Source organism: Primulina tabacum, chromosome 1, assembly GCF_025594145.1.
Source record: "Primulina tabacum isolate GXHZ01 chromosome 1, ASM2559414v2, whole genome shotgun sequence".
NCBI lineage: Eukaryota > Viridiplantae > Streptophyta > Magnoliopsida > Lamiales > Gesneriaceae > Primulina > Primulina tabacum.
The window spans coordinates 10287409-10393508 of NC_134550.1; the positions used below are offsets into that span (position 1 = coordinate 10287409).

General features: G+C 34.4%; 8 protein-coding genes and 1 non-coding gene across 18 annotated transcripts; 6 read left to right on the plus strand and 3 right to left on the minus strand.

Annotated features, from left to right (window-relative positions):
- Nucleotides 1–15762: 15762 nt before the first annotated feature.
- On the minus strand, nucleotides 15763–15868 carry LOC142521283 (small nucleolar RNA R71). Its single transcript, XR_012814120.1, has one exon. It is a non-coding gene; the product is annotated as a small nucleolar RNA R71 (small nucleolar RNA).
- Nucleotides 15869–16830: 962 nt separating this feature from the next.
- LOC142504581 (uncharacterized) lies at nucleotides 16831–17478 on the plus strand. Its single transcript, XM_075617449.1, has one exon. It carries the CDS (start codon nucleotides 16831–16833, stop codon nucleotides 17476–17478), a length of 648 nt encoding a protein of 215 aa, XP_075473564.1.
- A 15447-nt stretch (nucleotides 17479–32925) lies between these two features.
- Nucleotides 32926–70180, plus strand: LOC142540649 (membrane protein of ER body-like protein). Of its 6 annotated transcripts, none has more exons than XM_075646982.1 (9): nucleotides 32926–33423; nucleotides 33676–33697; nucleotides 67369–67718; nucleotides 67828–67962; nucleotides 68043–68207; nucleotides 68307–68747; nucleotides 69088–69339; nucleotides 69420–69481; nucleotides 69569–70180. In XM_075646982.1, the coding sequence occupies exons 1-9, from the start codon at nucleotides 33243–33245 to the stop codon at nucleotides 70010–70012; spliced, it is 2052 nt and encodes a 683-aa protein (XP_075503097.1). In that variant the 5' UTR covers nucleotides 32926–33242; the 3' UTR covers nucleotides 70013–70180. The 6 variants fall into 6 exon arrangements, with proteins under 6 accessions (XP_075503097.1, XP_075503079.1, XP_075503106.1 ...); XM_075646964.1 differs by lacking the exon at nucleotides 33676–33697 and adding an exon at nucleotides 66979–67107 and having other exon boundaries at nucleotides 67350–67718; XM_075647000.1 differs by lacking the exon at nucleotides 33676–33697 and adding an exon at nucleotides 67076–67107 and having other exon boundaries at nucleotides 32927–33180; nucleotides 67350–67718.
- LOC142520793 (membrane protein of ER body-like protein) lies at nucleotides 33702–34934 on the plus strand (the record flags this gene model as incomplete). Its single annotated transcript, XM_075623923.1, has 3 exons — nucleotides 33702–34092; nucleotides 34173–34234; nucleotides 34323–34934. Coding segments are annotated over 3 exons (897 nt in total), but the record flags the coding sequence as incomplete, so codon positions are not given.
- A 111-nt stretch (nucleotides 70181–70291) lies between the features above and the next one.
- On the minus strand, nucleotides 70292–73761 carry LOC142540677 (aluminum-activated malate transporter 4-like). The gene is made up of 6 exons (XM_075647015.1): nucleotides 73207–73761; nucleotides 72642–72779; nucleotides 72292–72555; nucleotides 72051–72187; nucleotides 71819–71965; nucleotides 70292–71510 (listed from the first exon to the last, which is right to left on the minus strand). Exons 1-6 carry the CDS (start codon nucleotides 73574–73576, stop codon nucleotides 70824–70826), a joined length of 1743 nt encoding a protein of 580 aa, XP_075503130.1. The 5' UTR covers nucleotides 73577–73761; the 3' UTR covers nucleotides 70292–70823.
- A 7443-nt stretch (nucleotides 73762–81204) lies between these two features.
- On the plus strand, nucleotides 81205–82528 carry LOC142540683 (uncharacterized). The gene is made up of 6 exons (XM_075647026.1): nucleotides 81205–81375; nucleotides 81460–81666; nucleotides 81737–81903; nucleotides 81975–82056; nucleotides 82140–82208; nucleotides 82288–82528. The coding sequence occupies exons 1-6, from the start codon at nucleotides 81301–81303 to the stop codon at nucleotides 82456–82458; spliced, it is 771 nt and encodes a 256-aa protein (XP_075503141.1). The 5' UTR covers nucleotides 81205–81300; the 3' UTR covers nucleotides 82459–82528.
- Nucleotides 82529–83595: 1067 nt separating this feature from the next.
- Nucleotides 83596–88876, minus strand: LOC142540692 (uncharacterized). Its single transcript, XM_075647037.1, has 7 exons — nucleotides 88625–88876; nucleotides 87867–87957; nucleotides 87128–87243; nucleotides 86301–86360; nucleotides 86159–86224; nucleotides 83943–84138; nucleotides 83596–83868 (listed from the first exon to the last, which is right to left on the minus strand). The coding sequence occupies exons 1-6, from the start codon at nucleotides 88679–88681 to the stop codon at nucleotides 83947–83949; spliced, it is 582 nt and encodes a 193-aa protein (XP_075503152.1). The 5' UTR covers nucleotides 88682–88876; the 3' UTR covers nucleotides 83596–83868; nucleotides 83943–83946.
- A 1001-nt stretch (nucleotides 88877–89877) lies between these two features.
- On the plus strand, nucleotides 89878–94725 carry LOC142540700 (D-xylose-proton symporter-like 2). The gene is made up of 14 exons (XM_075647046.1): nucleotides 89878–90075; nucleotides 90179–90270; nucleotides 90562–90640; nucleotides 91327–91386; nucleotides 91522–91588; nucleotides 91680–91804; nucleotides 92205–92306; nucleotides 92459–92827; nucleotides 92911–92958; nucleotides 93024–93086; nucleotides 93489–93569; nucleotides 93697–93795; nucleotides 94130–94267; nucleotides 94418–94725. The coding sequence occupies exons 1-14, from the start codon at nucleotides 90055–90057 to the stop codon at nucleotides 94547–94549; spliced, it is 1476 nt and encodes a 491-aa protein (XP_075503161.1). The 5' UTR covers nucleotides 89878–90054; the 3' UTR covers nucleotides 94550–94725.
- A 2283-nt stretch (nucleotides 94726–97008) lies between these two features.
- On the plus strand, nucleotides 97009–101380 carry LOC142540708 (pentatricopeptide repeat-containing protein At3g04130, mitochondrial). 5 transcript variants are annotated; one of them, XM_075647077.1, is made up of 4 exons: nucleotides 97009–97477; nucleotides 97560–97599; nucleotides 98596–98714; nucleotides 99488–101380. In XM_075647077.1, the coding sequence occupies exon 4, from the start codon at nucleotides 99537–99539 to the stop codon at nucleotides 101097–101099; it is 1563 nt and encodes a 520-aa protein (XP_075503192.1). In that variant the 5' UTR covers nucleotides 97009–97477; nucleotides 97560–97599; nucleotides 98596–98714; nucleotides 99488–99536; the 3' UTR covers nucleotides 101100–101380. The 5 variants fall into 5 exon arrangements, with proteins under 5 accessions (XP_075503192.1, XP_075503172.1, XP_075503177.1 ...); XM_075647057.1 differs by having other exon boundaries at nucleotides 97560–97581; XM_075647062.1 differs by having other exon boundaries at nucleotides 97560–97581; nucleotides 99494–101380.
- Nucleotides 101381–106100: the final 4720 nt, after the last annotated feature.

A 106100-nucleotide genomic window follows, 5' to 3' on the forward strand; every position in this document is an offset into this window, starting at 1 on the left:
TAGACAATCATAACAAAGATAATGGATTTGATGCAGGAACAAATGCTAAATTCTATATCTCAAGTCACTTCAGAGGTCCGTACCTTATCTAATAAAGTCGGCGGTGTTGACAAAAAAGGGGAAGAGCAGAAAGAAGAGCAGCAGTAGCAATCTAAGAAGAGGCCAAGTCAACCAATTGATCAAGAACCGACTGATAAAAGAGCCAAGAAATGAAGAACAATCTAGATCAGTTATAAGACAGTCTCTATTCAGTTATTCTTTGATTTGGCAGAATTCATTCATTCAGTTAGAAGACATTCTTTTATTCTTTCATTTTTTCTACAAATCTGTACAATGAAATATTTTTCAATAAAAGTTTATTTTATCTACAAAAGTTCAGTTTAATCAGTTCATAAATTTCAAGTTTTGTTAAACACCTAAAAGTGGGAAATTGTTGGAATCTTAATTTCGGAGTTTGACAAACTGAGCATAAAAAGATTGAAGAACTGATCAAGACAACTGAAGGTAACCGAACTGAAGATATGTAACTGACAGTTGCCCGAACTGAAGATTAATGCGCAAATAATCAAAAGCAACTGAACTGATCAAAGCTAACTGAAGCTGTGAAGTCAACTGGACGATCAGTTAAGATTGATCAGTTACACATCAATCAGTTAATCCTATCGACTATAAAGAATCAACTGATAAATCAGCTTGACACGTCATAAGTTAAAAAGCTTAGCCAACAACCGACAATTTGTACAAATAAGATTGTAAATTGCGGTGGGAGCGCCGCATTTCAGAAAAGCCACAGTGTACTATTGTCAGAAGAATGTTGACGTGCCGACTCAGCACAACGCAACAGATATAAATTATTCAAATACATTCAATGTTACTGTTGGAAGCAAAGCCTATAAATAGCCGAAAAGATCAGCTGAAGAAGAAAAATGAAGTTACCAAGTTATCAAGAACTTTGCGCATATTCATTCAAAGTTAACTTTCGAGTTAAAGCTTTGTAAACTGAAAACTCAGTTTTACAAAGCTCACGCTTATCATATACATTCATAGCTATCAGGCTATATTTTGAGCTTAAGCACAAACATTCATTGTTGTAATACTCGATCTTTTAGAGATCAGTTGTGCTTCGAAATTACATCAGTTGATTACAGATAATATTTTATTGATACTAAGAGTTACAGTTTGGCAGTGTTAAGTCCAAACTGAAGTGGGTTATTACAGCTTCTGTATTAATCAAAGTCTTTTAGTGAAAATTCTATCCTTGAGATAGAAAGGATAACGTAAGAGCATTTGAAGTCTCCGAACATCCACAAATCTGGTGTTCTTTATTCTCAGTTTTATTTTATTTGTCATTTATTTTATTTCCGCACTTTCATTAGTTAACTGATTGACATTGACAACAAGATTCGCGAATTTTGTTTATCACTAAACTGATTCACCCTATCGAGAAGTGGTGAAAATTGTCAAGTGTTTATTCAAACCCTCCTTCTAAACACTTTCACCCGTCCAATCGATCCTAACAAAAATCCACTCAATATTACCTTCAAACTATATATTTTGGGTTTAAAAATTAATTGAATTTTAGTAATTAAGGAGTAAAATCAAGTATTAGTATACTCGAATTAGATACTATTTATACCAATTTAGGAATCACATTTTAACTTCACAAATGACACATCAAAAATCACTCAATATTTCTTGAAACTATATTTCTTTTATATCCCAAAATAATCAAAATTGAGTCTTAAAAGGGCAAAATCAAGTATATGTGAGATCGAATTAGGTACTATTTGTACTAATTTAGGTTCCACATTTTTAATTCACAAATCTCATCATTAAATGTCACTCAATATTAACTTCAAATTATATATTTTGATATCCTCAAATAATCAAATTTGAGTATTTAAAAGGTAAAATCAAGTATTTGTGAACTCGAATTATATCTTTTTTGTATTAATTCAGGTATCACATTTTTACTTCACGAATGTCGTCATCAGTGCCACTCAATATTAACTTCAAACTATATTTTGGCATCCCCAAATAATTGGATATGAGTATTTTTGGGGTAAAATCATGTATTTATAGACTCTAATTAGATACTCTTTGTACCAACTTAGGCATCATATTTTAACTTCACAAATGACACTATCAAAAATCACTTAATATTACTTGAAACTCAAGTATTTTCTTACACATTTAAAGTATTAATAGCCAAATCAAATATTTGTAACCCCAAAATAGGTAATTTATCGGTCAAAATAAGTAATTTTTCTAAATCCATGATGAGTGAGAAACTGTGTTTTTTTTTTCAAAAATTAGATGACGTGAATAAGTCATCTTAACGTATTTTCAATTGAAAGACCAACAATTATTGAATTTATGGTGATCGCTCGAAGATTCAATATTTTCTTGCACACTTGGAGTATTCAAATATTCAAATCAAGCATCTGGAACTCCAAAATAAGTATTTTGTAGGTCAAAATAAATACTTAATCTTATTTCACGATGAGTGATGAACGATGTTTTTTTAAATAAAATGACATAATAAGTCATCCTAATGTATTTTTTATGAAAAGACCAACAATGACTGAATTTGTGGTGATTACTCGAAAATATAGTATTTTCTTATACATTTGGAATATTCAAAGGGCGAAATCAAGTATCTGAAACACCATAATAGGTACTGTGTATGTCAAAATAAGTATTTACTCTTATGCCATGATAATTGAGAAACAATATTTTTTTAAAATGATATTTTAGATGGAGAAGACACTTGTCAGTTTTGTAGATAAAATAATATATTTATTTAAATAATAAAAGGGCAAAAATGTAAATTTGGATTTGTAGGGAGTTAAAACTAAAATCATAGCTTTGTCAGGTACTGAATTTTAATTCAAACATTGACTGAGAGATTTTTCACAAATTTACCTTTATATTAACTATATTTTTTATTATATTAGATTATTTATCAAGGTATTATTATCCTATCTTTAACTTCAAACTGTACACAAACTTCAATATGTACACAAACGTCATTGCTTGAAAAACACCAAAACACACTTTCCCTAAACGTACACTCACTTATTTGTTGATGAATTATAGTTATATTATATTACCCTATAAAAAAGGGAGATTATTTCCTTAGCCGAATAAGGAATTACATAGGAAAATAGGGAGAGTATTTCCTTGGCCGAATAAGGAATTACATAGGAAAATTCTTATTACAATTCAAAGGTTTTATCTTCAACAAAAACTTTTACATTGATTTTCTATTCTAATATCCTATAGGTTTTGTAAGTTATACAAATATAATAAAAATAATTTGGATAATACAACTATCAGAAATATAAAAGTCTTATTTTGACGCGACATCAAAAAAATATTGATGTGACACCAAAAAAATGCTGACATGACATCTAAAATTACGGACTTGTCCAATGTCATGTCAACAACTAGACCAAATAGCAAAAAAATTAAAAATTAGTGAATCAAAACCAAAATTTAAAAAATTAGTAGACAAAACCCAACACTAAACAAATTGATGCACACAAAAAATTTTATTTTCCCTTTATTTATTGCTTCTCCACAAACAAATATTGCTACCAAATGAACAAAATGCAATATTTTTTAGGCTCCTAAACACAAGTATGGGCGCCAATTAAGGAAAAGGAATATTGCCACTTTCATAAACAAGTTTGGCCTGGCTAATATATATATTGTAAGATAAGGCAATCATAAGCGGCCAGTTAAGTTGAATATATGAATGAACAAAAAGGCAAAACACTCATTGTTAAGTTGTGGAAAATAATGAAATTTGTTGAAAATTAATATTTAAAATGTGTGTATTGAATATTTGAATGTTGAATATTTGAATGTTGAAAATAAGAGATGTAAATATTGAAAATTAGTGTGTGATGATGTAGGTAATGATGAATTTATTTTTGGATTATTTGTAAAGATTTTCTATAAATAGATCTCTCATTTGTGAAGAAAATTACAATTGAGTTGAGAGAAAAATATTATAAGGTGTGTAGTTTGATAATTTTGAGAGTTTGAGATTTTTACTTTTTACCATAAATTTTTACTTTTTCACTACACGTTATCAGCACGAAGCTCTAAAAGTCCTCCATACTTTTCCAAGCTCCAAACAGAAGAAAAGGGTAACAAAAGTAATAATATTTATTTTACTGTTATTTATTTATTGTGTATATATTTAATATATAATATAATGTTATTATAAAAAATTAGAAGTAATAAAAATAAATTTTTCAAAAACTTGTTATAAATCCTGGGAGGATGTTAAGACGACATCCCACACTCCCGGTAAGGGATACGACAAGTATAAAAGCCTATAAGGTTTTTAAACAAAATAAGTTGTGACACCGCATTATAATAATGTGATATGATATACATAATTATTTAAACATGACTAATATTATATACATCATATTATTACCATAAAATTATACAAATACATACATTTATTTTTTTGTACACCAACTGGTCATAAATGGTAACAAAACGGCTAGTTTTTGCCCTATAAATATGATCTCATAAAACATTCAATCACTCCAACTTTCTCTTCTTCTCTAAACAATTCTTCTTCATCAAATTTTCGAAGAAAAAGAAGATGACTTTCTCAAGGTTATTTTTAATTATTTTGGTTATCATACTCACGAGTCTTGTATTTATCGGAGAATATCCTCCTCGTGTGTTTTCTTTATTTTTACGAATGTTTGTACTTGTTGTTTATCTATTACTTTGTATTGCAATTTTCATCAACTAATAAAGTGCATCGTAATTTTTTTAGTACCACCATGTCAAACTTGACAAAGCTCGAATTCATTTTTCTTGATATTACGGGAAAAAATTATATGTCATGGACTCTCGATGTAAAAATGCATCTTGAGTCATTGGGTCTAAGTGAGACCATAAAAGAAAATGGCATATCGACATCACAAGAAAAGGCAAAAGCCATGATATTTTTGCATCGACATCTCGACGATGGATTGAAATGTGAATATCTAATTGAAAAAGATCACATGGCTTCGTGGAAGGGATTAAAAGAAATATTCGAACATATTAGGGAAGTTATACTTCCGACCGCCCGAGATGAATGGAATACGTTGAGATTCCAAGATTTTAAAAAAGTCAGTGATTACAACTCGACGATGTATAGAATAATCTCGCAATTGAAATTTTGTGGGCACGAGATTACTGAATTGGAAATGCTTGAAAAAATATTTTTCACTTTTCACGCATCGAATATAACTCTACAACAACAATATAGAGTGCTTGGATTTTCGAGATATTCTGAACTTATCGCCTGTCTCCTTGTGGCGGAAAAGAATAATGAGCTGTTAATGAGAAATCATCAGGCACGACCCACTGGTTCAACGGCATTTCCTGAAGTGAATGTCGTAAACAAAAATGAATTTAAATCTGGAAACCAAAATCAAAGTTATAGACAAGATTTTGGTCGAGGACGAAATCGAGGTTGTGGTCGTGGACGTGGACGTGGATGTGGAAGTGGTCGTGGTCGTGGACGCGGCCGTGGTTTTGAAAATAATCGAGATAGTTACTTCCATAACTCATCTCAAAAGAGTATCCCAAACCATCCACAGAAAAGGCATCATGAAAATATGAGTGTTAATGAGAATTACTCAAAAAGATTTGAAAGTTCTAGTTTCAGATGTGGTACTCCAGGACATTGGTCCCGTATTTGTCGAGCCCCTGAGCACCTTTGTAAACTTTATAAAGAATCAATAAAGGGGAAAGAAAAGGAGACCAACTTCACTGAACAGAGTGAACCTTTGAGTGATTCAACTCATTTTGATGCCGGAGATTTTCTGATTGATTTCTCAGACAATGATCAATTTGCTGGTGGAATAAATATGTAAAATATTTCCATGTACTTGTATGATAATGTTTTATCGTGTGTTATATTTTTACTTATGTATTGTATTTTATTTTATTTTATTTTTATAAATGTATTGTCAGTAATTTTATTTCATTGCATATTTTTTTTGAAGTTCAAACATGGAAAATGCTATGAATAAAGCTGAAGTTTGCATACCCGATAGTAGTACAACGCACACTATCCTTCGAGATAAAAGATATTTCTTGGAACTAAAACCAACAAAAACAATGGTGAATACAATATCAGGTCCTGTAGACTTGATTAAAGGATGTGGTAAAGCACAATTTTTGTTACCTAATGGTACAAATTTTTTATCAATGATGCTTTATATTCACCACAATCAAAAAGAAATTTGTTGAGTTTTAATGATATATATTTCCATGGGTATGATACTCAAACAATGAATGAAGGGAATGAGAAATATATGTGTCTTACCACATATAAATCAGGAAAGAAATATGTGATTGAAAAACTACCAATGCTCCCTACTGGATTGCATTATACACATATAAGTCTCATTGAATCAAACATGGTAGTTGATAATTCTTCAATATTAACAAATTGGCATGATCGATTGGGACTTCCTGGTTCATCAATGATGCGAAGAATTATAGAAAATACACATGGTCATCCGCTGAAAGACCAGAAGATCTTTCAGAATAATAAGTTTCAATGTAAATCATGTTCTCTTGGAAAACTTATTATAAGACCATCACTAGTCAAAATCCAAACTGAATCACCAATGTTTCTTGAATGTATTCAGGGTGATATTTGTGGACCAATTCATCCACCATGTGGACCATTCAGATACTTTATGGTATTGATTGATGCCTCCAGCAGATGGTCACATGTATGTTTATTGTCAACTCGAAATATTGCATTTGCAAGATTACTTGCTCAAATAATAAAATTGAGGAATCAATTTCCGGATTATACGATCAAGAAAATTAGACTTGATAATGCTGGTGAATTTACTTCCCAGACTTTCAATGATTATTGTATGTCTATGGGAATCATTGTTGAGCATCCTGTTGCTTATGTACATACACAGAATGGATTGGCTGAATCATTGATTAAACGTCTGTAAATGATTGCTAGACCAATGATTATGAAAACAAAGCTCCCTATTTCTATATGGGGATATGCAATTTTACATGCTGCTGCATTAATTCGCATCAGACCAAGTGCATATCATAAATACTCCCCATTGCAGCTTGCATTTGGTAAAGAACCAGACATTTCTCATCTGAGAATATTTGGATGTATGATGTATGTGCCTATTGCACCACCGCAACGAAAGAAAATGGGACCTCAAAGAAAGATTGGAATTTATATCGGTTATGATAGTCCATCAATCATTCGATATCTTGAACCTCAGAAAGGTGACGTGTTCACAGCACGTTTTGCTGATTGTCATTTTAACGAGGAAATCTTCCCAATGTTAGGTGAAGATAAGAAACATACCGAAAAGAAAATTACATGGTATGTATCATCATTGTTACATATGGATCCAAGAACAAAATAATGTGAAAAAGATGTACAGCAAATTGTGCACTTGCAAAGAATAGCAAATCAAATACCAGATGCATTTGCAGATACAAAAGGGGTAACTAAATCATATATACATGCTGCAAATGCCCCTGCTCGAATTGAAATTCCGAAGAAACAAATTGAAGATACTCATGATGTCATTAAACGCCTGAAGCTTGGAAGACCAGTCGGTTCCAAGGATAAAAATCTTCGAAAAAAGAAAATTCATAGAGAAACACGATGATCACAAAATAGATAATGATGTTCCTGAAGAAACACATGATGATCACAAAATAGAGAATGATGTTCCTGAAAAACACATGATGATGAAAATGTTCTGTCAGAACTACAAACTGACGAGAATCGTGAAATCTCTATCAATTATATTAATACTGGAAAAATATGGAACCGAAAAGATATAAAGAAATTGATGATATATTTTCTTATAATGTGGCAATTGACATCATAAATGATAATGAGATCATGAACCAAAATCTTTTGGTGAATGTAAAAATCGGCAGGATTGGACAAAATGGAAAGATGTCATCCAGGTTGAATTGGATTCGCTAAATAAACGTAATGTTTTTGGACCTATAGTCCTTACACCTGAAAGTGTAAAACCTGTTGGATACAAATGGGTTTTTATTCGAAAGCGAAATGAGAAAAATGAAATTGTTAGATATAAAGCTCGACTTGTTGCACAAGGTTTTTCTCAAATGCCTGGAATTGATTATGAAGAAACGTATTCTCCCGTGATGGATGCAATTACGTTTCGGTATTTGATTAGCTTGGCGGTATCTGAAAATTTAGAAATGCGTCTTATGGATGTTGTTACAGCTTACTTATATGGATCACTTGATAGTAATATATATATGAAAATCCCTGAAGGATTTAAGATGCCTGAAGCACAAAGTTCAAAACCCCGAGAATGTTATTCTGTGAAATTACAAAGATCATTATATGGGTTAAAGCAATCCGGCCGAATGTGGTATAATCGGCTAAGTGATTACTTGATGAAAAAGGGATATGTAAATAATTCAATATGCCCTTGGGTTTTCATTAAGAAAACAACATCCGGATGCGTAATTATTGCTGTATATGTTGATGATTTAAATATCATTGGAACGAATAAGAAAATTCAAGAAGTTGTGTTATATTTGAAAGAAGAATTTGAAATGAAGGATCTTGGAAAAACCAAGTATTGTCTGGGTTTACAAATTGAACAAAAAGAATGTGGAATATTCGTTCACCAGACAAATTATACAGAAAAGATCCTTAAACGTTTTAATATGGATAAATCAAATCCTTTAAGTACTCCAATGGTTGTTAGATAATTAAATATAGAAAAAGATCCATTCCGTCCATGTGAAGATGATGAAGATATTCTTGGTCCAGAAGTACCATATCTGTAACGTCCCGAAAATCGGAAAGTCCACGTGAACCACATGCATGCAAATTATTAAATTTCTTTGGTATGTTATTAAATTGTTTTAATGCATTAAATGCTTGTTTATTTTATTAAATTATGTTTAATTATTTTTATGTATTTTATGCATAATTCATGCATGGTAGAATTTATTTCATGTTATTTTATAAGTTCATGCATTAGGGTTTCTAGGTGCATTTCACGCTCGAATGAGGATCGGAGTCCGAAGAATTTTCAGGAAAATTATTTTTATTACACGATTTATTTTTATAAATTAATTTAAAGCGTTTTTAAGTGTATTTTTCGAAAATGAGATTTTATTGGGTATTTTTACCCACATGACTTTATTTTTAACGGTACGCAAATTTTATCGAATCAAAGGACTTTTTAATGGTTCGGCTATTATTTTCAAAATCGTTTCAACACGAAATATTTTTCGGGAGTGAGTTTGGGCTTAATGAGCCTACTTTTGAGTTTATAGGACTTATTTATCTTTTTAATCTTTAATTAAACAATTTAGGCCCATTAACTAATATTTTATCTATATAATTAACCCTTAAACACCATTTACCCTAAACCTAAAATTTGTACCAGCCGTACACCCCATTCAGAGCACCAGTCTCCCTCTCGTTTTCATCAATTATAGCTAAAGGCCCCATCGGTTTTCCACTTGTACTTGCATAGAATTTCCTCCGGCTTCCATCTCGGGTCCCTCGCGTGTGTGCATCATTTAAGGAATGCTTTGTATCCCCTTTGCTGTATCATTCACGTATATATATACTTCATGTGTGAAACTATTCGATCGGTCCTTGAACAGGAAGAATTCTTTTCGGTTTTTCATCTTTGCCATGCATTTCTTTTAATTGCTACTCACGATTTCTGTTATGTGGTGCAAGGGGCTGCTGTGTTGGGTTGTCAAGGGCATGTGCAGATCGAGAGTGAGAGTTGTAGGTGCAGGAGCGTGAAGTTGATAAGGTTTTGTTCGAAACCGTGAGGGCCATGTAGATTGGGGCTTTGTGCTAGTGGTTCGATCCTTGGTTTCTTGTACACCAGTCGTGCGAAAGTCTTCTCCAGCCCTGGACCAGACCCTGGTGGGTCTGAGTCAGGGTCTGGAATGGCTCGAGCCATGCTGGAGACAAGAGGATGGGCGATCGGGCGAGGTGGGGAGTGATTTGGGTCTCGGTAGGAGGTTTGTGGTGAAGTCTCGGTTCCTAGCGGTTAGATGCGTGCATGGGGCTGGGAGCTTGGTTCGGTTAGGTGGCTTGGGGTCTGGTCTAGGTCCTTGGTGATCGGGTTCATGGCTGGTGCGACGGGCTTAACTTGTGGCGTGAGTTTTGGGGAGAAAGGTATACATGAGGTGGCTAAAAAGGATAGGACCGAGAGGTTTGGGCATTTCTGGAAATATCAGCCGTGAGTTGGAAAGTCTAATGACATTGTTTTAGGACCTTTTAAGTGTTTTTAAGATATGGTAAAAAGTTGGGAATAATTTGATTGAGTTTCGGTTCAATTCGGGTTAAAACCGGGACCTCGGTCTAAATTTTAAAATGAATCGGTTAAGTTATGAAATGGGCTCGGGTTTACGTCTAAGAATGGTTTTAAATATGTTTTGGAACATTTTAAGGAGTTTGGTAAGATTCGGGTCAATTTTAGAGGTCCAGGGGTAAAACGGTAATTTTTGGGTTTCTAGGGGCAAAATGGTCATTTTGCATCCGGGGTGAGATTTTGGTCCTGGCAGCGCCCTGAGCACAAAATTATGATATTTTAAATGTTTATGCATCATGTTTACGATTTTGACGCAATTATGATAAATACGGTGCATGCTTGGTTTAAAGGAAAAATTACGTATATGCATTCTTTTATTAAGTGATGAATATGATGACACGTTTTGAAGGAAGTGATTTAGTTGTGACTAACACGTTGACATGATGATATAATTGGAGATATCGTGAGGGAAAAGATCCCAGAGGGAGCCCGTTTACGGGAGAAGGCCCCAGAGAGAGCCCGACGATCGTATTTCCATTGACATGATATGATGATATGATAGGCTCGGGTTCAGTTCAGTTGACGGGTGAGAGTGTCCCTGATGTCCCCCGCCGTCGGGTACCGCGGTTACACGTAGATGGATCCATCGACTGACATGATGACATGATGATACGAAAGTCACAGCTAATGAACGGAATTCAAATTAAGATTTTAACACGTATATGCTAATACGATGATACATGCTATTACCATGTTTTGACAGATCACGGTTACGCATACGATATGATAACATGATGAGACATGTTTTGACATGTTACGATTTTACACGACACGCTTATGTTCATGTTTGTAAGCTCATGAAATGTATGTTGATTATGCTATTTTTCACTGTTGTGTGCTGCGTATATGTACTTGTTATTACTGGTACAAGTGTGTTGAGTCTTTAGACTCACTAGGCATGTGTGATGCAGGTGAGCTTGTTGCTGAGGAGACTGGAGGTCCTGAACTCTGAGTAGGCAGCTCTGTTGCGGTGACACGACCTGAGGACCGCATGTTTTCCGCATTATGATTTATGAGATTTGAGAGGAGATGAACCTTTTTATACGTTGACGATTTTAAGCTTTTTATTCGTTTACGTTTACGTTTGATTTTGGAGTAGCTTGGAAATTTTAAAACTGCGTTATTTTATTGTCAAATATTTAAGATCATTTTTAAATGTTATTTCGAGATTGCGAAGCTTTTATTTTAAAAAAAATGTCTAGTAGAATTTTAAAAATGAGCGAGACGTTTCAATATCTAAGTGCTATCGGTGCCTTTATGTATCTTACAAATTGTACAAGGCCCGATATATCTTTTGCAGTAAATTTATTGACAAGATTTAGTACAATCCAACAAAGAGACACTAGAACGAAATTAAACATATATTCCGTTATCTACGAGGAACGACAGACTTGGGACTTTTGTTTTCAAAAGATGCTAATCCAAGTATAATTGGTTATGGCGATGCTGGATACTTATCTGATCCACACAAGGCACGTTCCCAAACTGGATATGTATTTACTCGTGGAGGCACTGCAATTTCTTGGCGTTCGCAGAAATAAACGCTCGTAACAACTTCATCAAATCATGCCGAGATTATTGCACTACATGAAGCAAGTCGTGATTGTGTGTGGTTAAAATCAATGACCCAACATATCCAAATCTCATGCGGATTATCATTTGATGAGAAGCCTGTGATACTATATGAAGATAATGCTACATGTGTTGCTCAAATGAAAGAATGATACATAAAAAGCGACAGAACTAAACATATTCCTCCTAAGTTCTTCGCATTCACCAAGGAGCTTGAGAAGAATAAATATATTGATGTTCGTCACATTCAATCAAGTGAAAACTCATCAGATCTCTTCACAAAGGCACTTCCTACGACAATATTCAGAAAGCACATATATAATATTGGGATGCGCAATCTACAAAATTTGTGAAGAATTGTTCGTGTCAGCATGAGGGGGAGTTTACGTGACTGCACTCTTTTTCTCTTACTATGATTTTTATCCCAATGGGTTTTTCCTAGTAAGGTTTTTAACGAGGCAGTATAAAAACACGTAATGAAGACAATCATTATGATCATCATCACAAGGGGGAGTGTTGAAAAATAATATTTAAAATGTGTGTATTGAATATTTGAATGTTGAAAATAAGAGTTGTAAATATTGAAAATTAGTGTGTGATGATGTAGGTAATGATAAATTTATTTTTGGATTATTTGTAAAGATTTTCTATAAATAGATCTCTCATTTGTGAAGAAAATTACAATTGAGTTGAGAAAAAAATATTATAAGGTGTGTAGTTGATAATTTTGAGAGTTTGAGATTTTTATTTTTTACCATAAATTTTTACTTTTCACTACAAAATTAATATTATATATATATATGAAATATATATATGAAATAAATCTCCTTAATCTCGTGGAATATGATTTTACAAACTGGGTTTTGCATAAAATCTGCTAATTAATTGTTATCTAGAAAACACATATTAATCTTGCTCAAATTGCTTTTTTGTTACACTTCGATCAAACTTGAAGATAGGGGCGGAGCCATGATTCAAAATTACCTGGGGTTGGCTCAGTCTCATACTGTATTTAATAAAATAAATAATTAACTAAAAAATTTAAAATAAAAAATATGTAAACATTGATTTCATGAAAACATAGAACAAGAGTATTAATATTTAATACCTTCAAAAACATGGAGTTATTTTTCTTAGAATAAAACTCATTAATTATTAAATCGTTATCAATTTTTTCAACCAAATCTCGTTCGATGTAGATTACCATAGAATCTCCGAAAAACTCGGCTTCCATATTGTTACGAAGAGCTTTTTAACAAGTTTCATTGCCGAAAATGCTCGTTCCGTTGTTGTTGTAGAAACGAGGAGAGTTAAAACAAGACGAATCAACATGTCAATTAAATAAATATATCAGATTCGATAAATAAGTAAACGGCGTAGATAAAAGTGTATAAATCACCTGTCAATAAAATCGTAGGTTCCTGACTTATTAGTCTAAATTAATCTTCGACATAATTCAAAAATAGTTGATAAATTTTGAAATCTTTCATGGCCAACAACATCAAGTTTATAGTGATCCAATTACATTATCAAGTGATGCAAATCTTATGAATCGAAATCAAGATAATATAATTTCTCAGCAAGTCGATAGATATGATCAACATTAAGAAGCTTAAAATTTTCTTTAGGTTCCTAAGCACAATTAAGTTTAAGAAGTTCAACTCCCTCATCCTTGAATCTATTATTAAGCTTTTCAACTTGAAAATTGATAGGTGTCATTTTTACGTATTTTATTACATTAGTTTTGTGTGTATTTGTATTGTACATGCGTACATTTCGTTTACATTTTGTTCGTTTTAGAGTAAGCATGTGTATTTGATCGCGTCTCACTTGTAAGTGACGAATTTGCAAGTAGATTGACCGAAAAACTGAAATCGGGACGAAAATAGTGCCAATTAAGAGGACAATGGGCAGAAAGGCTGGCGCCCAGGCGGTAGAATTCCACTACTCGGGTGCGAGATGTGAAATGTTAAGCTAAACTCCAGAGGATGTGGCGCTCGGGCGGAAGAATATTACCGCCCGAGCGTGAGTGCCGCACTTAACGAGAAACTTACAGAGAAGTTGGCACTCGGGCGGTAGAACTTTAGCGCTCGAGCGTCACTTAAATTTGGCAAGATTGTGTGGCCGATTTCTTCCCTTAATTTCTGAAGAGAGAGGGATATGAAAGGGATTTGGACGAGTCAGTAAGGAGATTTTTCATTATCTAGCAGCCACCACAAGCCTTGGAGAGGATTTTGCGCTTGGATTGAAGATTTTGAGATTTTTGGGCACCGTTCTTCGCAGATCTCGTCACGTCTAGTATTTCGAGTTTATTTTCTCCTATTTAAACATTGTTTGCTTAGTTTAATTATGACATCGAGTAGCTAAACTTTCATTTTTGTTGGGATTTAAGGGGATCCTACCTCGAAACCGATTTAGTTAATTCATATTTCGATTTTTTGGTTTATTCTTGATTATGCTATTGTGCTATCATGTTATTAGAGCATAGCTAACTTTAATAACAAATTTTATATCGCGAGTGAGTTCGAGGGAATAACTTGTGATAGGAACGAGTAGTATAGTACGTAGATTTACAATTTACATAGAAATATGAAGTCGGATACGCGTCGATAGTCATAGTCTTAAGGGGCGAAAGCTGGGGGAGTTCATAGATCAGCATGCGATTCACCTTTGATAAATAATTAAAGAAATTTAATTACTTCACTTAGTAGAATTAGTTTGGCATAGCTCGAGAGGGTGTGTTCAATTGAATAGGAAATCATGTCGGAAGCGTAGACCACTATCGAACGAATTAAATAAATAACGAGGGGTAGGTGAACCGAAATTCCTAACAAATTTATTTTTAATTTAATTCTAATTAATCTTTCTAGATTATATATCTCATCATTTAATTCTTAAATTTTATCTTTGAATTTATATTTAATTGTAGTAGTAGAAAAAAATTATCCAAATTTCGTTGCTAAAGATTTAATAACCGAAGATAATAATTGAAAAATACAGTATCTAATGGAACGATACTCGTACTCTAGTACATTATATTATAATTTGACATCGTGCACTTGCGATTATTTTGAGCTTAAATATTATTAATTTGGACCAAGAGTTTTACAGTGCAAGTTTTGCTCGATCAAGTTTTTGGCACCGCTGCTGGGGATTTTTAATTCGCAATTTTATTTTTTGTTATTTTCTTTAGCATTGTTCTATTTTTCTTGAGCTAACACTCCATATTCAATTCCAGATATCTATTCCAATGCATGCCAAAGTCACTTGACGTGGAGCTTGAGCAGTTTGACCTTGAAATTGAAAGAACTTTCCGCAGAAGAAGACAACAGCAGAGACTGAAGGAACTGATGGAGAGGCACGAGCACGAGCATGAGGAGGAGCACCATGAAAATAGACACTTTGAGGTGCCACGCCGCATACCGATGCTAGAGTATGCCCAACCTTCTTTGGATGGTGCACGCCCCAGCATTGTGAGGCCTATTGTGCGGGCAAACCACTTAGAAATCAAGCCAGCTATAATTCAGATGATTCAGAATACGGTCCAGAGCATTAGATGACCCAAACACGCATATAGCAGATTTTCTTGAAATTTGCGATACTTTTAAATTTAATGGGGTTTTTGATGATGCTGTTAGGTTGCATTTATTTCCTTTCTCCTTACGTGACAAAGCTAAAGCATTGTTAAATTATTTGCCTGTATGTTCATTCACCACATGGGAGGACATGGCGAAAGCATTTCTCATTAAATAATTTCCTCCATCTAAGACCATAAAGCTACGGGTAGATATCACCATATTTGCTCAATTCGAGCAAGAGTCTTTTTATGAGGCATGGGAGCGTTTCAAAGATCTATTGCGGAGATGCCCACATCACGAATTTCCACTTGGTTTAGTCGTTCAAACCTTTTATTATGGCTTGCTTACTCCTAATCGTACTATGATAGATTCTGCTGCTTGTGGATACCTATTGAGAAAAACTGCCGAAGAAGGATATGAGTTGCTGGAGGTAATGGCAGCTAGCAGCTATCATCCTCAATCTGAAAGAAACAACCAGTGGAGAAGTGCAGGAGTTCACCATGTAACTTACCTTTCTGCTATTACTGCGCAACTTGATGTCTTGAACGGGAAATTGGACGGCCTGAATATGGGTGGCACGGCTATGCGTCTTCAAGAGATATTTTGTGATAAGTGTGGAGGTGAATAATTTGCGAAGGACTGTCAAGATGACAATCCCTTCTATATGCAAAACGAGGCACCAGTGAATCAAGTGGGAGTCCAAAACCGTCCAAGGGATGGAGGCAACATCCCAACTTATCGTGGGGTGGTCAAAACAGCCAGAATATACCACAGGGTGGACAGCCGTATGGAAAACAACCGATGTACAGATCAGACCCTCCTAGAGAAGAAAAGTTCAATTTGGAGCAGATGATGTCTAAGTTCATCTCTTCTACCGAAACTAGACTCCAAAACCAAGATGCATCGATAAAGGGACTAGAGAATCTGATTGGACAGTTAGCTAAGATGATAGCAAGTAGAGAGCCGGGCACCTTGTCAAGTAACACAGAGACCAATCCAAAAGAGCAAGTGAAGGCCATCGAGTTAAAGAGTGGGAAAATTTTAGAGTCCCGAGAAAAAGAAAAAAGTCAATTGCCGGATGCACAGGCTGAGACATCAAAAGGTAAGTCTTCTAACTCTACACAGCACCCAATGCACCATCCAAAATTGTTATACATTCTCCTTTCCCTGCAGCATTGAAAAAAGCAAAACTTGATGCGCAATTCGGTAAGTTTCTTGAGGTATTTAAAAAATTACACATCAATATTCCTTTTGCCGATGCTTCGATGCAAATTCCTAGCTATGCAAAATTTCTGAAGGACATCTTAGAAAATAAGAGAAAATTGGAGGATCACATGATGGTAAATCTAACTGAAAATTTCTCTGCTTTGGTGCAAAACAAGATCCCACCAAAACTTAAGGATCCATGGAGTTTTTCTATTCTTTGCATGATTGGTGATGTTGTTTTTCATAAAGCCTTATGTGGTCTTGGTGCAAGTATTAACCTCATGCCTTTGTCTGTGTTTAGGAAACTTGGATTGGGAGAACCTAAGCCAATGAGAATGTCTTTACAGCTAGCAGACAGATCTGTCAAGTATCCACTAGGGGTTATTGAGGATGTGCTAGTGAAAGTGGACAAATTTATTTTTTCGGCAGATTTTGTGGTGCTTGACATGGAGGAGGACATAGAGATGCCGTTGATATTGGGGAGGCCATTCCTTGCAACTGGCAAGGATCTAATTGATGTACAGGAAGGGCAGTTGAGATTGAGAGTGGGGGAAAAGGAGATTACTTTTGATGTCTTTAATGCACTTAAGCACACACTACATTCTAATACTTGTTTTAGAATTGATGCTTTTGATTCGCTTGTGTGTGACTATGTGCAGGATGCTATTAAGGACCTTTTGGACGCCACTCTCACTACTAAATTGTGAGAAGACGAATTGGATGAGGAGAAATCTGAAATTGTGGCATACCTTAATGACAACCATCCTTGGAAGAGGCCAATAAAGATGCAATTAGAGGACTTGGGGGATCGGAGAGACTTAACCCCTCAGAAGTCAAGCATAGCGGAGCCACCAACTCTTGAGCTCAAGGCATTGCCTCCAAATCTGAAATACGTCTATCTAGGTGAGAATAGTAAACTTCCTGTGATTATTTCTTCTGATTTGATAGATGTGATGGAAGGCAAACTGCTGAAAGTTTTGAAAGCGCACAAGAGTGCATTTGCGTGGAAGGTGGCGGATATCAAAGAGATCAATCCATCGGTCTGCATGCACAAGATATTGATGGAAGACAAATATTCACCTCTGGTGCAACCTCAGAGAAGATTAAATCCAAATATGCAAGAGGTAGTAAAAGCAGAAACTATCAAACGCCTTGATGCATGTATTATCTATCCCATATCTGATAGTGCATGGGTAAGTCATGTTCAATGTGTACCGAAAAAAGGTGGGATTACTATTATCACAAATGAACAAAATGAATTAATACCCACTAGGACAGTTACGGGATGACGCGTGTGCATCGACTATAGGAAATTGAATGATGCCACCCGTAAAACCACTTTCCACTTCACTTCATTGATAAAATGCTTGATAGGTTAGCGGGTCATGAGTTTTATTGTTTTTTGAATGGGTATTCAGGGTATAACCAAATAATGATTGCGCCTGAGGACCAAGAGAAAACTACATTCACTTGTCCTTATGGCACCTTTGCCTATAGACGAATGTCTTTTGGTTTGTGTAATGCCCCAGCCACGTTTCAACGATGTATGACCGTGATATTTCATGACATGATAGAAACTTTCCTTGAAATATTTAAGGATGACTTCTCGATATTTGGCTCTTCTTTTGATGACTGTTTGCAGAATTTGAAGGTGGTATTGATGAGATGGGAGGAGACGAATTTGGTGCTGAATTGGCAAAAGTGCCATTTTATGGTACAAGAAGGCATAGTATTCGGGCACAAATATCAGTGCAATAGAGGTGGATAAGGCAAAAGTAGAAGTTATCAAGAACTTACCACCTCCGACATCCATAAAGGGAGTTAAAAGTTTTCTAGGCCACGCCGGTTTTTATCGGCGTTTTATTAAAGATTTTTCTAAAATTGCCAAACCTCTATCTTCTTTATTTATGACGGCCCCTGTTTTGGTGGCACCGGATTGGGATCTACCTTTTGAGGTCATGTGCGATGCCAGTGATACCGCGGTTGGGGCGGTGCTTGGCCAGTGGCAAAATAAGGTATTTCATACAATTTACTACGCAAATAAGACCGTAGATGAGGCTCAATTGAATTATGCAACAACTGAAAAGGAATTACTTGCAGTAGTATTCGCGCTTCACAAATTTCATTCATACCTTGTTTTGTCCAAAGTCATTGTTTACACAGACTACTCTGCACTGAAATATCTACTTGATAAGAAAGATGCAAAGCCACGCCTACTTAGGTGGATTTTATTGTTACAAATATTTGATTTAGAAATAAAGGATAAGAATGGTGTTGAGAATGTGGTAGCGGATCACTTGTCTAGATTGGAGCTTATGAGTAATGACTGTGTAGATCATACTATTAATGATTGGTTTCCTGATGAGCAGCTATTTGAGGTGAAACACTGTCCTTGGTATGCAAAATTTTCTAACTTTCTTGTCACAGGCACACCACCACCCAATCTATCATTTCACCAACGAAAAAATTTCTTTTCTGACGTGAAGCATTATTTTTGGGAGGAACCATTTTTGTTTAAGATTTGTGCAGATTCCATGATAAGAAGGTGTGTTGCAGAGGAAGAGTTTGGTCAAATTCTCGACCATTGTCATGACCGTGAGGTAGGTGGCTATTTTGGACTAACAAGGACAACATCTAAGGTACTTGTATGTGGCTTCTATTTGACCGACCCTATTTAAGGATGCTCGTTCTTATGTGTTTGCTTGTGATAAATTCCAGCGGACATGTAACATCTCTAACCATCATGAAATGCCATTAAACAATATCATTGATTGTGATGTTTTTGATGTGTGGGGGATAGACTTCATGGGACCGTTTCCCAGTTCGTTCACGAAAAAATACATTTTGGTTGCGGTTGATTATGTGTCTAAGAGGGTAGATGCAGAAGCATATACCATTAATGATGCTCAGGTGGTCCTGAAATTTTTAAAGAAAAATATTTTTAATAGATTCGGAACACCAAGAGCAATCATTAGTGATGGTGGCACCCATTTTTGCAACAAACTATTTGAAAAACTTTTGAGCAAATATGGTATCACACATAAGATCTCTACCACCTATCAGCCCCAGACGAGTGGTCAAATAGAAGTGTCTAACCAAGAGATCAAGCGGATTTTGGAAAAAGTGGTAGGTGTCAGTCGGAAAGACTGGTCTGTAAGGTTAGATGATACTCTTTGGGCATATAGGACTGCTTTTAAAACACCTATAGGCACTACACCATATAGGCTACTGTTTGGTAAAGCATGTCATTTACCTGTAGAGTTAGATCATCGAGCATACTAGGCAACAAAAGCACTTAACTTTAACTTTACTGATGCAGGTGAACGACATTTGCTTCAATTTGACTAGTTGGAAGAATTCCAGAATCTGGCATATGATCTCACATTATCATCCAAGGAGATGACAAAGAGGGCTCATGACAAACGAATCATCGAAAGGGAATTCAAAGAAGGAGAAAATGTCCTACTCTACAACTCCCGGTTGCGACTGTTTCCCGGAAAATTGAATTCGCGATGGTCTGGTCCATTCGTGATTTCTAAACTTCACCCATCGGGAGCTGTAGAACTACAAGATGGAAAAGATGGGACATTTACGGTGAAGCACTACAGGGGTGGCACAATTGAGCCACAACTTGGAATCGCCTGGTTCCAAGACAGTCCGAACTGACACTGACCGACAGTCAAGCTCTCGACTATAAATTGAGAACTACCTCTCTTTCCTTATCTTATACTTGATTCTACTTTATCATTTTAGTTCATTTCCTTCGTTACTTATTATTTGTTAGTTTATTCTAATTGTCCTTATTCTTATTTTTCATTAAAAAAAATTTAAAATTAAAAAAACGGGAAACGTTCACGACCGAGCGGTAATATTCGCGAATGGCTCTGCCCTAAAAAGAAATTTCCAGTGCAGTCGGCGCTCGGGCAGTAAAATTTTATCGCTCGGACACGACTACACATAAAATCGCCCCTCCCCTTTCCCTTTTCTCATTATGTGCGAATTTCACCCTAACCCCTCATTTCTACCGGTGCTCACTCTCGTTTTCTTTGCAGTAATTCTCTCCCAAATCCGGGTTCAACCAACGTGGTTCACAATCTTCGTTCAAAATCAAGAAGCCTTCTCTCTCTGGTCACCATCTCCATCATCTACCACCATGGCACTCAAGAAACTGAAAGGTATTCCTGGTTCCTCTTCATCTTTGTCTTTTAATAGAACTCGCTTTGTAAATGAGACGGCTCGGGCTCGGTATGAGCATGCCAAAATTCATCGAAACCCGATTGTCGAGAGGGGATTCCGTAAGAAATTGGAGGATAGATTCTTGGCACCTCTTGTGGGTTTGGAGAACCGGGGATGGAAAAAATTTGGCGAAAAACCTAAGGCGGCGGTGGTGTCAGTAGTTTGGGAATTCTATGCCAATGTGGGTGAGAGGACAGACGATAAGGCTTTTGTTAGAGGGAGCCTTGTGCCATTTGATTCTATTACGAATAACTCCCTCTTAGAAACGGCCGAGGTTGATTACACTGAGATACTCGGGACTTTATGTCATCCAAGGACGACCTGGAAATCAGTAGGGGGGCCACCGAGTTGTTTTGACGAGCGGTATTTGTAGACCGATATTTCCCTTTGGTATCTGTTCTTGGCTAGGAGGATGATGCTAGTATCCCACAAGAGTGAGGTACATAAGGAGCGGGCAGTGGTGCTCTATGCTTTATCGCAAGACTATGCCATCAACGTGGGCAAGCTCATCAACTCTCAAATCATGGTGAGCATTCGTAACAGCCACATCGGACTTTTCTTTCCCACTATCATATCAGAGCTGTGTGCCAGGGCGGGGGTTGTCTTCCGGAATGACGAGGAATGGCTGCAACCGATGAAGCCCATTTGTGTGGAGGACATGCAGCGTAAGAGCGCGAAACGATAGACAGACTTTCTCGCTCTTGAGGGGGATACCGGTGGATCGAGCACCACTGCCCCACGTCGCTCCCAGCCCCGAAGGCGGTCCCAAAACGAAAAAATGGATGAGACTCTCGCATTTATGACTCACCAGGATCGCGTCAACGCGAGCTTCAATGAACACTTTACTTATGTCGATTCCATGATGCGCACGATGCTCGTCCAAGGGGGCGTAGACCCAGGGACCATACCACCGCCGCCGCCATTCGTTCCCCCTTACGATTTTCAGTATGACTATTATCAGCAGGGGGATGCATCAAAAGTGCCACCACCAGAACAGGATGAGGATGAGCCTTGATCAGGGGAGTTTACTGTTCCCTTTCTTTTTGTTTCATTGTTTACTGCATTATTTTTGTGTTCTTATTGTTGTTTCATTCTGTCATTTATTTTTGCATGTGTTTTTGTGTTCTGCATCTGTGTTTGCATTTATGTGTTTCAGTCTTTTGTGCAATGTCCCCATGAGGGGGTCATTTCGTTTGTGTACTGCATGTGTGTCAATTGATTGTGAAACAAGTAGGTTGGTAGCCAATGAGGATTATGGGATTAATGACTTGCATGTTTCTTAGTCTTGTCACTCGTTATGAACACCCCGGTATCAGGAACTCTAAGTTTTTCTTTACGCAAACATGGTGAGTTTTGGTAGTAGTGTGAATGATAGTCGAGTTTAAAATAATCTCTGAGGGAGACTGGAAAAAAATGAGATGCGAGTAGAACTTGAATGAATATCTGTTGAAAGGAGTGACTGACCAGTAGCATGAACTCGAGTAGAAAATCAAAGTATCCCTCAAATAACCTTCATCTCAATCGTGCATAGAGCCTAAAAATTCTTCTCTAGGCCAGATAAATAAGCATACCTTATATTCCGAGCCTAGGGCATAGACACGAGAAAACTATGCACTAAAAAAAAAGGGATGTAAGGTTTGGGGGAGCCAAAAAGGGATGAAATCCTATCCCAAGGCTAAAAAGATGGAGATGTAAGGTGTTGAGGAATGTCAGATGAAATTTCTGACAAGTGCATATTGAAAATGATCTGCGTACTCCCAATCTTTTTGGAACCACCTGAGCGCTTATGAATATTGACTCCCAAAATCTCGTTGTACAACGATGAAATTATGCCACTTTGTGTTTATTGGTTGGTCACGAGTGGAAACAGAAATTAGGAGATAAACTTGCGTTGAATTGTTGATTCGACGACCCACTTGATTCTGCGAACAAAACTATCTGAAGCACAAGCTAGTAAAACCTACAGCACACACGACCACACTTTCTGGAAAAATAAAAATGTTTTGTGGTGTTTTCAAAAACCCGCTGAGGCAGGAGATGTCAGTTTGCTGTTTCGCCATCGGTTGAGTTGATTTAGTAATTTTACTTTATGTTTTGTTTCATGTCTTGGGTGTGGTCTGTGACCTATTTTGCTTGAGGACAAGCAAAAGGTCGGTATGAGGGGGGTTGATAGGTGTTATTTTTACGTATTTTGTTACATTAGTTTTGTGTGTGTTTGCATTGATGGTGCGCTGTCGTTGTGCCACCAAACTTAAATTCCTACTTTCTAAATAAAATTAGTGTAATGGTGAGTAAGGTCGAATCCACAGGGAACGGAGAATGATTTTTTTCGAGCAAAATGCAATTAAAATGGGGATTTTTGTATATGAATTTAATAAAATGCTAAACTAAATTTATCCAAGAATGGAAAATAATAAATTAAAATGATAGTTAATCAACTAGAATAAAATGAAAAATTTAATATGAGAAAGATCTGATTCAAGGGAGTTCTACTATTTAATTATATCACTGTTCATCGGCAAACAAATAATTTATTCAAGTTATTCCAAGCAATTAACTTTAGAATTATAGGGATAGCCGCTAAAATTCTTGTGTTTTCCTAAATTAATTGACCGAACCCAGCATCCAGTCAAAACTTATGAATAACCAACTGGGCACGATAGCGTTCCATATTAATTAAAGATAGCTTTTAGATTTGTGAAAACAGTTAATCCTAAAATCTAACAACCGAGATAGCTGCAATTGATAGATCGAGTTTCACCGATTTATTTAGATTACACATGTTATAATAGCACATCACATCTAACCTATTGCTACTCACGTACCAATCGTTCATGACAATTACGGATCACTGAATTCATGGTTAGCATTAGAAAATCATACATCAAATTAAATTGTCAGATTAATTGACGTATAACATTCATATAATTAAATCATAAATCAACGAATACTTGGGCAAATAAAAATAATAAATTAAAGTGCAAAACCTCACAGTGATAAAATTAAAATAGTAGACTATATCCCTTGAATCAAAAATAAAACTTAGCCTAAAAGTGTGGAGAGAAGTTGAGAGAAAATCCTTGCGCCTTTCTTATGCTCTTCACGTGAGTTGTTGGAGAAGGTTGGAGAAATCTTTTTTTTTTTGTGTAAAAATTCAGCCGCCTCCCTCTTTATATTTTGTGAATAGTTGTATGATTTGGGTTTTTTTTATTTAAGCTAAAAAGCCCACTAAACTAAAAATAAAAACCTAATACCTAAAAATTAAAAGATACTAGAAAATATCCTCCAATAATATAGAATTTTTTATGGAAAAACTCTATCTTGTATTTCTTCCTTGATATAAAAATTTCTTATCTCACTAGGCAGCCAAGGAATCGTCAAAAGGCGTGGTCACGCCTTATGCAAAAACATCTTCTGCTCCACATCTTCCACTAAGATCATATCAGCAACTTTAATTGTGATATAAAATCATCTTTTTTGGCCCAGACTTATCGCAAGAGCAGAAAACTTCCTTCTACAATAAAATCACACAAAAATGTGTCAATTAAGCATGTTGGTAGTTGTAACAATGAGAGATATGACAATAAAAATACAAACTATATGAGCCTATCAAATCTCCCACACTTAAATCATGCTTGTCCTCAAACATAAAAGAATTTGATTCATTATTTCAACTCATTATCCTCTTTCTGCTTCATTCACTTGTCTGCAAAATATTTTGTCATGCACCAAAGTAATTTAATTTTTAAGCACCTAACATACCAACATAATGAACAATTGCTTCCATCCGAATGTGTAGAAATAAAAATGCATAGGGTCCAAACACTCCTCACAGGATTCGCTCATTTCACTCGTAAGTGTCTAGGTATGTATCAAGGAGCTCCCATGCCAAAACACTGAAAATTTTTACCATAAGCTTGCAAATATATCATATCCTCTACCAAATGAATGAATTAAAATGCACAAACAAGGGCTATAAATGGGTTGTATCGTGGCTAGAGGTTAGGTAGGAAAGAAATACAACGGTTTATGGAACTGAAGAACACATACACACTTTCCACAAAGACAATAGCATCCAGCTAACAATAACATCTCCAATTTCATTATAACATCCAAGAGCATTTTTTTTTCTTCGTTTCTCTTATTTTCCTTCTCACTCCCCTTTTTTTTCATTTTTTTCTTTTCGTTATAAATATATCTTTTTTTCTCTTTTCTTTTTTTTTTCATTTTTTTTATTAGGAGATTTTTTGAAACGATGATTTCGAGCATTACTCACTCGTATCAACAATTTGCACTTTCTTGGCTCCAGCTAAATGCGAAAAGTTTGTATGATTCTCCAATTCAAGGTTCAAATAGAGGAATAACCAACAAAAATATTTATCATGGCTTGTAACGTGGTTATTTTCCAACGAATAGGCTTAGGCTCGAACTTGGCTCACTAGGGATAATGAATCAAGGTGGGCTCAAAAGAACGGCACAGATAATGCGAAAGAAAACTGTTTGAACCAAATGCCCTTTACTTTTGTTTGTGCACCTCATCCATCAAAAGGTGTCAACAAAGACATGTATAACAATGCAAATTCTAGAAAAATTAATAATGCATGACCAACACACAATCAAATAAAATGGAGCATGATATAATGTTTGCTCATAGGCTCAAAGCTCACCAAAGAAAAATGGTATGTGTGTTAGACCTCAAACACTTGTCATTTCAATACATCATCAAGAGCAACTACCCATAAATGTAGCAGTAAGAATACAAAATCAGTTGCACACAAAGAAAACATCAGGTTTTTTTTTTTCATAGACTCGCATCAGAGGCATTCAAGATTCAAATGAGAGAGATAACGAATAAATATTAAATGATTTATGGATCAAACAACTTCACTCTGTCGTAATCTCCTTTCCTCTTTTTTTTTTTATTTTCATAAATATTTTTTTTCCGAATAAATATGCAAATAAATAGAAAAAATAGAAAATAAAACTAGAAATAAAGATATGTACCCCCTCCACACCTATATGTGGCAATGTCCTCAATGACACAAAAATTAAATGCACAACGTAGACACTAAAAACGCAAAAGAAGTTAGAAAACTCCCCTGAAAATTTTTGGGCATCGTGGAGCAAAGCTTTCTATTGCTGTGGCGGTGTTGACGAAGCCTGTGACAAAGATGTGAAAGGGGGTGAGAACAAATAGGGTTAGATAAAACAAACAAAAATTCTGTTTTTTTTTTTCAAAATCAGAAGATGTTTTCTCACAAGGCGTGATCACGCCTTGCTAGAAAACATCTAGTGCGTGTAAGACAATTTTTTTTTCAGAAGATGTTTTCGGACAAGGCGTGATCACGCCTTGTCAAAAGACATCCACTGTGTTGGGAATTTTTTTTTTTGGTGCAGAAGTGATATTCTTGTAAGGCGTGGTCACGCCTTGTTAGAAGACATCTTCTGGACAAAGGTAATAACAATTGTACTATGTGAAAAAAATAAAAATAAAAAAATTAAAAATAATAAGAAAAAAAATTGGATTGCCTCCCAAAAGCGCTTGATTTTTAGTTGTCGGCTTGACCCTCAAAAGCACTCATTCAAAGAGCGGCTGACGCCCAAAGTACGTGTCATATGACACCATATATGGGTCTTGGTTCCATGTGCCCTCAAGTTTGGTTTGATGTATGCAATGTAAGCTCGTCTCCTCAACAAAACGTGACTTTGAATAATAGGCATGAGATGAGTGTATCATCGTTGGCTCTTGAAGAACAAAATATGTTGAAATCGGTAATGGAGAAAGGCAAGGATCTCCTAGATGTATATATGATGATATTATCGACGAGCTCAAATCGATAGTCTCAGGAGCTTGTTCATCTCTCAACTTCATTGGTGCCTCATCTTCGTGTGATATTTCTTCCAAAACTTCTTCAGATTGAGGCTCAACATTTTCCTCATTCAATGCCACGCGCTTGTTTACCATGTCATTCAATCGACTTATGATTATTTCAAGACTATATCCCTCATCTTCTTGATGCTCGAAAGGTTGATATGTAAAATCAGATTGGCTAATTTGTGGAGTGTATTGGTGGCTCCAACTCTGCAGTGAAGGATGCCAATACTGATGGTAGTCAAAGTCGGCCATATCATTTAGCAAATATATCACACTATCTTCATCTCGACTAAGTAGTGGGCTACCAGTTGTTAGTGCTCCATTAAATACCCATCTTTGTGTAACTGCATTCAAACCTTTAAGGAAAAGTCGAAGAAGGACATAGTTAGAAAAATCATGATTCCTGAATGTTGTTACTAAATTATTGAATCTCTCCCATGCTGCGTAGAATGGCTCTCCGTTTTGTTGGGCAAAAGTTGTGAATACTTGTCGATGAAACATCTCGAAGTATTTCACAACAAAAAGTTCTCAAATTCTTCTTTTTTTGATGAATCACCTGTACAAGAAGAATGAGACATAAAAAAAATAATAATAGCAAAACTCGAAAAAAACCTAACCTTGCACCGTTCCCCGGCAACGGCGCCAAAATTTGGTGCGCTGTCGTTGTGCCACCAAACTTAAATTCCTACTTTCTAAATAAAATTAGTGTAATGGTGAGTAAGGTCGAATCCACAGGGAACGGAGGATGATTTTTTTCGAGCAATAATGCAATTAAAAGGGGGATTTTTGTATATGAATTTAATAAAATGCTAAACTAAATTTATCCAAGAATGGAAAATAATAAATTAAAATGATAGTTAATCAACTAGAATAAAATGAAGAATTTAATATGAGCAAGATCTGATTCAAGGGAGTTCTACTATTTAATTATATCACTGTTCATCGGCAAACAAATAATTTATTCAAGTTATTCCAAGCAATTAACCTTAGAATTATAGGGATAGCCGCTAAAATTCTTGTGTTTTCCTAAATTAATTGACCGAACCCAGCATCCAGTCAAAACTTATCAATAACAAACTGGGCACGATAGCGTTTCATATTAATTAAAGATAGTTTTTAGATTTGTGAAAATTGTTAATCCTAAAATCTAACAACCGAGATAGCTGCAATTGATAGATCGAGTTTTACCGATTTATTTAGATTACACATGTTATGATAGCACATCACATCTAACCTATTGCTACTCACGTACCAATCGTTCATGACAATTACGGATCACTGAATTCATGGTTAGCATTAGAAAATCATACATCAAATTAAATTGTCAGATTAATTGACGTATAATATTCATATAATTAAATCATAAATCAACGAATACTTGGGCAAACAAAAATAATAAATTAAAGTGCAAAAACCTCACAGTGATAAAATTAAAATAGTATACTATATCCCTTGAATCAAAAATAAAACTTAGCCTAAAAGTGTGGAGAGAAGTTGAGAGAAAATCCTTGCGCCTTTCTTTTGCTCTTCACGTGAGTTGTTGGAGAAGGTTGGAGAAATCTTTTTTTTTTGTGTAAAAATTCAGCCGCCTCCCTCTTTATATTTTGTGAATAGTGGTATGATTTGGGTTTTTTTTTATTTAAGCTAAAAAGCCCACTAAACTAAAAATAAAAACCTAATACCTAAAAATTAAAAGATACTAGAAAATATCCTCCAATAATATAGAATTTATTATGGAAAAACTCTATCTTGTATTTCTTCCTTGATATAAAAATTCCTTATCTCACTAGGCAGCCAAGGAATCGTCACAAGGCGTGGTCACGCCTTTATGCAAAAACATCTTCTGCTCCACATCTTCCACTAAGATCATATCAGCAACTTTAATTGTGATATAAAATCATTTTCTTTGGCCCAGATTTATCGCAAGAGCAGAAAACTTCCTTCTACAATAAAATCACACAAAAATGTGTCAATTAAGCATGTTGGTAGTTGTAACAATGAGAGATATGACAATAAAAATACAAACTATATGAGCCTATCAATTGTGCATGCGTACATTTCGTTTACATTTTGTTCATTTTAGAGTAAGCATGTGCATTTGATCGTGTCTCACTTGTAAGTGACGAATTTGCAGGTAAATTGGCCGTAAACTGAAATCGGGAAGAAAATGTGCCAACCAAGAGGACAATGGGCAGAAAGGCTGGCGCCCGAGCGGTAGAATTCCACCGCTCGGGTGCGAGATGTGAAATGTTAAGCTAAACTCCAGAGGATGTGGTGTTCGGGCGGAAGAATCTTACCGATCGAGCGCGAGTGCCGCACTTAACGAGCAACTTACAGAGAAGTTGGCGCTCGGGCGGTAGAACTTTACCGCTCGAGCGTCACTTAAATTTGGTAAGATTGTGTGGCCGATTTCTTCCCCTAATTTCTGAAGAGATGGGGATATGAAAGGGATTTGGACGATTCATTAAGGAGATTTTTCATTATCTAGCAGCCACCACAAGCCTTGAAGAGGATTTTGCGCTTGGATTGAAGATTTCGAGATTTCCGGGCACCATTCTTCGCAGATATCATCACGTCTAGTATTTCGAGTTTATTTTCTCCTATTTAAACATTGTTTGCTTAGTTTAATTATGACGTCGAGTAGCTAAACTTTCATTTTTATTGGGATTTAAGGGGATCCTACCCCGAAACCGATTTAGTTAATTCATATTTCGATTTTTTGGTTTATTCTTGATTATGCTATTGTGTTATCGTGTTGTTAGAGCGTAGCTAACTTTAATAACAAATTTTATATCGCGAGTGAGTTCGAGAGAATAGCTTGTGATAGGAATGAGTAGTATAGTCCGTGGATTTACAATTTACATAGAAATATGAAGTCGGATACGCGCCGATAGTCATAGTCTTAAGGGGCGAAGCTAGGGGATTTCACTAGATAGACATGCGATTTACTTTTGATAAATAATTAAAGAAAATTAATTACTTCACTGAGTAGAATTAATTTGGCATAGCTCGAGAGGGTATGTTCAATTGAATAGGAAATCCTGTCGGAAGCGTAGACCATTATCGTACGAATTAAATAAATAACGAGGGGTAGGTAAACCGAAATTCCCAACAAATTCATTTTTAATTGAATTCTAATTAATCATTCTAGATTATATATCTCATCATTTAATTCTTAAATTTTTCTTTGAATTTATATTTAATTGCAGTAGTAGAAAACAATTATCCAAATTTCGTTGCTAAAGATTTAATAACTGAAGATAATAATTGAAAAATACAGTCTCTAGTTGAACGATACTCGTACTCTAGTACATTATATTATAACTTGATATCGTGCACTTGCTATTATTTCGAGCTTAAATATTATTAATTTGGACCAAGAGTTTTACAGTGTAATTTTTGCTCGATCAAAAATCTATTGTAGTTGTAAATACATCAAATCGATAGTGACGCTCAACTGTGATTGAATCATTTTGTTGACAAAAAAGGCATGTACCAGATTTAGAAAACTAAAACCAAAATTCCAATTAAACAAATCAATTTTTCAAATTATTTCAGCTCGATCAGTTATTTGAGTTGAAATCGATATTTTGTTCATCTCTAGACTGAATTTATGTATGGGCTTATCTTAATTCCAAAACGGATTTTTCAAATTTTTTACTCTTAAGAATCATTGCGGTCAAAAGACAAAGTCAGTTCACATCATTTTTTAAAGACAACATTAAAAAATAATGCATAGATTTGGACATTGACAAACATCAAAGAATAATAGGGACATTAATAGAAAACAAAATGCTTGAAACATCATTTAAGTCATTATGCACAAAATTCAAGTAATTGATAAATCATATAATATCTTATACTATTATTCACATTGAAAATTTGAGCAATTTCTCAAAATCATTAATTTATTTTTCTCAAAATCAATTCTTATAAACATACACTAGTTCATACTAAAAAAATTAAAATTCTATAAAAATTTTAGTATTAATATAAATTAAATAAATATATAATAAATATATAGTAACTGCATAATTATTTTATCATATTAGCTCAATTTAATATATTTGTGTGTTATTATAAATATAGTCTAAAATTATATTTAGAACTTAGAGCTAATTTTAAAAATCAACTTACATTAAGTTCTTCAACCTTTTGAGCAAAATACGAGCAAAAATCAAATTTGATTATAGGTATTTGTATAAAGCCATTTTAAAAAATTCCTAATAATTAAACAAATTCTTCAAATTTGCATGGATAAAGTAAAACTCAAAAAACTCAAAAATAATACAAAACTAAAAAAATACTGAAAAACTAAAAAAAAATTGTAACCCTAACCCAAGGTGGCTCCACCCCCTGCTTGAAGAGCTGTGTGCATGAACAGTTAAAAATCAATCATTATGTTAAAAAAAATTAAGATTTTTAGACCTAACTCAATAACGAAAGATAGTTCAAAAAAGAAGAATTGTCCAAACTCCAGAATAAACACCTGAAATGTGATGTTTACATGATATTATCTGATGACCTATAAGACAATATGAAATTTGATATAATGTTAAAATTGATACTATAACTCAACCTCAAAATTCAGATCGTCCAAAATTCATATACACAGTATTCAAGTAATTAATTCGACTGGTGAGAGATCTAACATATTATATAGTAACTAATTGGGTCGGTGAGAGATCTATCATATTATATAGTAATTAATTGGTTTGGTGAGAGATCTAACGACTAACATATTATATACGAAAAAATATTAAATATCATGTCTTGTCGTTGTTCACACCTCCCACTTGGGCTCCAGTCCAAACATTTGAGTCCAAAAATCAAATTAATTAACATTCTAAAAACACGTGCGGCTACCAACTTCACGTTGTCCATCTATTTTAGGGGTGTCAATCGGGTCGGGTGGGTCGGGTTTCGGGTTAACCCGCGAATTTTTTTTATTTTTTTTCAACTCGAACCCAACCCGAACCCGAAACAACCCGCAAACCCTCAACCCGAACACGAACCCGTCTAACCCGACTCAACCCGTCTAATCCGCCTAACCCAAATTTTATTTATTTTTTTAAAAAAAATTCGAAAAAATAAAAAATAATAATAATATTTTAATTTAAACACATAATAACAAAATTTTCGATTTAAATTTGAAAGTTTAATGGTAGAAAATTAAAGTATATTTACTAAATCAAATAAACAATTGTTAAAAAAATAAAAAATATACAAAATAATTATTAAATGATGAAAATTTATCATATAAATATACAATAAATTTTGTTCAAACATACAATATATTAAAATATAGGTAATATTTTCAAAATAAAAATGTTTTCGGGTCAACCCACGACCCAACCCGGAACCCGGTTTAACCTGACACTAACCCGAACCCGAACCCGAAAAAGACTAACCCGAACCCAACCCGAACCCTAAAAAGACCAACCCGAACCCTAAAAAGACCAACCCGAACCTGATTTTTTTCGTGTTGGATCGTGTCGGATTGACGAATCGTGTTGCATTTTGACACTCTTAATCCATTCTAAATAAAATCAAAGTGCATTTAATTAATAATATTCTCTTAGAAAAATTTGATTCAAAAAAAAAGTATGCTCTCTTAATAATATAATATAATATAATACGACTCGAGACTGGCAAGGAAGTCACCATACACAGACGAAGCTTTCTTTATAGCTATTGCTGTGTGTGAACTCTCAAATGTGCATACACATTATTTTTCATTTCTTCGGAGTAGTAAATTTTTATGAAGCGTATATCCCAGTAATTGAATATTATATTAAGCTAATTATGAGAAGCTATAGCTTGTAATTTGTACATTTTTATTACACTCGAAATCAAAATATTGTGTAATTTTCAATTGCTCTTTACGCCCGCTAAATATCCATTAAAGTTGTGTTTGGATTGACGCATTTCAAATATATTTATGTAAAAGTAAGATAATAAACTTCAAATTGATCATTTATTTCATATTTATATAATATTTCATGTTAATTATGATATACTCCTGTTTTTAATGTCATATTTCCAAATTTATTTATTTCCATAGAGTCAACTGGATCTGTATTTTACATAACATGCCTATCCCACGTGAATTCTCATGTTGCATTTAATGAACGGCACAATAAAAAAAGCAGTATAAACTAATATTTCTCTTGTTTTCTGCTACATTTACACTCACAAGACTTGCTTGCCAACGTTTCTTTTTCCATCAAGTATCGTTGCAGGCGGTCTCTGCATATTAATTGTGTGTGAAGATGGGAAACAAAGCGCAGAGACTGGAGCAGGTCGAAGAAGAAGAGGAAAATACTCTTCTTCTAGTAAGAAAATCAAAAACTGAGAGAAATGGCAACAAAGTCGCCGAAACTTCTACTAATTACTCATGGAATGAATTATAAACTAATTTCTGAGAGTGATGGACAAGCAATTGAGTCAACTCTCACCGCGAATGGAGCTCACAAAGAAGAACCTGATGGGGTTTTTGAAAACGAAGCGGAGAACCTTGTTTTCTTTGACAAAGTTCAAGGTATTAGTTAGTGCTTCTGCTTCTCTCTTGGATTCAAAAAATGGTTTGGATATGATACTAATTTTTTTAGAAGTAGGTTATATGTGATACTTGGACTATGTAGAACTAGTAGTTCTGTGTGTTCTTGAAGGGAGAATCTTAGAAATTTGGAAGAATAGTATATGAATCCAAGGTTAAGTTTACACTTTTAGAGGTAACTGCCAACTTTAGTTTAAGCTTAAAAAGATCTTACACGAAAACATATGATTTCAGGTGTTGGGCATGGAAAGATGGAGGTATCGTCTCAGAGTTACAAGGCCTCGGAAGAGATTATAAGTGCAGAATACGACGTTAAAACAGTGTTACGAAAGCAAAACACGCATGATCTATACTGTCCTCATTGCAATTCTTGCATCACAGGCAGGGTTATTCTTCACAAAAGAAAACGCAACAAAATTCAAATTCCAGTTAAGCGTACCAAAACAGAAAAACCACCATCTAGTCAGGTATCTGATTATAAAGATCATCTTGACCATATTATTTGTGTAGAAGGAGCGCAAGAACGAACGGAGGATGTTAGAAGAAATTCTAAAATAGAAGTTATTAAAAGCATAGTTTATGGTGGATTGGCGGAGTTGATTACCAGCCTAAGTGTTGTGTCATCTGCAGCTGGAGGTGATGCCGCCACATGTAAGCATCGTATAAACGTTCTCATTGCAATAAAGTGCAAGATCTATGGTTTTGTATAATCTTCTTCTCTTGAATCACAGTGAATATTCTAGCTCTCGGAATGGCCAATCTGATAGGAGGATTCTTCGTCATTTGTCACAATGTAAGGACACTCACCCATTTCAAACAAGAATTATCATCTACGTGTAAACATAAACAGGAAGATAAGTTGATAATTACTAAAATTGCAGCTTTGGGAACTAAGATGTGAGCAGACAGACCAAGTAAACAGTCAAAGTGATCGATACCAAGAGCTCCTAGGCCAAAGGGAGAACTTCAAACTTCACGCAATAGTTTGCGTTCTATCATATCTCATATTTGGTTTAACGCCTATCGTAGTGTATGGTTTTTCATTCCGGCAAAGTGAAGAAAGTGAACTAAAACTTGTGGTGGTAGGAGCAGTCTCTCTCGTCTGCATTATTGCTCTATCTATTGGAAAGGCCTATGTGTGTAGACCGCCTAAGGCTTACGTAAAAACAGTCGTCAATTTTGTTATATTGGGGTTCATGGCCTCAGGAATTTCATATGCTGCTGGTGTGCTGGTGAAGAGATTTTTGGAGAGGCTTGGTCTGTTCCAATCAACTTCAGTTTCTGATATGATTTTCAATCGAGACTCAACATGGGCTTCTTATTGAGTGTCGAGTCTGTATTTCTCTATTTCCTTGTAAGATTTCACCACTTTGTCCAAAACTCAAGCCTGGATCCCATAGCTTTTGTTGGTTAGATTTCTGCACTGAGTGTTTGATTCATGTTTTATGACTTCTGCATTTTCAAATTCCGAAACTGTTGGATTACGTGTTCAACTGGTTTCCTTGCTAAATTTTTTTTTTGAAAGCCAATGACAAACTTGAACAATTTATCAGCTGTCCGATATACAAGTTACATCTATGTGGAGTAATATCAACGAGATAGCAAGTTACATAATGAAAATGTGACTGCTAAATCCGATTCTAGATAATTTGTTGGAGCTTTGTTTGCCTCTTACGCAGCATTTCTGCTCAGCTTATTGGTTCCCTCTTTACATCCTCGACCTTCGAAGGCCCAAAGAACTTGAGCATACATGCATGTATATGATTTCATCATTACAAATACAATAAAAGTGGTTGAAAACAATTCAGATCCGAATTCCCAAATATAACCATCCATCTTCACATTCTTTCTTCACGCCATCCCTTGGTATTTAACTCACAACTAAGGTAAAGCCAATCATATCCCACCACATCGTAGTTCAAGAAAGAGGAAACAACATTAATCCTTGCTGCCTATCCGTTTGAGCAGCCAAGCCCAGAAGCCAACACTTTTTGTTCCACTTGACACAACAGGCTTCCTGAATTTAGCCTTCTCGCTGAGTTCCTCAAATGATTTCACGATATTCTGAAGTCTCGCAACAAACTCAATCAACGAAGAAGTAAATGATGCAAGTGACAATGCACTAGCACTTTCATACGTCCTCACCTCTCTCTCATTGGAAATGGAATCGTTAATAAGTGAGAGACGTGATGGCCACATTGTTTGCTGTCTAATTAAGCGCATTTTCTCCAGAACCCCATTGTGAAACAGATACAACACTAGCGTTTGGATTATGTGGATCAAAATTTCGTATTGACAGATGATTTAAGATAGGCTGATACACTGAGGGAATTCATTACAAATGGCCTTTTTTCATTAGGTTAACAGTTCACCATTAGATGGAACCACATATAAGTATAAAGCCAGATTGGTAATCAAGGGTTATCATCAACGTCAATGACTTTATTACTTTGATATTTATTCTCCTGTAACAAGAGTAACCTCTATTCCGATACTTCAATTGTCTCTTTGCAAAATCTTGAAGTATACCAAATGGATGTAAAGACAGCTTTTCTACATGGAGATTTAGAAGAACAAATTTACATGAAACAACCTCAAAATCTGTAATTGGGCAAGAAAATAAGGTTTGCAAACTGGTGAAATCTCTATATGACTTAAAACAAGCATCAAAGCAATGACACGAAAAATTTGATAAAATCATGATAGAAAGTGAATTTAAATTCAGTGAATACGAAAAATGTGTATACGTGATGAACACTGAAAATAATTGTCATTTTATGTCTTTACGTAGATGACATACTTATCACTGGTAGCAATGATAAGATAATTAAATCCGCCAAGAAGCTGTTAAACTAAATATTCGACATGAAAGGTGAAAGGAATATTTTAATCCTTTATTATTTCTTTTGAATTGATATTATCAATTTGAAATTTTTCCTTTCTAAACTAAAAGATCTAGCTTGATTTATTTTAGATGATAAGACCTTGGTTGACTTATCTCTACATATTATAAGATTTGATTTTAATATGGTATGTATCTCCAAGATATTTCATCATTATTTGAAAGAGTTTTATGCATAATAAATTCTTGTTTCCATGTTTGTATAATTGATTTTATGGGAAGATAATGTAGGCAAGATATCGGTGCATATATATAAGGAATATTGAGAGAAAAACAACATGAATTTTGGGAGAGGACTTGTACGCAGCTGCTAGAGTTTTTCTGAACGTGCACAAGTTCAGTATTGAAGATTTTCGTGGGAAAAGTTTGTGTGATTGATTCACATACTTGTCGTGTTGCTGATTGGTGTTGACGACACTCAAGAACGACACTGCATGAAGTGTTGGCTGAAGAGTGGTTTCATTTGGTTTTAAGCAACACACCTTTTTTGTTTTATGCATTTAATTTTTAGTTTTGGTTATTTTGATGCACCTTAATTTCTTGGAGTGTCAAAGAATTAAGTTTTGTTAATCTCACTAGTATTGTTTTGGTGTAAAAAATTTACTTATTTTTCTAGTGAATTTTTGTCATGAGGCATTGCATAAGTATTGACACTTGTGCATAATTTATACCTGATCTTTATTTAATCAAATTAAACTTGTGTGTTATTAATTAAATTTCGCTGCATGTTGTACGCTCGTGTTGACAACATAAGTGCACAATACTAACTTTTGATACACACAAATATAGTAATTCATGTACGTTTATGATCAACGGCCCTTTCAAAAGGTTTGGTTTTAATCTATGTGATGCTTGGAATTAAAATACATAGAACATCAGAAGGGCTAGTTCTAAGTCAGTCACATTATATGGACAAAATCCTTGAGAAATTCAATAAAGATGACTCTGCATTGGCTAGAACTCCGATAGGTACAAGTCAACATCTATCAAAGAATTGATGGGGGAGTATTTCTCAATTAGAATATTCTAGAGTCATTGGAAGTATGATGTATTTAATGAGTTGTACAATACTAGATATAGCTTACATAGTAAGCAAATTGAGTATATTCACGAGTAATCTAGGTGTTGAACACTGAAAAGAAATTCATATTGCTAAGATACTTAAGGTACACTCGTGATGTTGAACTGCACTATACCAGATATCTTGATGTTATTGAAAGACAGAGTGATGCAAACTGGATATCTGATATGAAAGACTTAAAATCTTCAAGTTGATTTGTATTCACTTTAGGAGATGCAACAATTATGTGGAAATCTTATAAACAAACTATAGTAGTCAGATCCACGATGAAATCTAAGTTTATAACTCTCGAAAAAGGTGCTGAAGAGGCTGAATGACTGCGTCAATTCTTAAGATATGTTCCAAGATGAGAAAAACTTTTGTCGGCTATATGTATACATTGTGATAGTTAATATGCGACTGGAATGACACAAAATAATATGTATAATGATAAGTCTAGGCATATATGCTTTAGACACACTACCATTAGACAATTAATGTCAACTGGAGTTATCTCTGTTGACTATGTAAAGTCAAAGGATAATATAGCGGATCCACAAACCAAATGAATAAACAGAGAGTTAGTTGTGAAATCGTCTAGGGGAATGTGGATTAAGCCTATAGAATAAATTGATGCGAAGAAAAATCCAACATATACTGACTGGAGATCCCAAGAACTAGGTTTAATGGAACAATCTAATCACACTGATTTGGTAGATCACTGTAGGGGTTATCCCTAGCTCATTCCTATGATGCAACATTGAATGGTGAGGATAAGCATACGACTTTTAATGATTATGATAAAATCTATAGTGTCTCGAAAAATTAAAGATCAACATGAACCACATGCATGCATGTTATCAAATTTCTTATATATTTTAATTAAATTGTTTTTAATTGCATAAATTGATTATGGTAGGCATGATTACATGTTTAAAATAGGGTTTTATATTAGAACACATAAAATTGCGTTTTAAAAATTATTCGAGACGTGATCGAGGAACGGAGACCGGGGACCTTAGGAGAGAAAATATTTTATTAAATAATTATTTTTAATTGCTTAATGTGTTGTGTATTTTAAATGAAATTTTTGAATATGAGGTGTTTTGAGGTGATTTTATATGCCGAGTCGTACTTTTAAACAGTATTCGATTTTCGACGAAAATATGAACTTTTCGATAACTCGTCTATTTTTTTCACAAACTTTCCTAAACAAAATACTTTAAATAATTACTAAATGACATAATGGGCATAATATACCTTGATTAACGGGTCTAGGCTTGCACTTGAGTTTTAATTAAAATAAAAAGACATAAAATCCTAAAACTAAACATTAAAACTCACACACACAATACCTAGGAAAGCTAGGACTGTCTCATCAGCACACACAACACTCATCACACCTAAATTTGGGAGGAAATTCAAGCAATATTGAAGGAAATTCAGCATAGGGCCTCCTCCACGTCGAATTCATCGCATCGCAAGCTGTTTTTCGTGCATAATATACGCAAAGGCACGCCATAATCTTCTTTCAAACATTTTGCGGGTTTTTTTATAATTAATGTAAAAATAAAAAAATATTTCAAAAATAATTTTAAAAAAAAATTGCAAAACTACTTACAAAGCGCGGACGCTCGCTTACACGGAGTCCACGTGGATGAGTACTTATATTATTATTTCTTATTATTTATTATTATTATTATTTATTATTATTTTGTGATAGTACATAAGTTTATTATTATTATTTATTATTATTTTAAATAATTAATTTAATTTGAATAATATATTATTATTAATATTATTATTATTATTATTTATTATAATTTTTAATTATTAATTTAATTCGAATGAAAAATATTAAATATAAATATTTATAATATATGTTAATTATTAAATATTTTGTATTATTTGGTTGGGTGATTGAAAAATTAGAGATATGAGATGATTGAAAGAAAACGTACATAAAATCAATATTTTAAAAATATGAGAGGATTGAAAAAATATTTATTGTTCCATTTTAAATTATTATTCTATTTTAAAAATATGAGAGATATGAGAGAATTGAAAAATATTTTTATTTTTAAATTATTATTCCAAGAAAACGTACATAAAATCAATTGGTCAAAAGGATATTTTAGGAAGATCCCATTTCGAATTCTCTCAAAATTCTATAAACACATGTTTCATAAAAAAAATTAATTGTAAAACATATAATTATATATAATCGGTTTATTATTATTAATAGATTTATTAAATAAATCAATCTATAAAAATGAGAAGGCCAAAAGTGAAGGAAGCAAGCAAGCATTAATAATTACTTGTATAATATATTAATATTGTATTTTTATGTTGTGATTAATATTTTATTTTAATATTGTGATTGAAATTCAATTAATAATAATAGCTTAAATAGAAAATAAACAATGTACATTTTCGAATATAATGAAAATATTGTAATTCAATGTAATTTTTATCGATAATATATGCTAAAGTTAAACATCTTATTGGTGTACTGATGAAAGACTACTATTTTTATTCTCCCTAATTTTCTCCCTTCAATCGTCTCATATCTCTAATTTTTTCAATCACCAAACCAAATAATACAAAATATTTAATAATTAACATATATTATAAATATTTATATATATTTTTTTTCATTCGAATTAAATAAATTATTAAAAATTATAAAAATAAAAAAAATAATATATTTATAAATATACTTTCATATCTTTGAGTTTTTATGTTGCGATTGAAATTAAATTAACAATAACAGCTTAAATAGAAAATAAACAATGTAAATTAAATAATAGAATGAAAATATTATAATACAGCATAAGTTTCATCGATATTATATGCTAAAGTTAAAAGTCTCATCGATACTATATGATAAAGTTAAACCTCTTATTGGTGTATTGGTGAAAGACTACTATTTTTATTCTCCTTAATTTTCTCTCTTCAATTCTCTTATATCTCTTTAATTTTCTCCTTTCAATCCTCTCATATCTCTAATTTTTCAATCACCCAGCCAAATAATACAAAATATTTAATAATTAACATATATTAAAAATATTTATATTTATAGTTTTCATTCGAATTAAATTAATAATTAAAAATTATAATAATAAATAATAATATATTCGAATTAAATTAATTATTTAAAATAATAAATAATAATAATAATAATAAACTTACGTACCATCACAAATAATAATAAATAATATTAAGTAATAATAATAATAAATAATAATATAATAATAATAATAATAAATAATAATATATTTACGTGGACAAAGCGCGGACGCTCGTCCACGTAAGCGAGCGTTGGCGCTTACAAAGCGCGGACGCTCGTCCACGTAGAGCGTCCGCACTTTGTAAGCGCGGATTAAAGTAGTTTTGCAAATATTTTTTTAAAAATTATTTTTGAATTTTTTTTTACATTAATTTTAAAAAAAAACCCTCTTTCACACCATAATACATGATTGAAGCATGATTGCATGAAAAATATGTTAAGACTTCTAATTATTTTCGTTTTTATGTCATAGCATGTCTATAATTCAAGTTTTTGTGATCCAAACCATGTTGTATCGTTGCTTGAAGGGCTGCCACCTTAGGGACACTCAAAAGGGATGAGTTTAGGAGGGTTTTAGGGCCTAGATAACTTGACACAGGGGTTGGACGTGAGGGGTTAAGGGTTGCACGAAAATAAGGGTCCTTGGATGGCTATGGTTTGGGCTAGGACTCCTTTAAGGCCATGGCTTCCAGCAGCTATTAGGGCACGACCAAGAGACCTAAATGGGTTGTAGGAGGGTTCAAGAGAGGCGCACGATGCTAGGTTAGAAGGGCTAGGTGATCGCGTGTTCTTGGGGGCCGCGTTTGGTTGAGAAGTTGCGGTTTTGAGGGGCTGGGCTTCTAGGTTCTTTAGGCTCGGTCCAAAAGGGTCCCTAGTGTTTAGTCTTGGTCCTAAGAGGGTAGCTAGGGTCTGGTTGGGTCGCTTGAAGGCTAGGAACGAAGCACACTTGGCTAGGGAGGGCTGCGCATGGTTATAGGTCACTGGTTGCAAGGCTTAGCTCGTTTGGGACGTGGGGCCTGGTCCAACTGCTTGATGTGGATTCGGTCTAAGTCCTATGATGGTCGACCAGAGCCTGGACCAAGTGGATAGGGACTGGAACCGAAATAGGAGGAGTTAGAAACCTATTAGAACTAGGACACCTATGCAGAAAACCAGCAGCTGTAGGGACGTGTTCAGGGACTTTGTAGGCTTGAATTGTGTCCAATAAGTCTTAGTTATGTGTTAGGAAGCTTTTGTTAAAGTTTGGTAAAGTTTTGTTAAGTTTCGAGTCCATACGAGTCAAAATCGGGATGTACGTCTAAGTTGTCGAAACAAATTTGTAAATTAGTTGAGGGACATAAGTTTACGTCTAAGAAATATTTATGGGTGTATTTTAAGGTGATATATTAAGTTTGGAATGATTTGGATCGTCAGTTTTGAGGTCTAAAGATAAATACGCAAAATTATGCTTCTAGGGGTAAAACGGTCATTTTACACCTGAAAATTATTAGGCGTCCTGACAGTGCCCTGAAGGCTGTAATATATGTTAAAATGTTTGCTTCAAATGTTTATGGAATTTTATGATTAAGCGTTAAAACTAAAAGATATGTTGCATACTTAGTTTAAAAGAAAAAAAATGATTTATATATATATATGCATGAATTTTTATAAGTGATGAAAATATGAAACGTTAGATGAGGTGAAGTGATTGTGACTAATACGATGATATGATTGGAGATATCGTGAGGAAAAAAGCGCCAGAGGAGACTGTTTACGGGATAAGGTCCCAGAGAGAGCCCGACGATCGTATTTCCATTGACATGATATGATTATATGATAGGCCAAGGCTCAGTTGACGGGTGAGAGTGTCGTTGATGTCCCCTCCGCCCAGTACTGTGGTTATACATAAATGGATCCATCGACCTTCAGTTGAAACGAAAGTCACAAATAACTATTTTTAATTCAATAAAAGGAAAACGTATACGTATATGATGAAAATAAAAATGTTTATGATGAAATGATGAAAGGAAAAAGTTTAAGTTTATGCATGTTCATGAAAAGTTATTTTAACTAAAAGTATTTTCACTGTTGCATGTGGATGTATATGTATTAATTTTTATCAAGATTATGGTTTGCTAAGTCATTAGACTCACTAGGTGTGAACGATGCAGGTGAGCATGATGTTGATGTTGTTGAGGGCCTTGATGGTTGATCTTGCTGGACTGAAGGTGCGCAAAACCCAAGGACCAGCGCTAGCTTTTCCGCATTTATGTTTATGACTTATGATAATTGTTTAAGTTACTTTTAAAGATTTTTACGACTTTTATATTCTTTTGAGTGGTTTTGGAGAAGATGTTAGAGTTAGGTTGATTTTGGAAAATGTTAAGTTATGGTTGGTAAAAGATTTACAAATTTATGTTTCAAATCACTTCCTTTTGAATTTTAAATTTAGTTGGTATGTTTTATTTTAAGTTGGTGTCAAAATATTTCACATATGTATCTATATGTTTCGACCGAATTAAATGAAAGAAAAAAAACTATAGTGTATTTTAAAGAAAATCGAGTAGTGGACGTTTCAGTTGGTATCAGAGCAATGTTCCTGCAAAGGTTTGTGCCACCGCCAGTTCCGGAAAGCTCAATCGTCAAGCCTCAAGTCTATAAATGTTTTTAATATTATCATCTGCATGTTTACACGGTTCATACGTTCAAGTTATATGTTTAAACACTTTTTGAAGTTAAATGACATTTATTTTTAAGTTTGCGTGATAAATGATTTTTATGAATAAACATGCATGGTCGCATGATTTTTCTCATGCTAAAAGATTAGATGATTTAGAATTTTTATGCATGTTACGATATGAAATAAGAATTTATGTGATTTTCATGCATCTTGGCTTCGTAATGGAATTGAACATGTTTAAAAATTTGCTCAATGAGAGTTAGAAAAGGTTGAAAATGATTTGACTATATTGATTTTTGGGTTTTAGTACTGATGTTCTATTTTTTGGGCCATAAGTTAATCATGAAGATTCTGAATGTCTTTGGGACATGTAGGCTTTCTAAGAAAATATTGATGATTCGTGGTTACTAATTAAGTTAAATTTTGAGAATTACACATAAGGAATAATGATTCGAAAACCGCGACAGTCTTTAGAAGTATAAAAAAATGTATAATTTGCGATTTTATGTTTTGATGGAAAGATAAGATTTGTTATAAAAATTGATTTTGGGTAATAAGCTAAAATTATTGAAATTTATGTTATGAGAAATATATAGAAGGAAATTAAGAATGCAAAGAACTTATGGGTTAATTGTAAAATTTTCGAAATTAAGGATCAAGTGGATAATTTTCGAGGAAATTAATAATTTATTTGGCAATTGTTAAGAAATTTGATTAATATTTTAACAATAAGTGAGAATTGAATGGTTTAAATGATATGAATTTTTGATGATTTAGGCTTGAAGAGATATTTAGAACCTTGAAATATCTTTGTTATAAGGTTATTAGGAATGGTAATGAAAGGACATTATAGGATGAATTCATATTGGGATTGGAAATCTAAGCGCTAGTGGAATAATGTGTGGCAAATTAAGAATTTAGAGTGATGAAAATTTAAGGAAAATTTAGTTAGAATGGGAGAGACATAAGGACATTCTAAAACTTATCAGAGCGGCACAGCGGAAGCGTGGATTATTAGGATACTAGACTTAAGTCTAAACTTTTTGATTATCAAGGATAAGTGAATTTAGGGGACGAAATCCAATTTAAGGGGGGTAGATTGTAACGTCCCGAAAAATTAAAGGTTCACGTAAACCACAAGCATACAAGTTATCAAATTTCTTATGTATTTTAATTAAATTATTTAATTGCATAAATTGATTATAGTAGGCATGATTACATGTTTAAAATATGGTTTTCTATTAAAATGCATAAAATTGTGTTTTAAAAGTTATTCGAGACGCGATCGAGGAACGGACACCGAGGACCTTAGGAGAGAAAATATTTTATTAAATAATTATTTTTAACTTTTTAATGTGTGGTATATTTTAAATGGAATTTTTGAATATGAGGTGTTTTGAGGTACTTTTATGCGCCGAGTCGTATTTTTAAACAGTATTCGATTTTCGACGAAAATATGAACTTTTCGATAACTCGTATATTATTTTCACAAACTTTCCTAAACAAAATACTTTAAATAATTACTAAAGGGCATAATGGGCCTAATATACCTTGATTAACGGGCCTAGTCTTGCACTTGAGTTTTAATTAAAATAAAAGACAGAAAATCCTAAAACTAAACATTAAAACTCACACACACAATACCTAGGAAAGCTAGGACTCTCTCATCAGCACACACAACACTCATCACACGTAAATTTGGGAAGAAATTCAGCATAGGGTCTCCTCCACGTCAAAGTCCTCGCATCGCAAGCCATTTTTCGTGCGTAATATACGCAAAGGCACGTCATAATCTTCTTTCAAACATCTTTCACACCATAATACATGATTGAAGCATGACTGCATGAAAAATATGTTAAACTTCTAATTATTTTCATTTTTATGTCATAGTATGTCTATAATTCAAGTTTTGTTGATCCAAACCATGTTGTATCGTTGCTTGAAGGGCTGCCACCTTAGGGTTACTGAAAAGGGATGAGTACTTTAGGAGAGTTTGAGGGCCTAGATAAGTTGACACAGGGGCTGGACGTGAGGGGTTAAGGGTGGCACAAAAATAAGTCTTTGCATGGCTAAGGACTCCTTTAAGGCCACGGCTTCCAGCAGCTATTAGGGCACGACCAGGAGATCTAAATGGGCTGTAGGAGGGCTCAAAGGAGGCTGCACGATGCTAGGTTAGATGGGCTAGGTGATTGCGTGTGCTTGGGGGACGCGTTTGATTGAGAAGTTGCGGTTTTGAGGGGTTGGGCTTCTATGTTCTTTAGGCTCAGTCCAGAAGGGTCCCTAGTGTTTAGTCTTGGTCCTAGGATGGGTAGCTAGGGTCTGGTCGGGTCGCTTGAAGGCTAGGAACGAAGGCTATGGAGGGCTGCGCGTGGTTATAGGTCACGGGTTGCAAGGCTGGGCTTGTTTGGGACGTGGGGCCTGTTCCAAATGATTGTTGTGGAGTCAGTCTAAGTCCTATGAGGGTCGACCAGGGCCTGGACCAAGCGGATAGGGGCTGGAACTGAAATAGGAGGAGTTAGAATCCTATTAGAACTAGGACACCTATGCAAAAAACCAGCAGCTTTAGGGACGTGTTCGAGGGACTTTGTGGGCTTGAATTGAGTTCAATAAGGCTTAATTATGTGTTAGGAAGCTTTGGTTAAAGTTTGGTTAAGTTTCGAGTCTATACGAGTCAAAACCGAGATGTACGTCTAAGTTACCGAAAGGAATTGGGAAATTAGTCGAGGGACATAAGTTTACGTCTAAGAAATATTTATGGGTGTATTTTAAGGTGATATATTAAGTTTGGAATGATTTGGATCGTCGTTTTGAGGTCTAAAGATAAATACGCAAAATTATGCTTCTAGGGGTAAAACGGTCATTTTACACCTGAAAATTATTAGGCGTCCTGACAGTGCCCTGAAGGCTGTGATATATGTTAAAATGTTTATTTCAAATATTTATGGAATTTTATGATGAAGCGTTAAAGCTAAAAGATATGTTGCATGCTTGGTTTAAAAGAAAAAAATGATTTATATATATATGCATGAATTTTTATAAGTGATGAAAATATGAAACGTTAGATGAGGTGAAGTGATTGTGACGAATACGATGATACGATAATACGATTATATGATTGGAGATATCGTGAGGGATAAGGCCCCAGAGGGAGCCCGTTTACGGGAGAAGGTCCTAGAGGGAGTCCGACGATCCTATTTTCATTGATATGATATGATGATATGATAGGCCAAGGCTCAATTGACGGGTGAGAGTGTCGCTGATGTCCTCGTCGCCCATTAATGTGGTTACACATAGATGTTTCCATCGACCTTTAGCTTAAACGAAAGTCACAATTAACGATCAGAATTCAATAAAAGGAAAACGTATAGGTATATGATTAAAAAGAAAATGTTTATGATGAAATGAAATATGATATGAATGATGAAAGGAAAAATATTTAAATTTATGCATGTTGATGAAAAGTTTTTTTAATTAAAAGTATTTTAACTATTGCATGTGGATGTATATATGTATTAATTGTTATCAAGATTATGGTTTGCTGAGTCATTAGACTCACTAGGTGTGAACGATGCAGGTGAGCATGATGTTGATGTTGTTGAGGGCCTTGATGGTTGATCTTGCTGGACTGAAGGTGCACAAAACTCGAGGACCAGCACTAGCTTTTCCGCATTTACGTTTATGATTTATGTTTATGTCTTATGATAATGGTTTAAGTTACTTTTAAATATTTTTACGACTTTTATATTCTTTTGAGTGGTTTTGGATAAGATGTTAGAGTTAGGTTGATTTTGGAAAATGTTAAGTTATGGTTGGTAAAAGATTTACAAATTTATGTTTCAAATCACTTCCTTTTGAATTTTAAATTTAGTTGGTATGTTTTATTTTAAGTTGGTGTCAAATTTTTTTACATATATGTATATATAAATTAAATGAAAGAAAAAAAACTATAGTATATTTTTAAAAAAATCGAGTAGTGGACGTTTCAAAATGAATAAAGAATCTCCTATGTGAGAGAATGTAAAACCCTGGATTTTGTACAACCGTGATCATATCAGATTAATAATTTGATCATACTAGGATGGTATAATCTTGGATATTAATGTTATTATTATCATTTCAGAATATAAGATTTGATGCAAAGTTATCTAAGTCGTGTAGATAATCTTATCGTGTGCAGAATTTTGAAACCCGAAATTTAAGACGATATTATCTATCGTGCAACTTGAAATTTTGGGAGGAATAAATCTATCTCCATCCAGGAAATTAATTAAGGAATTTCGAATTTAAGCAGTTAAAAATCTAAGATTTGAGTTGAGATTGAGATACCGGGATAAAAGATCAAGCATGAGATAATAAAATCCTTAGAATTCGAATTAAACAGTGCACATATACTATGTCAATTTCGAAATCTTAGGGGATGAAAGATTTGGAATTCGGTTATCACCCAAATCACGGATAGATCACGATTCGAGATAAAAGATTTGATTCAGATTTCAAACGCGATATCACTCGATCACGATAACAGCCAACCTTTATAAATAGGAGGGCCCTATAGCTCGAAAATTACACCATATTTCTCACCAAAATTTCGAGACTCTCCCCTCTAGTGTCCTTAGGATTTTCGAGTACAACGAAGCGCTGCCGCCGTCCAGCCGCCGGAACAGGAATTTCAAAAATTCCAGTGCAGTAAACCCTACCCGTTCACATTTATTTTCATCAAGGATTTAAAGTAAGTGGGCTTGTTTTAAATTATTGAATTTCGGTGCATGTATTTTCGGTTTTTGTCAAAAATTCGGTTGAGTACAATTCTTTTTCTACATCCTTCTGGTTACGATTTTTGGCATGAATAATGTTTTGACACTGTGAGAATTCAACTTGATATGGGTGGGAATCCCAACCATACGTACCCTTACGCGGTGGGAGAGATAACCGCTATACGGCCTCGTCCCTTTAGAGGAGTAAAAATTAGGGACTGATATCAGTAAACCATTGAAAGTAGATGAATCTCAGTGTCGGGTTAATGATGCGCACGTGGTATGAATTATGTTTGCATGGTATATATATTTCGAAATTTGCATGTTTTATTTATTGTACTCGAACGGCCCCTACTTGCTGAGTGAAGACCATATCACTCACCCCTTACAACCTTTCCCCAGATAAATCCAAAGAACATGTGGAGGAAGAGGAATCTGAACAATTTGGGGCTGGTGATTTTATTAATTTCGAGATTGGCTAGTATAGAGATTTTCGAATTTTTAGTAATTTAAATTTCATGTAAGACGTTTCCGCAGTTTTATTTTATTTTAGTTGTAAAGACTTGGTGTTGAGAAGTTATGATTAATAAACTGGTTTTCGGTTTATACTATGCTACGAGGCTGGTTGTTTTCAATTGTGTGATCGTTAAACAACGCCGGTGTCAAATCCCGAGTTTCGGGACGTGACATTTAAGTGGTATCAGAGCCGCCAGGTTCATAATCCGAGTGGAAAAAAAAAATCGATTTTCGAAAAAAAAAATTCGGTGGAATTTTTACTCGAGGCCGACACTATCCCCTCCGAAACTGCCCAACGAACGATACTCACCAAACTGTGAGGTAGGGAACAAAATCGCGAAAATCCTTCGTTTCGGCCTCCGAAACCTCGTTTTCGCCATTTTAGGAAAGTTTCGTAACCCCTATAACTTTTCGTCTGAAACTCCGAATTCGCTTCCGTCAACTGTTCTGGAATCCTCTCGACATATGCTTCGAATCCATATGTCTATCTCAAAACTTTCCATTTTTGGAAATTTTCGAAAAATTTTAATTTTCAGTACCCTACTCTATCCTGATATTTTGTTCTGTCATATTTATGATATTCTGAACATTTCCTTTTTCTTTATTTCAGGAAATGGCACCATCAAGTCCCCCGAGATTCCGTACTCGTGCCCAAGCTGCCATCCGTATGAAGCAGCTTGCCCTTGACAATCAGTCGCGCCTGATTAAGCGACTTCGAGCCCGATTAGGCGAGAAGAGACAAGAAATTCAGACTCTAGCCACGGAAAAGGAGAACATAAGGGTCCAACTCAATAAGGCGATCTACCAGGGAGAGCTGGTAAGAGGGGATAACATGTATTTGAGGGATGGCATAGAGCATGGCTAGTCTCGAGAGAAAAAGCTGCAAGAAGATATCGACCGATACCAAAAAGAATTGGAGGAAGAAAAACAACAAAATGCCAGGAGCAAAAAGAGACTGTAAAATTTAAGTGAGGCTATAAGCTGCATTGCAAAGGTGAACCATCAACTGACTCAACAGGGTGAAGCGCTGAAGAACGAGATCAAGCAGAATAAGAGGGCGTACGAACAGCGCCACCAGTGTACCATAGATCTGTTGGATGAGGCAGAGGCAGATGTTCAGGGGTGGAAGACGCAAGTGGCCCAGCTTAATACGGAGAATGCCCAGCTCACTCATATGGTAGAGCTACTTCAGGAGGAAGAGCCGGATGAGGAGCCGGAAGGGGAAGAGCCTATAGAAATTGAGGAGCCTATCGCAGTCGTTGGAGATGGAGAGATAGAGGATTAGACTAGGATGTTTTAGTGATTTTGTTCTAGGAGTTTATTTTTCCATTATTGCTATTTTATTCAGTACGACTTTTATTTCATTTAGATTGGTCATGTTCTTTCTTTAAGAAATCAATAAAAATTTGTTCTATTTGATTCATTGATTTCGATTTATTTCAGCACAATCTATCGTATGAACTCTACTCGTACATCAAATTCTTAGAACTTGAAATTGTAGGAAATGGCCGGCAGAACCCCAAGACAGAACCACAACCCGCGTTATGCTAATACCGACCGTGAAGGCGGACAGGAGAATGGGCAGGAAAATGGACCCCCGCCTGCAGTCAACTTAAGCCGAGCTGATCTTATGGCCATAGCCACCATTGTGGCGACAACACTGCAATGGTTGGGAAACCCGAACGCCAATCAGCCACCACCACCTCCACCACCGAACGGAGTCAAATTTCATTACGAGTCTCTCCGTAAGAACAGGTGTCTGACATTCAGAGGGGACGCCGATCTTGAAATTGGCCAGAGTTGGCTAAAGAGTGTCGAGACTCAGTTGAGGCTATTGGAAGTTCCCGAAGCACTCAAAGTGGATGTGATCGTGCCTTTTCTGGAAGACAGAGCAGCTAAATGGTGGGAAGCAGTCTCGCCAGCCATGACTGCAGCTAGACCAATCACATGGCGAATCTTTCGGGAAACATTTCTGAAACAGTACTACCCGACAGAAGTCAGATTGCAGAAGTTAAGCGAGTTTGAGAATCTCACTCAAGCTCCAGATATGTCAGTAGTGGGGTACACGTCTCAGTTCAATGCCCTTTGGTCGTATGCTCCGGCAATCATGGCGGATGAAGTTTTGAAGCTGCACCGTTTCAAGAAAGGATTGAACAGCCGAATCCAGTCGGCCTTAGCAGTTCATCAGCCCGCCAACTTTGCAGATCTTATGGGCGCAGCTATCCGAGCTGAAACTTATATCCGTCGAAGAGAGGGAGAGAATAAGAACAAGCGTCCTCATATCGGTCAATCTTCTCAGGGAGGTCATAATTTCAGGAAACCCAACCAATCAGGCGGACCTTCTTCAGGGCAACCCTCAGCGGCCAACTATCAAGGACCCAAGCCGTGCCCGACATGCCATTTCAGACACACAGGGGAGTGCCGAAGAAATAGTGGTGTATGCTTCGGATGTGGGAAAGCGGGACACCGAATTGCTGAATGTCCTACTGCTGCCAACCAAGCAGCCGGGCCCAACAAGGGAATTGGGCAGAATACTGGAGCTAACCCCAACAAGCCAAAGGAAGGCAAGCCTAACGCCAGGGTCTTTGCTATGACTCAAGAAGAGGCCGACGACGCCAATGAAGTCGTGTCAGGTACCATCCTAATTCAAAAAGTGCCTGCTTATGCGTTATTTGATTGTGGTGCTACGCATTCCTTTATGTCTAAGAGACTTGCTAAGAAACTAGGACTTAAGCCTGAACTATTAGCTGAAACTTTTCGAATAGCCACACCTACAAGTAAGGCCATCGAAACTCACGAGATTCACAGGGACTGTTTAATCGGTATCGGTAATCAAACATTCAGTGCAGACTTGATACAATTAGTTATGGCCGACTTCGACATCATTCTAGGAATGGATTGGTTAGCCAGAAACAATGCATTAGTGGACTGTAAAGTGAAAAGAGTTAAGCTCCGAGCCCCGAATCAAGAAGAGATCGTGTATCATGGTAAATCCAAGGAACGGAAATCACTCCTTTCCGCTTCCCAAGCATGGAAACCCATGAAGTCCGGGGAAGATATCTACCTAGCAATGGTTAGCGAAGTGCAAGAAGAAGTCGAACTGAAGATAGAAGACATCCCAATAGTATGTGAGTTCCTGGATGTTTTTCCAGAAGAACTCCCAGGGACAATCCCGGACCGCGAAGTTGAATTCGAAATTAATCTAATTCATGGTGTAGCACCAATTTCGAAAGCACCTTACAGGATGGCGACAGCTGAACTCAAGAGTTAAAGGAACAACTCCAAGAACTGCAAGACAAAAAGCAAGTTCGACCGAGTGTGTCCCCATGGGGAGCATCAGTACTCTTCGTGAAGAAGAAAGACGGGAGTATGAGATTGTGCATTGATTATAGAGAACTGAACAAGATCACTATCAAGAACAGGTACCCTCTACCGAGGATAGACGAACTATTTGATCAACTTAAGGGAGCCGCAGTCTTTTCTAAACTGGATCTAAGGACTGGTTACCACCAACTGAAGGTCAGGGCTGAAGATATCCCCAAAACAGCTTTTCGGACAAGATATGGGCACTATGAGTTCACGGTGATGCCTTTTGGGCTAACCAATGCACCTGCAGCCTTCATGGACCTAATGAACAGAGTATTCAAACCATTTCTGGACCGATTCATAGTGGTGTTTATTGACTACATCCTCGTCTATTCTTCCAACGAGAAAGAGCATGAAGAACACCTCCGCCTTGCACTACAGACTCTGAGAGATAAGGAGCTCTATGCTAAGTTTAAGAAATGTGAGTTCTGGCTAAAGAGTGTATCTTTTTTAGGACATGTGATCTCTGAAACAGGAGTATCAGTGGACCCCAAGAAAGTTGAGGCAATTACAGAATGGCCAAAGCCTAAAAACGTCACAGATATCAGGAGCTTTCTTGGATTGGCCGGTTATTACAGGAAGTTCGTCGAAGGTTTTTTTCAATTGCCATACCACTGACTAAACTCACTCAGAAGAATTCCAAGTTCGTCTGGGACGAAGGTTGCGAGAAAAGTTTTCAGACATTAAAATAAAAGCTCGCATCCACGCCAGTACTAATCTTACACACTGAAGATAAGGAATTCACCATCTACAGTTACGCTTCTAAGGAAGGTCTGGGATGCGTACTCATGCAAGAGGGAAGAGTTCGCCTACGCATCAAGGCAGTTGAAACCGCACGAGCAGAACTACCCTACGCATGATCGGGAGTTAGCAGCAGTTGTCTTTGCTTTGAAAATTTGGAGGCACTATCTCTATGGCACCAAGTGTGAAATTTTCACGGATCACCAGAGCCTCAAGTACTTGTTCACCCAAAAAGAACTAAACATGAGGCAAAGGCGGTGGATCGAACTACTGAAGGACTACGACTTGACTATAAGTTACCATCCAGGTAAAGCAAACAAAGTGGCCGATGCTCTGAGTAGGAAAAATGGAGGCAAGATCACTCTAACTTCACTCTCCGCTCGGCCATGTCTGCAGGAGACCGTCAAGTTAAATCAGGACCGAGACCCCGAGCTAAAGAAACTTAAGGGACAAGTCGAAAGCGGAAAGTCTCAAGATCTACAAATTGATGACAAGGGAGTCCTATGGATGAAAGGACGACTGTGTGTACCAGACAGCGATAACCTTCGCCAAGAAATACTATCGAAAGCACACAAGTCCAAATTTTCAGTTCATCCAGGGAGTACAAAAATGTACCGAGACCGCAAGAAGAATTTCTGGTGGAACGGAATGAAAAGAAACGTGGCAGAATTTGTCTCTAGATGCCAAGCTTGTCAACAGGTCAAAGCAGAGAACCAACGACCCGGAGGATTATTGCAACCTTTGGAGATACCAGAGTGGAAGTGGGAACATATCTCCATGGACTTTGTGGTCGGGTTACCAAAGTCGAGGCAAGGCCAGGACGGAATATGGGTAATCGTAGATAGACTTACAAAATCTGCACATTTCTTACCCGTCCGTATGAACTACAATCTGGACAAGTTAGCTACACTGTATATGGACAATATTGTACGACTTCATGGATTACCAGTGAGCATCCTGTCTGACAGAGACCCAAGGTTCGTCTCACGTTTTTGGAAGAGCTTCCAAGAAGCCATGGGAACGAAAGTTACACTTATCACGGCCTATGACCCTCAAACCGATGCCCAAACCGAGAGAACAATTCAAACCCTGGAAGACATGTTGCGAGCATGCGCCCTAGAATTCAGTAGCAATTGGAGCAATCATCTACCATTGATCGAGTTTGCTTATAATAACAGCTATCACAGCAGTATTGGGATGGCTCCATACGAAGCTCTCTATGGAAGGAAATGTCGATCACCCTTATATTGGGATGAAGTGGGAGAAAAAGCAATAGTAGGACCCGAGCTCGTACAGATAACAATAGACAAGGTTACAGTAGTCCGAGAGAAACTCAAGGCAGCTCAAGATCGACAAAAGAGTTGGACAGATCTGAAAAGAAGGCCAGTGGAATTCAACGTCGGCGAGAAGGCCTACGTAAAAGTATCGCCTATGAAAGGAGTTGTCCGATTCAGTAAAGCTGGGAAGCTAAACCCTTGTTATGTGGGACCCTTTGAGATTTTGGAGAAAGTGGGCACGCTAGCATACAGATTGGCACTGCCACCAAGCATGTCTAGAATTCACAACGTTTTCCACGTGTCCCAACTACGAAAATACATCTCGGACCCAAGCCACGTGTTGGAAGCAGAACCGCTCATGATCGAAAGCAACTTGGGAGAAGAGCTGAAGTACGAAAAAGTTCCCATCAGAATCGTGAACACCAAGGACCAGGTACTAAGACGGCGAATCATTCCCTATGTCAAGGTGCAATGGTCTAACCACACGGAAAGAGAAGCCACATGGGAGCTAGAAGAAAGGATGAGAGACCAATACCCGTACCTCTTTTTAGATCAAGCCAACCCAAGTTTCGATGACGAAACTTCCCATAAGGAGGGAGGGATGTAAAACTCGGGATTTTGTACAACCGTGATCATATCAGATTAATGATTTGATTATACTATGATGGTGTAATCTTGGATATTAATGTTATTATTATCATTTCAGAATATAAGATTTGATGCAAAGTTATCTAAGTCGTGTAGATAATCTTATCGTGTGCAGAATTTTGAAACCCGAAATTTAAGATGGTATTATCTATCGTGCAACTTGAAATTTTGGGAGGAATAAATCTATCTCCATCCAGGAAATTAATTAAGGAATTTCGAATTTAACCAGTTAAAAATCTAAGATTTGAGTTGAGATTAAGATACCGGGATAAAATATCAAGCATGAGATAATAAAATCCCTAGAATTCGAATTAAACAGTGCACATATACTATGTAAATTTCGAAATCTTAGGGGATGGAAGATTTGGAATTCGGTTATCACCCAAATCACGGATAGATCACGATTCGAGATAAAAGATTTGATTCAGATTTCAAACGCGATATCACCCGATCACGATAGCAGCCAACCCCTATAAATAGGAGGGCCCTATAGCTTACACCATATTTCTCACCAAAATTTCGAGACTCTCCCCTCTAGTGTCCTTAGGATTTTCGAGTACAGCGAAGTGCTGCCGCCGTCCAGCCGCCGGAACAGGAATTTCGAAAATTCCTGTGCAGTAAACCCTACCCGTTCACGTTTATTTTCATCAAGGATTTAAAGTAAGTGGGCTTGTTTTAAATTATTGAATTTCGGTGCATGTATTTTCGGTTTTTGTCAAACATTCGGTCGAGTACAATTCTTCTTCTACACCCTTCTGGTTACGATTTTTGGCATTAATAATGTTTTGACATTGTGAGAATTCAACTTGATATGGGTGGGAATCCCAACCATACGTACCCTTACGTGGTGGGGGAGATAACCGCTATACGGCCTCGTCCCTTTAGAGGAGTAAAAATTAGGGACTGATATCAGTAAACCATTGAAAGTAGATGAATCTCAGTGTCGGGATAATGATGCGTACGTGGTATGAATTATGTTTGCATGGTATATATATTTCGAAATTTGCATGTTGTATTTATTGTACTCGAACGGCCCCTACTTGCTGAGTGACGACCATATCACTCACCCCTTACAACCTTTCCCCAAATAAATCCGAAGAACAGGTGGAGGAAGAGGAATCTGAACAATTTTGGGGCTTGTGATTTTATTAATTTCGAGATTGGCTAGTATAGAGATTTTCGAATTTTTAGTAATTTAAATTTCATGTAAGACGTTTCCGCAGTTTTATTTTATTTTAGTTGTAAAGACTTGGTGTTGAGAAGTTATGATTAATAAACTGGTTTTCGGTTTATACTATGCTACGAGGCTGGTTGTTTTCAATTGTGTGATTGTTAAACGACGCCGGTGTCAAATCACGAGTTTCGGGACGTGACAGAGAAAAGTGGGGCCGCTTCGAAGGAATTGTTAGGCTCAATTCTAGACTCTCTTGCAGAACCAGACGTGTGTTCATGGCCAAAACGAACACGATAATAAGAACTGAATAATATCAGGAAAAGTCCTATGTGAAGTATATCTTAATTTACATAAACAGCATAACAGTTCAAGGACATCACGTCTAATGGTCAGCTAGTAAAATAAATATATTTCATAAGGGAATGTTCAAAAAGTAACATCAACATATCCTATGCAAGATTCAAATGTAGAATTTTATCATCAAGATCTATAGCAATTTTCATTAATGTGAGGGATTGTAGGAAATTTGAATCAAATTTAGAGTCTGAATGAAATTTATGACTCATGAATGTGGGAGTGTCTTTTGGCTCTCCACATTCTTGAGTTAGTTGTGGCTCATGATTATAGAAATGTCTTTTGACTTTCTACATTCCTGAGTTAATTGAAAACTTTTGGCTCTTCATATTCTTGAAAATGATTTTTACAAATACTCAAGATCTCTCTCAAGCATTCTCTTACATTTCATATTGCTAGCTTTCTATTTGGCCTCCGTTAAATTTCGATGATAAAGTAAATGTACGTTTTCAGTTCGTCGGTGTAGTTACTTTGTGTTAAGTTGTTGCAAAGTTTTGCCGGTATATCCTAGGAAACAGTTGTCCGTCCAGATCCTCGAAACACCGTCAGAGGGGACAAATTAGTTTTAAGAAAATTGTACTTCGTACAGACCTCAGTTTGATTTATTGTTCTCTTGTTGTTCTTTTATACACGATATTTATATTTTCAATAATATATTTATTTTTGTTTGTTGCTTTATCTTTATGAGATTGTTTTCATTCTCTGCTTCTATATTTTGTTATTAGCAACTTGGCTAATAAATTACTTAATGGAGAACCTCTTGTCACCATAAACCACCTGCATAGGGCGGTCGCGGCCACCGCTGCACGGCAATTAGGGAACTGAGCACAATGGCCATTATGTTGTTTCGAAGAGTTTGCACCGATAGAATACCATTCTTGGATGGATCCTTTAATTTCACATAAAAAAGGATTCAAAACTTAATTCCAGTTATCGGCCTTTCAATTCTAGAATAACAGTCAAAGAACAGCTGTCAAGGAAACCTGAAAGTGATTTCGACTTATTCCGACAGATGATTAATCTTTATTAGAATGCTTGAAAACATATAGTAGATAGCTCAAAGTAGTTGTCGTCAGTCTTCAACTTTGAAATCCATCGAATCCGTCTATATATATATATATATATATATATATATATCGTTCGACTTAAATTTGATTCGTCTAATATAAAATATTTTTCAATTATAAATGGACAAAACTAAAGTTTGTGGGCGTGAATCATGGATATTTTTTTAATTCAAATTTTTTTTATTGCTTATATTCACAAGAAGATTGTTACGAGGTCTGCTGTAAGTCTTTTGTCATCTTCCCTTTTAATTTCTCATCATGTACTAAATTATTATACAAACTTCTCGTTTTATATCTATTTAATTCATTCAAAAAAATAGTTTTAAGTTTTTCAAGACTTAGTTAACACAAGTATATTAGTAAAACCAAGAAATATACAAGTAAATATAGAAAGTGTACTATATATTTGCGACAACCTAAAAAAAGATGGAAGTTCGTATAACTGTGACAGACGTAATATTTCTAATTCTATTTTGACGACATATATAATTATTTATTTGAGGCGTAATATCTCTTCCAGCATGGATTTTCAAGAATAATGTTTTTCTTGCTTTTAAATATATTTACAATGTTCATACATATAACGTTTCATAAATGTAATTATATCTCTGATCGGGTAATTATTTATTTTAAGGTTTGGTCACAAATAATTTATTTGGCCGGTTACTTCCTGGAAAGTTGTATTTTTAACCTGATCGAATAATATGTTTATATATTATTCATAAATGTAATTATATCTCTGATCGAATAATATGTTTATATATTATTTTTCTCAATAAATATATCATTTCCCCTTATGTTACCTTAAAAAACTACGTATTAGGAATTTTTGTTCCCACTTTAGAAGTTCTTGTTGAATCTCATTATTTTGGTCATTCAAGTTTATCCCACTTAGTGGTTCAAAAAAAAAAGTTTATCCCACTTAGTAATGCGACGATGCTAGTTTTTAAAACTTTCTTCAAAATTCCTTGTCTAAACCAGGGACGTAGCCAGAAAATATTTTGATCCTGAGCTGAGATGTATACCATAATCATATCATTGTTGCCCTAAAAAATGAAAAGCAAGCCATTCATCAACGAAATGTATTGCCAAGGATGAATCTCAAGCATTTTTCACTGCGCAGTATGAATCTTAATATTTTACAATACTAAAATTTCAATGCACCGTGGCTTGTACATTTGACTCTTAAATATCAGAAAAATTTAAAACAGATGGATCCATGTGAAACCAGGAAAGAAAAAAAAAGAAAAAAAATATCTCAACTAATGCTAAAAAAGCAGACCTCTTTCACGCATAATTAGTAAATATTACTACTTGAAACACTTAGCACCAAATTAACGCATAAGATTCTCATAAAAGCCATTCTAAATGAACTAGTTCATACTACAACCAAACAATTTTCAGAAAATCCATTCAAATTACGACCAAACAATTTTCTTTTGCTCGCACTGCTAAGTAAACCAATTCATACTAAATGAATAATAATGCCTAGGAAATATTTACACAAATAAAAGTTCAATTACCTCAGTTTTTGCGGAAGACGAACCTCCAAGATCTTCCATGTGAATCTCACTCCCCTCCGTATCCATTTGTTGGAGATGAAGATTTTTTGTGCAGAGAGAAGCCCTTGTGATACGGCTATGAAATAGGCTGAAAGAAATGGGCTAAAGTGGGCTCAAAAAAATTACCAAGAAGGCTAAAATTTAATACAAAAAAACCCAATACGTATTACTACTTTGGGCCAAAATTTTAGCCTGGTTGGAGCCCACCCCAGCCTTTGGAGTGGCTCCGTCCCTGGTCTAAACCATCAAGCTACTTAATCTATATTTTCAGTTTCATAGTTAATTTCTAATTTTTTGTTACGTTATACCTTCAAAAAAAAAAGTATTATAAAATTAGTATGTCTCTTGTAAGACGATCTCACGGACTTTATCTGTGATACGGGTTAACTCTACTCATATTTACAATAATAATCGATAATTTTGATATAAAAAATAATATTTTTTCATGGATAACCAAAATAAGATATTCGTCTCACAAAATCGACTCACAAAATTTTTTGTGTTATAAAATAATCCATATCTGTATTTTTAGTATTTTTATATGGAACATCAATGAGTGCTTCTCAAGATAAATATCAGTAAACTTATTAATTATTATTATATACTTTTACTCTTGATTTATGATAAATATATATTTTGGTAGCGATATGTTTTTCCAACCTATGGATATGACATGTATAATAACAACTCTCTTAGCTTATATTAACTTCAAATAATAGTTTCAATCATTTTGTTTTGAATTTTTATGTCACGCCCCGGGACGGGGGTTGGTTGATACCGGCGTTAGCTCTAAAATTTATATTCGAAAAAAACAAGTCTCAGAAGCACAAAATTCAGAAACCAGTCTTTTATTCATAATATTTATTGTCTGTTACAACTCAAAGAGCAAATGTTTTACAGCGAAAATGTAAAACCATACATAACAGTATCTTAACAGATGCAGCGGAAATAACATAAACTAGAATCAGAACTGAGAACAACGATCTTCATCACCAGCCCCAAAATTGATTCTGCTGCTCTTCTTCTAACATTTCTTCAGTATTCTTATCTGAGATGGGTTTAGTGGGTGAGTGATATGGTTGTCACTCAGTAAGAGGGGGCGGGAATAACTCCCAGTTTTCGAAATCATTTTTATACAGAAACAGTAATATGAATAATATACAAAAGTTCTTATTTTCGTAACAGAAATCAATATTCAGTATTCCGAAATCAGTAATCAGTATTCAGTAATCAGTAATCAGAAATTTAAACAAGTAAGCACTGAGCACATTCGTGAATTTCATGGCTAAACTGATATCAGTCCCCTATATGTTCTCTCCTCTAAGGGGTGAGGCCAGTAATCAGTAATCAGTAATGTTCAGAATATCTATTCCTACCATTAGTTCACTAAGTTTCAGTGCTTCAAAAATCAGATATCAGAAATCGAACATACAGAAACTTTGCTTTAAAACATAAATCATCAAACTGGATTCAAGATATTTATACATAAGCCCACTTACTGTAATTTGCTTAAAGAATTTCGGTTGAAGTCTGGAAATCTGCTTGCCTCGCTACTGGATTTTACAGCTTCGAAAAATGCACTCTCTTAGCTCTAATTTCAAATGATAACTCAAGATTTTGGTAACCACAATTTCAGATATTGAGGGTGCTATTTATAGGACAAAATCTGACTGTTAGCCTTCCAATGAATGACCATAATCTGCCATTAACAGCCTTTATTTCGTGCTAAATGCTTTAGTTACAAGTCATATGCTGAATTAGTAACTGTCTGCTAGAATTCTGTATGCTGCTTGAATTCTATCTGCTGGAAAAATATAAGCTTCTGAAATATTAGCTGGTGCTGGAATTGTTAGCTTCTATTGGAATTTTTCTTTGCTCCTGAATATTGCTAGCTGCTGAAAAATGCTCGCTGCTGAAAATTCAGTTTCTCACATTTTATATAACATAAGATTTAGACATTTCATCGTTAACTTCGAAGTATAGGATACAGTATCATCTATTATATTTATTTGATTTCTATGTACATCACACGTAGTTTATGTTAATGATGCACAGTTTCCAGTCTCATTTACGTAATTATTCACTCAAATCATTGAATTTAAATTACATTATTACAATTAAAAAATAATATCATTAATATTTTATTAATTATTAAAAAGACGAAATAGTAATTTATTATCTTATCTCAGATTTAATCAATCAAATCAAATAAATTATTATTTATCAATCAAATCAAATAATATATTATATTAACTATATTTTTTATTATATTAAATTATTTATCTATATATTATTATCTTATCTTTAACTTCAAACGATGCCCAAACTTATGTGCTTGAAAAACATCAAAACACACTTTCGAAGCCGAACTTTAATATGTAATTTGACATGAAGTGATCGACATCTCTATCTATAATGAACTGCCTTGTGTGCTAGCTAAAGAAAATCTCGCCTTTACTTGAAGAATTCAGTGTGTGGGGAATTCTTCGCTGAGTTTTCACTCTTTTGAGGTCGAATTATTGCCTTACTTTACAGAAGTGTTGATAAATAACACAAAAACTCATGTAAGACGGTCTCACGAGTCAATTTTGTGAAACAGATATTCTATATGGGTTATCTACGAAAAAATATTATTTTTTATGTCAAATATGTTAATTTTTATTATAAATATGGACATGATTGATTAGTCTCACGAATAAAGATCCGTGAGACCGTCTTATGAAAGACCTAGTCGATAAATAAAAGGCATATGTCCCCTGAACGTACACTCACTTATCTGTTAGATGAATTATAAGTATATTATATTTAGCCTATAAAAAAGGAGATTATTTCCTTAGCCGAACAAGGAATTACATAGGAAAATTCTTATAATTCAAAGGTTTTATCTTCCACAAAAACTTTTACAAAGATTTTCTATTCTAATAACCTATAGGTTTTATAAGTTATACAAAGATAATAAAAAATAAATTGGATGGCGCAACTATCAGAAATATAAAAGTCCTGTTTTGCAGAGTATTGACGTGACATCAAAAAAATACTGACGTGACACCAGAAAATTACGGACTTGTCCAATGTCACATCAGCAAATACACCAAAATAGCAAAACCAAACTTTAAAAAATTAGTGAATCAAAACCAAACTTTAAAAAATTAGTAGACAAAACGCAACATTAAACAAATCGATGCACAAAAAAAAGTTATTTTTCTTTTATTTATTGTTTCTCCACAAACAAATATTGCTACCAAATGAACAAAATGAAATATTTTTTAGGCTCCTAAACACAAGTATGGGCGCCAATTAAGGAAAAGAATATTGTCACTTTCATAAACAAGTTGGCCTGGCTAATACATATCTTTGTAAGACAAGAGAATCATAAGCGGCCAGTTAACTGAAGATAACCGCACTATCAGACCTATTCAAACAGTTGAATTTATGTATCAACAAAAAGACAAAACACTTGTAGTTAAGATGTGGAAAATAATGAAATTAATATTTATATATATTTGGAATATATATTGAAATAAATCTCCTTAATCTCGTGGAATATGAATTTACAAACTGGGTTGTTCATAAAATATATTAAGGGGGTGTATTCAATATAGGAGATTTATTGACTTTTAATTACTTTTGTAGATTTTAAAAGTCTAAATGTATTCAATTAAGACTTTTACATACTCTATAGAAGTCTAGTGGTATTCAAAATAGACTTTCATAGAGTTTTAAAAAGTCAAGCGGTATTCAACATTGACTTTTAAAAACTCTATAAAAGTCTATAGGTATTCAAATTTTCCATAGACTTTTAATAACTTCATGGAATTCATTGACATACAAACATTAAAGCCTAAGATACAACTATAAATTATAAAAAATTGTATTTGGTTCAACCCAAAGATTTGGATTGATTTTTAAAACTTTTAACTCATACACAAGCTATTTATTTTTCTCTTTGTAGCTTCACATCACCTCTCTTCTTATCTTCTCTCCTCTCATCTATTTCTATCACTCTCTCGAATTTTCGAAGTGTATCTCTATATATATTTTCATCTTTCCTTTTCAAATTTTTCATCTTTTGGCTGATTGTTCAATTAATAATTTTTTATTTTAATATCACATGAAATTTTGAATTTTAGAATTGATTTTGTGATTTTTAATTTATGATTTATACAAATTAATGTAATATTCAATAATAATAAAAGATGATCCAAAAAATAATGTTTAATTCATAATAATTGAATAGTCTCGTAACAACTATGATTTTTTAAATTCATTTTAGCATTTTCAATTAATATGTAAGTTATGATATTTTTATACAAAATTATATTCACACAATACTAAATAATATTCTTTTCACATGTATATTATCAATTTAAAAACAAGGTTACAGGTTAATCAATGGATGTATTTTAAAAAATTTACAAACATGCATACAAACCCACATATATAAACATGTAAATATTAAATTATTTAACTTTTAAATAAGTAAATTTATTTATTAATATAAATATTGAAAATAATTTCAAACTGAATATGTTATAAATGTCAATTAATTATTTGTTCAAGAAATTAATAAAAAAATAATATGTTATAATTAAGTACAAAATTTATAAAATTTTATAAAAAAAGTCCACAAAAGTCTATAAAAATCTTGCAAACATAAATCCACATAAATCTGTTTATAAATTTGTGAGATTCTGTAAAAGTCAATAAAAATCTATCAAATCCATAAAAGTCTATCATTTGAAAAAATCATTAAAAGTCATCAAAACTCTGAATTGAATACACCCCACTAATTAATTGTTATCTCGAAAACACATATTAATCCTGCTCAAATTGCTTTTTTGTTACACACTCGATCAATCTTGAAGAGCTGCATGCATGAACAGTTAAAAATCAATCATTATGATAAAAAGATTAAGATTTTAGACCAAACTCAATAACAAAAAATAGCTTTAAAATAAAAAAGAATTGTCCAAAATCAAGAATAAAAAACTGAAACGTGAAGTTTACATGATATTATCTGGTGGCCTATAAATCAATTTGATACTATAATTCAACTTCAAAATCTAGATTGTCCAAAATTCATATATACAGTCTTCAAGCAGTTAAATCGGCTAGTGAGATAATAAATATAGTAATTAAGTTGGCTGGTGAGATATATCTAACATATTATATACGAAACAATATTAAATATAATGTCTTGTCATTGTCGCTTTGGCAAATTGAATGAACAAGTTAAAAATCGTAAAGTTTGAAGGAATAGTGCACACCTCCCACTTGGGCTCCGGTCCAAACATTTCAGTCTCATGCATGCAAAAATCAAATTAACATTCTAAAAACGCGTGCGTCTATCTACTGCATGTTCTCCATGTCGAAGATTTATTTAAAAAAATAAATTTATAAATTACATGATTAAATCCATATATCACACTACGTCAAGAATTCATATCGAATTATCAGAAAATATAAATAACAGGTAAACACGTATCAGAATCTAATGATTGATCTAGCGTCGGAATTATGGATCTTCCAAGTAAAAAAAAAAATCGATCATCTTATTCTTGCCTTACATGGGAGAAAATTTGAAAACTCATAATTAATTAGATCACTTTATTGGGTCTTTTATTATATAGTGTTCATGTACAATTAATTAAATTATGTGAGCCCACAAAATAATCCAACCGTCCATCCATTCGAAACAAAAATCAAAGTGCGCATTTAGTGCTCTCTTAGAAAAATTAGAGTGAGATTAGGAAAAAAGTATGCCCTCTCTTATTTAATAACATAATACGAATCGAGACTGCAGAAACAAGGAAGTCACCATACACAGACGAATCTAACTTTCTTTCTAGCCCTTGCTGTGTGTCAACTCTCAACTGTGCATCTCACGTTTTGTGATCAATGAAGCTTGTTTTTTGTTCACTCGAAATCAAAAAAATTGTGTCATTTTCAATTGCTCTTTGCGCCTGCTAATGTTAGCCAAATTGCTAATAACAAAAATATAGAAGTAGGGAACGAAAGCAATCTCGTAGAGATACAGACAGAGCGGCATCTTCAGGGGCCATCTTTATCAAATTATACTCAATATAGCTATGTATAACTGAAAGGTTTTCGAACAACTGACGATGAGTAAGTCTATTCTTGTTCTGCAGAGAGAGTTCATCCTTTGGGCAGGCCTTGTTGAGGTCTCGGTAGTCGACTATCAAAAACAATATACGAGAATGAGCATACTATTGAAAGTATGAATATCATGTATAAAATAACAACAATAAAACAGTAAATCAACCAAGTCCTGTACGAAGCACAATTTCCTTAAAACAGATTTGTCCCCTCTGACGGTGCTTCGAGGATCTGGACGGACAACTGTTTCCTAGGATATACCGGCAAAACTTTGCAACAACTTAGCACAAAGTAACTACACCGACGAACTGAAAACGTACATTTACTTTATCATCGAAATTTAACGGAGGCCAAATAGAAAGCTAGCAATATGAAATACAAGAGAATGCTTGAAAGAGATCTTGAGTGTTTGTAAAAACCAATTTTATGTACATGGAATGAGGAAATGAACACACTATTTATAATCACCAAAATGCATACCAAGATTCATGCAAGATTAATTAACTCAATTAATCTTCCAAGAATATGAAGAGTCAAAAGTCTTCAATTAACTCAAGAATGTGGAGAGCCAAAAGGACACTTCCACAATAATGAGCCACAATTAACTCAAGAATATGGAGAGCCAAAAGACGCTCCCACATTCATGAGACATAATTTTCATTCAATCTTTAATTTTACTTGAAATTTCCAACGGCTAAATCTATTAAAGTTGTGTTTGGATTGATGCATTTAAAATATTTTTTTGTAGAAGTAAGACCATAAACTTCAAATTTATCTGTTTCATGTTTATATATTGTTTCATGTTAATTATGATGGATTTCAAGTTCACTCAATAATGAAGACATTTGAAATTCATTCTACTTTGTATAACTAACATGTAAATAATTACGGTATGAATTTAAGATTTCATCTATTATTTCATTTTTAACAATAAAATAAAGATCAAAATCGATGGATTTCAAATCTATCCATATAAATACAAAATAAAATTATTTTTAAAATGAAGACATGGAATTAAGTCTATCATGCCAACTGTGAATACCCCACTTTCCTTCCATTATCATGACTCATAAAATTATTTTTAAAGTGTAGACATGGAATTAAGTTTATCGTGCCAACTGTGAATACCCCACTTTCCGTTCATTATCATGACATGAGCTTGGAGTCTGGTCAGCAGCTATAAATATGTAATATATGTGATGCAAGTTCCAGTTTTAAATGTCAAATTTCCGAATATATTTATTTCCATAATGAAAGAGTCAACTGGATCTGTAGTTTACAAAACATGCCTACTCCACATGAATTCTCATGTTGCATTTAATGAATGGCACAATAAAAAAAACACAGTATAAGCTAATATTTCTCTTGTTTTCTGTTACATTTGCACTCACAAGACTTGCTTGCCAACTTTTCTTTTTCCATTAAGTATCATTGCAGGTGGTCTCTGCATATTAATTGTGTGTGGAGATGGGAAACGAAGCGTGGAGACTGGAGCAGGTCGAAGAAGAAGAGGAAACTACTCTTCTTCTAGTAAGAAAATCAAAAACTGAGAAAAATGGTAGCCAAGTCTCCGAAACTTCTACTGTTATTCATGGAATGAATTATAAACTAATTTCTGAGAGTGATGGACAAGCAATTCAGTCAACTTTCACAGCGAATGGATCTCACAAAGAAGAACCTGATGGGGTTTTTGAAAACGGAGTGGAGAACCTTGTTTTCTTTGACAAAGTTGAAGGTATGCGTGGTAGTATTGTATAGTTAGTGCTTTTGCTTCTCTCCTGGATTCTTCACCTTTTTTTATTGGTTTCTGAGTCTTTCTTTGTTTAAGATTAGTATACTATTCTTTACTTAACCCAATCTCCATGCTCTTATAACACTATCTGTCTATAAAATAAAAGGCCCCGGCCCTCTTCATGATGTACCTGTTCAATTCCCCCATCTATATATCTTGTCTGTGTTATCATATACAAAGAGATAATAGAATGTATTGTAGTTCCATTCTTGTATGCAAGACGCCTTAATTTACTGATTTGAATTCACACGAATTATAAAAATTTCTGGGCAAAAAATGAATAAAAAGAGTCGATATCACGCAAACATGTGGTTAGTTTAGGGGATAATGCGGAGAAGAGTGTACTTAGTTCCAGTTTACATACTTTAAGTTGTAAGATCAATCAGGACCGAGCAAATATCATTTCTACTTGGCTGATAAATTCTTGAAACACTGGTATCTAATACGAACGTTTCTAATCCTAAAAATGTTGCTGAAGGATTATGGAAGTGTCGAATCTGCAGTTGGACATATCAGAATAGAAGTGTCTGTCTTGACCACATTCAGAATCATAATGGGCAATTTCATAAGCCGATGCATGACAAAATTTTAAATTTTGAGACTGAAGGTCAGTAGATTTTAGATATTAATTCAAAAAATGGGTTGTATATGATACTACTTTTTTTAGAAGTAGGTTATATATGATACTTGGACTATGTAGAACTAGTAATTCTTTGTGTTCTTGAAGGGAGAATCTAAGAAATTTGGAAGAATAGTATATGAATCCAAGGTTAAGTTTACACTTTTAGAGGTAACTGCCTACTTTAGTTTAAGCTTAAAAAGATCTTACACGAAAACATATGATTTCAGGTGTTGGGCATGGAAAGATGGAGGTATCGTCTGAGAGTTATAAGGCCTCGGAAGAGATTGAAAGTGCAGATATTGATCTGATAGACGAGGAAACAGAATACGACGTCGAAACAGTGTTACAAAAACAAAACACGCATGATCTATACTGTCCTAATTGCAATTCTTGCATCACAGGAAGGGTTATTCTTCGCAAAAGAAAACGCAACAAAATTCAAATTTCAGTTAAGCGTACCAAAACAGAAAAACCAACAGCTCAGGAATCTGATGATCAAGTTCATCCTCACCATATGATTGGTGCAGAAGAAGATCGTGACTCAGGGCCCGATTTATTCAGATGTTTATCATGCTTCAGCTTTTTTATGCCAACTGGTACCTATTCGTGCATTGCTAATGAATGTTATAGGATAAACAGGAAAAATCTGCATGTTAGTTATTATATAGTTAGCATATTCAATTCAAAACAACTGTACCTATTCAGGAAACGGGTTCAAGTTCTGGAAATTTGGGGACAAAAGTAGGAAAGAAAATGTCCGGGATGAACAAGTACCACGTAAAAAGAGCTGGTTTCCCTCCATATTTGCACCACACAACCAGGACACAGCAATTGAGCAAGGTAATTAATTCACTTGGCTCCTTCCATTGTTCTTTATGTATTTCATTTAACTGATTAAGGCACGGTAAGGTACGGTACAGATATTCCTCCTGCTTCTGAACCACTTTTAGGGACTGTGGAAAACGATGACACTTTGGAATGTGAAGATAAGATCTTATTGTCTCCAAGGCATGAACATTCCACAAATGGACTAGCAGTAATATATGGTTCGGGAAATGAACTACAGAAAATAACGGAGAAGATAGGTATGATAATCAGCTTTAACTTCTCCCATTAAAATTCTAATAGGACGAGCCCTGTTGAATTCATGGTTTGTGATGAATGCCATCAAATTTTATTTTCAGATGCTAAAATGGAACAGCCTGAAATAGTCGCTGGCTATCATTTGAAAGAACCGATGATAAGTAATGACCAGTTTGAAGTAGTATCTGGCTATTATTTGAAAGAACCAATAATAAGAAAGGAGCCGCTTGCAGTATTCTCTGGTTATCATTTGAAAGAACCAATAAGAGGCGATGAAGAGGTTGGAGTAGTAGCTGGCTATCACTTGAAAGAACCAGTTATAAGCAAAGATTTCCAAGTTACTCATGGCAGTGATCTATCGGTAACAACACTTACAGTAGACGAAACAGAAATTGTTAATGAAGAACCTGCACAAGATGCTATCTTCGTTTCAAGAAAAGGTGGATCAAATCTGGTGATCTTCTCAAACGATGGATCTACGACTATTGAGAAATCCGAGGAAGGCCAAATACTCATTCAGACAGCTCAAAAGGGAAGCACTGGTACGTAGAAGGTTTTCACCTTGAATCTTTCATAGATTTTAGTCCTCACAAGGATAATCATTCTGTCCTTTAAACCGAGAGGCCAAGTATATCCAACTGAAATTTCTCAAGTTACTACAAAGACAAATTAGAAGTCCAAACTGGGGAGCCAATAAAAGTTGATAGTATTTTATCCATTAAAGGCACCTCCACCGTAAATGATGGTAGTATTTTATCCAATCTTAAAGCAATCATCTAGCATCCTTTAACATTTTCTAATTTTTATCATGTAAAAAAAGCAACCATAAGTCTTCCTTTAACATTTCTTTTCTATTTTTTACCGTGTGATCTTTTGATGCAGGGGAGGATACTGTAATAACTATAGACTCATATCCAGCCACTGAAATAATTCCAGGCATAGTCATTCCAGCAGAAACAACCATTCCGACACAACCTACCACTCAGAATGGTATACCAGCGGAAGAACGAATGGAGGATGTTAGAAGAAATTCTAAAATAGAAGTTATTAAAAGCATAGTTTATGGTGGATTGGCGGAGTTGATTACCAGCCTAAGTGTTGTGTCATCTGCAGCTGGAGGTGATGTCACCACATGTAAGCATCATATAAACATTCTCATTGCAATAAAGTGCTAGATCTATGGTTTTGTATAATCTTCTTCTCTTGAATCACAGTGAATATTCTAGCTCTCGGAATGGCCAATCTGATAGGAGGATTCTTCGTTATTTGTCACAATGTAAGGACACTCACCCCTTTGAAACAAGAATTATCATCTGCGTGTAAACATAAACAGGAAGATAAGTTGATAATACTAAAATTGCAGCTTTGGGAACTAAGATGTGAGCAGACAGACCAAGTAAACAGTCAAAGTGATCGATACCAAGAGCTCCTAGGCCAAAGGCAGAACTTCAAACTTCACGCAATAGTTTGTGTTCTATCATATCTCATATTTGGTTTAACGCCTATCGTAGTGTATGGTTTTTCATTCCGGCAAAGTGAAGAAAGTGAACTAAAACTTGTGGTGGTAGGAGCAGTCTCTCTCGTCTGCATTATTGCTCTATCTATTGGAAAGGCCTATGTGTGTAGACCGCCTAAGGCTTACGTAAAAACAGTCGTAAATTTTGTTATATTGGGGTTCATGGCCTCAGGAATTTCATATGCTGCTGGTGTGCTGGTGAAGAGATTTTTGGAGAGGCTTGGTCTGTTCCAATCAACTTCAGTTTCTGATATGATTTTTAATCGAGACTCAACATGGGCTTCTTATTGAGTGTCGAGTCTGTATTTCTCCATTTCCTTGTAAGATTTCACCTCTTTGTCCAAAACTCACGCCTGGATCCCATAGCTTTTGTTGGTTTGATTTCTGCACTGAGTGTTTGATTTATGTATTATGAGTTCTGCATTTTCAAATTCGAAACTGTTGGATTACGCGTTCAAATGGTTTCCTTGCTATTTTTTTTTTTTTGAAACCCAACGACAAACTTGAACAATTTATCAGCTGTCCGATATACAAGTTACATCTATGGAGTAATATCAACGAGATAGCAAGTTACATAATGAAAATGTGACTGCTAAATGTATTAGCTGTCTGATAAGCAAGTACATCTATGGAGTCATGAAGGTTGATAAAAGTATTGTTAAAGTGATGTAAACATATGCTAACCACCTAACAATCTTGAAAATTTTAAAATATAAATATGAAATTCATACTCAAAATAAACAACAAAAAACATAAATCCAATTCTAGATAATTTGTTGGCGCACTTCATTTGCCTCTTACGCAGCATTGGTCGTTTTCGTGTCTAAAAAACCATCTTGCCCCATTTCTGCTCAGCTTATTGGTTCCCTCTTTACATCCTTGACCTTCGAAGGCCCAAAGAACTTGAGCATACATGCATGTATATCATTTCATCAATACAAATACACTAAAAAGTTGTTGAAAACAATTCAGATCCGAATTCCCAAATATAACCATCCATCTTTACATTCTTTCTTCACGCCATCCCTTGGTATTTAACTCACAACCAAGGTAAAGCCAATCATATCCCACCACATCGTAGTTCAAGAAAGAGGAAACAATATTAATCCTTTCTGCCTATCCGTTTGAGCAGCCAAGCCCAGAAGCCAACACTTTTTGTTCCACTTGACTCAACAGGCTCCCTGAATTTAGCCTTCTCGCTGAGTTCCTCAAATGATTTCACGATATTCTGAAGTCTCGCAACAAACTCAATCAACGAAGAAGTAAATGATGCAAGTGACAATGCACTAGCACTTTCATACGTCCTCACCTCTCTCTCATTGGAAATGGAATCGTTAATAAGTGAGAGACGTGATGGCCACATTGTTTGCTGTCTAAGCACATTTTCTCCAGAACCCCATTGGGAAACAGATACAACACTAGCGTTTGGATTATGTGGATCGAAATTTCGTATTGACAGAGATGATTTAAGATAGGCTGATTCACTGAGGGAATTCATTACAAATGGCCTTTTTTCGTTATCCTTAATTTCTTGGAGTTGTTCAGGATCTGAGAATTTTCCTGGCCGTTTTCCACTTTCCCAACTCTCTGCATTTACCAAAAGGTACGACTTTTGGTCAATCATCATCTGCAAATCCTCTGCAGCATCATGAACCTCCAAGAGTATGTCTTGTGGGCTAAGTTTTTCCATTCTCTCTACTTTTTCACCCAGAAGTCGCAACACATTAGCTCCTTCAGTCCCAACTTTCTGAATCCCATCCTTAAAAACTTGTCTTAGTTCTGTCGATGACTGTTAACGGAAGAGTTTAAATGTGAGAAAAGGAATCCATAAGCCAGGATAATCCTTTTTTGAAATTTTTTTGGCTCCACACAAAAATAAGAAAAAAGTCATGAACCGCTGCAGAATTCAGAGGAATGTCAAGCAGAACATTTTCAAGGCTCACATAATATCATTAAAGATGAATTTTGGATAATAACAAAGTTTTTGCAGCCTTAATCTCAGGTTCACTTAACAGTGCACAGACCTAAAGATAATAGGATTAGGAGACAAATCTAACCTCAAGCGACACCGTGAAAGAATGCACACAGCTAAATTACCTGTATTTCTGAAAGTATACACCCATGCATCGCCATCACCATGAATGCACAATGCCTCAAAGCGCCGCTGACTTTAACATATTCGTTCCAAGGATAATTGAACATTCTGTAATGGCCATGAGGCGGTTCCCATACAGCAAAATTTAACTGAAAAATTAAACGAAGAAGCTAAAAAAACAGATCATATTTTCTCTACAGAGCATAAAGTGTGCGTACTAATCAAGAAGCATACCAAAGACTCCTCTTGGCTAATTGACTCCACCGCAGCTCTATATCCACTATACAAAGGATCATCTGACGCCTGGTAAAGTAGAATTTTTGAAGGTATTCTACTGTATTCAATAGACTGCAAGTACATGTTGATACAGCCTAGACACACAACATGAAATGTAAAGTTCAAGAATAGAAATTTCACAAACAAACATCGATTATTAATACACATGAATTTGGTACTCGTTTAACTAAACCTTAACCTTCCAGTGAAGTAGCAACACCCCTGAAATTCTTTACGACAAGCTTGTGCAAATCCTCCCCAGACCAAATTGGGTAAATACATACATTTACAAGCAAACATATACCAGCCCCAATAGCAATAAGCAGCAATCTCGAAACAGCTGTTTCAACAAATTTTGAAGATCCTGATACCAATACCATACAATATGTCAACAAGAACACCCGAAACCCATACTCATACTGCTTCATTGCTGGATGCAACTTCAAGTAGCTAGTGAGAAAAGCTAGAACACGGAAAAGCATGAACACCAGTTAATGCCACTGTCCATGTTTCAGGAGAACAAAATCACATCGATCAATTAAAACAGACCTGCAACAAAAATCCCGATTACAATAATCACTTCTTGAATCCGTCCAGCCATCTCAGACAAATGTCCAATCCCAAGAGCCAGTACTCCAGCAGACAAGGTCCCTAGTGCCCGGTTGAAACCTTTACTTAGAGTAGCTCCTATATAAAAGCAGCCCATCAACTACGTAAATTTCTGCAAACTATTGATCGATACATAAAAAATCTACAAACTAGAAAATAAATGACAAACGATTCATGAGGTAAAAATAACCAAACTACAATAGATGAACTATTTCAATAACAACGAAACAACATGTTACCTAATGCTGAATTAACACACAATAATAACGCTAAGGATAAAGGATGAAGGCACAAACAAAAAAAAACAAGTCAAAAGCAAAACTCAGTGAACCAAACGAAATGAAGGAGAACAACTTACAAACAAAAAATTAAAAAGAAGTTTCACATAAACATCCAGCTCAGACGAAACATATTCAGAATCAAGGGAATAAAGATACCAAATCCACCACACCACAGCAACATTAAACATAAGTTGTAGCCAAGCAAAGGAAAAATCATAGCTTACCTACGCTAAATTCAAACACAACAACAACAGTAAGAATAGCCCAGATGTAGTGTTGGCTAATATAATTACTGGGCTTTTTAAAAAACACAAGCAACGACACCAGAGACAAAGCTATGCTCATTTTAGCCGCAAACACCACTTTTCTCGGATCGGATCTTCCCATTTCAAACGAACCAACTGCAATTTGCTTAACATCGCTCCACAACTTGGAAAACTTTTGACCCATGACACGAAAAATCCGGTGCAAACATCCCTCATCTGTGACGTAAGAATCATCAAATCCAACGTTAGAGTAGATTCCCCGAGAAAGCAATCTCTCTTTGCTTCTCTCTGCAAAACTTTGCCTCAGTGATCCATAATTTGCAGCCATCAGCTGATAGTTTTACAAAAAAAAACATGAACAAATAGAAACACCCGTGCAAGAATTTGAGTTCTGGGCTAATTTTTTGATAGAAGCGATCAAATCAACGGGTGAAGTTTCAGAATTCCAACTGGCAGAATGAAGCTGCCTCGAATCTTGATAGTCAAACTGTGGTAGATTAAAAAGAAAAAATATTTCGAGTTAATAGATGTGTGGAAAGGTAAGTTGATGAAAAGAACAATCTTTGTTCTCTTTTGATACAAGTAGACAATCATAATAATAAAAAAAAATTATTTATTAAAAATGGATTATTAAATAGAGATATATTATTAAAAAAAATTGTTAATTAAATATTATATATATAGTTGAAAATAAGAGTTGAAATTTTTTTAAGATTTTGTAACAGTCAAAAAACAGCTAGTATTTATCTTATAAATATGATTTTACACACATTCAATCACTCCAAACTTACTCTTTCTCCCTAAAAATTTTCGAAGAAGAAGCAGATGGTTCTTTCAAGATTATTTTGTATAAATATTTTGGTTATTATGCTCACTAGTCTTGTATTTAGCAGAGAATATATGTCTAGCGTTTTTTCTTTATGCTTGTACTTATAATTTATCTGTTACTTTGTATTGTCATATTAACAGATCTAGAACTTAACTAATAAAATACATTGTTATTTTTATAGTACCATCATGTCAAATTTGGCAAAGCTCGAATTTGTTGTGTTCGACATTACGGGAAAAAATTATATGACATGGACTCTCGATATAGAAATGCATCTTGAGTCATTATGTCTAAATGACACCATTAAAGAAAATTGTATTTCATCATCACAAGAAAAATCAAAAGATGTTATATTTTTGCGTCAACGTCTTGATGAAGGATTAAAATGTGAATATCTAATTGAAAAAGATCTCATGACTTTATAGAAATGATTAAAGGAAATATTTGAAAATATAATGGAACTTATACTTCCGACCGCCCATGATGAATAAAATATGTTAAGATTCCAAGATTTTAAGAAAATTAGTGATTACAACTCGGCAATGTATTGAATAATCTCGCAAATAAAATTTTGTGGACATGAGGTTACGGAATCGAAAATACTTAAAAAAAATATTTTTCACTTTTCACGCATCAAATATAACTCTACAACAACAATATAGAGTACGTGGATTTACGAGATATTCTGAACTTATCGCATTTCTTCTTGTGGTGGAAAAGAACAACGAGCTGCTAATGAGAAATCATCAGTCCTGACCCACTGAATCAACAGCATTTCCAGGAGTAAATATTATAAGTAAAAATGAATTTAAACATGGAAACCAAAATCAAAGTCAAGACAAGGTTTTGGTCAAGGTCGAAATCGAGCTCGTGGACATGGAAGTGGTCGTGGTCGTGGTCGCTGCCGTGGTTTTGAAAACAATCGAAATAGTTACTTCTATAACTCATCTCAAAATGGCGTCACGAACCACCCACTAAAAAAGAATCATGACAACATGAGTGTTAATGAAAATCACTCAAAAAGATTTGAAAGTTCTTGTTTTAGATGTGGCACTCCAGGACATTGGTCTCGTATTTGTCGAGCCCCCGAGCACCTTTGTAAGCTCTATAAAGAATCAATAAAGGGAAAAGAAAAATAAACCAATTTCACTGAACACAATGATCGTTTGAGTGGTTCAATTAATTTTGGCGGTGCATATTTTCAGAATGATTTATCTGAAAATAATCAATATATTGTTTGAATAAAAATATAATATATTTTATTTTTCATGTGCTCATATGCTCTTTTTTTTTTTTGTAAAATTATGAAATGCGTTATATTTTTCAATAAATTATATATGTATTGTCAGTAATTTTTTTTCAGTTGCATATTTTTTTTTGAAGTTCAAATATGGAAAATGTTATAAACAAAGCTAAACAAAAAACTAATCTCATGGAAGTTTGCATACCTAATAGTGGTACAACGCACATTATTCTCCGAGATAAAAGATATTACTTTGAACTAAAACCAACAAAAACAATGATGAATGCAATATCAGATCTTGTAGACTTGATTAAAGGTGTGGTAAAGCACATTTTTTGTTATCTAATGGTACAAAATTTCTTATAAATGATGCTTTGTATTCACCACAATCGAAAACAAATTTGTTGAGTTTTAATGACATATATTCCCATAGGTATGATACTCAGATAGTAAATGAAGGAAATGAGAAATATATGTGTCTTACCACATATAAATCAGGAAAGAAATATGTAGTTGAAAAACTATCAATGCTCCCTGCTAGATTGCATTATACACATACAAGTCTAATTGAATCAAACATGCTAGTTGATAATTCTTCAATATTAATCAATTGGCATCGATATCATGCTCACCTGCATCGATCACACCTAGTGAATCTATTGACTCAGCAAACCTTAATCATGATAACAGGTAATACATATACAATCCACATGCAACAGTGAAAATACTTTTACTTAAAATAACTGATGAATCGGTTCGGGCACTTTTGAAGGTGCTTCAAACACAATATTCTCAATGAGCTACAATAGCTCTTGTTCTAATAATGTAAACACTGATGGATTAAATCGAGTTTAGTTTTAAACCAAGCGGAAAATACTCGAAGTAATCATTCGTTAAGAAAGCTAATCAGTTTAAAACTTTTCACTTGTGTAAACTGAATAACAGAAATAAAGGGAATCAGTTCTTGCATATATCAGTTCAGTTTTGGTGAGAACTGAACTGATAACAGCTCGAACTGATCACATCAGTTTGAAAACAATAGTTAGACAATTAAGTCACAAGATATGTTTATGGATGTTCGGAGACTTCAACTGCTCTTATGTCACCTCTTCTACCTCCTCGGGTAGGTTCCACTAGAAGACTTTGATTTGGACAACACCTTGTACAAACCTACTCAGCTTAAGACTTACATCACTGTCTAACTGAAGGCAGCACCTTCCAGCCAACACTTGTTTAATGTCTATGTGTTAAAGACTACATACACAAGTTTTACGTCTTTGTGCAAGACTCACTCAGTTATTCAATACGCTCAATTCTCTGTATATGTGAGTGATGTTTGTGCGTGTGTGAGAACTGATCTATGAATACAACACGAAAGTGTTCTCACACACTGAGAATTTTGCTTCTAGACTAAGCAGTTGGCATGACCTATTTTTCTCTTCTTTTCTGATCTTCACACACTTGTATATTGATGATATTGGTATGGTAATTGTATAGACAATGTGACCGTACACCAAGAGTCATCAAATATGAACGTTGCAGTTTGAATTTGTTCCTCGAAATTTGTCTGTACTTTCCGACAGCCATTATGGAACGTTTTGGCTTTAAGCACTACTGCAACGTCTATTATTGTCCTTTGACTGGACAAAAGCTTTTCCTCAGTGCGCATAGCTAGATTTCATTGAATAAGTTTGTCGTACTTCTGCAAACTAATTGATTCTTAACCGATGTTCTGAACTGGTCAGTTGAACTGGTGTGGTGAAATCAGTTGGCTCGTCAGCTGAACTGATTTCACTGATTCAGTTGAACTGATCAGCTGGGCTAGCTGACCGGGCTTCTGAAGGTCTTCTGCTCAACCACATATCATTTGGACAATCGGTTGAACTGGTCTTTTATATATCAGTTGAACTGATTCAGTTTGGGCGATCAGTTGGCACTTTCAGTTTGCGTCTTGATAGCTTCAGTTTTGGCTCGATAACAGATCAGTTCCAGTTTCTGCGCACTTAGGTAAATTCATTAGAAACAAAATAACAAGTTTTGTTAACATCAAAATCAAGATTGCGAACATGAAATGTTCCAACAATAGTTTTTCATGAACATGCATAAACTTAAACATTTTTCCTTTCATAATATCATACCATATTTCCTCTCATCATACCATATCCTATTTTCTTTCATCATATACGTATACTTTTTCCTTTATTAAATTTAGATCGTTAATTGTGACTTTCATATCAGCTGAAATTCGATGGATCCATCTACATATAACCACAGTACTGGGCGGCGGGGACATCAGCGACACTCTCACCCGTCAACTGAGTATTAGGCCTTACATATCATCATATCATCAACGTTTCATAATTCCATAACTTATAAAAATTCTTGCATATATAAATCGTTTTTCTTTTAAACCAAGCATGCAACATGTTTTTTAGCATTAATGTTTCATCATATAATTTCATAAACATAGTAACATTATTTACAGCATTATATCACTGTCAAGGCGTCTAACATTTTTCAGGTGTTAAATGACTGTTTTGCCCCTAGACGTAAAATTACTTGATCTTGACTTTTTCTCACTTTTATTGACTCGAGACTATCCCAAATAATTATTTAAGCTTAAATTTAATTTTTCACATTTTTATTTAGCTTAATTCGAGACTTTCGATTTAATTTCCTATTTACTAATTCGTGAAGCGTTTAGTTCCCGAATTAATTCAAACTAAGTATTTTATTTCCAAACTTTAAACATAGACTTTTTATACCTAAACATCCCTCATACCATAAATCGACCCCTGTGACCATGGTTCGAACCCTTTTCCAATTAGTTCACTATTTCGAACTCTAACTTGTTCTACCGAGCCATCTCTCGTTTTTCTCGAACCACACCCGAGCCACCTCGATCCATCCCCTGACCAGACCACTTAGTAACCCTACTGACCCCTGACCCACTTAACCATCTCCTAGCCCACGCCATAGCCCCATACACGTGAGCCGCGTCCTAACCAAGGAATTTAGGACTCCGACTCAACGAGGACTCTTCACCCGAGCCACCAATCGAGCCCAAACCCTCCTGACCCTCACTGGACCACCCTCAGACCTAGCCTAGACCATACTAGACAGCGCTGAACCCCTTCAGGCTCGCGCAACTACCTGCACGCACTCGTATGGGAGTCTTCACCCTAGTGGATTCCTCCTCGGCTGCTGTAAATAAGTCCTAGCCATGCTAAGACTCTTCCTAACACCTAACCACGTCCAGCCCGAGCCATGGTCAAGCTCTTGTCGAGCCGCACGTCTTGCTTCCACCTAGCCGAAACCCTAGTGCACAAAACATGCCATTTTCGTTCAACCCTTCCCTAGCCCTTGTCCATCCCTTAACTATGACTCATGTTCATTCTTCCAAGTTACCCTACCATGGCAGCCCTTTTGTGCAATAATATCATAGGTTTTGGACCACAAAAACTTGAGTTATTGACATGTCATGACATAAAAATGAAAATAAATACAAGGGTTTATGGGGTAGAGTTTAGGGCTTTTATTTTAATTAAAAACACAAGTGCAAGATTAAACCCATTTATCATGAAATACTAGCACCATTAAGCTCATTATTTAATATCTAAAATATTTTGTTTAGGAAAGTTGGTGAAAATATTAGCCAAGTTCTCAAAAGTTCCTATTTTTCTCGAAAATTGATTACCGGTTTTAAATACGTCTCGGCGTATAAAAACACCTTAAAACACCCCAAATTTGAAATTTTCATTTAAATACACCACACATTAAACAATTAAAAATAATCATTTAATAAAATATTTTCTTTCATATGGTCAACGGTCTTCGTTCCTCGATCGCGTCTCGAAAACCCTTGAAAAATAAAGTTTTATAAATTCTAAAATAAAACTACATTTTAAACATGTAATCATGCATATCACAATTAATTCATGCAACTAAAATCATTCAATAGTCATTTTTCATTTTTCTTAGATTTGCATGCCGTTGGATTACGTTAATGTATTTTGGACCTTACATAATATATATATATATATATATATATATATATATATATATATGAAAATCCCTGAATGATTTAGGATGTCTGAAGCAAAAAGTTCAAAATTCAGATAATATTATTCTGTGAAATTGCAAAGATCATTATATGGGTTAAAGCAATCCGGCTGAATGTGGTATGATCAGCTAAGTGAACACTTAATGAAAAAAGGATATGTAAACAATTCAATATGCCCTTGCGTTTTCATTAAGAAAACAACATTCGGATGCATAATTATTGTTGTATATGTTGATGATTTAGACATCATTAGAATGAATAAGGAAATTTAAGAAGTTGTGTTGTACTTGAAGGAAAGATTTGAAATGAAGGACCTTGGAAAAACAAAGTATTGTCTGAATTTGCAAATTGAACAAAAAGAATGTGAAATATTTGTTCACGGGTCAAATTATACAAAAAAAGATCCTTAAACATTTTAATATGGATAAATCAAATCATTTAAGTACTTCAATAGTCGTTAGATCATTAAACATAAAAAATGATACGTTACGTTCATGTGAAGATGATGCAGTTATTCTTGATCCAGAAATATCATATCTAAGTGTTATTGGTGTCTTTATGTATCTTGCAAATTGTACAAAACCTAATATATATTTTGCTGTAAATTTATTGGCAAGATTTAGCTCATATCCAACAAAGAGACACTGGAACGGAATTAAACATATATTCCGCTATCTACGAAGAATGACAGACTTGGGACTTTTGTGTTCAAAAGATATCAATCAAAACATAATTGGTTATGCTGATGCTGGGTATTTATCTGATCCACAAAAAGCACGTTCCAAAATCGGATACATATTTACTCGTAGAGGCACTGCAATTTGTTGACGTTCACAGAAACAAACACTCGTAACAGATTCATCAAATCACGTTGAGATTATTGCGCCACATGAAGCAAGCCGTGAATGTGTGTGGCTAAAATCAATGACCGAACATATCTAAATCTCATGCAGATTATCATTCGACAAGAAGCATGTGACACTATATGAAGATAATGTTGCATGAGTTGATCAAATGAAAGAATGATACATAAAAAGCGACATAACTAAACATATTCCCCCTTAATTTTTCGCATTCACCCAATAGCTTGAGAAGAATAAATATATTGATATTCGTTACATTCAATCAAATGAAAACTCATAAGATTTCTTCAAAAGACACTTCCTACGACTATATTCAGAAATCATATATATAATATTGAGATGCGCAAAATTGGGAAGAATCATTCGTGTTAACATGAGGGAGAGTTTAAGTGACTTCACTCTTTTTCCTTTACTATGGTTTTTATCCCAATGGGTTTTTCATAATAAGATTTTTAACGAGGCAATATAAAAAAACGTAATGAAGACAATACTTGTATCATGATCATCATCACAAGAAGGAGTGTTGAAAATAAGAGTTGAAATTATTGAATGTTGAAAATAAGGGTTATAAATATTGAAAATTAGTGTGTGATGATGTATGTAATGATATATTTATTTTTGGATTATTTCCAAATAAATTCTATAAATATGTCTCTCAATTTGTGTGATTTGAGCAGAGAAATTTTTATAAAGTGTTTAGTTTAATATATTTTATGAGTTTGAGCGTAATTTTTTACTTTTAACATATATCAATATATTTGACACAAACAAAAAAATTATATGATCGTGACATAACAAGAGATCTTGTGCTATATTATCAATGTTTCCAAGTGGTCGGGGTGCTTGTGAAAGTCCATAGTGAGATTACACAATAGTGTTAAATTACAAATTAGCGCACAGATTGTTTGGGCACAGAACGAAAATAAATGGCAACCACACATAGATGATGAGGACAAAGAATTACTATGCGGGGTGTGTATAAAACTTTGATTCATTGAGCGGTGGCGTGTGGCTCTCCCAAGTTTTATCCAAAGATCCAATCCAACTCACAGCAATGGCTGCCGGTGCATCTTCTTCTTTCACTGCCAACCTCTCTGCGAAATCCTATTCCACTCCTAAATTCTTGCAGGTCATAATATTATTTCATTGATTCCGGGAATCAAAAGCTTCGATCTTATTTCTGTGATGTGTGTGTTTTTTTTACATTAAGCAGAAGAGCAGTTTTCAAAGGTTGTCACTTCAAGATGCGAAAAGGGTCGGTGAGAGGATCCACAGTGCTGGTGTTGTGAGGATTGCGAGAAGGGGGATTGAGATCACGGCCAGGGCAGCATCTGGTGCCGCTAAGAATATCGAGGTTGAAGTTGACAAGCCATTAGGCTTGACTCTGGGCCAAAAGCCAGGTGGCGGAGTGGTGATAACTGTAAGCTAAGTACTGTCATCATCCATTATTGTTACTTCTTCTTAATGGCTACTAAAGAATGTTTCTGCAGGGTGTGGAAAGTGGTGGCAACGCTGCAAAAGCAGGACTGAAGGTTGGGGACCAGGTCACCTACACCAGCAGCTTCTTCGGAGATGAACTTTGGCCTGCTGATAAGCTGGGATTCACCAAAACCGCCATCCAAGCTAAGCCGGATTCAGTCTATTTCGTTGTTAGCAGGTACACACATTTCACTTTTGAAACAAAATTGACTAAACCACCTACATACATCCATTAATATGTGATTGCAGAGGTGTGGAAGTTGATGTGAAAAGGCTACCCAAGCGTCCAGCTCCCCCTACCTTTGGAAGAAAGCTAACCGAGGCTCAAAAGGCAATCATCTTAATTATACTATACCTGTTTGATTTTCTTTCTATGCATTAATCACGATTGCCGGCCGGCCGGTCGGTCTGCAGGCGCGAGCTACTCACATATGCCTCGATTGTGGGTACATTTACACCCTGCAAAAATCTTTTGATGACCAAGTAAGTCATTGTCACTCTACGTAAGAAAACAAGAAGAAGATATATATATATTAAATTGCGATGTTCTTGATGAGTGCAGCCTGATGACTACGCCTGCCCCCAGTGTAGAGCCCCAAAGAAGAGGTTTTCAAGATACGATGTCAATACAGGAAAGGCTGTCGGAGGGAATTCACCTCCCATTGCTGTTATCCTCGGACTTATTATCGGGATTGGTGGTGTTGGAGCTTTGCTAGTTTATGGTCTTCAATGATTCTTGTATTTTATCTTCCAGAAAACATTTTTTTTACAAATATGGAATCTGATATTAGCTTATTGTCTTACATTTATGATTATGAACAAAGGATTTGGCCTTGTGATGGAGTGTGATTGAGTAAACAAGTGATCAAATATGAGGTCATGCGTTCCACTGAAATCCCAACACGGTGAAGCTGCTGCATGGATTAGTATTCGTCGTGACCTTTTTTTTTTTTTACCACAAAGCGTTTATCCTATTTAATTTACCTAGCACGCAAAAAAGAATATTCGCAAGTAGAATTTCAAATATCACACTTTCGTTGATGTAACGTAGGAGAAGTATTCGAGAGACGAAAAATCAGAGGAGAGCATCCAAGAGGCAAAGCAATGAGTACGAAGATAAGTGAATCTATTAATAAAAATGGTAATCCAGAGTAGAAGTTTGAGTCGAAAAAACGACGATGCAGAAAGAACGACGACGGACATAAAAAGGTTAGAATTCATCCCTTTCATGAATGTTTATGATGTCAAATAATGATGGTAATTTATAGGCACAGCGAAATTTAACACGGAAAGACAACGTATATCTACCAGCCAAGAACACCATGACCCCTGGGGGTGAGCAGCAACCGGAACAGAAATCCAGCCGCTCAATCATGATTTGAATTGATTTTAAAATTAATCAAACTAAAAAAATTGATTTGGTTCGAGATTTTGATTAAAAAATTGAAACCAAACCGATGCTATGAATATATAATTTTTTAATAATATATTTAGTTTATGAAAAATTGATGATAGGTTTGGTTTTAACTTCTTAGTTTTTAACCTAGACAAAATTTACAGGGAGGAAGAAAATGAGAATGGTTTAATATATGTATTATACAATACAATGTTAAATGGTGTAACATGTACGTGTGTTGATATTTATCTTTAGAATTGCTCATCCGAACCAAGCCGGACAGAACCAAACCGAAACCTAGGTTTTATTTGGTTTACAACTTTATAAAATCGACAAGTTTCTTCATAAACCTAACCAACTCGGTTCTGCTCAACCCCTGACCCTATGGACCCCTATGCTGTAAGAAATTAAGTTATACCTAAATTTGGGACTTTGATGCTTGGAAAAAGACCTTTTGCTTGATCAAAACCAGAAGATTCCAAACGATGAATATGTAATAAAAACAAGAATGAGCTGAGTTGGAAAATAAGCCCCTGTCTGTACTTGAAGTTCTACTGAGGTGAAATTACTATCAACTCCAGGTATAAAGACACTCTACTCTTTTGGCTTCTTGTTACATCATAAAATTTACCTTGATGAGCGAGCTAATTAAGGACATCAGAGTTTCATAAACACAAACAAAGAGGGGGAAATAACTTTCGGAATCAACGCCTTTCAATTCACAGATTGATCGATTCTCGCGTCAGCCTGCATCGTGAAATTGACAAATAATCGTTAAAGAGCGAATTATTATTTTAAAGTGACTTCTAAGACAATTCAACCTTTTCAAAATGATGAAGGACCAACTGAAGAAAACCCAGCAGCCCTGTGTTCTTTCAACGTGCTTGCCAACCAGTCCAACCCCTCATACAAGCCATCTCCTTTAAGTGCACACGTCCCTTGTATATGCCATTTCCTATTTTTAAGATCATACAGACCCAGGCCATCGCAAACTTCCATTGGTGTCATTGCTCCTTTCTGAACAAAAGAATGGTGCATAACTGAATAGAACATAATTCCGTGAATATATTCATGTACTGCATAAGCATGATAATAAGTTGATAACCAGAATAAATGCACAAACAAATCTTGAAGCAGTTAGTGGGTATGCATATCACTGTGACCATATCAAGAAATCTGTCTCCAGGTAATCTATTAGTGGAGCTGGATAGATAGAAGATTCGCTCTTTTATTAGAGCAGAAAACTTAAAATTTCTTGTTTTCGTTATCGGAAGGAACACCAACTTTCTGTCTTGGATTAAATTTTTCCACATGTTCCTACAGCATCCAAACAACTAGCATCTGGAGTTCTTTTGGTTTTTGCTCATAAGTTTCCTTTTCCCATATTTTCTAGGAATACAAACAAAGCCTAAATGTACTTGCAGGGAACGAACTCTATCCGTAGATAATTTCTTGCTTGCAAACTAGACAAATGACAAAATACCCACCTACCAAATATGACAACGTTGGATCTTGATTGCTGTATTATCTGTTATCAAGATTGTTTTCCCATAACAGTCAAAATATATCAAACCCTAAATTATCCTCTAAATTGCTAAATTCACATTGTTGTACTATACAACGAGCAAAACAACAAATACCTTATTTGATGTAGTAAGGGATGACCAATATCTGCTCCCTATTTATTTGTCTTCTCATTACAGGCCGAAAATATATGTAACCCTAAATCATCATCTAAATGGTCAAACTCACATTATTGTACAATTCCACAACCAAAGAGCAACAAAATATCTTATATACAGTATCCAATGCAACCTCTCTTTGGACAAATACCAAAATTTGCAGGCATAGTTATATATAAATGTTCATTTTCCATCCACGAGATAGACAGACACTGAAAAACTTGACTTAAAAGTTTCTCCTTTCAGTGACGAGCAAATGATGTAAGAACTCAGTTAGCCTAAGAAACTTTCAAGGAGAACCGTAGTCTCAGCCCATTATACCCAAAAAGCATTCAGATTTTTCTTAACCTAGTCTAGATAATTACTGAATATTAGGGGTCACTATTAGATTGAGTAAATCAAAAGTTGATTAAAACATAGATAGACAAACTGTTGATGCAAAGCTTCCTTAAATTGAACCATGAAAAGTCAGTATGTAGCTTGAATTTCCAGTGGCTGTTTCTTACATGTTCTGCATCTTAGTTAAACAAATTCCATTAATAGCCCTCCTAAAGATCGCTTGAATTCCGATTTCCAAGAGAAAAACAAAATATTTCAGTAAATTTGCAATACATGAAACAATGCTCCCGCCTCAAGCTGACTACAGTCTAGAAAAGGCTCAGGAAATTTGAGAGAGGAGCAAATCTTATAGAAACCAAAACGAACAGAATTGACCAAACACAGGTCGCAACTCTTATTGAAAGACAAATTGAATTGAGAAAAGGTTCGGTCAAATATGCAATCAAAAGTTTTGAATGACTATCCATCTAAAAAATTATGTTTGTTAAGAATGAGAACTTGTTTTTCGTTAAGTCTACCTTAGCATATAGAATTATTTGTTCATAAATGGGTAGCAATGATATTCGAACTTAGCATATCTTTTTTGGCCTGGATTGATACCATGGTGACTACCTTAGCATAGAGAATTCTTTGTTCATGAACGGTAGCAATGATATTCGAACATAGCATCTATTTTTTTGGCCTCGCTTCATACCATGGTGCCTAACTTGAGAAAAGTGAAGTTCTTTTCTTTTTTCATAAATTGGTAGCAGAAAGAATTGAACATAGTATCTCTTTATTACAGTAACTAACTCATCTAAAAGTTTAAATTGTGTGAAGTTCTACCAAGCATTAAACCCTATGCATTTAAAACCTTAAGCTGGTTCAAATTTGATTTATATCTAAAAATAGCAATTGCTTAGCTGTTAATATTCATCAGATTTTCCAACTCCAACTCTAATTGCTTTTCTGAACTATATTACCAATACCTACCACAAACTTTACTTCAACTTAAGGAGATCAACAAATTGACATACCATGTCTTGTTTGTTTGCAAAAACCAATAGAACAGCATTGAGCATGAAGGGGTCCCTGATGATGGCCTGACCAAAGAATAAAGCAAGTGAAAACTACTAGGTGGAGATGTTGACGCATATATCAATCATTAATAAATGAAACCTGAAACTCTGCCTTTGCTCTCCCAATTCTCTCTCTATCAAGTGAGTCCACAACGTAGATCTACATGTATAGAAAGTCCAATAAAATATGGCGGTGACACAATCATGAGAACTACTTCAATAAAGTAGCCACTGAAAATTAGAATGTGAATCATTTATTATATTCACTCAGGTGTCATGCCACCCAATGCGAGAATCCACATTCATTATGTTCTCGCTGTTACTTCAAAACCCATAGTTCATTTCAATTTTTATCATTCAAAAGAAGTTTTACAAAAGTTAATTTTTCTCCATCAAAGAAAAATACTTACTGTAACTAAAATTTCCTGCAAACAGTCATCTTTCTCATCTCCCAATTACTGGTTCAATAATTACATCAGGATAAGAAGTCTTCATTAACATCTTTGACCATCAGACTAGATGTTTTTGACCGCCTTAAAAATAAGAGCTAGTCACTCCAGACAACACAGAAGACGAAAAAATGGCAGCGGTGGAAAGGTGCTTGTTTAAGGGCTATATAGTGGATATTTTACAGAGGTTTGATGCTGCAAGGGTAAAAATAACAAACAGTTGCCAATACTGGGGGATTACAAGGAGCTAAACTTGCAAGGTTTTGTCTTGCTCCACACAATTGATGGATGTGTATCAGGAACTTATTGTTGAATTTGCAGTAGTTTTCCAAGGGCATGGATGGCATAAAATGGTTGATTTGAAGAAAAATAGTATGTGAGTTCTTTAGGAGGCTTATGGACGTAATTATACAAATTTTAAAGCCAAAGCTTACACCGTACAGATCATGACAGGGATTATAGAGCTATAAAATTTTACCAGGCCATCAGTGTTATTAAAGTAGTGCCTCCATAATGGTCGTAATTTTTCTTGTCCTCCCACATCCCACACCGTAAATATAACATTTTTATATTGAACCTTCTCCACATTAAAACCTGCATGCCAGCCATAAAATTCCATCATATTAGACTCTGACATTAGATGTAAACAACAACGTGCCATTCAAAGGCTCATGCATAAGCACAGTTGTAGACCAAAGAATAACAATAGGGACTCTAAAGATCAGACCATCCATGCAATTTGTATTAATTAAGGATTTGCATTTGTTCCTAAAGCTCTGATAAAGGATTTTATCATTATATGATTTGCACATTCATAACACAAAATGATCCTGAAACCAATAAAATAATTCAATTAAATATTCAGCAATAATATAGAAGACATCACTTTGCCCATAAAATATAATATCACTGATGAGGTTGCTCCAAGTGTGGATAAGACGGCCAATATCCAACATTTTGTTTCTTGCATCTAAATTCAAGCTACAGAAGAATTTAAAGTTCAAGATAGACATGAATATAGTAGAAGACAAAAGAAGAAGGTAGTACTTGCAAAACAGCAACAGCGTGATGTAATTATTCATCATTCAAACTAAAAAAAAAACAAGCTGAACATCTTACCTAATGTTACAGCGATTGCAGTAAATGAACTCTTCAAAAACAGAAAGGATAGCCACTTTTAAGCTTTAAAAGATATTATTGTGACTAAAATGGTATACCTATTGTAGGAACTGTCGACAAAACTTCCCCGATGTGAAGCTTGTACAGTATAGTTGTCTTGCCAGCAGCGTCCAGCCCAAGCATCACAACCTATAACATTTAAAGAAAAAAAGCAAACATGAACCAAGGCCAGTAAACTAGAATCCACATTTCAAATAAACATGAGGTCATCATTTTCTCACGAAAAAGTCATTTGATTATCTGAAACACAAACCTAAAACGACAAAAAGTTTTATGAACTAGCTCGATTATACAAAGAAAACATGCAAAATATAGTAATATGATTGCAGCAGTTTTTCCTCTATTACCATTTAGCAAGAGCCTAAAAGACGATTGAAGGGAACATAAAACACATAACTAAGCCAAAATTTTCCATTTCACAACTGAACCAATGGTGATATTTTTAAAATTTCTCACCCGAGTCACAAATTTTCAGAACCAAGGGAACACGTCTCCTGTCAATCGGGAGGAATAATAACACATGGGTGATAGGGAAGAAGAAGGAGCGTACCCTAATGCAGAAAAGGTCGATACCTTGAATCTTAAAGCTAAACGACTACATCAACTTTAAAATTTCCTAAACCACTGGTAAATCAAACCTAACTATGTGTAAATGCGTGTGTGCAGCTAGGTTCACCTGAAACAATAAAACTAATCAAATTTCTTTTCAAAAATTATCGGAATTAACCAAAAATAGTGTTGTTTCTGGTCTACATATAAATTCACAAAACAAAGAGGAATAAAAAAAAAATCATACCCGCATCTCAGAATTGCCGAAGAAGGTATCGAAGAGCTTGCGAAAGGCTTGTCCCATCCCAGATTAATTTTGGGCAGAGAATAGAAAAAACAAATTCAGATCGAATAGAATTTATTTATATTTATTTAACGCGAAAAAAAACGAAGATTCTTTGATTTTTCATCATCTGTTATACTGTCAAGGGAAGATGGGTATTTCTTGATTTCTTCTCTCTTGCATCAACAATTAGTTGACAAAAAAATTCATTTATTTGAGATATAATTAACCAAACCACAAAAAACTACTGTAAAATTATATAATTGGTCATCAATTGAATTTTCATCGATTAATAAAAAATATTATTTTTTAAATAAAAAATAGTTTTAAAATCATAAATATAGTTCGGATCGACTCATAATATATAATTCTGAATAAGTATAGTAAGAAAAATAAAAATTCATGTCAGACGATTTCACAAATCTATTTTGTGATACAGATTTTCGATCTGACGTGAGTTATGAAAAAATATTATTTTCGAGTTGGCATAAGCATCATATGTACACATTGTTGGTTCCGAATAAAAAGATTGCATCTAAGAAATCAAAATATGCTTCGACCATGACTAATTCGATAAGCAGAACTAATGAAAATAGTAAATTAACATGATAATTAATAATTTCGTGAGTAAAAGAACACGAAAAATCACCAACGATTATAAGTACCCCAAGTTTAGTTTTATAACTCAAGACTTGTTATGTTTAGATTTTGTCTAATCTCGTATCCGACACAATAGCTTCCAAAATTATCTCCGACTTTGTCTAGTGAATTTGTTCCTTTTTATATATGTTAGAAAAATTTTATTTTTATTTTTTGGATTCGAGAGATAGTGAAACCAAGAACAATATCGAATAATGTTGGTAGCATATTGATACCTAATTACTCGGCCCACCAAAATTTGGTCCAACCCAGATAACAGACCCATGACAGGCTCATATATCCTCCTATAAATATCAGTTTAATTCATTCATTCACTATATTGATTTTCAGCAGCACTCTTAGCTGCTTTCAGTGAATATCACATAATGGATGAATAGCTTTAGTTGGATTCGATGTAAACGATATAGCTTTAGTTGGATTCGATGTAAACGACACTAAAAAATTCACCTTCAAATAAAATAAACATATAAAAATATTTTTTTATGTCTGAAACCTTTTTTTTATTAATAACAAATGTTTGAAGCTTTAACATAATTAAAATTAATCTTCACTCCTTTAAAAAAAAATTTATTTATCCCCTCAAATAAATAAATAAATCTTGATGATCCTCCGTAACAGAGTGACGGTATCGTTTTGGTCTATATAAGATTCCTTCGGCTGCTCAAACCACGCTGCTGGCTTCTTTTTGAACCACCGAAGAACAATCAATCAATTCTTACCTATTTGTACCAGACATGCCTTCTGGGAATGGAAAGGTATCTTTCAGGGGATAAACATTTATTGATGTTGTTCTTGCACTTGAATTTATTCTGACTTCCTTTCTTGCTTGTTTTTTTTTTTTTTTTTGCAAATTCTTAGGATCCAAAAACTTCACGTCACAGCGATGGCGTGCAGCAGCCTCTTTTGAGAAGTGAATACGAGAATTTTTCGGTGGTTTCAGTCATTCTTCCGTGAGTTCTACTTCTTTTAATTTCATCTTTCCAGGCGTTTACTTTATGTTGTTAGATCGTTGGGTAAGTTTAAATCATGTTACGTTTTTGCTTGTGATTCGAAAGAGCTGAGGGACATGGGTTGCGTGGATTATCAGTTTCCTAAACTTGACCTATCATGTGAACTAGTTGAGGTTTTGCTTCGACAAAATTTTCTCTGTTGTTCAGTTGCAATCATTTCTATAGAATTTCCAGTCGTTATTTTTGTCGGCAGTGTGGTATTTTAAGTTATAACTGAGGAATAAATGTCAGGTTCTTGTTCCCTGCTTTTGGCGGACTGCTCTATGGATATGATATTGGAGCCACATCCTCTGCTACTATCTCTATGCAGGTACTATTAACACCTTCAAGCGGACTCCTAGAAACTAATTATTCCCTGCTTTACATTGTTGTCGGCTTTATAGAAGCTTTGGTTTCTCATAGGCATAAATTTATGCCAGTTGAGGATATTACTCTTGTCCTATTTATCTACAAAAATTTGGACATTGAATTATTAGGGATTCAGATGTTACATGATCATGAAGACTTACAATTTTATAGAACTATGCAAGTTCAGGGACCATTTACCACAATAAACTGAAGTTAGATGGATAACTCTTATTTGAGCTTTTATTGATTCTATTAAACATTTGAACTTCGTACTGAATCCTTCATTTGATGGAATTGTGTTTATCAGCTCTTACCACTAAGTTACCTTTGTGAATCTCATTTTAAATGCATTAAGTGTTTCGACAAGTGGGGTAAAAGCAAACACCAGATAACTGAAGATTTCTGTATTTACTTATTGCTACTTCTATTGTTATTAGCTCAAAACTTTGAAAAGTGGGTAGGACAAACTTAATTATGCTTTAATAGCGTACTCAATTATCTTTAACCAAGAGTTGTGGAGTGTGAAATTTGCTGATTTTGAAAAGTAAATTAAAAACTTAATTGCTGTTTTTAGTACAACTTAGCCAATCTAGATTATCGCCACTTAGTAACTGATATATAATTGGTTTCTGGTAACTTCTTCTGCAGTCTGCCGGTTCAAGTGGGATTTCATGGTATAATTTATCATCAGTGGAAGTTGGTCTTGTTGTAAGCAATCTGTCCTTTCTTGGTTACAACAATATGCTATATATATACTTTTGCCTTTTGGCATCATAATTTTTCAGCGACCTAGTTCTAATGGGATATCATATATATAATTTTTTTATCTCCTGATTATGGCAGACAAGTGGCTCATTGTATGGTGCATTGATAGGCTCAATTTTGGCGTTTAATGTGGCAGACTTTCTTGGTTAGTTTAATTTATATTGATTGGCTTGAAGTATACAGCGAATGACATTATGTTTTAATTGTTGACTTCTCGTTACTGCTTGATACTACAGGAAGAAGGAAGGAACTAATTCTTTCCTCCTTGATGTATCTTGTTGGGGCGCTGATAACAGCTTTTGCTCCTGCTTTTGTCGTTTTGGTGATTGGGCGTTTCATTTATGGAATAGGAATTGGATTGGTGAGTACGCAAATCAGAGTGACCCTATTTTGATTGTCTACTCTCTGAAATTCTCTCCTGTTTTCTTTGTTTCAATTTCTTTTACCATCTCATTTGCTTCTAAGTTTATATGAGTGCCTGATGTTGTTTAACAATGGCTACCTTTTTTTCTGCAAGTTGCATTCTCACAATTTGATTGCTGTTCCACACTGATGCAAACACATTATTAAATTTCCAGCTGAGAATGAACTGTTACAATCTGATAATGTACCAATTTACCTATTGGGTCGAAAAGTAGAGTCCAGGAAGGAAAATGAACCTTGACGTATGAAATGTTCCATAAGAGGGGGTGATAGTAGTAGTTTGGTCTGGTTATTTAAATTCTTTATTGATCTCTTATGATTTCCTCCAATATTTGCAGGCAATGCATGCTGCTCCAATGTACATTGCCGAAACAGCTCCAAGTCAAATACGAGGACGGCTAATTTCCCTTAAGGAATTTTTTATTGTTCTTGGAATGCTTGTAAGTATCAAGTTTCTTGAGAGAGATTCCGTACTTACATTTGAAGTGTCTTTTCATTGAATATTTTGGTCGACTATGAATAAGCCTTTTATGTAATGTTAACTTCATATATATCATCATATTTTGTATTAAGCGCTTGAATTTTGTTGTAGATGGGCTATATAGCTGGTAGTCTTTTGGTCGAGTCAGTTTCAGGCTGGCGCTTCATCTATGGAATTAGTTCTCCTTTGGCATTCATCATGGGAATTGGGATGTGGTGGCTGCCGCCATCACCCAGATGGATTCTTCTGCAAGCCATACAGGGAAAAGGAGACATGCAGGGTTTAAGAGATTCTGCTATTACTTGCTTGTGTCGGCTGAGAGGTGAAGCTATTGTTGATTCGGCATCTCAAAAGGTTGATGAAATTTTATTGGAGCTTTCTCAAATGCAAGAAGAGCGAGAAGCTTCAATAGCTGAGATGTTTCAGGGAAAATGCTTGAAAGCACTTCAAATTGGTGGTGGGCTTGTTGTATTTCAGCAGGTATATGTCATTGTATCTTTCTTTTTCTTGTACATACCCAACGTTGCAATATAAACTCATGCCTCTTGGTCTTTTCATGGCAGATAACAGGGCAACCAAGTGTCTTGTACTATGCCACAACAATTTTTCAGGTATAATCAACAGTGAAGTCTTAGTTTATGTTACTTTAATTGACAGAATGCTATATGTATGATAGAGCGCAGGATTTTCTGCAGCATCAGATGCAACAAAGGTGTCAGTTCTACTTGGTTTCCTGAAGGTAAGCAGATTCTACGGTGGTTCTCTTGTTTACCTTTCTTTAAATATATACCTATGCATATATTTGTATGTCCAAGACAAGTAATCCTGAAAAGACAATTCCTTACCACGTGGCTAATTGGTTGGCCACATGCTCAGATTCAGTTCAGTTAATTATTATGCTTATATTTTTTTTCTTTCTTCTTTTCTCATTCACATACCCCTTTCTGGCATATTGCATCAGTATTAACATAGCAGTGGCATTTTATATTTACTTTTATAATAGCTGTGCTCACTCTTTGCCGTATTCTTAAAGTATACAGTTCAAAGATTTTTCCTTTCTTCCCTGCGTTCATACATTTGTATGTCATATTAAATTTACCTTTTAAATTCACTCAAAGATTTGATGTCTTCACTTTTGTAGCTGGTTATGACCGGGGTAGCCGTTCTAATTATTGATAGATTGGGGAGACGACCTCTGCTCCTTGGCGGTGTATCTGGTATTGTAAGTCATGCCATTAGTTTCTAGGATCTATCATCGATTTTTAAGACTTATCGAATTTCAAGTTATTTGTGATATTATTTATTCAACTCTAAGATAAAGTCCTAATAGTATTTTGATAACGCGGCAGGTAATATCTCTATTTTTCTTGGGATCTTATTACACTTACCTAGGTGACATACCTGCTGTAGCTGTCGCTGCCTTGCTCATATATGTTGGATGTTACCAGGTTGCTACCAACGTTCTTATCGTTTTTTACTGTTCTCTTTAGTCTTCTGGTGCCTTTTGTACTAGAAGGGTCAGAATCAGATGATTAGGCAAGTTTTAATTGTGCCAGTCAGTAAGAGTATGATTTTGTTTGGCTAAAACTACGACTCTTTACTGTTTTACTTGGTGCATCTAATGGGTTGTATACCTTTCTTTGAGAACAGGGTAACAGTGTTTCCATCTATTCTGTGATATATAGCTTGTTTATATTATTTTAATTGGATATCACGGTGAAATTTGTTACGTTATTTCGTAAAGTTGAACGCATTTAACATGTTGCAAGTATATTTGTACAGTTATCATTTGGTCCCATTGGTTGGCTGATGATTTCAGAAGTGTTCCCCTTGCGTATAAGAGGACGAGGATTGAGCGTAGCAGTTCTACTGAATTTTGGCGCAAATGCGCTTGTGACCTTTGCGTTTTCTCCTCTGAAGGTGCCAGTTTTTTACTGAACATTCTCGTTTGTTATCTCCTGATCTAATTATGTAAAACATACGTCTGGTGCAAAATCTAATTATGTAAAACATACGTCTGGTGCAATTCATATATATGCTTACGACGACTAGGTTTGACTGTGATTGCAGGAGTTGGTTGGAGCTGGGATTCTTTTTTTCATATTCGGGGGCATAGCAGTGTTGTCTCTCATATTCATCTTCTTTGTTGTACCAGAGACAAAAGGGCTTTCCCTTGAAGAAATTGAGGCTAAACTGCTTTAAACTTACCAGCTACTCCGTCTGATGTCTTATCATTATTTATCAGAAAGGCAGATTTTGTGTTGTAAACGAATAATACTGGAATAAAATCACGTTAGCTTGGAGTGGTCGCTATACTAGGATTTTCCTGTCCTGTCCTTACGAGTACAATTAATTTTAATTTTGTGGTATTCCTTCCATATTTCCCCCTGCCGACTTACTAATTTACCAAGTTCAATCACGCTATCTAAAATCCACGTTTCTGCTTAGATTTTTGGTTCTTGACATGATACAATTTTTATTGCTTTAAACTTTAACGAACGAAAAAATTAATGCTAACTCGTAATATAATCAAATTATTTAACAATTATATTATGGATATTTAACTTTTAGTCAGTGTTCTAAATTGCAGTTAAGACGGACGTCGACCACGCACCCTCTTTGTCTGAAGCGGTTTTTTAAATCAATGTTTGAGTTTCACACATCAAACATTATGTTGGAAGCAATAATTGTCTCTGCTGAAAGAACGATCGAACCGTGGTGCTTGAGCTGACGTGCGATTTAAAAAAAATTGAGTTGCACCATTACCGTCAGCTATAACTTTTGGTATAGCAATAAGTGCTAGATCGTACACATTATTATATTATATAGGCTTAATCGTTTATTATATAGATATTAAATACAAGGACAAAAATATAAGTTATAAAAAATATAATTATACGTTAATTCATATAAAATTTTGTGATCTTATTAAATTATGATTATTATTATAAATAATTGTTATTAAAATAAATTAATGTATTATAAATAAAATATAATAATATTATTTAGGGAAATTAGTATCAGTCTACTTACATTAAAAGTATACAAAGTTGTAAAATTAATCTCGATGAAAATGTTTGCGAATTTATTACGATAATGTATAAGTTTGTATGAGCGTAATAAAAAAACTACAAGTCGAACAAAAAAATTAAAATGGTATAATCTATTTCATTAAATTGTAGTAATATACCTTTTTTTGGAGCATAGAGATGGGGAAAGGGTATTTAGGCTTTTTAATTAAATTATCAAATGCTATATTTTAAATATCGACCCATGAGATCGTCTCACACAAGTTTTTGTCATTAAAATATATCGATTTTATATAGTTTAAGGATATGATTGTCATTTAACTAAAAATTAAGTTTGGAAGTAATTATTCTCCACACAATCAAAATTTAGCTTGTATTAGCTTTAGACTTCTATTTTCAAACGCTCTTCGTTTTAGTTTCTCACTAATTTCAAAATAATATATAGAATAATCACTTTAAAATAAGCAAAAGCTCTCCAAAATAATCTCTAATTAATGTTGAATCAGCTTAATATCACTCGATTAGGAAAAAAAATTGAAAATTCAAGCAAAATAGAAAATGATAGACACGACCTATAAAATCCTGACGTTGTTACCCAGATATTTGGTCTTATTTAAAAGAAATTATTGTTGTTCATAAATTAGCTTTATATTTGAATCAGCTTTATATTGTTGTTCATAAATTATTATTATTATTATTATTATTATTATTATAATGCAAATTTTTTAACATGTATTTAAAAATAATTAAAAATTTTAATAAAAAATGTTCATCTAATAAATGATAAAAAAATTATATATTTTTTAAATATTTATTTATTATTTAAAATTTTTAAAATCATTTTATTAGTAATATTTTACTCAACTAAAATAAAAAAAGTCAATATTTTCTTTTGATAGTTACATGAATATTTTTGAGATATATATATATTTAATATTTAATTTAAATTTATTTATTATATTAATAATTTTAAATATTTATTCAAAACTAAATTTTATTAATTTTAATCATTAATTAAGTAAACTAAAATATCTCACGACTAAAATATTAATTTTAACTCAAACGATATTATAGGGATAACAATCCATCACCCAACCCGAACGAAAGAGTGTATAAGAGGATTTTTTATCAGATTAAATAAATAAATTATCATATATAAAGATTTTTTGGTATGGAGACGGAAACAAATCTTAAATAATCCTTCTTATACTCGACTCATGTACTCGATATTAATACATATAAATTTATATATTATTTTCGTCTATAATTTAATTATAATATGCTTTTATTAAATGATATTAGTTTGATAAAATGAAGAAAATCATTAACATAGAATTGATGTTATTTTGTAGAATAATGATGTTATGATAAATTGTTTCTAATATTTTATTATTTTTTTATAATGTTTAATTTTTTATTTTTTGTATTATTTATAACAATTTAGTAAATATTCATAATTTATTTGAAATAATTTAAATTTAAAAAGTATAATTATATTTTATAATATGATATTTATATTAGATATGATTATTTAATTGAGAATAAGAGAATGGGAACGAAAATAAATTCACGGAGATAAATATAACAAGGGAGGAACGATATATATATATATATAAAAACCGATTCATGTACATCCTTGATCCATCACCTCTCATTTACAGTCTAAGATGGATTGAAACCGTTGTATTTGCCTATTTTCGCCGCCTCCACCGCCGCACCACTGCCGGAAGAGGTGCACGGTTCACCGAGCACGGATAAAGGTTTCCCAGTGCTTGGGGCTTCCCATTTTGGCCGGAAATTGCGATCTCCCTTCGACCCGTCGCCCTTCATTTCTCGCGCAGCCTGCGCGCTGTTTCATCTCGCGATTTCCTTCATTTTCGCCGTTGATTAGCTCAGTCCCTGAGAAGCTCGATTTAGTGATGGGCAATATGTTTCGGACCCAGCCCGTCGCTTTCAGCCGCGACCACCGCCCTCTGTCTCGATTTTGGCCTCGCGACCGCCGCGCGCCACCATGTATCCGCCTTGCTCGAATTATTTTGACTTTTGAGTATTAATATCTATTTTATAGCCTTTGTGAGTCGGTTTAACGACTGTCCCGAGGGTGAGAATTTCCCACTCGATTATATTCGATTTTCGATTCGATTATCGCGCTAGATATTGATTATCGTTGGATTTTTGTGCAGGTACCAAAGTTTCTTGATTGAGGTAAACCCAACAAACCTAGTTGCGTGTCGAACTATTAGATTCGACTTTTGGTGAATTATTTAAGTTTCTATAATTTGAACTACGATATTTCGATGAATTGTTGGAATTGAGTTTTAGCCTAAAATGTAAACAATTTCGAATTTTTTGATAAATATATTTTATGGTTCCGATATGTTTATGAATTTTTGGTGAATAAATATTTACGATAAATTGGTTGTTCAAATTTAGTGAAGATGAACTATTGTATTTTCAGTTGTGTTAATTTTAGCATAAAATGCGGAAATCGAAATAATTGTTGGTGTTGAGTTGAGAGAGTTGAAAATTGCCGGTTTAACATGTAAAAGTATTTAAATAAAATAATTGGTGTGGATTTTGGGAAAATAATCTGCTGTTGCTAATTTTCGAAAAATATTAGTGTTTCGGTTATTTATTGGTGAAATAAGTGATGAGTTCCGATTCGTGTATATTATCAGTTCAGACTTGAAATTGTGATTTATGGCTATTATGTTTTCGGAACAAAGATTGGTACTTTTTCAAAGAATTATCTAGGTATTCCGACTATTGACGTGAAATTAGCTTATAGCTTATGTTTGTGCTATAAAGTTCCTCAATATTTCATGCAAGTTAATGTATCCTGTTTTGTAGTTTATTATTTATGTAATCTACTTAATAAGGAAATCGCAGTTACTGTCTGTAGAAAGATTGAAATTATTGTTGGATAAAGCAATGATGTTCCGTTGTTATGTTCCCATCCCTGAAGAATGAACCCTAGTATTTTGTCCTACGTTCTAACTGTTATGAGACATGTCATAAATTATTTGCACTCACAGCCTGTATTGCTTTTTGAGCACGATTTTTTTCGCCTGCCACTTTGTTATAATTTGAAGTAATAGATTCTTGTGGGAAAACATGTTATTTCCATAATGTGTTGGTTTTTTTGGTTTACTTTTATACAAAACTAATGCGTCGTTTTGTTTTCCTTATTGTCCATATTTATATTTTGTCCATTCATAGCATGTCCCTCGACAAGTCACTTTTCAGATTTTTGGACGTCATTGAGTGAACAACAAAAAACTTTCCTCAGCTAGTGTTTGGAAGCAAAACATCCTGAGTTGCTCTGTCGGGAAGCACTTGTAAGTTTCTTACCAACTTGGATAATATAGTGTTGAATAATGAACATTATTAACTTTCGACTTTGTTGATTCATCTTGACTACTTCAACCAATTAAGTGGAGAAATAAAGTTTTCTTAAATATTTTATAGATAAAATTCCAATGTTAGATTCCATGTAGTTCTGCATTCTTCAGTTTTAATTATGAGAAATTTACACTTTAAAAAAAAAAAGAAAAAGAACTATACTTTTATAAGTATAGTTGCATATAAATTAATTTGTATTATCATTAAATGTAATACAAAAAATAAAGAGTAAATTTAATTAATTAAAATTTTCATTTGAATTTTGATTAAATTTATATTTTTCAATTTTAATTGTCAATCATTATATATATTTTCAGATATGTTTCTTTATCATTCAGAGTTTTATGAATCTTGTATAATTCACATTGATGGATTCAGCTGTGAATTCCATGAAAGGCTTGCTGGTTCACTTTTCTTTGTTATTTAAATATGAACAGTTCAATAACCAGTAATATATCATTTTGCTGTTGGTCCTCTTTATTGAAGCCCGGGAGAAGCAGATAATAATGAAATCGAATGGCTGCTAGTTTCTCTCTCTTTGTTAATATCATTTTGCTGTTGGTCCTCTTTATTGAAGCCCGGGAGAAGCAGATAATAATGAAATCGAATGGCTGCTAGTTTCTCTCTCTTTGTTAAACATCTCTTAATTTGAAACTTGAACTAATTTTAGCTAATTATGGTGCGGTGATGTTTCTTATGCATTGGAAAGTTGCAGGAACGGAGACCTTAACACCACATCATAAGCGGTTGATTCCCCCATGTTCTTTTGTGTCAGGAGGCCTGCTAGGACCAACAAATTCCTCATTTTGAAATTGGGAATTCATGGCACTTTTCTTAATATTTTCGAAATTTACACCCGATATTTTTCAACATCACGTAGCCCTGTGGAGTGTTACCCAACTATCAGCAATATATCTTTTGATCCAGCCGAGAAATGCAGAGATTTTGAAAGACAACGGAAGATTGATGTTGTTATTGCTAAAGTTCGTGGATTGAAAAGTGTGGAGGAAATTTTCCAGTGTCTAATAAGTGATTCTGCATGTAAGTCAATAGAAATCCCGAGTATCTTGATTGATAAGCTACTCAATCGCTTTCAAGATGACTGGAAGTCTGCTTTGGGTATTTTTAGATGGGCGGAAACATGTTCTGCCAATAAACCCTTGCCTGAATCCTACGATAAGTTGGTGGATATATTAGGGAAGATGAAGAAAATGGAAAAGATGAGGGCACTTGTGGAAGAAATGAATGAAGATCATATCGTGTCTCTAAATACCATAGCAAAGGTCATGAGACGATTTGCTGGTGCTGGAGAGTGGAAACAAGCTGTAAAAACTTTTGACGAGCTAGAAAAGTTTGGATTGGAGAAGAATACAGAATCCATGAACTTGTTACTCGATACTCTTTGCAAAGAGAATAAAGTTGAGCAGGCACGTGCAATATTCTTGGAACTAAAGTCACATATTCCACCAAATGCAAACACATTTAACATTTTTATACATGGTTGGTGCAAAATGAAGAGGATAGAGGAGGCATATTGGACAATTCAAGAGATAAAAGGGCACGGTTTTCGCCCATGTGTCATCAGCTACTCCACAATTATTCAGTTCTATTGCTTCCAATGCCAGTTTTGGAAGGTCTATGAGCTGCTTGATGACATGGAAGCTCAAGGATGTCGTCCTAATATTGTGACCTTTACGACAATTATGCATTGTTTGACTAAGTCTGGAGAATTCAAGGAAGCATTAGAGGTGGCTGAAAGAATAAAATTAGCTGGATGTAAACCCGATGTGCTGTTTTACAATGCCTTGATTCACACGTTAGGAAGGGCTGGTTGCCTGGAGGATGCTATTTATGTATTTACAAAAGAGATGCCCCATAACAAAGTAATCCCAAACACATCGACTTTCAATACCATGATCTCTATGTTCTGCCACCACAGACAAGAGCAAAGAGCAGTGCAATATTTAAGGGATTTAGAAAATTCACCATATTGTAAACCTGACGTTCAGTCATTCTATCCACTGATAAAGTCATATTTCAGAGCTGGGAAGACGGGTGAGTGTTTGACGAAGTTGGTGGATACCATGGTTAAGAAGCACCATTTATGTCTTGATTTAGCAACATACACATTATTGATTCATGGACTGTGCAGAAAAAACAGTTGTGAGTGGGCTTACCAGCTTTTCAGGGATATGGTCACTCAAGGATTGAAACCTAGATATCTTACATGTTCATTTCTTTTGAAAGAGATCAAAGAAAAGAACATGTGTGATGAAGTTGAGTGGATTGAAGACTATGTGAAAAGAATGGAATCATCTTGAATGACCATTGTTTTTTGTCTTTAACTTTTTATGTTGATGCGTTCACAACTTGCTTAGGTAGGAATTCTCACACAAGAAACCCAGACTTATGTATATCAGTGTCACTTGAAATGTTTGATTGTGACTTTGGAATGTTTGGTTGTGACTTATCCAGGCTGGGGAACTAATTAATTTGTTAATATTGTAGCTTACATGTTGCTTGAGAAAAAAATTGGAAAGTGTCTCAAGAATTATATTTCTTTTATGAATTGTATCAAGTCATCTAGAAGATATTCCTGTTATTTTATTTGGCTAGAAGGATTATGTCTGAATTATTATCGTATAAAGTGCTATGAATGGTAATTATATTCATCAAAATACCTAGGTTATTTCAACAATAAAAAAAACGCTTAGGTTATTTTCTAATAAAGTAATTGTTTAGGTTATTTTATTTGTGAATATTTAAGTGGCTTAGGAGGTACTTAAATTATTTTATCAGTTTTTTAAAAAATATAAACAAAATGAAAGTCTTAATATAAGTTTATCAAGACATTTTGGATGACTCTAGTGGTGGAAAAACAAGATGTAATGACATTATCTTTACAGCCATTCTAAATAATGTTTTTCCCTTTTTTCTTTTTCTTTTTTGGTTGATGTTAAAAATCCTAACTCAAATTCTCATATTTCAAACTCTCAAACTTTCATGCCCAGGATTTACTAAACCATACGACATCTACCCAAATCACGAAACAAATTCTATAACAAAGCAATTCCAGGAAAACATGTATGCTATCTTGATTATTAATGGAATTAAATGATTTTGGTTTCATTTCGAAGATACTCATAGATCTATAACTTTCGCTTGAACAAAAATTCCAGAATCCTAGTGCGCACAGCTCATATTCCCGAAATATTGTAGGTTTTCATCCCAACTCAAATACAGAATACAGTTTAGACACATTTTGATAGAAAATTTATATCAAATTCATAACTGATTGAAATTCGATTATTCTAGTGACCATAGAAAGAAACACAAAGCACTACAAGTTCTACTTAGGTCATAACTACATGTTCTCATTGTAGAAATAGCAGCAACATGAAGAACAACCCACCTAACTGAATCTTGAGAAATGCTTGGATCGAGCTGTTCCGAAGTGAAAAGAGGTTAACGCGGCTTGGAATAACAAATTTGAGTCAGACCTACAAACTAGAGTTCAATTACTAGCTAAACAAGGCATGAAAATGAAGAGAAATCACCCAAAAATATGGAGTTCAAGGCAAGGCATCACCAGAAATCGCATAAACAAGGCTTGAGTTCAGTAGCTTTGATCTAGCAGAATATTTGCTCTAAAATTATGGTTTATAGCTGAAATCGAAGCTTAGGATGTGAAGAACAGAAACCTTCAAGAATTTTGAAATTCCAACATCGGACGGAGAAGTTATGACTGATCTACAATGGCTGGCTGCTCAAGATGGTGATGGGAATAGGGGAAGAGGTTAGATTGTTTTTTTCTTCTTTCTTTCTTCCTCCTTTCATCAAGAATGTTGATGTGACACTATATACATTAGAACCACTCCAGTGCTATATTGATGTCACATCAACGTCATGTCAAAATACGAAGAGTAAAATGCCAAAAAATAGATAAATATAACATACTAAAATTAAAATTTGACGACATAGATACCAAAATTGCAAAGAAAAATAAAATAAAATAAAAGCAATTTCCATAATAATTATAAAAAAGATATTACAGAAAAAAAATTGCAGAATATTTTAATCGTGTTATCATCATCTCTGACCTGACATGAATTAAATCATTATCTCAATCGCTGCTTCAAATATAGGTTGAATTAACCAACAAAATCTTCAAATTCACTTAAAGAATATTGATACAAAAATCCAATTACATATATAAATATTAATATTACTTAAATAATAAAAAATTTGTAATTCATGGTTTTAATAAAACAAAAATATGAAATCACATGATTATCATGAGGTGACGAGTTAGATCATGAACGAGATTTGAATGTTATGAATTTGAGTTTTTTTTTGTTAATTATTAAGAAAAATCATTATTATTACTATTATTATTATCGGGGGCTTCGGGACAGATTCGAGGATGAGGATACCATTCTCATACCCCCGCCACATTTCAGGTTTTTCCCATGAGAAAAATTGTTATCTCCAATCCAAATCACACAATTTAGTTCGATTTTCCTTTTCGTAATTGGTTTGCTTCAAATTTTAAACACTATTTATTACATGCCTTCACTTTTCGATAATATATATAATGGAACACTAATTTGAGTAAATCTTTACTCAAGTGAGATGCTCTTGCGAATTTATATTCATGAGACGAGTTGATTCGATCCATATTTAAAAAATAAAATAATATTTTTCGCATAAAAATTAATATTTTTCCATGCATCTGATTGAATTGGAGATCTGTCTCACAAAATTGATCCGCGAAACGGTTTCGTAAGATTTTTTAAGTACTTATTTTGTATTTATTTCTTTCGGATAATATATTCAATCATCTCTATAGTATACTTACAACGGTTCAGTTCTGAATATATTTGTTTGCTAATTTAATCTCTCAAATATGTTTAAATATTTAACGGACTACACACATATGAGAGACTAAATTAGCGTACAAGTTTATTTGAGAAACTGAAGAGGGAAGAGGGCTAAAGTGTTGGATTCTGGATTATACCAAAATAAATGACTATTTTTCTCAATTTTTTTCTGTATTGATAAGATAATTAGTAGTTGCTTTAGAGATAAATAGCTTTCTCTATTGTTCAAGACATGACTTACAAATTAGTTACTTCTACTATCAATTTATCTCATTTTTAATGAAATGAAGGTTAAATCATACACATAAAATTTACATATCTACTTATTAATTTGCAAAAACTTTATAAATTTTCAAGTTATAAAATTTATAATTATAATAGAGAGAATATTATGTTTTTTTGGGTATTAAGATATACTCAATATAATGCCAAATAATTTGTATTTATGAAAAAGAAAAATGAAACAGATTATATAAACTTTAAATCAAATATAAAGAGGAGATATAGATAGATAAATACTTTATGATAAGAATACAATAATGAAGAAAGAAACAATTGATAATTTGATAAATTTAAAAGATAACATGAAAATAACAATAATGCTCTTGATTAATTTATGGTTATTATTAATAAAATAAAAAATTACGATTTTAATCTTTGGAGCTTTTTTAGGTAACAGATTAAATAAAAAGAGAATATTAACACTATTATCATTGTCCGAAACATTTACAATCTTTGTGTTTACAAAAAATACACCAAATACTATCAAAATGATCTTGAATGAAAGATAAACATAATTTCATGAACTCGCTAAGTCAATATTTCAATTTCCATCATTTCCATCTTATTTGTAGTCATGTAATCATGTACCTGAAATTTACAATAAATAAAAAGAAATAGAGGTTAACTTTTGAAGACTTGATGATGGAACAAACAGAGTTTATATATATTTATAACAATTCAAACAATAATTTTTCAGTGAAATAATTAAATATGAGGTAACATATATCAATAATAATATATCGTTATGAAAATGTCTTATCAATTGAAATGTAGTGATTATTCAGGACTTTGAAGTGAATATAATGGCCTAAAAAGGTGATTCCCATCAACATTTAATGTATCACCTTTCTTACGTACTCAAGTAAGATCCGTACAATCTATTATTTACGAGCCAATGTAAACTCACATTTCTGGACCGAAATCACGTTGTTCAGATGAACTATATATCCGGGTTTAAATTTTTTGTTCATTACACTCACTTTCAGGGCTGAAACTGCATTTTCCAGTGATCTAGTAATCTGGTACATAGATCGTTGTCTAGGTCTCTAGTCATTCAACAATTCACTTAGTTAGTAGTATATCAGTAACCGGTGAAGAATAAATAATTTCATAAATTCAAATATGTAGAACAATATGATCAATAAATATGAAATGCATAATATATACGATATAATATATATGAATAAGTTAGTAATTTATAAAAACAAAAACAAAAAAAACCTGTAGTGAATTCACGGTAGAAATCTCACTTCGATAACTTATTATTTGTCTGGTTGACGAGCTCAAACCAATATAAATTCATATAATATAATTTCAAGCCAAATTCGTGCTTGTTAATTTTTTTTAAGAGTTTAAAAATTCATATAAATTAAAATATAAGTCCAAAAATAATCAAAATTTCAAAAATGATTGAGAATGCACCCATGAGTGTTCGGCCAATGAAATCTCGACCATCAGAGTGGCGCGTGAAATTCACACATCGTCGTCGTGCCATCGTGTGGATGAGCTCCAGCCACCACGCAAGGCTAGAATTTTTATAGTGGTTTCATATTTTCTTATCTACAACGTTCGTGTTGAAAATATTTTGAAATTCTGAACCGGATTCGTCAGATTTTGAAAAATAAGAATGATTATTTGAGTTGCTTCGATCATCCAAAAATAGTTTTTCCAAGGAGTGTGAAGATAATCTGCTGACACATTTATAAACTAAAAAACATTTTTAACAATTTTTATTTTAAAAAACAGAAGTGAAAATCATTCAAGAAGAATTAGAAAAAACAAAATAGAAATAGTTACATTAGAACTATCTGGAAATATTTCAAAAACTTTCTTCATGGTTTCAAATTTTTTGGGACTATTCCACTTGATCTTGTTACACCTCCAGTACACGATGGTTTCTGGGAAATAAAGAGTTGTTATATAAAAATATAGAAATATTTTGTGAAAGTTTAATATTTTTCCCTTAATTTTCTCTATTTTTTTTCTTTTCAACATCATATTTTTTCCTCTCTACAATACTACATTATTTCTTTCGCCACACGAAAATTGACCATTTAAATGTGAGAAAAACAAATTGGAAGGGGTCTACTCATAGGCAACACACATGTCTTACATCCTAAAAAATCATGACACTTGTTGGTTGTTTATTGAAGTTCATAG

What these genes read in the sequence shown, in the direction of transcription:
- LOC142504581 (XM_075617449.1), top strand. Translation starts at nt 16,831, where the DNA reads ATGCAAATTCCTAGCTATGCAAAATTTCTGAAGGACATCTTAGAAAAT.
- LOC142540649 (XM_075646957.1), top strand. Translation starts at nt 66,176, where the DNA reads ATGGGAAACGAAGCGTGGAGACTGGAGCAGGTCGAAGAAGAAGAGGAA. An exon ending in CAGCTTTTTTATGCCAACTG is followed by an intron (nt 67,719 to 67,827) that starts GTACCTATTCGT and finishes GTACCTATTCAG; the next exon opens with GAAACGGGTTCAAGTTCTGG. An exon ending in TGGAGGTGATGTCACCACAT is followed by an intron (nt 69,340 to 69,419) that starts GTAAGCATCATA and finishes CTTGAATCACAG; the next exon opens with TGAATATTCTAGCTCTCGGA.
- LOC142540677 (XM_075647015.1), bottom strand. Translation starts at nt 73,576, where the DNA reads ATGGCTGCAAATTATGGATCACTGAGGCAAAGTTTTGCAGAGAGAAGC. An exon ending in TGTGTTTGAATTTAGCGTAG is followed by an intron (nt 72,780 to 73,206) that starts GTAAGCTATGAT and finishes GCTTTTATATAG; the next exon opens with GAGCTACTCTAAGTAAAGGT. An exon ending in GTATACTTTCAGAAATACAG is followed by an intron (nt 71,511 to 71,818) that starts GTAATTTAGCTG and finishes TTCCGTTAACAG; the next exon opens with TCATCGACAGAACTAAGACA.
- LOC142540683 (XM_075647026.1), top strand. Translation starts at nt 81,301, where the DNA reads ATGGCTGCCGGTGCATCTTCTTCTTTCACTGCCAACCTCTCTGCGAAA. An exon ending in CCACTCCTAAATTCTTGCAG is followed by an intron (nt 81,376 to 81,459) that starts GTCATAATATTA and finishes TACATTAAGCAG; the next exon opens with AAGAGCAGTTTTCAAAGGTT. An exon ending in AGCTAACCGAGGCTCAAAAG is followed by an intron (nt 82,057 to 82,139) that starts GCAATCATCTTA and finishes GTCGGTCTGCAG; the next exon opens with GCGCGAGCTACTCACATATG.
- LOC142540692 (XM_075647037.1), bottom strand. Translation starts at nt 88,681, where the DNA reads ATGGGACAAGCCTTTCGCAAGCTCTTCGATACCTTCTTCGGCAATTCT. An exon ending in GTCGACAGTTCCTACAATAG is followed by an intron (nt 87,244 to 87,866) that starts GTATACCATTTT and finishes GCTGGCATGCAG; the next exon opens with GTTTTAATGTGGAGAAGGTT. An exon ending in TTGCAAACAAACAAGACATG is followed by an intron (nt 84,139 to 86,158) that starts GTATGTCAATTT and finishes TCTTTTGTTCAG; the next exon opens with AAAGGAGCAATGACACCAAT.
- LOC142540700 (XM_075647046.1), top strand. Translation starts at nt 90,055, where the DNA reads ATGCCTTCTGGGAATGGAAAG. An exon ending in TTATTGTTCTTGGAATGCTT is followed by an intron (nt 92,307 to 92,458) that starts GTAAGTATCAAG and finishes ATTTTGTTGTAG; the next exon opens with ATGGGCTATATAGCTGGTAG. An exon ending in TTGCGTTTTCTCCTCTGAAG is followed by an intron (nt 94,268 to 94,417) that starts GTGCCAGTTTTT and finishes CTGTGATTGCAG; the next exon opens with GAGTTGGTTGGAGCTGGGAT.
- LOC142540708 (XM_075647077.1), top strand. Translation starts at nt 99,537, where the DNA reads ATGTTCTTTTGTGTCAGGAGGCCTGCTAGGACCAACAAATTCCTCATT.